The 117,855-nt window shown below is 41.4% G+C and overlaps 2 protein-coding genes and 1 pseudogene across 3 annotated transcripts; 2 read left to right on the forward strand and 1 right to left on the reverse strand.

The window, feature by feature from the left end:
- Positions 1-15,347: 15,347 nt before the first annotated feature.
- On the forward strand, positions 15,348-17,087 carry LOC117081956 (actin, cytoplasmic 1-like). Its single transcript, XM_033208302.1, has one exon. It carries the CDS (start codon positions 15,355-15,357, stop codon positions 16,480-16,482), a length of 1,128 nt encoding a protein of 375 aa, XP_033064193.1. The 5' UTR covers positions 15,348-15,354; the 3' UTR covers positions 16,483-17,087.
- A 4,731-nt stretch (positions 17,088-21,818) lies between these two features.
- Positions 21,819-76,349, forward strand: LOC117081962 (zinc finger protein 33A-like). The gene is given in 7 exon segments (XM_033208307.1): positions 21,819-21,952; positions 23,477-23,529; positions 27,958-28,102; positions 28,378-28,473; positions 47,346-47,426; positions 72,590-74,661; positions 74,663-76,349. Coding segments are annotated over 7 exon segments (2,574 nt in total). The 5' UTR covers positions 21,819-21,939; the 3' UTR covers positions 74,777-76,349.
- A 30,062-nt stretch (positions 76,350-106,411) lies between these two features.
- Positions 106,412-109,478, reverse strand: LOC117082269 (annotated as a pseudogene). The gene is made up of 2 exons (XR_004436532.1): positions 109,421-109,478; positions 106,412-107,395 (listed from the first exon to the last, which is right to left on the reverse strand). The product of XR_004436532.1 is annotated as a eukaryotic translation initiation factor 3 subunit L-like (transcript).
- Positions 109,479-117,855: the final 8,377 nt, after the last annotated feature.

Below are 117,855 nucleotides of genomic sequence, written 5' to 3' on the forward strand. Positions count from 1 at the left end.
TGACAGAAAAGATGATCAATGAATTAAGGATCCCAAATGGAGTCACAGATGGGAGTGGGGCCAGGGTTTGTGGGAATTGGATTGCAAGTCTCTGCATGGCTACTTGGATTAGCCTTCACATCTTGGGAGGTTGTCCCTGTGGAGTAATGAATGAGGCCTCATTAGGGAACTGGGGTACAAGATTCAGTTTGTCAGTGAGTGCTCTGTGATCTCACTTTGCTTTTTCTGGGCTCAGATTCCTCCTATGTACAACAATGAGGGTTAATATTTGTGATGATTAATTTTATGTGTTAACTTGGTCACAGGGTGCCCAGATATTCTAGATGTGTCTGTAAGGGAGTTTCTGAATGAGATTAACATTTAAACCAGTAGACTGGCAGAATGGCTATTAATAAAAAGTCACGACTGGTCTGAAGGTACTGAGTTATCTCAATTGATTGTTCCCAGTCAGTTATAGACTGAACTCCCTGTTCTATTTTTTATCCCCTTCTCGCTACTGCACTTGACTAGTGTTAAAAAAAAAAAAAAAGTTAAAAACAACGGATGTTGGCATGTTGGCACAGAAAAGGGAACACTTATACACTGTTGGTGGGAGTATAAACATCTACAGAACACAGTGTGGCGGTTTCTCAAAGAACTAAAAATAGAACCAGCAATCCCAGTACTGGGTATCTACCTAAAGGAAAAGAAGACATTACGTAAAAAAGACGGCCGGGCACGGTGGCTCATGCCTGTAATCCCAGCACTTTGGGAGGCCAAGGTGGGTGAATCACAAGGTCAGGAGTTTGAGACTAGCCTGGCCAACATAGTGAAACCCTGTCTCTACCAAAAAAATTACAAAAATTAGGCTGGGCACTGTCTCTCACACCCACAATCCCAGCACTTTGGGAGGCCAAGGCAGATGAAGGACGAGGTCAGAAGATTGAGACCATCTTGACTAACACGGTGAACACCCGTCTCCACTAAAAAACAAAAACAAAAACAAAAAAGCCAGATGTGGTAGCGGGCGCCTGTAGTCCCAGCTACTCGGGAGGCTGAGGCAGGAGAAGTGCTTGAACCTGGGAGGCAGAGGTTGCAGTGAGTTGAGATCGAGCCATTGCTCGATGACAGCCTGGGTGATAGAGCAAGACTCCATCTCAAAAAAAAAAAAAAAAAAGTGTAGCTCATGCCTATTATCCCAGCACTTTGGGAGGCCGAGGCAGGCAGATCCCTTGAGCCCAGCCATTCAGCAGTTCACAACCAGCCTGGGTAATGTGGAAAAACCCTATCTCTACAAAAAATACAAAAATTAGCCAAGTGTGATGGCATGTGCCTGTAGTCCCAGCTACTTGATAGACTGAGGCAGAAGGATCCCTTGAACCCAGGAGTTTGAGGCTGCAGTGAGCCAGGAATGCACCACTGCACTCCAGCCAGGGTGACAGAGTGAGACCCTGTCTCACAAAACAAAACAAAACAAAAAAAAACCCAATGAAAAAACAAACAAACAAACAAAGCCCAGCATTTATATATTCCTAGCAGCACTATTCACGATATCAAAATCATGGAACCAAGCTAAATGTCCATCAACAGTTGACTGGATAAATAAAATATGGTACATATACACCATGGAATACTACCCAGCCTTTAAAAAGAATTAAATCATGTCCTTTGCATCAATATGGATGGAGCTGGAGGCCATTATTATAAGCAGAGTAACTCAGAAACAGAAAACCAAATTCTGCATGTTCACACTTATAAGTGGGAGCTAAACAATAGGTACATATTGATACAAAGAGGGAAATACTAGACAACTGTGGACTCCAAAAGCAGGGAGGGTGGAAAGGGAGTGAGGGCTCACTATTTGGATAATGTTCACTATTTAGGTAATGGATACACTAAAAGTCCAATCACCACTAGTTCACAATATGCCCATGTAGCAAATATGCACATGTACCCCTGAATCTAAAATCAAACAAAGTTAAAAACATAGAAAGTTTAATTATGCTAAAATAACCCTGCCCCTCAAAGAAAAACAGCAAAAGTCCCCACTAAAACAAGAGAAAACAAAATTGGTAGGCTGAGTAGACTGTCTTCCTGATATGAGTGGGCCTCATCTGGTCAGTTGAAGGATTTAATAAAACAAGCCTTCTTACTGACACGTTAGCTTTTTCCTGCCTTTGGACTTGAACTGAAACATCTGCTCTTCCTGGGTTTCACACCTGCAGACCTTCAGCCTGGAACTACACAACGGGCTCTCTTGGGTTCCCAAACATGGACTCATCATCCTTCAGACCTTGAGAGTTGTCAACCTCCATAATTGCATGATTGCATAAGCCAATTCCTTATGATAGATCTCTCTCATATATATATACATACATAAATATATACACACATATATATGCAAGTGTACAAACACACACACACGCACACACACACACACACAGTTTCTCTGGAGAACCCTGATATAATACTTAAAGCACATTTAATGAGGAATTACAATATTCCAGGTAGGCCTTGGGCTAGGAGCTCCTACATTTTATTTTCAGCACCCTGGGTGGTAGAGTAGATTGACCCAGTTTGAAGATGGCAAGAGTGAAAACCAGAGAGGGGAAGTTCCCGTGCCATAGAGAAAGAGCCGTGTTAGGTTGTCCCCTCTCCTTCTGTCCCAAATGTGAGTGTATGTATCAGGTTTGTGTTATCTATTCTTTAAAATTATTAATTTATACCATCACAAGTAATAGTAAAATGCATTGCCTTTTCATGTAAGTATAAAAGCTCTGTTGACCAGCGTCCCCAGTGTAGCCTCTTCCACAAAGGTAATGACTGCTATCAGTTTCATGAGGCTCTTTTCAACCTTTCCCTTGTATTTTATCCATTATACATGACCCTATAGAAAACATATATTCTCTCATATTTTATAAGAATTTAAATTGTCATACTTTAAGGGAATTCTAAATCATGTTTATAAATAAAGTCTCATGTTATGCTCAAAAGTTGAAATAGTTCAATTCCCTCAAAATTTTTGAAAGAGTTGTAGAATTACAGAATTTCACAGTGTCAACAGTGCTTTGTGACCCATGTTTATGTGAAAGCTATGTGGTGGTGCCCTTAATTTCATTTATGTCAAGGGCCTACAAATAAAGCATAGGCTTGTCTTATGTGCTGTGGAATCTTTTTTGGGTAAGCTAATGAAGCATTGTGTTTTTAACATTTAATATCATTCTAATTTTTTTTGAGATGGAGTTTTGCTTTTATTGCCTAGGCTGGAGTACAATGGTACGATCTCGGCTCATTGCAACCTCTGTCTCCCAGGTTCAAGTGACTCTCCTACCTCAGCCTCCCAAGTAACTATTAGCCACACCTGGCTAATTTTGTATTTTTAGTAGGGATGGGGTTTCTCCATGTTGTTCAGGCTGGTCTCGAACTCCTGACCTAAGGTGATCCACTCGCCTCGGCCTCCCAAAGTGCTGGGATTACAGGTGTAAGCCACCATGCCCAGCCTAATTTTTTTTTTTTTTTGAAGCAGAGTTTCGTTGTGTTGCCCAGGTTAGAGTGCAGTGGTGTGATTTCTGCTCACTGCACCCTCTGCCTCCCAGGTTCAAGCAATTCTCCCACCTCAGCTGCCTGAGTAGCTGGCATTCGAGGCACCTGCCACCACGCCTGGTTAATTTTTGTATTTTTAGTAGAGATGGGGTTTCACCATGTTGGCCAGGCTTGTCTTGAACACCTGACCCCAAGTGATCTTCCCACCTCGACCTCCCACAGTGTTGAAAGTACAGGTGTGAGCCACCACACCTGGCCTAATTTTTAAATTTTATAATGATAACTGTAGGAAGGATAACAGATTAAGGACTTTCCCCCTTGCTGTTCGCAGTATGCTTTTGTTAATCTCATCCCAGGAACAGCCCTTTATCCATTAGTTCTAGTCCCCAGCTTCTTCTTTTAATAAAGTATTTGGGCCGGGTGCAGGGGCTCATGCCTGTAATCCCAGCACTTTGGGAGGCCAAGGTGGGTGGATCATAAGATCAGGAGATTGAGGCCATCCTGGCTAACATGGTGAAATCCCTTCTCTACTAAAAATACAAAAATTTGCTGGGTGCGGCAGTGCGTGTCTGTAATCCCTGCTACTCGGGAGGCTGAGGCAGGAGAATCACTTGAACCCGGGAGGTGGTGTTGCGGGACAATCAGAGATAGCAGAGACTAAAAAAATTCAGGAAAGCCTTTATTAAGGTGATCACCTGGCTCAGTACGACTATTGTTAAGGAAAGTCTGAGCCCCAGACAAAGAAAGCAGCCACCTTTTAAGCAGTCAGTGGCCGGGAGCTACGTGATGTAGGAAGTGTACTTACAGAAGTGAGAACAAAGGCAGTTGATCAGTCTTTTACATTTGTCTATACTACATGTTCCACATCCTTGGGAAACTACGTTTCTGTAACATGTGCTAATCAACCTTGTAACTTTGCAGCTGCGCTACGGAGGTGAAGTAGGAACTCACAGGAGGAATGTGAAACTGGTGAGTACAGATAAGGCTCGCCTAGCACAGAAGGAAAAACAGGCATTAGTATTCTTCTCTAACTTAGACTATGGTGGTGCAGGGGCTACACTACACTTACCTTTTGAAGTAAAAAGTAAAAATTTCTTGGTGGTCTTTGATTATACTTGTAAAATTCATGAATTCCTTCTTCATACCCCACCTTTGGTGCTCACCATAAATATAGATTATTAAAGAGCACCACAATCGTTCATCTCTTCCTGTGTAGGCTCATATTTTTCCAGGGGGACTGGCTGATATTTTTGTAATGTCATTATTTTGGTGGTAGTTGTTCGGTCCACTATTGCTTCAATAGTAGACTGGATGCTTCTGATAAGGAGAGGTAAAAGACAAGGCGGTATTAGACATCCTCCTACTATAGCTTTAAAACTAATTATCAAGGTTTTAAAGCCTCCAAACCATGAGAACCATCTTCTAAAAAGTGAGTCTGAGCTCTATCCGGACCAAGTCTGGACTGGGACATGGGCTAACTATCACATTCTAGCAGTAATTTCCATACAGCTCTTCCTTATCATCGATTTCTAAGCAACAGTTGGTCAAATTAAACCTGCCACAAACTCTTCCTTCTGAGGCTAGGAGATAGTCTAATGCTAGCCTATTTTAGCATATAGCAGTCATTTGAGGGGCCTGTATGGCTAACAGATCCAAGGCTCAGGCTGTTTAATTGACTATGATTTCTAGTACCGCTTGCAATCTTATAAATCAGTTTAACATGTAAATAGGGGTGTGGTAGCCCCATGATCCATCTTGGACCCATGTAGCTGGCCCACAGTATTTGATAATTCTTTCAGGAGGCTATTCTTTATCTTTCCAGCTACCTATCTCAATGTACTTCTTTATGTTTGTGTTTATCTTTTCTACATTACTTATCTGAGTAAAGACATTTCTTCTGGTCTTTTTTCTTTCTTCATTACAGACAGGGTAACTAAAATCTTCCCCTTGTTTCAGTGGGAGCAAGAAGAAGGATGGCCTTATTGTCCCTAAAACACAGGCTCCGGTACACTTCTTGGGCAATAGTTAACAGGCTTTTGTCCCACAGATCCAATATAGTCCTGCTGGTGCTTTCCAAACATTTGGAGCATCTAGTTGATACCATTTAACACTGGAAACTGAGAGAGAGGGTTAAAATATAATACAGAGGAATTGTCTATAAAGCTTCTCCACTGTGTCTTGTTCTTAGACTCTTCAAAATATTACTGACCTAAACAAGTCATATCTCCTACTTGAGTTTGAAAGTCTTTCCCCCATTGTGCTATGTAGTATCTTCCAATGATAGGGGTTTTTAATAGCCAGACACCTGGTTTGAATTGAACCTTGTAACAAATTCTGGTATGGTAAAGTCATCTTTCCTTCTTGACTGGTTAGCAGAGGTACTCTCCCTGCATAAAGGCATTGGCTGAACTCATGTGTGGTCCATTAAATGTTACACTCAGGACATTCTTCTGGTTTTCCTGTAATGATCTTAGCAGCCTTGGTGCTGACTCTTTCTTGTCCGAAGTTCTTGCAGACTACACCTAGATTGTTTAGGTTGCTGAGGTGTGCAGCCTGACAGGCATCAAAATATATAGAAACAGATCATTTATGTGAATAAGGGAATACCTGTGTTTTGCTTATGAGTTTCCCAGTTCTAACGTCTTTAGGATTGGCATATGATGGTAATAAAGGTTTCCCTATTTGAATTTCAAACTAGAAGTCATAGGGTAGGAGACCTGGGTGATAACATACTTGAGGTTGCCTATTTCCTGGGTTACAGACAGAGTAACTGGTTTGATTATAAACACATGTCCCCAGGGGAGTTCCTGTACACTTATAATAAGTTTGATATGACAGGGTTTTAGTTATACCTTTACCAGACCAACTTGCTATCATATAATGATGACAATTATTTTGGTTTCCTCCCATGCCTGTTACCATTATTGTCATTAGTGCAATTAAGTTTATACTATGCACGGGCATCCTCCTGGGCAACAAGTTTGATAGCAATTGCAAAGATACAATGACAACAAGACAATCAGTATAAGCAATGGTATAACTACACTTGCAAATTCAGTCTACATTTACTTATCTAGTGCTGGCTTCCTCAGGCGTTGGCCGTGCATAGACTAGTCAGCTTCCGGTTGTGTGACTAGAGCAGGGCTTGACTTTTCCTTAAGCTTCAGCCATGTGTAGACTAGTCACCTTCCAGTTGTGTGACTAGAGCAGGGCTTGACATTTCCTTAAGCTTTAGCCATGCATTGACAGACCAGCCTCTGGTGTGGTCGGAGCAGGGTGGTCATCTTTTCCTGCTGTGCCTTGGTTTCTCTGCAAGATCAGTTGAGTTGGATGATCTGGATCTTGCTGACTTGTCCACTGGTCTTGAATTGAGGCTGCAGGTTTCAGTCAGCTGTGATGGCTCCAAGGTGTAATACCTGCAACTTTAACAGCAGTAGGGGTAGACTTGATCACAATATGGGGGCCATCCTATAAGTGCCCGAGGGTGGTAGGATTCCAGCGTTCAACCCATTCAGAATCCCCAGGTTGAAAGGGATGTATTGCATCTGTAAGGCTGACAGGGTATTCTTTCTCTTACCCACCCTTGTACTTCTTGCATTCACCTAATGCCTGCATTTGTCTTCTTAGGGCCAGTTCTCCAATTTCCCTTAAATCTCCTTTTATTTGAGATGTAAGTGGGGGTGGTGGACCATACACTATCTCATAGGGTGAATACCCAGTTAATTTAGTAGGGGTACACCTGACTCAGAGAAGGACCATGAATAATACCTGGTCCCCGCTTAAATGAGTCTCTTGGCTAAACTTCTTCAACAGTTGTTTCAGTTTCCGGTTCATCCTTTCAAACTTTGCAGAGCTTTGTAGGTGATAGGCTGTATACAGTTTCCATTTAATTTTTAACATCTAAGTTAGTTGCTGTACTACTTCTGCCACAAAAGCTGGTCCATTGTCCCAGACTAAGGTTAGAGGAAGTCCAAATCTAGGAATAATGTCTTTTAATAATATCCTGGTTACTTCTCACGCCTTTTCTGTCCTGGTGGGGAGTGCCTCGACCCACCCTGAAAAGGTGCAGACAAACACTAACATGTACTGATAGCCTCCAGCCTGAGGCAGTTCGGTAAAGTCTACAAGTAGGTTTCACATGGCATCGCTCCTGTTTCCTGAATTCCTGGAAGCCAAATAGGTCCTTGCCATGGGTTATTCTGGGTGCAAGTTACACGCTGCTCGCAGATGGCTCGAGTGATGGCAGTTAAGCATGGCACATAGAAATACTGCCCTATGAGAATCTCTAAAGCTGTCTTCCCCATGTGTGTTCCTTGGTGAAACTGCTTTATAAATCAGGGGGCAATGGATTCTGGAATGGCAAGCCTCCCGTCTGAAAACTTCCACCAGCCTCCTTTCTGATAACTCCCATTTTCCTGCGCAAACCGCGCCTTCTTTTTGGACGAGTAGTTAGGAGTGTCTGCAAGGGAAGGCTCTAATAAGGGCATGGCATAATTCTCTTCTTTCTTTGTGTTTTCTATTATTGTAGCCTTTTTTGCTTCCTTGTCTGCTTTTCTGTTTCCTGTAGCCTTATCACTTCCTCCTGTTTGATGTCCTTTACAGTGGATGACTGCTACCTCCGTTGGAGCCCATAAAGCCTCTAGGAGTTGCTCTATTTCCTTTGTGTTCTTTATTTCTTTTCCTTCAGCAGTTAACAGTCCTCTTTCATTGTAAATGGCTCCATGAGCACGCAAGGTGGCAAAAGCATATCTTGAGTCAGTATAGATGTTCACTGACTTTCCCTTCTCTAGGAATAGTGCTCTGGTGAGAGCTATTAGTTCTGCCTTCTGCGCTGAGGTTCCTACCAGTAGGGGGCAGGCTTCTGTCACTGAGCTTAATGTGATGACAGCATATCCGGCCTTTCTGATACCCTCAGATATGAAGCTGCTTCCATCAGTAAAATAGTCAACATCTGGGTTTTTTAAGGGTTGATCCTTTAAGTCTTTTCAGCTTGAAAAAACTTTATCCACTGTTTCTACACAGCAGTGGTACCCTGGGGCACATAACAGGGTCTTTCCATGTTCTGCACATTCTATTGATAACAGTGTGGCCAGATTTAGGTATTCACAGTCTCTAAGGTGATGTATGGATTCTTGCATGGGAGTCCTTGGTATCTTAGCATGCTAGGGTTAGAAAGCCAACGAAGTCCTCTCTGTTCCGTCAAGGTGACAACTGTGTGGGGCACCTGAATTATCAGCTTCTGCCCAAATGTGAGCTTGTTAGCATCTTTGGCTAACATGGCAGTGGCAGCCAGCACCTTGAAACAGGGTGGCCATCCCATAGCCACCAAGTCTAGTTGCTTGGACAAATATGCTACAGGCTGCTACTACGACCCTAGCATTGGCCCTTAGACTCCTGTAGCCATTCCTTTTCTTTCATGAACATACAGGTAAAAGAGCTTTGTCATGTCTGGCAGTCCTAGTGCTGAGGCCTGGATTAAAGCTTTCTTGATTTCCTTGAAAGCCATGTCCTGTTCTTTTCCCCAAAGGAGGGGCTCCTTTTCCCCTCCGTTGGTTGCCTCATATAAAGGCTTTGCTAGGAGCGAGTAGTCAGGAATTCATACGTGGCAAAAACCAGCTGCCCCTAGGAATTCCTGCACTTGCTGCCTTGTGTCTGGGCAAGGAATGCTACAGACAGTCTCTTTTCGCTCCTGCCCAACCTCACGCTGCCCTTGGGAGATGTAAAAGCCAGGATACCAAACTCCTTGGCCACAGATCTGTGCCTTTTCTTTAGACACTTTATAGCTAGCTTCCCACAGCACTCGAAGGAGACTCTCTGTTTCTTGGATATATTATTTTCTTGTGAGTGTGGCTAACAGTAGATCATCTATATATTGCAGTAAGACACAGAGGTCTCTTAGTGGTGTGAAAGCCTCTCAGTCTGAGGCTAGTGCTTCTCCAAAGATGGTTGGGGAGTTTTTAAATCCTTGGGGAAGTCTAGTCCAGGTATACTGAGATGGGCCCTACTCAAAGGCAAAAATGTCTCGACTGACAGGGGCTAATCGGATGCAGAAGAATGCATCTTTAATGTCCAAGCATATGAACCAAGCAGCAATAGCAGGTATTTGTCCAAGCATAGTGTGCGAGTTAGGCACAATAGCATGCAGTGTAGCAGCTACCTTGTTGACTGCCCTTAAATCTTGTACAGGCTGGTAGTCACTGGAAGGTTTTAACACCGGCAATAGAGGAGTATTCCATAAGAAGACATATCTCTCTATTATTCCAAACTCAAGGAGCCATTTTAAGTGTTTTGCAATCCCTTGGTTAGCCTCTATGAGAATGGCATACTGATGGATCAACACTGGGTAGGTTCCTTGTACTATGACAGGTGCTTTATTTACTGCTAACCCTGGGGGATTGTGCTCCGCCCAGACTCCTGGTAACTTAAGGAGTAAGTCTGTGAACAGTTTTTCTTTCTCAGCTGTGCTGTACTCCTTTCCACACTCCTGGAAACTACTTTCATAAAGTCTTCACTCCTCTGCCTTGGGTACCGCAAGAGTTAGTATCATAGCCTTCTTTTGCCCTAGACTCAAGGTCATATCTCCACTCAGTGTGAAGGAAATTTGAGCCTGCAGCTTCTGCAACAAGTCTCTCCCCAACAAGGGCACTGGGCGGTTTGGCAAGTATAAGAACTTGTGTTGGACTTCTCAGTTTCCAATCACACATCTCTTTTATTTGAAAAAGGGTTTGTTTTTTTTTTTCTATGATACCTGTGGCCCTGATAATATTAGCATAGAGTTTTGATAACAGCCCAGTTGTTTGAGTTACAACCGAGTGTTCAGCACCTGTATCTACCATAAAGTCTATTTTTCGGCCCCCTACTACCATTGAGACTGTGGGCTCCTCAGGGCCTAATGAGATGAAGCCCAGCCTGTCTCAGTCTTCAAGGTGGTCACTGACTCCTTCCAGCCCAATTAGATCCATGTCAGATCCCACTATGCCTTGCCCAGCAGTGGAAGGAGGCCTTGTTCAGCCATTCTGTCCCTGGTTGTTGCCTTTATCCGTTTCTTTCTCTGGAAATTCATCTTTCCAGTGCCCTCTTTTCTTGCATCTCACACATTGATTTCTCTGTAGTCTAGACCAACCTTCCTGACCTGTCCTGGTCTCCTGACTTGGCCTAGCTTGTCCTTTACTGTGATTGCATCCATGACCACGTCCACATCCTCTTGTAAATCCAGCCTCTCTTTCAACCAGGGCTGCAGCCAAGAACTCTGCCTTTTCCTTCACTCTACACTTGGCCTCCCACTTTACTTCTTCATCTCGATTTACAAACACTTTGGTTGCCACCTGAATAAGCTGGGAAATGTTCATATCTTCAAATCCCTCCAGCTTCTGCAACTTTCACTTAACGTCATTTTGTGCCTTACGAATGCCAAATTAACCATGCACTGATTCCGTGCCACTTCTGGGTCAAAAGTTGTGTAGAGTTGGTAAGCCTCACAAAGTTTCTCATAGAACTCACTGGGGCTTTCATCTGGTTTCTGATGGACTTCTGAAACCTTTCCAGTGTTTGTTTCCTTTTTCCCTTCAGCCTTTATTCCTTGTATCAGAGCCTCTTGGTATCTCAGCAAGTTCAGAAGCCCTTGGGTCTGATTTGGGTCCCAGCCTGCATCAGTTTCTATTGGCAAAACCTACTGAACATACTGTCTGACATCTCCTGTGCCTACCGGAGCATTGCTTTCTAGCCACTGATGAGCCACTTGTATTACTCTGTGGCATTCTTCTGTATTGAACAGTGACAGAAGGAGCTGCTTGCAGTCAGCCCAGGTTGGGTTGTGAGTTAAGAAGATGGACTGCATCAGGTTGATAAGAGCCCAGGGTTTTTCCATATAGGAGGGAGTATGCTGTTTCCAGTTGAAAATGTCTGTAGTAGAAAAGAGCTGATAAACATAAAGCTGTTCTCCTCCTTGAACCTCATTTTGTGCATCTAAATAGATCTGTACCCTAGTTTCTCTGAGGGGTATCTGCATGGCTCAGGCATGTCCTGACTGGAGATGGCCAACCTCATCCTGGAGTTCCTCCTTTGATTTATCAGGCAGTGGCCCTGGCTCTTCCCTATGTGGTGAAATTTGGGGGGTACTATCCTCTGAGTCTGATCCTCCAGAGGCAGCTGCTGTAGTGACTTCCTGCCTAAGCTTTGCCAGAAGCTGGTAAATTGGAACATAAGGGGGTGGATTCTCTAGCTCTTCTGGCAGGGCCTGTAGGTTTTTCCTGTTTTCTTTGCTGCTTTTTCTCCTGGGCCTACACTTTGTGGTCTTTTCTGTGCTTCGTTGTTTTTTACAAGCCACTAGAGTCTTACAATAATTTTCAAAACAGGTCTGTAGCCATTTTGGATGGGTTTGAATCACATTCAGCTAGGAGTCTATGTATGGGAACTGATCAGGGTGCCCAGACTGTTCTCCGACCCCAGTGACCACCCGAGACACTTGGCTAATTATTTTCCTATCTGTGGTTCCCTCGGGTGGCACCCTACATTAAAGGAGGGGCAGTCAATTTCACAAAGTGTTCTTAGACTTTGCAGTGTTAACTTCATTCCATAATCACCATCAAAGCCTTTCTTAAAATTCTTCAACATACATTCTAATGGAGTTGGCTTCAAGACTTTTCCTCCTCTTTCCTCCCTCATGGCGCACTTTCACTCTCACTTTCGCTCTCAGATTCACCAGATGGGGTCCTATTACGGGAGATTTGGATGCTGCTTGACCAGGTCACAGCCAACTACTGCTGTGAAGCTATGAAGTGAATCTTGTCGGTTTTATGCAGTGACCTAGGTCTGGCTTGTCCCACACTCACCTTGGAGGACACAGTCTGCACTAAGATATCTGTACCTCCCCACTTCACTCCCTGTGTTGGCCTCTCCTGAGACCATCTCTTTCACACACTTTCACATACCTCCCCTGCCCCAGGACTCCTCATCAGATGAAATGAGCCTCTTTTGTGTCCTGGGTAAGCCTAGTTAGGCTTCCACATTCACACACATGCACACACCACTCCTACCCCAAGACTCCTCATCAGATGAAAATAGCCTTTCTCATGTCCCAGGTAGGTTCACACACACCCACGCACTCCCAGTTTCTGTCTCCAGATCCAGTGAACTACTTTCACTTGTTAGTGGGGACACAAGGTTCATCCAAATTGGCAGGCCACTCCTGCCCCGCCAGCCACTCTGGGTTGTATAAGTAGTCGTGATCAAGCTCCCCTTCCGTCCTTATGGGATGGGCTTTTCCAGGGCCCAACCTTACTGAGGTTCAGCAGTCTGCCTGCACGCTGCTCCTGTGACTGTCCTGCAACTCCCGAGTCGGTTCCGTTTGTGCTGTCAGGGGAAGCTCCAATACACGGGAGAGCCGTTCTCCTTCTAGGCTAAGTCTTACCTAGTGGCACCAAGGGTCCCAAATCTCCTGCGTCCTGTGTCTCTAGCCCACAGGCAAAGGAGACAGAAACCTGCCATCTCCAATCCCAGAGAGGCCCCCAGATATGTTATGGGACAATCAGAGATGGGAGAGACCGAATAGAATTCAGGAAAGCCTTTATTAAGGTGATCACCTGGCTCAGTAGGACTAGCGTCCAGGAAAATCTGAGCCCAGACAAAGAATGCAGTCAGTGGCCGGGAGCTATGAGATGTGGGAAGTGTACTTACAGAAGTGAAAACAAAGGCAGTTGACCAGTCTTTTACATTTATCTATACTATATTTTCCACATCCTTGGGAAACTATGTTTCTGTAACATGTGCTTACCAACCTTGTAACTTTGCAGCTGTGCTAGGGAGGTGACGCAGGAACTCGCTGAGCCTCAAGGGATGTAAAACTGGTAAGTACAGATAAGGCTTGCTGAGCACAGAAGGAAAAACAGGCAGTTAGTATTCTTCTCTAACTTAGACTACGGGGGTGGGTGCTACACTACACTTAACTTTTGAAGTAAAAAGTAAAAATTTCTTGGTGGTCTTTGATTATACTTGTAAAATTCATGAATTCCTTCTTCAGTGGAGGTTGCAGGGAGTCAAGATCATGCCACTGTGCTTCAGCCTAGTGACAGAGTTAGACTCCATCTCAAAAAAAAAGTATTTGTAAAATTGGGATACAATTTACATACAAAATTTACTCTCTTAAAAGTGTGTAATTCAATAATAATTATAGTCACAAAGTTGCACAACCATCACCACTATCTAATTCCAGGACATTTTGACCAGCTTCTTTTAGCTCTCCCAGAACTTTCCACATTGATCCCACTCTGGCTACCAGCACCAGCTGGACAGTAAGGACTCTCAGAGGTGAACACAACGTGCCTCAACATGCCTTTCTAAAAGTCCAGGTAGGAACTGGACAGCACCCTTCTGGAGGTCTGAATTCCAGTTCTGCAAAGCTCTTCTCTGAATACCTGAGGTATCAGTGTGATCCTGGCACTGCCCCTGCCTCCACTGTCTGTCTAATTCTAGCTCTCTAGGACCACTCTTGTGAGTTTCTGGGTTCTGAGGACCTTAATCTTTTCCATTGTTTCCCAGCCCTAGACAGGTAGCTGCTACTCAATATTGTTATCCTGTGTTAGCTCAGTGTTCATTTTTACCATTAAAACACCTGCTTTAAATAATCTTCATCAAATTCTCTCAGTTGTAATACTTGAATGATCTCTCTTTTACCATTTGAACCCTGATTGATGTAAACATACTTGCACATATATCAACAATAATTTACTTTATTATTATAAAGTCATATAAGTGGAATTACAATATTATAAGTCCTTTAAAGTTTAATTAAAATGAGGTTCTTGCCAAGAACATACATTGTGTAAAAGGCCCCCTGTTCAATAAATTGTGCTGGGAAAACTGGATATCCATTTGCAGAAAAACAAAACTTGATCCCTACCTGTCACCATATATAAAAATCAACTCAAAATGGATTAAAAACTTAAACATAAGACCAAAACTGTAAACATACTAGAAGAAAACCTAGAGAAAACTCTTCAGGGCATTGGTCTAGGCAACAATTTTATGATTAAGACTCAAAAAGCACAGACAGGCTGGGCGTGGTGGCTCATGCCTGTAATCCCAGCACTTTGGGAGGCCAAGACGGGTGGATCACGAGGTCAAGAGATCGAGACCATCCTGGTTAACATGGTGAAACCCTGTCTCTACTAAAAATACAAAAAAATTAGCCAGGCATAGTGGCGGGCACCTGTAGTCCCAGCTACTCAGGAGGGTGATGCAGGAGAATGGAGTGAACCCGGGAGGCGGAGCTTGCAGTGAGCCGAGATTGGGCCTCTGCACTCCAGCCTGGGCAACTGAGCGAGGCTCCATTCTGACCCCACCGCCCCCCCAAAAAAAGCACAGACAGGGTCAGGCATGGTGACTCACTCCCAGCCCTTTGGGAGACCAAGGTGGGCGGATCACGAGGTCAGGAGATTCAGGCCAACGTGGTGAAACCCTGTCTCTACTAAAATTACACACACACACACACACAAATTAGCTGTGTGTGGTGGTGCATACCTGTAATCCCAGCTACTAGGGAGGCTGAGGCAGGAGAATTGATTGAACCTTGGAGGTGGAGATTGCAGTGAGCCGAGTTCGTGCCAATCCACTCCGACCTGGCAACAGAGCAAGATTCCATCTAAAAAAAAAAAAAAAAAGCACAGACAGGCCAGGCACAGTGACACATACTTGTAATCCTAGCACTTTGGGAGGATGAGGTGGGCAGATTCTTGAGTATAGCAGTTCTAGACAAGCCTGGGCAACATGGTGAAACCCCATCACTACTAAAGATATAAAATTGACACAGCGCTCCCGGCTTTCCCGCAGTTCACCATGGATGATGATATTGCCGCACTCGTTGTTGACAATGGATCCGGTATGTGCAAGGCCGGCTTTGCCGGAGATGATGCTCCACGTGCTGTCTTCCCATCCATCGTGGGGCGCCCAAGACATCAGGGTGTGATGGTTGGCATGGGCCAGAAGGACAGCTATGTTGGTGACGAGGCCCAGAGCAAGAGAGGCATCCTCACCCTGAAGTACTCCATAGAGCACGGCATCGTCACCAACTGGGACGACATGGAGAAGATCTGGCACCACACCTTCTACAATGAGCTGCGTGTGGCTCCTGAGGAGCACCCCGTGCTGCTGACCGAGGCCCCCCTCAACCCCAAGGCCAACCGCGAGAAGATGACTCAGATCATGTTTGAGACCTTCAACACCCCAGCCATGTACGTGGCCATCCAGGCTGTGCTGTCCCTGTACGCCTCTGGCCGTACCACTGGCATCGTGATGGACTCCGGTGACGGGGTCACCCACACTGTGCCCATCTACGAGGGGTACGCCCTCCCCCACGCCATCCTGCGTCTGGACCTGGCTGGCCGGGACCTGACTGACTACCTCATGAAGATCCTCACTGAGCGCGGCTACAGCTTCACCACCACAGCCGAGCGGGAAATCGTGCGTGACATCAAGGAGAAGCTGTGCTATGTCGCCCTGGACTTCGAGCAGGAGATGGCCACGGCGGCTTCCAGCTCCTCCCTGGAGAAGAGCTACCAGCTGCCCGATGGCCAGGTCATCACCATTGGCAACAAGTGGTTCCGCTGCCCTGAGGCTCTCTTCCAGCCTTCCTTTCTGGGCATGGAGTCCTGTGGCATCCATGAAACTACCTTCAACTCCATCATGAAGTGTGACGTGGACATCCGTAAAGAGCTGTATGCCAACACAGTGCTGTCTGGTGGCACCACCATGTACCCTGGCATTGCTGACAGGATGCAGAAGGAGATTACTGCCCTGGCGCCCAGCACGATGAAGATCAAGATCATTGCTCCTCCTGAGCGCAAGTACTCTGTGTGGATCGGCGGCTCCATCCTGGCCTCGCTGTCCACCTTCCAGCAGATGTGGATCAGCAAGCAGGAGTATGACGAGTCTGGCCCCTCCATCGTCCACCGCAAATGCTTCTAGGCGGACTGTGACTTAGTTGCGTTACACGCTTTCTTGACGAAACCTAACTTGCGCAGAAAACAAGATGAGATTGGCATGGCTTTATTTGTTTTTTTTGTTTTGTTTTGGTTTTTTTTTTTTTTTTTGGCTTGACTCAGGATTTAAAAACTGGAACGGTGAAGGTGACAGCAGTCGGTTGGAGCGAGTATCCCCCAAAGTTCTACAATGTGGCCGAGGACTTTGATTGTACATTGTTCTTTTTTTTAATAGTCATTCCAAATATGAGATGCATTGTTACAGGAAGTCCCTCGCCCTCCTAAAAGCCACCCCACTTCTCTCTAAGGAGAATGGCCCAGTCCTCTCCCGAGTCCACACAGGGGAGGTGATAGCATTGCTTTCGTGTAAATTATGTAATGCAAAATTTTTTTAATCTTCGCCTTAATACTTTTTTATTTTGTTTTATTTTGAATGATGAGCCTTCGTGACCCCTTTTTTGTCCCCCAACTTGAGATGTCTGAAGGCTTTTGGTCTCCCTGGGAGTGGGTGGAGGCAGCCAGGGCTTACCTGTACACTGACTTGAGACCAGTTGAATAAAAGTGCACACCTTAAAAAAAAAAAAAAAAAAAGAGATATAAAATTTAGCCAGGCATGGTGGTGGGCGTCTGTAATTCCAGCTGCTCGGGAGGCTGAGGCAGAAGGATCACTTGAGCCCAGGAGGTAGAGGTTGCAGTGAGCTATAATCACACCATTGCACTCCAGCCTGTGCAGCAGGGTGAGACCCTATCTCAAAATAAATAAACGAATAAATACACAAATAAATAAATAAATAAATAAAAGCACAGACAACAACAACAAAAGAAATGGGACTGTATTAAACTAAAAAGCTGCACAGCAAAGGAAGCAATTATGAGAGTGAAGAGACAACCTGTAGAACGGTAGAGAATACTTGCAAACTATTTATCCAAAAGGGACTAATATCCAGAATATACAAATAATTCAAACAACTCGACAGCAAAACCAAAAATGAAAACAAATAATCTGATTAAAACGTGGGCAAAGGATCTGAATAGATATTTCTTAGAAGAATACATACAAATGGCTAACAAATGTATGAACAATGTCCAGCATCACTAATCATCAGGGAAACACCAATCAAAATCACAATGAGGCATCATCTTACCCTAGTTAGAAGGTCTATTATAAAAAATACAAAAAATAAGTGCTGGTAAGGATGCATAGAAAAGAGAACTCTTAGACATTGTTGGTGGGAATGAAAATTAGTACAACTATTATAGAAAACAATGTGGAGGTTTCTCAAAAAACAAAATAGAACTACCATACAATCCAGCAATCACTGCTGAGCACATATCCAAAGGAAGGGAAATCCATATTTCAAAGGGATATCTGCACTCCTACATTTATAGCAGCACTATTCACTATAGCCAAGATATAATATCAACCTAAACGTCTACCAACAGATGAACGGAAAAAGAAAATCTGGTAAACACAGTGGAATACTATTCTGCTATAAAGATGAAATCCTGTCATTTGCAACAACATGGATGGGCCTGGATGTCATTAAGTGAAATAAGTCAGACACAGAAAGATAATTACTGCACATTTTCACTTATACTTTGGAGCTAAAAAAATTGGGGCTCACAGAAGTAGTGAGTAGAATTATGGGCATTACAGGGTAAGGGGGTAGTGAGGAGGGGAGGATAGGGAAAAAGGTACAAAAACAGAAGAAGAAAGGAGAGGCAAAAAATCAGAGTTAATCAAATTCACAATAAAAATGAATAGCTGTGGCCAGGTGTGGTGACTCATGCCTATAATCCCAGCACTTTGGCAGGCCGAGGCTGGTGGGTCATCTGAGGTGGGGAGTTCAAGACCAGCCTGAACAACATGGATAAACCCCATCTCTAGTAAAAATACAAAAAATTAGCCAGGCATGGTGGCGCATGCCTGTAACCCCAGCTACTCAGGAGGTGGAGGCAGGAGACTCACTTGAACCCGGGAGGCAGAGGTTGCAGTGAGCCAAGATCATGACACTGCACTCCAGCCCAGGCAACAAGAGTGAAACTCTGTCTCAAAAAAAAAGAAAGAAAAGAAAAGAAAAGAAAAGAAAAGAATAGCTGTGATGGTAAACTTGACTTGGTCATAGGGTGTCCAGATCAAACATTACTTATGGGTGCATCTATGAGGGTATTTACCAGATTAGATTAGCATTTGAATCAGTGGACTCAGTAAAGCAGATTGCTGTCCTCATGTGTATGGACATCATTCAATCCACTGAGGGCCTGGATAGAACACAAGGCAGAGGAAGGAGGAATTAACCCATATTTTCTGCCTCATTATTGAGTTGAGACATTTCATTTCATCCTCTCCTGTCCTTGGACTGGAATTTACACCATTGGCTTCCCTGGTTCTCAGGCCTTTGGACTCATCCCAGAATTACACCACCAGCATTCCTGGATGTCCAGCTTGCAAATGACAGATTGTGAGACTTCTTAGCCTCCATAATCATGTTAACCAATTTCTCATCATCAATGTGTCTTTCTCCCTTACTCCCTGCTACTGGTTCTGTTTCTCTGGAGAATCCTAATACACTGGGAATAAACATTTCCCCAAGCCCATACTATAGATGTATATTAGTGTTTTTTTCAATCTTTTCAAATCTTAAACTTAAAAATATTTTATTTATTTACGATTTCCCCCAATTGGAAACAACTTGCATATCCCTGGGCTGGGGAATGGATAAGGAAACTGGTAAATCCATACCAAGAAATAGGAGTCAGCAATGTCAGAGGTGATACACTCCTCTTCAAAAAGTTTTAGTTCCCTGTTCTTTGTTGCTTAAGACCAACTTCCTTGTACTTCCTTGTCTCCCAGCTACCTGTTCTGTAAACAACCTTCCTGCCTTTGCCGTGCCCAGACAAGTCCAGATATGCCTTCCTGCCTAGTAATGGACAGTCCTCCTTCCTTCCTGCCTAATAGACCCTATTCAATTTTAAACCTTAGCCAATCGAGTTAGCTTAGATTGTGAGGTCCAACCCCAGCCAATGGAGAAGGGACACAGAAGTGCTAGGAACTGTATCAGGGATAACATCCCCTGCCCTAGCCCTCTCGGTGTACTCTTGTGATCGTGACTGGCGCAAGCTGCACCATTCTGCAGAAGTAAATTTGCCTTGCTAAGGAATTTTCTGCCTATGCACTGGTTTTCTCTGTGGTACCGGGCACTTGTTTCTAACAGCAGGAAAAACAAACAGAGGTATTGGTACACAAAACAACACAGAAGGATTTCAATTGCATTGTATTAAGAGATACCAGATTCAAAGACTACATAGTGTATGATTCCATTTATATAATATTCTAAAAAAGGCAAACATATAGGCCCAAAGAATAGTGGTTGCAAGAGGCTAAGAGTGGTGAGGGAATCTGACTTAAAAAGGTAGTATGGAGGAATTTTATTGACAGATGAAACAATTTTGTATCTTGCGTGTGGTGGTGGTTACACAAATCTATGCATTTTCAAAACTCATAAAATTATGCACCAAATAAAGAACTTTTCAGTATATAAAGCATAAATTTAAAAATGTAAATTTCAGTAAATGTTTCACATACTTTTACTCAAATATTTGCATTTTTTTTTTTGAGATGCAGTCTCACTCTGTCACCATGCTGGAGTGCAGTAGTGTGATTTTGGCTCACTGCAACCTCCACCTCCCAGGTTCAAGCAATTCTCCTGCCTCAGCCTCCCGAGTAGCTGGGACTACAGGTGCACACCACCACGCCCCACCTAATTTTTGTATTTTTAGTACAGAAGGAGTTTCACCATGTTGCACAGGATAGTCTTGATCTCTGGACCTCATAATCTGCCCGCCTCAGCCTCCCAAAGTGCTGGGATTACAAGTGTGAGCCACCACGTCCGGCCACATTTGCGTTTCTTTCAATTCTCGTAATAGACTTAAAAAGTTTTGCTGGAATGGAGTTGCTTATTTTTCTGTGTTATAAAAGGTAACTGATATTAAATTTATAGTTTCTGTCTTTGGCATTGTACTCTTTTTGTCTTGTACTCTTTTTGTTTTTTTTGGGACAAGGTCTCACTTTGACACCCAGGCTGTAGCACAGTGGTGCCATGATGGCTTACTGCAGCCCGGGGCTCAAGTGATCATCCAACCTCAGCTTCTTGAATAGCTGGGATCACAGGTGCCTGCCTACATGCCCGGCTGTTATTTTTAATTTTTTGTAGAGATAGGGGTCCCACTATAGTGCCCAGGCTGGTCTTGAACTCCAAGGATCAAGTGGTCCTCTTGCCTCTGCTTCCCAAATTGCTGGGATTACAGGTGTGGGCCACTGTGCCTGGCCCACTTGTCAATTTTCAAAAATTTATACTCGTTTAGTGGTTTAAATGTTTAAGTATTGTATACATGTGAGAGTTTATTATGTGTGATCTATGTATACCTCTATATTCCAAATTGCTCGGAATGACATGCTCTTTGGAATACTCCATTCTTTCTCTCACTGTTTTGAGATGCTGTGTTTACTACGCATTAAAGCATACTCTTAATCATGGTGTCTTATTTCCACGGAGCAGGTGCCAAACTACGTTGAGTAGAGCAATATTATATAGACAGATACAGATATTTCTTAGGCATTTTTTCCTGCTTTTTAAAACGTATACTGGGTGTTATTTAGGTTTTTACTTATTCCAGATAAAGTTGAGAATGCTTTTGTAAAGTACACAATACACTAAAGATCAAAGAGAAAAAATACACTCAAAAATTTGTTGATATTCTTTTAGGGATTTTGTCTTCCTAAGAAAGGTACAGATGGACTAAATGCATTTCCATTTAGTCAAGCAATTTTAATGTCACAGAGGAAATAATATGTGACATTTATTTTCTTCTTCTAGATTATGTCTATTTTCTCACTGAGCTACAATTCCCGTTTATTGCTTTAACGATTTTGATGAAGTAGCTTTCCTGTGGCACCTCCCCTTTTTCCCGCTCCCAAAGAATCGCAGATAGTGTCCAAGTCTTTTTGTATCCATGAGATCTACTTCCTAACATTTAAAGTGCAACTGACACGCAGCTGAACTTTTCTTGACGCCTCTGTGTCTAAACTGCACACACGCTGCACACAGACCTCCCTGCAGTGCACTCCTTTGGGGCGCCCTGGGAGCCAGGGCTGCAGGAAGCTCCTGCACCAACTCCAACCGCATCTGCCCACTGCCTAGCGGGGGCACCTATCAGCCAATCCCGAAGGGCTGCTCCCGCGGCCTCACGGGAAAGTTAGTTTCCAGGTTGGGCGCCTACAGCGCCAGGCTTTGCGCGTGGGCTCTGCGCATGCCTGGTCCGCCGGTTACCCCTTCAGCGAGTCTGCGTTTCAGCCTTTCCTTTTGTTTGTCTCAGGTTTTGCGTGGGAGGCGGTCCCGGGATTTCAAGGGTCTGTGCGCTCTTCTATGGCTAATGCAACCGGATGAGGGAGCGGGGTAAGCCTAGGCGGGTTGGGCAGGGAGGGAGAGGGTGCCCCGCGCGACTCTGGGGGCGGGCGGCAGGGGACCAGTGCCAGGTGGTGGCCAGGCGTCCCGGGGACCTCACAGGGGAAGCCGGGGAGGGCAGGGCTGCAGCACGTCTGCCATGACGCTAGGCCGGTTCGTCAAAGGCGCAGCCTCTGTACGGAGCGGGCTTCGCGGCGTGTGTTGCCCAGTTTGTGGGGGCCAGAGGAGGGCATGTGCGCTTGCGCGATCCGCAAGGGATCCGCGCGCTGAGCCTTGCGGGAGGGGCAGTTTTCTGGTCTAGCGTGTGAGCGTGTGTTAGGGCGGCGCGGTACCTGGGTGGGGAAGGGCGGGTGCAGTCGCCCCAGCGCCCCCCTGACCTACGGACTCCCTTCCTAGTTCTGCATTCATCCTCTTTAAGTTCCGAACTGCCCTCCAGTCATGTCCATCACTGCATCTTGGTATTTGCTGTTCCTCTGTCCTGATTTGATCTTGCCCTCAGGAAGGATCTTAAAGAATTAACGTAATTTCGGTCTGGCTGGGTGGCTGTCTCCTGTAATCCCAGCATTTTGGGAGGCCGAGGCCGGTGGATCACCTGAAGTCAGGAATTCGAGACCAGCCTGACCAACGTGGCAAAACCCCTTCTCTACTAAAAAAATAGGAAAAGTAGCCATACGTGATGGCTCATGCTTATAATCCCAGCTACTGAGGCGGAGAATTACTTGAACCCGGGAGGCGGAGATTGCAGGTAGCCGAGATCGAGATCGCACCATTGCACTCCAGACTGGGCAACAAGAGCAAAACCCCGTCTCAAAAAAAAAAAAAAAAAAAAGAAAAAGAATTTCTTCATTGTGCTTCATTTGTTAAAAGAAAAAAGAATTTTTTTTTTTTGTTTGTCAAGGTTAATGATTTGTTCAGGATCACAGTTTGTTAGTAGGGAAGACTGAAAGTCACATCTCCTGACCCCTAAGCCAGTATTGTCTACTTTTCCACACACGTCAAAGCAAGTTTAAAACATCCTTTTGAGAAATAGCAACAAAGTTAGATAAAGAAATTAAAACTGATTTTTTCCTTGAAGCACTGCCGCTTATGGCTTTCTGTGGAGTCACTCACCAGAGGTTAAGTAACATTACTGGAAAATCAATAGCTTAGTCCTATTTTTTACAATGGTTTTAGTGTTAATGTTCCTTCATTAAATGTATTAACTTGTTTGGCCAATATTGTCATTTTACATTTTTTTGCGAACACCGAGGGAGATTGAAATCCTTAAGGAAGCAAATATTTACTTTCACCAGGTGAAAAATCTTGTGCCCAAGAGCCACATGATTATGTTGGAGTTATATTAGGGTGGTCTTTCACCATTTCTACCGCCTATTCCGAAGTGTCAGAGAACATTGATATTTTCCCAGGGGGAGCATTATACCTAGTGGGTGTGTATAGCTTCTTAGGGCAGAAGAATCTGGGAGTTGCCAGGCAGGCCAAATCTTTCATGACCCCGTTTCTCTTTTTCTGACTCAGCTGTATCTTCAGAGTTGTCTCCATCTTTTCAAGAACAGAACAAAATGAACAAGGTAAGTTATTTATTAATTCTCTATTTTGCAGTGGACTTTGTGAAATTTTTAAGAGTCAATAGGGTTTTTTGTTGTTGTTGTTGGTTTTTGTTGTTTTTTTTGTGAGACAGAGTCTCGCTCGCTCTGTCACCCAGGCTGGAGTGCAGTGTCCCCATCTCGGTTCACTGCTACCTTGCAACCTCTGCCTCCCGGGTTCAAGCACTTCTCCTGCCTCAGCCTCCTGGGTAGCTGAGACTACAGGCGCACGCTGCCATGCCTGGCAAATTTTTTGCATTTTATTAGAGACGGGTTTTACCATGTTGCCCAGGCTGGTCATGAACTCCTGAGCTCAGTCAATCCTAGGTCTCCCAAAGTGCTGGGATTACAAGCGAGAGCCACCGTGCCGGGCCAGGAGTTAATATGTTAAGATGAGAAATTAGTAATAGATAAAAACTGAACAGAAAATAACAGATCAGTAGCAAGGCCAAATTAGTAAGTTGAGCATAGGTTCTTATGTTTCCAACAACCGTGGCAGAAAGGAAGACACTGGATACAGACAGACTCCTCTGAAGAGACAAAGACTTCCTGACAGATGCATAGAGACCCATAGTGAATAACCTTCCAGTGATAGCCCTGAAATGAGTGCAGCCTATTGAGTCAAACTGCTTTTTTAATTTTTATTTTACACAGGTTCCGATTTTCTTTTGCATGTAGTGTTTGATCAATTAAGTTAACATGTATTTTATTTATTTATTTATTTATTTATTTATTTATTTATTGAGAAGGAGTCTTGCTCTGTCGCCTGGCTGGAGTGCAGTGGCGTGATCTTGGCTCACTGAAGCTTCTGCCTCCCGGGTGCAAGAGATTCTCTTGCCTCAGCCTCCTGAGTAACTGGGACTATAGGCATGCGCCACCACACCTGGCTAATTTTTGTATTTTTAGTAGAGATGGGGTTTCACCATGTTGGCCAGGATGGTCTTGATATCTCGACCTCGTGATCTGCCCTCCTTGGCCTCCCAAAGTGCTGAGATTACAGGCGTGAGCCAGTGTGCAGGGCCAATAAATTAAAATGTATTTAATTTTTTTTTTGATACAGAGTCTCGCTTTGTCGCCAGGTTGTAGCACAGTGGTGCGATCTCGGCTCACTGCAACCTCCGATTCCCTGGTTCAAGCGATTTTCCTGCCTCAGCCTCCTGAGTAGCTGAGATTATAGGCACACGCCACCACGCCCAGCTAATTTTTGTATTTTTAGTAGACACAGGGTTTTACCATGTTGGCCAGGTTGGTCTCAGTCTGCTGACCTCGTGATCCACCCACCTCGGCCTCCCAAAGTGCTAGGATTACGTATTTTAATTTTTAATGAATCTTATTTCTACATGTGTAGCAGATAGATAGAAAACCCCTTAAATTTTAAATATAGAACTTAATAAATTATTACAAATCCATGGTGCAAATAATGAATACATAGGTCGAAACAAACATTGCCAGCACTCCTGAAGCTGCCGTCTTGTCCCCCTCACAATCCCGACACCTCCCTGCTCATTCACTCATTTCCATTTAATCTGTGGCTTCAGTGGGAGAGTTGAGTAGTTGTGACAGGAACCTTTTGGCCTGCAAAGCCCCAAATTTAATGATGTCTGATTTTTTTTTTTTTTTTTTTTTTTGGAGAGACTCTCACTCTGTCACCCAGGCTAGAGTGCAGTGATGCGATCTTGGCTCACTGTAGCCTCTGCCTTCAGGGCCCAAGGGATTCTCCTGGCTAAGTCTCCCAAGTAGCTGAAATTACAGGCACGTGCCATCACACCTGGCTAATTTTGTATGTTAGTAGAAACGGGGTTTCACTTGGCCAGGCTGGTCTCGAACTCCTGGCCTCAAGTGATCCACCTGCCTTGGCCTCCCAAGGGATTACAGGTGTGAGCCACTGTGCCTGGTGAGATATTTAATGTCTGACTTTTTACAGAAAAAGTTTACCAATCCCTAGATTAGTTTATTAAGTTTATTTATTGGTGGTGTGTACTATTTTAGATGACTTTTCCTACTTTGAGGTATGAAGATAATCTCTTTTGTTATCTTTTAAAATATTTATTGTTTTGGCATTCACATTTACATCTCTTTCATTGGAATGAGTCTCTACTTTTGTGTGAGGTAGATGTCAGATTCCTTTTTTTCATACAATTAATGCAGAATTGTTTTTGAAAACACTGTCCTTTTCCCACTGTTTTACATTGTGATATTTGTCGTCAATTGTGTGTACATATATGTTTGTGTGTTTTTTGGACTGTGTTCTGTTGGTTGGTTGTGCCAGTACCATACTTGGTGAAACATCTTAGCGTCTAGTAGCAGGTTTAACACATTTTTTTCTTCAGCAAGATCCTGGCTCTTCCTAGTTCCTTGCATTTCCATACAAATGTTGTTAGTATTCATAAAATAACTTGCTGAGACTTTCTTTGGGGTTGAATTGAACCTATATATAAATTTGGGAAGAATTACTCACCTTTTTTTTTGAGACAGTGTCGCCCAGGCTGGAGTGCAGTGGTGTGATCTCAACTCACTGCAACCTCCACCTCCTGGTTTCAAGTGATTCTCCTGCCTTAGCCTCCCGAGGAACTGAGATTACAGGCACCCACCACCATGCCTGGCTAATGTTTTTGTATTTTTAGTAGCGACGGGGTTTCACCATGTTGGCCAGGCTGGTTTTGAACTCCTGACCTCAAGTGAGCCGCCTGCCTTGACGTACTAGAATTACAAATGCGAGCCACCGTGCCTGGCCTCCAGTTCCATTCTTGATTATTTTCTTTCTTCAGTTTTCTGAAAACCGTCTGATTTTCTCTTGATGTCTTTGAACACCACTATATTATAAATGTCTCTGTAGTCCTTGTTTCATTCTTGATTTTCATATTATGCTTCATTTTTTTTTTTGAGTTGGAGTTTTGCTCTTATTACCCAGGCTAGAGTGCAATGGCGCCGACCTTAGCTCACTGCAACATCTGCCTCCCAGGTTAAAGGGTTTCTCCTGTCTCAGCCTTCTAAGTAGCTGGGATTACAGGTGCCGGCCACCACACCTGGCTAATTTTTTGTATTTTTAGTAGAGATGGAGTTTTGCCATTTTGGTCAGGCTGGTCTCGAACTCTTGACCTCAGGTGATCTGCCCGCCTCGGCCTCCCAAAGTGCTGAGATTATAGGCATGAGCCACTGCGCTCAACCTATGTGTCAAATTTAATATATTTAGGACATTTCTTGCTAGAATACTGTGTCCAACCTATTTTGCCCTAACTTTCCTGGTTTACATTGTGGCTCTTTTATCTGGGCAGCTGTTCATGGGGATAGGCAGAGGAAACATTTTTTTTCTTAATGAATTGGTGACCACATTTTGTTGTTCTATGTCCTATTGTCTGTGCCCTATTTGCATCCTGGTTTCTTCTACAGTAGTTTATGTAAATGTTGTTTTATCCTTTGCCGTTCTCAGTAGAATTGGTTCTGTAAACAAAACCTGGTCACGTAATTTCAGTATATGCTCACATCTCATCTTTGGCTCTCACTTTTTCACAGCAGTGATCCCTAAAAGATACGCCCTAGAGGATATCCAGAGCAATCCAATTGGATATCTTCTCCTATGTACCCTACAGATGTTTCAAGTATAGTAGTTCCAAAATCTTTCCATTTTCTACACATCCTTATTATTGTCTCTGAATTAAAGGATTAGAACCCAGAATATGTATTGTGATGAAGAAAATGTCAGGCTCTTTTTTACATTTTTAAATCCAAATGAGAATTAAATTAGAATTCATAATAAATGTACTGACAGTTTATTTCTGTGATTTGTAAATACAACTCTGTAGTTCACAGTAATATTCTTGAAAATGTTAAATGATCAAATACTTTGGAGACCATTGGTCTAAAATTACTCTATAACTCACTTGCTTGGCTTTTCTTCTCAAGACAGCACCAGGCCATCTCCTGTGCTGTCTGCCCTTTTGTTGATGTCTGCAGTGTGTTGCAGGCCCTCACTTTTGCTTGTGTCATCGCCCCATGCTTATAAAGAACATAACAGAGTGTTCTTTATAATTTAACCAACAGCTGTACTTCCTCATTGAAGCTCAAAGCAGAGCTAACTTTGCTCCTAACATTAGTCTATTGAGTTTGTACTTTCACGTTAGTACTTATAACATATTATCACATTTATTTTCTTACCATTCTGTGTATTCTCTGAACACAGGAAGATTTTTATTAATCTTAGTATTTCCAGCAGTGATGATAGTTCCAGGTACATTGTAGGAACTTCATTTTTTTTTGCATGAATTAATATCTTAATGCATTAATGGCAGAATATTTCTGTTATGATCTTTTTTCCCTAAAAGTATAAAGCAAAAAAATACTCTGTGAATAATAATCATGGTAAGGATTAGCCCATAGTTCTTTCTTCATGCCACCTAATTCTGAACATTTCAGGTAGAACAGAAGTTCCAGGGATCAGTATCATTTAAAGATGTGACTGTGGGCTTCACCCAGGAGGAGTGGCAGCACCTGGACCCTAGTCAGAGGGCTCTGTATAGAGATGTGATGCTGGAGAACTACAGCAACCTTGTCTCAGTGGGTAAGGTCTGTTCACTGTATCATTCTAAATAGCATTTGTTTATTCTTTTGATTATGAAGCATATGGGCAGTCTGTATAGTTTAATGATATTTAAGGTTAGGCTTCAGGAGTCAAAGTTGATTGATCACCTTTGAGCACCAGAAGATACTTGTGTTCACCTCTCCAGTGAAAATGTTCCCCTGGCAACTTGAAGCAGCCCCAGAAGCTTCTTCCTGCTTCAAAGGCCTGAGTTCTAGACTGCTTGGTCCAAATCCTAAATTATTTCCTGTTTACAGGGTATTGTGTTCACAAACCGGAGGTGATCTTCAGGCTGGAACAAGGAGAAGAGCCATGGAGACTGGAGGAAGAATTCCCAAGCCAGAGGTTTCCAGGTGAGTTAATATGTACTACACAGATTCACATCAGGGGATTTGTTGTTTCCAAGTAGTTTCCAATTCAGGGATTGGCAACTTTGGGACATTTTTCAAGAACATCTCCATAGGGGTCCTAACCTGTGGAAGTGATGGAGAATACCTAAATCAAACCTCCAGACACTACTCACAGAATTCCTCCTTTCTGAATCATTTTTTTGAATGTTTACTATTCTTACACCTGTCAATAGTTGAGTCTTTGCCCACCTCAACTTTACTGTTGTTTTTCTTGGTTATCATTTTTCTTAAAGCACTTTCAGTGTCCCACCTTACCTCCATTGTTTTGTGTTTATTCTGTGGTCATAATCTTTTTTTTTTTTTTTGAGACAGAGTCTTGCTCAGTCGCCCAGTCTGGAGTACAGTGGCGCGATCTCGGCTCACTGCGAGCTCCGCCTCCCGGGTTCCCGCCATTCTCCTGCCTCAGCGTCCCAAGTCGCTGGGACTACAGGCGCCCGCCGCCACACTCGGCTAATTTTTTGCATTTTTAGTAGAGACGGGGTTTCACCGTGTTAGCCAGGATGGTCTCGATCTCCTGACCTCGTGATCTACCTGCCTCGGCTTCCCAAAGTGCTGGGATTACAGGCGTGAGCCACTGCGCCCAGCACTGTGGTCATAATTTTTTATACACATTTTTAAGCTCAGCAAATAACTTTTGAGTACTTGCTGTGTGCTGAGGACAATGAAAAAAATTAGGCTGGGCCGGGTGTGGTAGCTCACACCTGTAATCCCAGCACAGGTCGAGGTGGGCAGATCACTTGAGGTCAGGAGTTCGAGAACAGCCTGACCAACATAATGAAACCCCATCTGTACTAAAAATACACAATTAGCTGGACGTGATGGCAGGTGCCTGTAATCCCAGCTACTTGGGAGGCTGAGGCAGGAGAATCACTTGAACCCGGGAGGCAGAGGTTGCAGTGAGCTGAGATTGCGCCACTGCACTCCAGCCTGGGAGACAGAGCGAGACTGTCTCTCAAAAATAAGTACATAAATATAAAAAAAAATTAAATAAAATATTATGTCTCTAAGTATATTATGTATACTTATATGTATATGTATATTAAATGTTCTGTGGTTTTGAAGACACTGATAGAAATTAAAGGAAGTTAGATTGGCTGAATGTGGTACTTTAAGGAACAGTCAGGGGAAACCTTAATGAGGTCAACATTAGAGCAGAAACTTGAATGAAATGACTATGTGAGCCATGAGGATTCTGCTCCTTTTTAGCAGGGGTAATAGTAGCTGCTAGCCTTGGACAGGAATGTGCTTGGTGGTTTTCAGGAATAACCAAAAAGTCACAGAGACTGAAGGGAGGAGTTGATTGGAGGAAGGGCAGGAGGTGAGGTGAGGGAGGCAGCTAGAGTCCAAAGGTGAGCCTATCATAAGCCTTACTCAGTTAATTTTATTTTTAATTTAGTGGTAGATTTTCAGCAGATGAGCAACATCTGATTTATATTTCTATAAGATGTTTCTCACCTGTATAGAGAAAAATGTTGGGCAGGGCATAGGGCATAGAGAGCTCATTAAAGGCCTGTGGTAGTTTTCCTTATGAATGATTGTGGTAGCTTAGACAAAGCCAGAAGGCAGGAGGGAATGGGATGAGGTTTGATTCTCTCAGTATTTGGAAAATGGGGCAATAACAAAAGAACTAACATTTGTAACATCAGAAAGAAGGGAAAGAGGTGTTTAAAGTATTTGAAGAAGTAATGGCTGGACCTTCTCAAATTTAGCAAAGGTATAAAACTACACATTCCCGAGTCTGAAGTAACATCAAATAAGTTAAGTCCATGGCAAACTCACACTGTAATTAAATTTTTGAAAACTAAAGACAAACATTTTCAAAGTAACCAGAGAGAAACAGCACATTCTCTACAGGGAATGACGGTGGGTTTCTCTTCTGAAACTGTGGTGGCTGGAAGGAAGTAGTATATTTTCTCAAGTACTGAGAGGAAAGCACTATCAAATAAAAAATCTGTATCTTTTGAAACTATATTCATGAATAAAGGGGAACTAGAGGCATCATTAGACAGCGAAGCTAAGAGAAAATGTTGCTAGCAAATCTACCTTTAAAAATTGACTAGCAGTTCTCTAAATAGAACAGAAATAACACAAGAAGGCTTGGAATGCAGGAAAGAAAGAAGATTGGAGGTTGGCAAAAATAGGGATAAATATATTTTTCTTATGAGTTTCTAGAATCATTTTTGATGGTTGCAGCAAAATGCTCTGTATGTAGGGGAAACACTTAAGACAATTACATTTTAAAAGTGGGGAGGGTAAAGGGGCCTAAGTAGAATGAAACTTGATACATTTAATTTGAAGTGGTAAAATGCCTGATAGAGTGTGATAAGTTACATATGTACATTTTTATACCTAGAACAACTACTGAGAAAACTATAAAATGTGGTACACTTAGAAATACTGTAAATAAACCAACATGGAATCTAAAATTTAGGAATATTTATATTCCATAAAAAATATTTATAGAAAACAGAAAACAAAACAAATAGCAGCCTAGCAGAGCAATATTTACCTTAAATGTAAATGAGCAAAGTACACTAATTAAAATATAAATTGGCAGAGTGGAAAAAACATAAAACATGATTCTAAAATTTTTAATTTTTGTGAGTACATAGTAGGTGTATATATTTTTGGAGTACAGGAGATGTTTTGATAGAAGCACTCAATGTCTGGTAATCACATTAGGGTAAATTGGGTGTCTATTCCCACGAGTATTTATCTTCTGTGTTATAAACAATCCAGTTATACTCTTTTAGTCATTTTAAAATGTACAATTAAATTTGACTATAGTCACCCTGTTGCGCTAGCAAATATTAGGTCTTATTCATTCTCTCTATTTTTTTTTTTTTGTACCCTTTAACTATCCTCATCTTCCCCCCACCCCACCCCACTATCTTTCCCAGCCTTGGTAACTGTCCTTTTACTTTCTACCTCATCTCCATGAGTTCAGTTGTTTTAATTTTTAGCTTTCACAAATAAGTGATAACATGCAAAATTTAATATTCTGTGCCTCCGTTTCCATCTAGGTTGTTGCATATGACAGGAGCTCTCATTTTTTATGGCTGAATGGTACTCCATTGTGTATATGTATTACATTTTCTTTATCTGTGAATGTACACTTGGGTTGATTCCAAATCTTAGCTCTTGTGAATAGTGCTGCCGTAAACATGGGAGCAGAGATACCTCATTAATGTACTGATTTCTTTTCTTTTGGGTATATACCTAGGAGTGGGATTGCTGGATCATTTGATAGCTCTATTTATAGTTTTTTTAGGAACTTCCAAACTGTTCTCTTTTAGCCACATGAAGTGAAAACCATGGTAAGTGCTCACCTGACTTTTAGTTCCTGTGAAACTGCTTCTTTTGTGTATAGTTGCCAATCTTAGTCTTCCTGCAGGGGAGTGGGTATGATCGGTGGCGTTTTCTATTCCACCATCTTGTTCCACCCATCCTAAAAATGTTTTCTTAGCAAACTCATAACATAGTGAACAACATAGGTTGATAAAGTATATAAAAAGATAAACTGTACAAACATTAATCAAAACAAAGAGTGTCACTATTAATATCAAATACAGTAGACTCCAGAACAAAGAAAATTATTAGACAAAAAGAACATTATGTAATGACAAAAGGATCAATCCAACAAAAATGCAATGATCCTAAATGTGTCTCTAGCAAACCTTAAAGTACATAAAACAAAACTGATTGAGCTGAAAAGAGAAAAGCACATTTTTAACTGTAGTTGGAAAATTCATCACTTCACTCTTAGCGGTTGGTAGAATTACTAGCCATGATTACTGGCAGATATAGAAGAACAGGACAGCAACATCAACCAACAGGACTGAAGCAACATTGTAGAACAGTGCTCAACAAGGCTGGGTGCGGTGGCCCACGCCTGTAATTCCAACACTTTGGGAAGCTGAGGTGGGCATATTGCTTGAGGTCAGGACTTCAAGAGTAGCCTGCATAACATGGTGAAATCCTGTCTCTCCTAAAAATACCAAAATTAGCCAGGCGTGGTGGCGCATGCCTGTAGTTCCAGCTACTTAGGAAGCTGAGGCACGAGAATCGCTTGAACTGGGAGGCGAAGATTGCAGTGAGCCAAGATTGTGCTACTACACTCTAGCTTGGGTTGCAGAGTGAGACTCTGTCTCAAAAAAAAAAAAAAAAAAAAGGAAAAAGAATAGTGCCCAACAACAGCAAAATACAATTTTTTTCTGAAGTGTCCATGGAATATTCAGAAAGATAGATCATATCCTGGGCCATAAATAAGCCTTGACAGATTTAAAAGAATTGAAATCATTCTGAGTATGTATGTTTTCTGACCATAATGAAACCAAACTACAAATCGTAATAGAATGACAATAGGAAAATATCTAATCATTTAGAAATTAAACCTCAGACTTCTAAATAAAGTCTGGAGTGAAGAAGAGGCCTCAAATTCAATAGTAGAAGTGCATAGACTTAATGAAAATGAGACCATACCATATCAATATATGTGGGAGGTAGCTAAAGCAGTGCTGGTGGAGAAATATATAGCACTAAATGCTAACATTAGAGAGGATGATAGGTTGCAAACCCATAATTGACTTTCTGCCTTAAGAAACTAGCAAAGAGCAAAATAAAACCTCTGTTAAGTAGAGGGAAGAAAATAACACTGGAAGCAGAAATCAGTAAAATTGAAAATAGGAAAAAGTAGAGAAAATGAATGAAAGAGAGGGTTCTTTGGGAAAAAAATCAATAAAATTGATAAGCATGTAGCAATATTGATTAAAAATATAAAATGAGATGACAAATCATCAATATCTGGAATGAAACAGGGAATATCACTCCACCATCCATTTAATAGTATAATAAGGGAATCTTGTCAACAACTTTATGCTCATAAATATGACAACATAGGCCAGGTGTGGTGGCTCATGCCTGTTATCCCAGCACTTTGGGAGGTCAAGGCGGGTGGATCACCTGAGGTCAAGAGTTCGCAACCACCCTGGCCAACATGGTGAAACTCCGTCTCTACTAAAAATACAAAAATTAGCCTGGTGTGGTGGTGCATGCATGTAGTCCCAGCTACTCAGGAGGCTGAGGTAGGAGAATGGCTTGAATCCAGGGAGTGGGAGGTTGCAGTGAGCTGAGATTGTGCCATTGCACTCTAGCCTGGGCAGCAGAGCAAAACTCTGTCTCAAAAAAGCAAAGCAAAACAAAACAAAACAAAATGACAACATAGAAGAAATGTACCAGTTCTTCAGAAACTACAAACTATTACAACTCAATCAGGGTGATACAGATAATTTGAATGACCCATAGGTTTTCATAAAAGTTGACATAATTTGAATCAAAGAATTTAAATTTTAAATAAAAACCTCCAAAAAACCAATTTCCGAATACAAGAGAGTTTTAGTCCTCACTAGAGAATTCTACCCAACATTTACACAAGAATTAATGGTGATTTTACACAATGTTCTCAGAAAATAGAAGCGGGAACATTATTTTATTTTATTATTTATTTATTTATTTATTTATTTGTGTATTTATTTATTGAGACAGAGTCTTGCTGTGTCACCCAGGCTGGAGTGCAGTGGTGCAATCTCGGCTTACTGCAATCTCTGCCTTCTGGGTTCAAGCGATTCTCCTGCTTCAGCCTCCTGAATAGCTGGGACTATAGGTGCATGCCACCATACTCGGCTAATTTTTGTATTTTTAGTAAAGACGAGGTTTCACCATATTGGCCAGGCTGGTCCCGAACTCCTGACCTCGTGGTCCACCTACCTCGGCCTCCCAAAGTGCTGGGATTACAAGCATGAGCCACTGTGCCCAGCCAAGTGGGAACATTTCTTAACACATTTAAAAAATTATTTTGATGTCAAAACCATACAGACAGTACAAAAATAATAAAACTACAGACCTATGCCTCCCATGAATTTAGTAGTGAAAATCTTTAACAAAATACTAGCAAACAGAAAACAGTCATGTAAAAAGTATACACCATAACCAAGTGGGATTTACTTGAGTTATGTAAGCAAGGCTGGTTCAACATTCAGAAATCAATCAGTGTAATTAACCCACCATAGGCTAAAGAAGAAAATTATATAACCTTAGTTAATGTAGAGAAAACATTTGACAAAACGCAATATCCATCCATGATAAAAACTCTCCATACAAGACATTAAGAGGATCTTCCTCAGTTTGATAAATGAACATGTACAAAATATCTATAGCAAATGTATTTGCTGGTAAGATGAATGCTTTCCCTGTAAAACCGGGAACAAGGCAAGGATGTTTGCTCTTGCTACTCTTATTCATTGCAGTATTGTAATTTCTATCAAGCACAATAAGGCAAGAAAATGAAATAGAAGGCATATGCATAGAGAAGAAATAAAACTTTATATTTACATATGACATGATTATATATGTAGAATATTACAAGGAATCTTAGAAAATAAAAACCTCAGGCCAGGCGCCATGGCTCCTGCCTATAATCCTGGTATTTTGTGAGGCCAAGGTGGGTAGATCACCTAGGGTTGGGAATTCAAGAGCAGCCTGACCAATATGGAGAAACCCCATCTCTACTAAAAATACAAAATTAGCTGGGTGTGGTGGCCCATAGCAGTAATCCCAGCTACTCAAGAGGCAGGAGAATCGCTTGAACCTGGGAGGCGGAGGTTGCGGTGAGCTGAGATCATGCCATTGCATGCCAGCCTGGGCAACAGGAGCGAAACTCTGTCTCAAAAACAACAACAACAACAAAAAATGGAAACCTCCCAGAATGAATGAATGATTTCCAAAAAGTTTCAGGGTCCAAGATGAACACATATAATCAATTTCTCTCCACTAACAATGAACATATGGAAATCTAAATTAAAAACATAATACCACTTATTCCATAGGAAATTAATTACTTTGGTATAAATTGAACAAAATATGTGTAGGACTTTTGTGTCGAAAATTACAAAATGCTGATGAAAGAAATGAAAGAAATGGAGACACATGGTCTCTTGATAGGTTGGAAAACTCAATAAGTATGCCATTTCTTTCCAAATTGATCTGTAGGTTTTTTTGTTTGTTTATTTGTTTGTTTTTTTGAGATAGAGTCTCACTCTGTGAGACTCACTCAGTGACCTGATCTCGGCTCACTGCAAGTTCCACCTCCTGGGTTAATGCCATTCTCCTGCAGTCCCAGTAGCTGGGACTACAGGCGTCCGCCACCACGCCCGGCTAATTTTTTGTATTTTTAGTAGAGACGGGGTTTCACAGTATTAGCCAGGATGGTCTCGATCTCCTGACCTCATGATCCGCCCACTTCGGCCTCCCAAAGTGCTGGGATTACAGACGTGAGCCACCACACCCAGCCACATCTGTAGGTTTAATGGCATTCCTGTCAAGATTCCAGTAAGGTTTTTCTCAGCTTTAAATAAACTTATTCCAAAATTTTTATAAACAGTCAAAGGAACTACATATATATATTAAACAATTTTGAGAAAATTTTTCTCAAAAGTTTTGAGAAAAAGAATAGTAGGAATTACTGTATCCAGTGTTAAGGCTTATTACATTAGTCTCCCCTTTTCTGTGGTTTTCCTTTCTGCAGTTTCAGTTACCTGAGGCCAACTGTGGCTCAAAAATATTAAATAGGAAACTTCAGAAATAAATAATTCCTAAGTTTAAATTGCATACTACTGTGAGTAGCATGATGAAATTTTGCACTGTCCTGTCCCAGGACATGAGTCAACCCTGTGTCCAGCATACTGAGGCTGTATATGCTACCCATGAGTTAATTACTTAGTAACTGTCTTGATTATTTACTGTCACGATATGTGTTCAGGTAACCCTTATTTTACTTAATAATGACCCTAAAGAGCAAGACTAGTGATGCTAGCATATTGTTACAACTTTTCTCTTTTATGATGTTGTTAATTTCTCCCTGTCCCTAATTTATAAATTAAACTTTATCATAGGTTTGTATATTTAGGAAAAAACATAGTATTTATAGGGCTCAATACTGTCTGAGGTTTCAGGCTTCCACTGGGTGTCTTGGAATGTATCCCCCTTGGATAAGGAGTGACTATATATATATTAATAGCTATAATAATCAAGAGGACAGGATGTTAGTAGAATATACACATTAGTAGAACATACACATAGAACAATGGAATAGAAAACCTCAACACTGATTATGCTGTTACAGACTATATGTTCATGTAGTTGGAGCCCTTACCCCCAGTGTGGTGGTGATTGGAGATGTGAAGCCCTTGGGAGGTAATTAGGGTTAGATTAGGTTATGAGGGTGGGGCCCTCACGATGAGGTTAGTGCCTTACAGGAAGAGGAAGTGAGAGCTTGCTCGCTCTCCATATGCACGGAGGAAAGGCAATGTGAACATGAAGTGGCCGTCTGCAAGCTGGGAGGAGGCCCTCACCAGGTCCTGGCCATGCTGGCATCCTGATCTCAGACTTCCAGCATTCGGAACCGTGAGGAAATAAACTTCTGTTGTTTGAGCCACACAGTCTATGGTATTTTGTTATAGCAGCCGAAGCTAAGACATTTGACAGACTGTTGACAAAAATGCAAAAGAAATTCAGTCAGGTATTCAGCAAAAGATGTTGAAGCATTTTTGACAATATCTTGTTTTATGTGTGGTAGAATATATATAACATGAAATTTGCCATTTTAACAGTTTTTAAATGTACAGTCCAGTGGCATTATACTCACAATGTTGTATAGCCATTACCACAATTTCGAAAACATTTTCATTACTTCAAACAGAAGCTCTATTGCCATTAAGCAGTAACTACTCATTCCTTCCTCCCACCAGCCTATGGTAACCTCTTATCTAGTTTGTTTCTGTGAGTTTTGACTGTTGTGAATATTTCATGTCAGTAGTGTGACAACATTTGGCCTTTTGTGTCTTGTCTTATTTCACTTAGCATGATGCTTTCAGCTTTCATCTGTATTATAACAAGTATCAAGACTTTCTTTTCTGGCTGTTTAATCCATTCATCTGTTGATGTACACTTGGGTCATACACCTTTTGGCTATTGTGAATAATGCTTCAGTGAACACTGGCATATCATCTGCTTAAATTCCTGTTTTCAGTTTTTTTGGATATAAACCTAGGAGTAGATTTGTTTTATCAAAGTGTATTTTAGCTTTTTGGGGTACCACTGAATTATTTTAAATGTGTATATATACACAGATACTTGTTTTTGAGACAGTGTCTCACCCTGTCACCTAGGCTAGAGTGCAGTGGCGCAATCTTGGCTCACCACAACCTCTGCCTCCTGTGTTCAAGTGATTCTCCTACCTTAGCTTCCCGAGTAGCTGGGACTATAGGCGCATGCCATCACACCCAGCTAGTTTTTGTGGTTTTAGTAGAGACGGGGTTTCACCATGTTGGCCAGCCTTGTCTTGAACTCCTGACCTCAGGTGATCCACCTGCTTTGACTTCCCAAAGTGCTGGGATTACAGGCATGAGCCACTGCACCCAGCCTTACCTACTTTTTCTTTTGTTGCTCATGTATTTTATGTTATTGGTGAGAATCCATCACTAAACCCAAAGTTTTCCTTATGTTTTCTTCTAACCATTTCTTCTAAACATTTTATTGTTTTAGCTCTTATTTTCAGTTCATTTTTGTATATAGTCAAAGTAGGAATCTAACTTTATTTTCTAACTTTATTTTCATGTGGAAATCCGGTTGACCCAGCATCATTTTTTGGTCATTTGTCATCATTCCTAGCAGAAACTCTATTGCCATTAAGCAGTAACTACTCGTTCCCCCTTCCCACCAGTCTGTGGCAACCTCTAATGTATTTTGTCTCTGTGAGTATGACTGTTGTGAATAATTCATGTCAGTAGCGTGACAATATTTGGCCTGCATCAACTGAAAGAAAAGGCTTTTCTTTCTCCCAGTGAATAGAATTGACACCCTTGTCAAAAATCAGTTGGCCATAGGTAGTGTATTTTTGGGCACTCACTTGTATTCCGTTTGTCTGTATGTCTATACCTATGCCATGACCACACTGTTTGTATTACTGTAGCTTTCTAATAAGTTGTGAAATTGGACATTTTGAGCCCTCTGACTTTGTTCTTGTTTTTAAAAATCATTTTGGCTATTCAGGGCCCTTATAATTCCATGTGACTTTAAGAATCAGCTTTTTATTTTGGTAAAAATGCTGATGGAATTTTGATAGGGATTGTGTTAAATCTGTAGATCATTTTGGATGGTATTGTCCTTTTAACAATATGACATCTCTCAGACTATGAACATGAGATACTGTTTCCTTTATTTATGCCCTCTTTAATATTTTTCATCAGTATTTTGTAGTTTTCAGTGTACAAGTCTTGCACCTTTTTGGTTAACTTTATTTCTAGATAGTATTTTATTTGAGATGGTGCTATAGATAGAATTGTTTTCTTAATTTTCTTTTCAGATTGTTCTTTGCAGGTGTGTAGCAACACAACTGATTTTTGTATGTTGATGTATCCTGCAACTGCAGAATTCATTCATTAGCTATAGTATCTTTCTTGTAGATTCTTTATAATCTATCTTTAGGATTATATCACCTGTACTTGAGTAGACATAGTTTTACATCTTCCTTTGCAATGGATGCCTTTCTTTCTTTTTCTTGCTTGGCTGGAACTTCTACTGCAGTGTTAAATAGCACTGGCAAAAGTGGGTATTTTTGTCTTCTTCCTGATGTTAAGAGGAAAGCTTTCTTTCATCAGTGAAATGATGTAAAGCTGTGAATTTTCTTTTTTTTTTTTTTGAGACAGAGTCTCGCTCTTTTGCCCAGGCTGGAATGCAGTGGCGTGATCTCAGCTTACTGCAAGCTCCATCTCCCAGGTTCACACCTTTCTCCTGCCTCAGCCTCCCGAGTATCTGGGACTACAGGTGCCCGCCACTACACCCGGCTAATTTTTTATGTTTTTAGTAGAGATGGGGTTTCACCGTGTTAGCCAGGATGGTCTCGATCTCCTGACCTCAAATGATCCGCCTGCCTTGACCTCCCAAAGTGCTGGGATTACAGGCGTGAGCCACCGTGCCCAGCCAAGCTGTGAATTTTCCATAAATGCCCTTTATCATGTTGAAGAAGTTCTATTCTGTTTTGTGTTTTCTGAATGTATTTATCCTGAAAGGGGGTTGGATTTTGTCAACTGCCTTTCCTGCATCAACTGCGATGATCATGTCCTTTTTTTTACTTGTTTTATTAATGAATTATATTGCATTGATTTTCTTTCTTTCTTTTTTTTTTTTTTTAACATTGATTTTCTTATGTTGAACCACACAGGCATTTCCAAGATAAATCCCCCTTGCTCACTTGATCATGGTGTATAGTCCTCTTAATATACCATTAAATATATTTTACTGGTATTTGTGTATGTGTGTGTGCATGTGTGTGTGTGTGTGTGTGTGGCTTTGTATCTGTATTCATATGCATCATTCATTCATTTATTCATTTGCATTTGTATTTTTTTTTTTTTTAAGAGACAGAGTGTCACTCTGCCACCCAGGCTGGAGTGCAGTGGCACAATTATGGCTCACTGCAGCCTCGACTCCCAGGCTTAAGTGATCCTCCCCACTTAGCCTCCTTAGGGGACTACAGCTGTACACCACCATGCCCTCTATGCCCAGCTATCTTTTTTTTTTTTTTTTTTGGTGGAAACAGGGTCTCACTATGTTGCTCATGCTGGTCTTGGACTCCTGGCATCAAGTGATCTACCTTGGCCTCCCAAACCTCAGGGATTACAGGTGCTATCCACCATGCCCAGCCTCAGTCTAAAACTATTAACTGTAAGAACTGTCAGTTTCTCCCTTGCATTCTGTCAGTGTTTGCTTTACATGTTTCAAGATGCTGTTTGGTACATATGTAGTTACAATTTTTATATCTTATTGATGGAACGACCCTTTATTCATATATAGTATCCTTCTTTGTCTCTTGTAACAGCTTATGACTTAATCTATTTTGGGTGTAATTAGTATAGCCACCCCAGTTCTCTTTTGGTGGCTATTTTCTTGGAATATCTTTTATCAGCCTTTCAGTTTTAATTTATTTGTGTCTTTGGATCTAAAGTCAGTCTGTTTTGGACAACGTGTAGTTTGATCATGTTTTTAAAAAATCTATTCTGAAGCTAGGTGGTTCACAGCTGTAATCCCAGCACTTTGGGAGGATCTCTTGAGACCAGGAGTTGGACACCAGCCTGGTCTACAAAGTGAGACTCCATTTCTACAAAAAAATAAAAATAAAAATAGTTGGGTGTGGTGGTATGCGCTTGTGGTTCCAGGTACTTGGGAGGCTGAGGCAGGAGGATCCCTTGAGCCCAGGAAGTCAAGACTGCAGTGAGTCATGTTTGTGCCACTGCACTCCAGCCTAGGTGACAGAGCAAGACCCTGTCTTTAAAAAAAAAAAAAAAAAAAAAAAAATCAGTCAAATCAAATCAAATCCATCCCGCCAGCCTCTGCCTTCTGATTGATGGGTTCAGTCAATTTTCAATTAAAGTAATCACTGACAATACTGCATTTTGTTTTCTGTGTGTTGTATACTTTCTTTGGTCCCATATTCCCTTTATTACTGCCTTTTTTATGCTTCTTTTTTTTTTTTTTTTTTCAAGACCAAAGTCTTGCTCTGTTGCCCAGGCTGGAGTGCAGTGTTATGATCTTGGCTCACTGCAGCCTCCTCCTCCTGGGTTCAAGCGATTCTCATGCCTCAGCCTCCCAAGTAGCTGGGACTACAGGCACGTGCCACCACACCCAGCTAATTTTTGTGTCTTTAGTAGAGATGGAGTTTTGCCATGTCGGCCAGGCTGGTCTTGAACTCCTGAGCTCATGTGATCCGCCCCTCTCGGCCTCCCAAAGTGCTGGGATTATAGGCATGAGACCACCATGCCTGGCCTGATTTTTACATTTATTCCCTTCTCATTTCCTTCTGTGTATATTTTTTAGATACTGTCTTTGTAGTTAACCATGAGGATTACTTTCACGTTTGTGACAATCTAGTTTAAATTGATTCCCTTGTAACTTCAATATCATATGAAAACCTTGCTTCTACCTAGCACCTTTCTCATCCCCTTTATGTTGTTGTCACAGATTACATCTTTATACATTGTGTGCCCATAATGTAAATTTATATTTAGTTCTTATCCATTTATCTTTTAAGTCCTGCAGGAAGTAAAAAAAATGGAGTTACAAAGCAAACATAAAATGACTCTGGCTTTTGTATTTGTCTGTATAGTTAACTTTATTGGAAATCTTTATTTTTTCATCCAGATTTGAGTCTAATTTCTTATTTCATCTTGAGAGACACCCTTTAGTGCTTGCTGTATAGCAAGCCTGGTAGTAACAAAGTTAGCATTTGTTTTTCTGAGATTGTCTTCATTTCTCTTTCATTTTGAAGGACAGTTTTACCAGCTAGACAATTCTCAGATGATAGTTTTTTCTTTCAGGAATTTATATGTGTCATCCGTCTGTCTTCAGGCCTTCAACTGATTTCTAAGGAGATATCAGCTCCTAATATTAATGAGGATCTCTTGTAAAAATGCCACAAAACTTTCCCACCATTTGAAGTTGCCTTTTTCCTGATTTAGCATTTACTTGGTTACTGTAAACCTTTCATTGTTTTCCAGAGTTCAACAAGGTTGATTTTTATAGTTCTTGTTTTTTGGTGTTTCTGTGGGTAGACAGTTTGGAGCTGTGTACTCCACCATTTGGTTATGTCACTCAACACTGTTAACTGAATGGACCTGTTGTCAGTTAATGAGAGCAAACAGAATGACAGCAACATGAGATATGCAAAGAAACAGGAACAATGTGATCCATGCACAGGACTAACAACAGGCAACACAGTAATATGGTTTCTGCCATTTAAGTTGGCAGAAAACGGGTTGTCTGGTGCAGATCAATGTATATTGTGTAATTTGAGGAAGAGCCAGTAAAATAATGAAAAATGAACAAAACCTTGGGAAACGGATATCATTAGTTGCACCAGCATATACAAATGGGAGTATCAATATAAGAGAACAGAAAGGGAAAGAAAAATTTTTTTAGGAATTCGCAGAAACACCCACAATTTGTTGAAGAACACTAATATATTCATCCAAGAAGCTCAACAAACTCATAGGAGGATAAATGCAAAGAGACTTATACCCAGACGTGTCATAATGAAAGATGCTTTTATCATGCTTTTATTTAACCTGCCTTATAAAAGTGATAATACAAGTGCAGGTGAGGATTTAGAGGAACTGAATTGTTCATACATTTTTGATGGCATGTGAAATGCTACAGTCATTCTAGAAAATAGTTTGTCAGTTCGATTTAAAACTAAAAACAGCATACATCTGTCGGGGCGTGCCCAAGATGGCCGAATAAGAAGAGCTCCAGCCTCCAGCTCCCAGCGTGAGCGACACAGAAGACGGGCGATTTCTGCATTTTCAACTGAGGTACTGGGTTCATCTCACCGGGGCGTGTTGGACTGTTGGCTCTGGTCCGCGGGTGCAGCCCGACCAGTGAGAGCTGAAGCAGGGCGAGGCATCGCCTCACCTAGGAAGCCCAAGGGGGACGCAAATTCCTTTTCCTAGCCAAAGGAAATTGAAACACACAACACCTGGAAAACTGGGTAACTCCCACCCTAATACTGCACTTTACTAAGGGTCTTAGCAAATGACACACCAGGAGATTATATCCCACACCTGGCCCAGAGGGTCCCACGCCCACATAGCCTCCCTCATTGCTAGCACAGCAGTCTGAGATCTAACTGCAAGGTGGCAACCAGGGTGGGGGAGGGGCGCCCACCATTGCTGAGGCTTAAGTGGGTAAACAAAGCCACTGGGAAGCTCGAATTGGGTGGAGCCCACCACAACTCAAGGAGGCTGGCCTGCCTCTGTAGACTTCTTCTCTGGGGACAGGGCATAGCTAAACAAAAAGCAGCAGAAACCTCGGCAGAGGTAAATGTCCCTGTCTGATAGGTTTGAAGAGAGCAGTGGCTCTCCCAGCATGGAGTTTGAGATTTGAGAATGGACAGACTGCCTGCTCAAGTGGGTCCCTGACCCCTGAGTAGCCTAACTGGGAGACATCCCCCACTAGATGCAGACTGACACCTCACACCTCACATGGCAGGGTACACCCCTGAGACGAAGCTTCCAGAGCGAGAATCAGACAGCAACACTTGCTGTTCAGCAATATTCTATCTTCTGCAGCCTCTGCTGCTGATACCCAGGCAAACAGGGTCTGGAATGGACCTCAAGCAAACTCCAGCAGACCTGCAGCTGAGGGTCCTTACTGTTAGAAGGAAAACTAACAAACAGAAAGGACATCCACACCAAAACCCCATCAGTACGTCACTATCATCAAATACCAAAGGCAGATAAATCCACAAAGATGGGGAAAGAGTAGTGCAGAAAAGCTGGAAATTCAAAACATCAGAGTGCATCTTCTCCTCCAAAGGAATGCAGCTCATCGCCAGCAACGGAACAAAGCTGGCCGGAGAATGACTTTGACGAGTTGAGAGAAGAAGGCTTCAGTCGATCACACTTCTCAGAGCTAAAGGAGGAACTACATAACCAGCACAAAGAAACTAAAAACCTTGAAAAAAGAATGGATGAATGGATAACTAGAATAATCAATGCAGAGAAGACCTTGAAAGAACTGATAGAGATGAAAACCATAATATGAGAACTACATGACAAATGCACAAGTTTCGGTAACCGACTCAATCAACTGGAAGAAAGAGTATCAACGATTGAAGACCAAATGAATGAAATGAAGCGAGAAGAGAAGTGTAGAGAAAAAAGAGTAAAAAGAAATGAACAAAGCCTCCAAGAAGTACGGGATTATGTGAAAAGGCCAAATCTACGTCTGATTGGTGTGCCTGAAAGTGAGGGGGAAAATGGAACCAAGTTGGAAAACACACTGCAGGATATCATCCAGGAGAACTTCCCCAACCTAGTAAGGCAGGCCAACATTCAAATTCAGGAAATACAGAGAATGCCACAAAGATACTCCTCGAGAAGAGCAACTCCAAAACACATAATTGTCAGATTCACCAAAGTTGAAATGAAGGAAAAATTGGTAAGGGCAGCCAGAGAGAAAGGTCGGGTTGCCCACAAAGGGAAGCCCATCAGACTAACAGCAGATCTCTCGGCAGAAACTCTCTAAGCAAGAAGAGAGTGGGGGCCAATATGCAACATTTTTAAAGAATTTTAAACCTAGAATTTCATATCCAGCCAAACTAAGTTTCATAAGTGAAGGAGAAATAAAATCCTTTACAGAGAAGCAAATGTTGATTTTGTCGCCTACAAGAGATTCTGAAGGAAGCACTAAACATGGAAAGGAACAACCGGTACCAGCCATTGCAAAAACATGTCACAATGTAAAGTCCATCAATTCTAGGAAGAAACTGCTTCAACTAGCGAGCAAAATAACCAGCTAATATCATAATGACAGGATCAAGTTGACACATAACAATATTAACCTTAAATGTAAATGAACTAAATGGTCCAATTAAAAGACACAGACTGGCAAATTGGATAAAGAGTCAAGACCCATCAGTTTGCTGTATTCAGGAGACCCATCTCACATGCAGAGACACACATAGGCTCAAAATAAAGGGATGGAGGAAGATCTACCAAGCAAATGGAAAACAAAAAAAAGCAGGGGTTGCAATCCTAGTCTCTGATAAAACAGACTTTAAACCATCAAAGATCAAAAGAGACAAAGAAGGCCATTACATAAAGGGATCAATTCATCAGGAAGAGCTAACTCTCCTAAATATACATGCACCCAGTAGAGGAGCACCCAGATTCATAAAGCAAGTCCTTAGAGACTTACAAAGAGACTTAGACTCCCATACAATAATAATGGGAGACTTCAACACCCCACTGTCAACATTAGTTGTTTTTTTTGAGATAGAATATTACTCTCTCGCTCAGGCTGGAGTGCAGTGGCGTGATCTTGACTCACTGCAACTTCCACCTCCTGTGTTCAAGCGATTCTCCTGCCTCAGCCTCCCGAGTAGCTGGGATTGCAGGTGTGTACCACTATGCCCAGCTAATTTTTTGTGTTTTTAGTAGAGAAGGGGTTTCACCATATTGGCCAGGCTGGTCTGGAGCTCTTGACCTCAAGTGATCTGCCTACATAGGCCTCCCAAATTGCTGGTATTATAGGCGTGAGGCACCACGCCCAGCCGACAGTGTTTCTTAGAACACTGTCATCATCCCTGAAACAAAGCTGATATCCGTTAGCAATTACTTTCTCTTTCCCCTTTCCTGTAGCCCTTGGTAACCAAAATTGAATATTCTGTCTGTGTGGATTTGCCTAATCTGGATGTTTCATAAATATGGAACTGTCTGTGACCTTTTCTGCCTGGCTTCTTTTTCTTAGCATAACATATTCAAGGTTCATCCATGTTGTAGCATGTATCAATATTTCACTTGTTTTTTATGGCCATATAACATGGTGTATAGATATACTACATTTTATGTATCCATTTGTCAGTGGATGGACATTTGGTTTTAGTTCTACTTCTTGACTATTATGAATAATTCTGCTGTAATTGTTCGTGTATACGTTTTCACATGGACATGTATTTTCAGTCATTTCAGATATATACCTGGTAGTAGAATGCTGGTTATGTGGTCTCTGTGTTCAACTTTCTTGGGAACTGCCTGATTGTTTCTCATAGCAGCCACAATACTTTACAATCCTGCCAGCAATGCATGAATTTTCCAGTTTCTCCAGTTTGCCAACACTTTTTATTAATATTATTATTATTTATTATACCAATCCAGTAGTTGTAAAGAGGTATCTCATTGTGGTTTTTTGCATTTCCCAATGGCTAATGATGTTGAACATCTTTTTTTTTTCTTTTTGAGATGGAGTCTCTCTCTGTCACCCAGGCTGGAGTGCAGTGGTGCGATCTCAGCTCACTGCACCCTCTGCCTCATGAGTTCAAGCAGTTCTCTGCTTCAGCCTCCCGAGTACTTGGGATTACAGGTGCCCACCACCATGCCCAGCTAATTTTTGTATTTTTGGTAGAGACGGGGTTTCACCATCTTGGCCAAGCTGGACTTGAACTCCTGACCTCATGATCCACCCGCCTTGGCCTCCTGAAATGCTGGAAGTACAGGCGTGAGCCACTGCTCACGGCCTGATGTTGAACATCTTTTTATGCATTCGTTGGCTATTTACGTGTCTCCTTTGTTGATTTCAAGCATTCACTTTATTTCATGACTTACAGAAAAATTGGGTAGATAGTAGAATTACCCAGTTCCTGCTCTTGTTGACATATTAGGATGGTACATTTGCAACAGCTGTTGAATCAACATTGGTACATGATTATTGACTAAAGTCCATATTTTTATTTAGGGTCTGCTGATTTTGTCCTTCTTTGTTCCAGGATCCCTTCCAGGGCACCATATTTCATGTAGTTGTCATGTCTCTTTAGACTCCTCTTGGCTATGGTGGTTCCCAGACTTTCCTTGTTTTGGGTGACCATGACAGTTTAGAGGAGTCCTGGTGAGGTATATATAAATCCCGTTTATTGAAATGTGTCTGATATTTTTCTCAAGATAAGACTGGGATTATAGGTTTTGGGGAAAAAGGCCACAGTGGTCAAGTACCTTTTTTGTCACATTATATCAAGCATGCATACTGTCACCATGTTTTACAACTTTTGATGTTGGCCTTAAATGTCTTGGCAAACATAATGAGTTTGTCCACTATAAAGTTACATCTTTTTCCTATTTTTCATATTATACACATTGGAACAATGTTACTCTGCACAACTCACATGTCAGAAGTGAAGATTTATGAATTTTGTTGCTGTTGTTTTTTAGAGCACTTTCTTTCTGTCACTACAAGATGGTCCAGTCTCATCTTGTGTGTTTCCTTTCTGAAACCAGCCATCATTTCTTCAGGTAATCCTGGTTCCTTTTATTTGAGAATGATATTAGAAACCAAGAGAGGGGCTAAGGGTGTTCTTGCAGCAGTAGGGTGTGGCCATCTCAGCTGACAGAACAGGGAAATATACACGTGTATAAACCATGTAATATACTTGTAAATAGTTCTACATGTAACCATCTGTATCTCTCTTAAGCTAAACATGTGTTTATACTTGTACCTTCAACTCTTCATTACCATATGGATCATTCTAGCTTTCTTCCGTTGCTTCCCTGTAAATTACCATACCCAACAGTAAGAAATCTGGCTCTAACCATCCATCATCCGTTTACTTTCTTGGTTTTTTTTTTTTTTTTTTCTGAGATGGAGTCTTGCTCTGTCACCCAGGTTGCAGTGCAGTGGCGTGATCTCAGCTCACGGCAACCTCCGCCTCCTGGGTTCAAGTATTTCTCCTGCTTCTGCTTCCCAAGTAGCTGGGGCTACAGGTGCGTACCATAACGCTCAGCCAATTTTTGTGTTTTTAGAAGAGATGGAGTTTTGCCATGTTGGACAGGCTGGTCTTGAACTCCTGATCTTAGGTGATCCACCTGCCTCGGCCTCCCAAAGTGCTAGGATTAAAGGTGTGAGCCACTGCACCTGGCCTTCCATTTACTTTCATTATTCTTTTCCTGTATACATGCATGGCACTGTCAGAATTATTAACCATGCCCATGTGGAAAATAGTTTTATAATGTTATCAACTAAAATACAGTACTTATGTGCATATTTTCCTTTAGTCTCACAGACTTCTGTCTCTTTCCAAAGTAATTAAGATTAGGATTTCCTCCTGCATTGAAGGGGGTCCTTCATTGATGCTATTTTTTGCATTTGTAATGCAACTAGATGGTTTTGGTACAGGATGCTTTATTACTGGCTCCTCCTGAACCCATGACTTTGGTGAAATGGGTAAGTCCTTGAAATTCAGAGATTACCAAGAGTTACACAGAAGAAATAAGCCATTCAAACAGATCAATATCAGTTAAAGAAATAGAATCCATAAAGCTTTCCTAAAAGAAAAGAAAAGAAAGAAAGAAAGAAAATAAATTATCAGACTTTCTTGGTTTCATTGGTGATTTCTGTGCAACATTTAAGGAAGAAATATACCAGTTCTCTACAGTATCTTTCAGAAAAGAGATGCAAAGGGAACCTTCCTAACACTTTTTTAAAAGGCTGTTTTTTCTCTAACCCTAAAAACATATGAAGACCTTGCAAAGAAGAAAAACTCACACTAATATTCCTCATGAATATAGATGCAAAAATCCAAATAGAATCCAACATTGCATGAAAATAGGTAGATGCCATGACCACTCAAGGCTGGTCAGAGTTTGAAAAGCAATTAATGTGGCTGGGTGTATGTGTTGGCTTATGCCTGTAATCCCAGCACTTCGGGATGCTGATGCAGATGGATCACCTGAGGTCAGGAGTTCGAGACCAGCCTGGCCAATGTGGTAAAACCCTGTCTCTACTAAAAATACTAAATAAGCTGGGTGTGGTGGAGCGTGCCTGTAATCCCAGCTCCTCTGAAGGCTGAGACAGGAGAATTGCTTAGAACCTGGAACGCGGAGGTTGCAGTGAGCTGAGATTGCGCCATTGCACTTCAGCCTGGGTGACAGAGCAAGACTCTGTCTCAGAAAGAAAAAAAAAAAATCAATGTCTGTAACCCACCATATCAACAGGCTACAGAAGAATACTATATCATGTCAATTGATGGACAAAAAGCATTTAATAAAATCCAACACCCATTCATGATAAAACTGAACAAACTAGGAATAGAGAGGAACTTCCTCAACTTGATTACAAAAATCTACAAGAAGCCTACTGCTAAGATCATACTGAGTGGTGAGACACTGGATACTTTCTCCCTCAGATAAGGAAACAAGATGTCCTGTCTCTTCACTCTTACTCTACATCTCATTGGAAATTGTGGGTAATGCCATAAGACAACAAAATAAGAGGCATACAGATGGGAAAGGAAGAAATAAAACTTTCTTTGTTCATACAGGCATGATTGCCTAAGGAGAAAATTCTAAAGAACTCCCAAAACTATTAAGTATTTGTAGCAAAGTTGGAGGATAGAAGCTTAAATAGAATAATGAATTCATTTTTTCATTATGTAGTTGTGTTATTTGTCCTTTTATTATTGAGTTGTAAGAGTTTTTTTACATATTCTGTGTAGCAGTCCCTAATTACGTGTATTATTAGCCAATATTTTTCTCCCATTTGTGGGTTGTCATTTTGTTGTCTTTACTTTGTACTTGGTAGCAAAAGAGTTTTTCATTCTATGAAGTCTAATTTGTTTTTTCTTTTGTTGCTGGTATTTTTGGTACTTTATCTAAAAGGGCTTTGTCTATACCCAGGTCATGAAGATCCACTCTTGTATTTTCTTTAAGTAATGGCTTTTAAATGTAGACCTGTGATCCATTTTCAATTCGTTTTTGTATATGGTGTGAGGAAAGGAATAATTTTGATTGTTTTGCATACAAATATTCAGTTGTCTCAGCATCGTTTCTTGAAAAGGTGATTTTTCTTTTTTCTTTTTTTTTTGAGAGGGAGTCTCACTCTGTCACCCAGGCTGGAGGGCAGTAGTGCGATCTTGGCTCACTGCAACCTCTGCCCCCTGGGTTCAAGCTAATCTCCTGCCTAAGCCTCCCAAGTAGCTGGGATTACAGGCATGCACCACCACACTCAGCTAACTTTTTTGTATTTTTAATAGAGACAAGGTTTCACCATATTGGCCAGGCTGGTCTTGAACTCCTGACCTTGTGATCTGCCTGCCTCAACCTCCCAAAGTGCTAGGATTACAGGCGTGAGCTACTGCGCCCAGCTGAAAAGGTGGTTTTTCAACATTAAATTGTCTTGGCATCATTGTTGAAAATTAACTGAACATAATATATAGTAGTGTTTATTTGTGAACTCTCAATTTTATTTCATATGATTACCTCTATGCCAGTATCATACCATCTTGATTATTACAATTTTATAGCACATTTTCAAATTGAGACATGTATGTCTTCTAACTTTCTACTTCTTTTTTAAGATTGTTTTGATTATATTCAGTTCCCTAAATTTCCACATGAAATTTTAGACCAGCTTATTAGTTTCTTCAAAAAGGCAGATGGGATTTTGGTAGGGATTGTGTTGAATTTAGATATTAATTTGGCAGTTATTGCCATCTTAACCATATGAACACTATTCAGTGCCTTTCCATTTACTTAGGCTGTCTTTAATTTCTTCCATCATTGTTTTGTGGTTTTCAGACTATAATCTCTGTGTTTCTTTGATTACAGTTATAAGTATTTTATTCTTTTTGATGCTATTGTAAATGGAATTTATTTATTTATTTATTATTTGTTTGTTTGTTTATTTATTTATTTATTTATTTTTTGAGACAGGGTTTTGCTCTTATTGCCCAGGGTGGAGTTCATTGTCACGATCTTGGCTCACTGCAACCTCTGCTTCTGGGATTCAAGTGATTCTGCTGTCTCAGCCTCCCAAGTAGCTGGGACTATAGGCACATGCCACCATACCTGGCTAACTTTTTTGTATTTTTCGTAGAGATAGGGTTTCACCATGTTGGCCAGGCTGGTCTCAACCTCCTGACATCAGGTGATCCACCCACCTCGGCGTCCCAAAGTGCTGGGATTGCAGGCTTGAGCCATTATGCCCCGCCGGAATTCTGTTTAAAATTTCATTTATGATTTGTTTGTTGTTAGTGAACTTGCACCCTGCAACATTGTTGAACTCTTTTATTAGTTTTAATATTGTTTTAGTAGATTCTTTAAGATTTTCTATATGCACAAGGAGTCAACTGCAAATACAGATAGTTTCCCTTTTTTTTTTTAATCTGAACTCCCCTTCCCCTTGCTTTTCTTGACTAGAATCTCCTGTGTGATGCGTAACCAGCAAGAGGAAATTCTTGTCTTTTTTTTGTTCTTAGAGTAAAATCATTGTACCTTTCATTATTTAGTGTAATGTTAGTGGTGGACTTTTTGTAGATGCCTTTAATCAGGCTGAGGAAGTTTAACTCTATTCCTGGTTTGCTGATTGTTTTTATAGAGAAGATGGGCATTGGATTGTGTTAAATACTTTTTCTCTATACCCAGATGATCACGTGGTTATTGTTTCTTTTCTACTTAACGTGGTGTATGAATTGATTTTCAAATGATAAACCAAACTTGCATTACTAGGATAAATCCCACTTGATCACTATATGTAATCCTTTTTATATACTATTATATGAAATTTGCTAGTATTTTGTTGAGGATTTATAGGTCTGTAATCATGACACATGGATCTGTAGTTTTTTTCATGTCTGCTTTTGGTACCAGGGTGGTATTGGGATCATAGAATGAGCTGGCAAGTGTTTCTTCTTATTTTTTTGGAGTTTTTGAGTAATTGATAATTCTTTTTAAATGTTTGATAAAATTCTCCAGTGAACCCATATGGATCTGTGTTTTGTTTCTGTTTTTGTAATGGGAAGTTTTCTTGTCTGTTTTTTGTCTTTTGAGACAGGGTCTCACTATATTGCCCAGGCTGGAGTACAGTGGTGCAATTATGGCTCACTGCAGCCTGACTTCCCAGGCTCAGGCAATTTTCCCACCTCAGCCTTCCAAGTAGCTGGGACTATAGGCATATACCACCACACCCAGCTGATTTTTTGTATGTTTTTTTGTAGAGATGGGGTTTCACCATGTTGCCTGGGCTGGTCTCAAACTCCTGAGTTCAAGTGATCCACCTGCCTTGGCCTCCCAAAGTGGTGGGATTACAGGCATGAGCCACTGCATCCCACCTGTAATGGGGAGTTTTAAATTTACAGCTTCACTCTTTTTACTTGCGTAAGTCATTTCAGATTTTTCTTTTTCTTCTTGAGTTGGTTTTAGTCGTTTTTGTTTTATGGATATTTCCATTTTGTTGAAGTTAATTTGTTGGCATACATTGTTCCTACCATTCTTTGTAATTATTTTTAGTTCTGTAAGAGTACTAGTGATAAATACATTGTTAATCTCTACGTTTAGCAATTTGAATCTTTTTTTTTTTTCAATGTCAGTCTAGTTAGAGGTTTGTATATTTTGTTGATCTTTTCCAGGAATCAGCTATTGTTTTTCTGTTCTCTAGTTCATTAATTTTTACTCTATAATCTTTATGCTTTCCTGTCTTATGCTTGCTTTGGGTTTGTATTGCTGCTCCTATCCAGTGTTTTAAGGTGGAAAATTATTGATTTGAGATCTTTTTTAATATGGTTATTACAGATACAAATCTGTCTCTAAGCATTGCCTTATCTGTGTTCCATAAGCTTGAGTATGTCTTCATTTTTATCTCAAAGCATTTTTTAAAATGTCCCTTCTTATTGCTTGACTCTTTTTTTTTTTTAACTTTGGAATGTGTTATATAATTTGTGCACATTTGTGCATTCTTAGAATTCCTTTGTCTTACTGATTTGTAATTTCCACTGTGGTCAGAGAATCATTTTAAATTTATTCTGCGGAATGTTTCATGTGTACTTTTGAAGAATACCTTATTCCACTGTTTTTATGTGGAATGTTCTGTCTACATCTCATAGATCTGGTTGCTTTAGAGTGTCCTCTATATTTTCTGTTTCCATGTTTATATTGTGCCCAGTAGTCCTAACCATTATTGAAAATGGGGTATTACAGTTTTGCAGTTAGTATCGTAGACTTGTTTATTTTTTCTTTTAATTCTGTCAGTTTTTGCTACACATGCTTTGAGGCTGTGTTAGTAGTACATATGCTTAGAATTGTTATGTCTTCTTTATTGATTGACCCTTTTATTGTTATATTAATAAAATTCCCCTCTTTATCCCTAGTAAAATTTTTGTATTGAAGTGTATTTTGTGTGATATTAGGATAGCTACTCCAGCTTTATAGGTGCCATGTGCCTGATATATCTTTTTCTGTTTTCAAATTTTCAATCTCTTATAGACAGCACATGTTTGGATTTTCACACTTTCGACAACCTGAGAATTGTTGCTTTTTGATTGGATTTTCAAATCATTCCCTTTTTCCTGTTGTTATTGCTATACAGATGGTTCCTGACTTACAGTGGTTTGACTTATGATTTTTTAACTTTTCAATGAGTTTATTGGGTTGTGTATGTTCAGGATTTACGAAGGTTCAACTTACTATTTTTTCTAACTTTACTAGACTGTATTCCCATTTTAAGTGGAAAAACAGTATTTTCAACTAATTTGACTATTATCAGGATGTAACTTGATTGTAAGTCAAGGAGCATCTGTAGTTGGATTTACTTCTGCCATCTTTGTTTTTGGTCTCGTGCTTTTTTGATACTCTATTCCTTTTACTTCTGATTTCTTTTACATGACATGAGTATATTTTATTTTATTTTATTATTTTTATAGGTTTCGAGAGTACAAGTGCAGTTTTGTTACCCAGACATGTCGCATAGAGGTGAAGTCTGGGCTTTTAGTGTGGCCATCAGCAGAATAGTATACATTGCACCCATCAAGTAATTTCTTATCCTTCACCCTCCTCCCCACCCCTCCAAGTCTCCAGTGTCTCTTATTCCACTCTGTATGTTTATGTGTACATAACATGAAATGAATATATTTTAGTATAACGTTTTAATTTTTAAAATTACTGTGTCCCTTTGAAAATTTATTTATGTAGTGGTTGCTCTACAACTTACGTAATAAATCTTACCTTACCAAAATCTACTTAAGATTTCTACTACCTTAACTCTAGTAAAATACAGAAACACTACTTAATATATAGCTCTATTTCGTCTTCTCCATTTGTTATTTTTATATATAGTACATATATATTTAAAATCCAACAATACATTGTTATACAGGCTGAGCATCCCAAATCCGAAAATCTCAAATGCTCCAAAATCTGAAACTGAGTGCCAACATGCTCAACATGCTCAAAGGAAATGCTTGTTGGAGTAATTCAGATTTTAGATTTCCGGATTTGGGAAGCTCAACCAGTAAGTATAATGTAAACATTCCAAAATTTGGAAAAAATCTAAAGTTAGAAACACTTTTGATGCCAAGCATTTCAGATAAGGGATACTCAACCTGTGATTGTTAGTTTATGTCATTTGATGTCTTTTTTTTTTTTTTCTTTTTTAACTTTAAGTTCTGTGATACATGTGCAGAACGTGGAGGTTTGTTGCATAGGTATATGTGTGCCATGGTGGTTGACCCATCCTCTTCAAGTTTCCTCCCCTCACCCCCCACCCCTCAACAGGCCCCAGTGTGTATTGTTCCCTTCTCTGTGTTCATGTGTTGATGCCTTTTGAAGAAGCTAAAAGAAAGATAGGGAGTATCTATTTATGCATAGAGTTTGTTACTAACCTTCTTATTCATCATTTCTGCTTTAATTCATTTGTTTGTGTGGATTCTGAGTTACCATCTAATTTCCTTACTCCAGCACAGATTTGTTCCTCTGTCTTTTTTTTTCCCCTGAGATGGAGTCTCGCTTTGTCGCCCAGACTGGAGTGCAGTGGCATGATCTGGGTTCACTGTAACCTCCGTCTACTGGGTTCAAGCGATTCTCCTGTCTCAGCCTCCTGAGTAGCTGGGATTATGGGCATGCGCCAACATACCCAGCTCATTTTTGTGTTTTTAGTAGAGACGTGGTTTCGCCATATTAGCCGGTCTGGTCTCTAACTCCTGACCACAGGTGAGCTGCCTACCTGGGCCTCCTAAAGTGCTGAGATTACAGGCGTGAGCCACCACACCCAGCCACTCTATTTTTTTGCTTTATTCTTTTTTTTTTTGCTTTATTATTTGTTTCCTTGTTTATAAATGTATTTATTTATTTTTGAAACAGAGTCTCTCTGAGTCATTGTGAGGCTTGAGTGCAGTGGTAGGATCACAGCTCATTGCAGCCTCAGCCTCCTGGACTCAAACAATACTCCCACCTCAGCCTCCTGAGTAGGTGAGACTATACGTGTGTGCCACTATGCCCGGCTAATTAAACCAATTTTATTTTTTAGAGATGGGGTCTCAGTATGTTGCCTAAGCTGATCTTGAACTCCTGGGCTTAACTGATCTCCTGCTTCAGCCTCCCAAAGTGTTGGGATTACTGGCGTGAGCCACCGTGCCTGGCCTGCCTTATTGTTAAATATGTTGCATTTCTATATGTTATAGGTCCAACAATACAGTTATAAACATTGACTTATACATATTTGCTTATTAAATTGGGTAGGAAAAGAAAGAAAAATGTGCCTCTTTTACTCTCTCGTATCACTGCCTTTACCCACAATAATTGTGGATTTGAACTAGTGTTTGGAATCACTTGTTTTCACCCTAAAGAACTTCTTTTCTTTCTTTTATGGTTAATCTACTAGCAGTGGATTCTCAAGTTTTTTTGGTTTCTATTTGTTTTTTAATTTGAGGATTTTAAATTTTCACCCTCTGTTTTGCAAATAGTTCTGCTATTTTACGTGACCGGTGATTAAAAAAATTTTTTTTTTCAGTACACTGAATATGTCACCCTGCCTCCTCCTCACCTCTACTGTCTCTGATGAGAAGCCATATGTTAATCTTAGGACATTCCCTTGCATGTGAGGAATTGTATTTCTCTTGATGCTTTTAAGATTTTCTCTTCATCAACAGATTTGCAAGTTTTTGGCCTCTTTTTTTTTTAATGGAACGCTTCATGAACTTGCATGTCATTCTTGTGTAGCTACTGTGCTAATCTTGGTATTGTCCCAGTTTTAGTATATGTGTTGCAAAGTGAGCATAGCCATTCATTTGTTTGAATATTTTTTCTGCTGCTTGATATTTCTCCACTTGTTCTGGTACTTCTGTTATGAATATATTGGTGTAGTTAATGGTGTTCCTCATTTTTTTGAGGGTTTCTTCATTTTTCATCACTCTTATTTCTCTCTGTTCTTTAGATTACTCATTATTTTGCCAGCTACAACCTTTCTTTTCTTTTCTTTTTGTTTTTTTTGAGATGGAGTTTCACTCTTGTTGCCCAGGCTGGAGTGCAATGGCACTATCTCAGCTTACTGCAACCTCTGCCTCCCAGGTTCAAGTGATTCTCTTGCCTCAGCCTCCAGAGTAGCTGGGATTACAGACGCCTGCACTACCACGCTCAGCTAATTTTTTTGTATTTTTAGTAGAGACAGGGTTTCACCATGTTGGTCATGCTGGTCCTGACCTTAGGTGATTCGCCTCCCTTGGCCTCCCAAAGTGCTGGGATTTCGGACATGAGCCACCCTACCCAGCCCAATCTTTTGTTGAGTCATTCAAGTGAGTTTTCCATTGCAGTTATAATTTTTGAATCCAGAATTTTCATTGTATTCTTTTCTGTCTTCTTACTGATATTTTTCTGTTTGATGAGGTGTCATCATACCTCCCTTTTCTAAGTAGTGTTTCCTTATGAACATATTTATTTTTATTTTTTATTTTGATACAGTCTCGCTCTGTCACCCAGGCTGGAGTTCAGAGGCATGATCTCAGTTCACTGCAACTTCCGCCTCCCAAGTTCAAGCCATTCTCTTGCCTCAGCTTCCAGAGTAGCTGGGATTACAAGTGCCTGCCACCATGCTCAGCTAATTTTTGTGTTTTCAGTAGAGACGGGGCTTCACCATGCTGGCCAGGTTGGTCTTGAACTCCTGACCTCAGGTGATCCATCTGCCTCGACATCCCAAAGTACTGGGATTACGGATGTGAGCTACCATGCCCGGTCTGAACATATTTATAATATCTGCTTTGAGGTCAGCTAAGTCTGATATCTGGATCTTCCCAAGGGCAGTTGCTGTAGCCTGCTGTTTTTCCTGTATATAGGTGACAGTCTCCTGTTTCTTTTTATGTCTTGTAATTTTTTAATTGAAGAGTAGACATTTTAGAGAATACTTTGTGCTTTCTCTAGATACTGGTTCCTCTGTTCTCTCTAGGCTTGTTGTTTCTTATTTAGGTGACTTGACTGTACTATTTGAGAGAAGCTTTTTCACTCCCATTGAGTTCTCACTGATGTTGCTTGTCAGAGGGCTCCGCCTTGGAAATTCACACTGTCTTTAGGATGGCAGTGGTGTTAATAATGCTGTCTTTGAATGTCTCTCTCTGTGATTGCTGTGTTAGCCTGTCTGCCTCTGTTGGTGTTACACTTTGCTGATAGCCACTACTGATTGTTGATGTGTTGCTCTATTGTTTTCAACACTGTCCTGGACCATATGTTGCTCTTAGATTGCTCTTGTTAAATTTGGGTTCCTTCTAGAGGGTTGCTTTTGAGGCTTTGAGTTTGCTTTTTATGTTGCCATTCTGAAAGTCACCTCCTAGAAAATATAAATTTAAAAATCATTACTGTAGAAAACCTGTGTATGTATTTGTATGAGCGTTTCTGGTAGATAAGAACACATCTAATTGCCCTGGATGTCTCTTCTTAGCCATCTCTTTCCCTTGCTTTCTCCAGTAAACTTTCATTTGGTCTGTGGTTTAGCTTGTTGCTGTCATAGAACTAACACCCTCTTCTTAATTGGTTATCGTTGAATTTCCATTCTTTTTGAGGGTGACCTCAGGCTTGCACTCACCCACACTCTGTTCTGAACAAAGTGAGTTTTCTGGAGGAGAATTTTGGAACTCTCTATCCTTATAGCTGGCCCTAGGTGAGAGTCCTGCTCCATTATTCTGGATCTGGAGGCTACAGCAGTGTTTTGCATTTCTTTGGGTGGGTGATACTGTGCTTTATGATCAAAGATCTGGGTTGGGGCAGTAGTCTCTGGTCTTCTTGGTTTATTTTGGAATCTATTCTCAATGAGCTAGGTGGGCATTGTACTCCACTATTCTCAGACTGCCATGACTGGGCTGGATATTTTAATTGGGGTGGTGGAGGAAGCTGGCTTAAGGCCTTTTGGCAGTTCTTTCCTAGAACTTGAAGCTGTGGGGGTTGAGGAGTGCTGGTGGCTTGCAGAAGATAGATGCACACACAGAGAGGTCTGGAGATCTGTAAAGGGGCCTCCATGAATGTTCAGCAAAGTATTAATCAGCTCATGTATATGAGGAAATGAGTGAAATAAGTTTTGAAAAGAATCAGAGTACATAGTACTCACATAGGGCCTGGAAAAAGACTGATCCTGCCAGCCAGAGTGGAAAAATTCGTAATTCAGGGTACTGGGTAGAGTGTTTAGAAAGGTCTTTTCTCTGTGGTGAGGAGTAATGTGCCCCACACTGAGCATTCCTCCAGATTTGCCTAACAAATAATAAAAGCAAGACCTGAAAGTATCACATTGTTTCCAAGTGACTTAGTGTATCCTAGAACAAAGCACAAAAACACTTATAGGAAGTCAAAAGTACCCAGCACCCAACCAAGTAAAACTCTCAGTCTCCCATCCATTGAAATATTACCAGACTTACAGACATATGGGAAAACATGAGCTTTCCCAAAGAGACTAACCAGAAAATTGAAATGGACTCAGAATTGCCATAGATAGTAGAATTAACTGACAAGTTCTTTGAAAACAGTATTAAAATTGGGTTCTATATGTTCTAAAACTTAAGTAGAGACACGAAAGATTAAAAAAAAAAAACCCACACCAAAATTCAGTATAATAGAAAAGATAGAAATCAGATTTCTAGAAATGAAAACTGTAATGCTTGAGATGAAAAATACATGGCCAGCCATTGGTGTCTCACATCTGTAATCCCTGCACTTTGGGAGGCCAAGGCAGGTGGATCTCCTAAGCTCAGGAGTTTGAGACCAGTCTGGGCAACATGGTGAAACCTCGTCTGTAGCAAAAATGCAACAACAAAAAAATTAGCTGGGTGTGTTGGTGCATGCCTGTGGTCCTAGCTACTTGGGAGGCTGAGGTGGGAGGATCACTTGAGCCTGGGAGGTGGATGTTTCAGTGAGCCGAGATTGCACCTCTGCACTGCCCTTGGGTGACGGAGTGAGACCCTGTCTCCTTCCCTGCCCTGAAAAAAGAACACATAGGGCAAGAACTGATGGCAGTTTAAACATTGTAGAAGAAAAAGATGAGTGAACTTAAACACATAGTAATAGAAGCCATCCAAATAAAACAGAAAAAGCATATTTGAAAAATAATCAAGACCTTGGGCCGAGAGCGGTGACTCATGCCTGTAATCCCAGCACTTTGGGAGGCCAAGGCGGGTGGATCACGAGGTCAAGAGATCAAGACTATCTTGGCCAACATGGTGAAACCCTGTCTCTACTAAAAATACAAAATTAGCCGGGCATGGTGGCAGGCGCCTGTAGTCCCAGCTACTCGGGAGGCTGAGGCAGGAGAATCACTTGAACATGGGAGGCAGAGGTTACAGCGAGCTGAGATGGCACCACTGCCCTCCAGCCTGGCGACAGAGTGAGACTGTGTCTCAAAAAAAGAAAAAAAAAAGCAAGCCCCTGTGAGCTTTAGGGGAACTTCAAGTCGTCTCTAACACACATGGAATTGGAGTCTGTAAAAGGAAAGTGGGAAAAGAACAGAAAACATTATTTTGAGAATGATGAAAAAATTTCCAAATGTAATGGGAACCTACTGATCATCAAACCCTGAGCACAAGAGACATGAAGAAAACTACACCAAGCCTCATGAATCATAACCAGAATGCTCTAAATCAGTGTTAAAATGAAATCCTCAAAGCAGCCAGAGATAAAGGACATGTTTTATGGAGGAACAAAGGTAAGGGTGATGGCAGATTTCTCCTTAAATGAGGCAACAGAGAAAATAGTAGAACATTATTTTTAGTTTTAAAAGCAAAAAAATTTAATGTAGAGTTGTATACTCCGTAAAAATAGCTATAAGAAACAGTGAAGAAATAAGGACGTTCCAGATAAACAAAGCTGAAAGATTTCCTCTCTAGCAGACCTGCACTACAAGAGGTGTTCTGATGTCTGATGGAAATCTGGCTCTACCTAGGGGGATGAAGGACAGGAAATGTTGACTACTTGGGTATGTATACAAGATATTTTTCTTTATGTAAATCTGTAAAAAGGATACTGACTTTTTACAAAAATAACATCAAATGTATTGTGGGGGTTATAACATATGTTTAAAATATATGACAATCATAGCCTAAAAAGGCTATGAAAAAGAAGTTAAGTATATACTATTGGAAGATCCATGTATGTACTATTACTGAAAAGTACACTGATTAAAGCTTTTATAAACATTGATGATCACAGAAAATGTAAATGGTCTAAGACACCCCGTTTAAAGGCAGAGATTTCTGGATAAGATAAATAAAAATAAGATCCAATCATGCTGCCTATGAAGGAAACATGTTAGATTCAAAGACAAATAGATAAAAAGAATGGGAAAATCTGACAGCCCGATGAAGTAGCTTTCAGAACCAGGAATACCGGTGATGAAGATTTTTTTCATATTGGTAGAGATCAGTTCATCAAGAGGATTTAACAATCCTCAACTTTAGATTAGTAACAGATTTACAAAATATTTGAGGCAAAATCTGATAGATCTGGAAGGATAAATAGATCCACAGTTATAATCACAGGTTTTAGCATCCTTTTAATAATTGATAAAACAGGAAATGGAAAAGGAGCAAAGGTATAATAGACTTAACCCTAAATAACTTAATTGACGTTTATAAAATATTCTTCTGCACCCTCCTCCCCACATAAAACAGTGGAATATATATTCTTTTCAAGGACAGATGAATGAATATATTAACAAAGGTAAATCACATTCTTTATTATAAAGCAAATCTTAATAAATATAAAAGGATTGAAGTCGTATATTTTCTCCCACGATAAGGGGTTTAAGTTTAGTTAAATTAAAAATCAATAACAGAAGTATCTATAAAATCCCTAATAGTTGGAAACTGAATATGCTTCTACATAATTGATGCTTCAAAGAAGAGTTTAAAGGGGGAATTAGGAAGTATTTTGAACTTTGGGTTAATGAAAACAGAATTTATGGGAAATTTACATATAGGAAATTTAAATATAGGAAATATAAAATACATATAATACTCATTGATTTCATTGTTTTCCATTTTGATCCTTACTCCTTTTTTCTACTTGCTTTTGGGTTTAATTTGCTTTTTTCTAGCTTTTTAAGGTGGAAGCACCTGAAATCATTGATTTGAGATCTTTCTTATGCAACACAAATAAGCATTGTGTGTGCTTGTATTATGTACGTATATATCTACCATATGTAAATGCATATATGAAGTTTCTCATATATGGGATATAATGTATTATGTGTAATATATATTAATGTGTAAATTTCACATATAGGGAATTTCATGTGTATGTATTTATGCATATGTATATATATCTACTATAAATATGTATGAAGTTTAACTTGGATAAGAAGAAAGATCTAAATCAGTGGTCTTAGCTATTTCAACTTCGAGAATGTAGAAGACAAATCCATATAATAGTAGAAGAAAGGAAATAACAAAAAGCAAAACGGAGAACAATATAATCTGTAAAAACAGAAAAACAGTTGAGAAAATCAGTGAATCCAAAAGCTGTTTCATTGAGAAGATCGATAAAATGGATAAACTTCTAGGTGGAACAGATTATCAATATCAAAAATAAGAATGATGAATCATTGAAGATTCTATAGATACTATGAAGGAAGTGAGGAAATATTATACCTGTAAGTTATCAATTTGACGATTTTGATGAAGTTTCTTTCAGATAAACAGCTACTACCGCTTACTACAAAACAAATAGATAACCTTTCCACAAAGAAAAACCCACGTCCCGAGATGCTTTAATAGTGAATTCCAGCAAATGATTAATAGTACCACTTCTACATAAACTTTTCCAGAAAATTCAAGAAGAGGGAATACTTCCTAAATCATTCTTTGAGTCCAGCATTGCCCTAATAATAAAACCAGACAAAGACATTGCAAGGAAAGAAAGCTATAGACCAGTGTCCTTCATGAATGTAAATTTGAAAACTCTAGGGATTAGAAACCAGTGGTGTATAACAAGGTTATTAATACCTCATGACCAAGTGTGGTTAATCCCTGGCAGGCTTTTTCAACATTTGGAAAGCAGTCAGTGTAATTCCCTGTGTCTAGGCCAACTTCATGGCTAGGTGACCTGTGCAGTCTAAGAAGGGATCCTGTACTTGGCTTAATGCCCTGTTGTTGCCATCTTTAAGTTCTTCACAGTTTGATCTTTGAACTTGTGATTTGTGTATGAAGTCTGATGGACACTGGACTATGTGTGCAAGTAGACAGGATACTTGAGAGGCAGTGCCCTACTAAGCTGTTGGTCACTCCTAGTATGACTTGGGAGTGTCCTGGAATTGTGTGTGGGTGGCCAAGGCTATGATCTTTGTCTGCATTGGTTGCAGCAACAGTAAACTCACGAACAGTTGCACCCTGGAGAGGACTCACAGCGTGAGACTGGCTTGCTGTGTCTCCTCTAAGCCTGTCCGTCTGACATTCTTAGGAAATACTAATTTTCTGGGCTGAATACTGGGACAACAACCTCCAACTTTCAGGCAGTCATCATTGTCAGTAAAGTATTAGAATATAAAAGCATACTTGTGCACATTGTGTTAAGGCACACTAGGCAGTTACTAGAATTCTTTGGAGTGTAGATTCTCTGGTCTTAAGAACTGCTGCAACATTGCAAAGCAAATATCCACAGGCTTAGAAACAGGAATTTCATTTGATGGGAGAGAACATGATTTTCATATAAAGTTTTGGATGAATCAAGTATTAACAAAGAAGTCAATTTTTTTTTTTATTATTATACTTTTAAGTTCTAGGGTACATGTGCATAACGTGCAGGTTTGTTACATATGTATACTTGTGCCATGTTGGTGTGCTGCACCCATCAACTCGTCAGCACCCATCAATTCGTCATTTACATCAGGTATAACTCCGAATGCAATCCCTCCCCCCTCCCACCTCCCCATGATAGGCCCCGGTGTGTGATATTCCCTTTCCCGAGTCCAAGTGATGTCATTGTTCAGTTTCCACCTATGAATGAGAACATGCGGTGTTTGGTTTTCTGTTCTTGTGATAGTTTGCTGAGAATGAGGGTTTCCAGCTGCATCCATGTCCCTACAAAGGACACAAACTCATCCTTTTTTATGGCTGCATAGTATTCCATGGTATATATGTGCCACATTTTCTGAATCCAGTCTGTCACTGATGGACATTTGGGTTGATTCCAAGTCTTTGCTGTTGTGAATAGTGCCACAATAAACATATGTGTGCATGTGTCTTTATAGCAGCAAGATTTATGATCCTTTGGGTATATACCCAGTAATGGGATGGCTGGGTCATATGGTACATCTAGTTCTAGATCCTTGAGGAATCGCCATACTGTTTTCCATAATGGTGGAACTAGTTTACAATCCCACCAACAGTGTAAAAGTGTTCCTATTTCTCCACATCCTCTCCAGCACCTGTTGTTTCCTGACTTTTTAATGATTGCCATTCTAACTGGTGTGAGATGCTATCTCATTGTGGTTTTGATTTGCATTTCTCTGATGGCCAGTGATGATGAGCATTTTTTCATGTGTCTGTTGGCTGTATGAATGTCTTCTTTTGAGAAATGTCTGTTCATATCCTTTGCCCACTTTTTGATGGGGTTTGTTTTTTTCTTGTAAATTTGTTAGAGTTCTTTGTAGGTTCTGGATGTTAGCCCTTTGTCAGATGAGTAGATTGCAAAAATTTTCTCCCATTCTGTAGGTTGCCTGTTCACTCTGATGGTAGTTTCTTTTGCTGTGCAGAAGCTCTTTAGTTTAATTAGATCCCAATTGTCAATTTTGGTTTTGCTGCCGTTGCTTTTGGTGTTTTAGACATGAAATCCTTGCCCATGCCTATGTCCTGAATGGTACTACCTAGGTTTTCTTCTAGGGTTTTTATGGTATTAGGTCTAACATTTAAGTCTCTAATCCATCTTGAATTAATTTTCATATAAGGAGTAAGGAAAGGATCCAGTTTCAGCTTTCTACTTATGGCTAGCCAATTTTCCCAGCACCATTTATTAAATAGGGAATCCTTTCCCCATTTCTTGTTTCTCTCAGGTTTGCTAAAGATCAGATGGTTGTAGATGTGTGGTATTATTTCTGAAGAGTCTGTTCTGTTCCATTGGTCTATATCTCTGTTTTGGTACCAGTACCATGCTGTTTTGGTTACTGTAGCCTTGTAGTATAGTTTGAAGTCAGGTAGCGTGATGCCTCCAGCTTTGTTCTTTTGACTTAGGATTGTCTTGGCAATGCGGGCTCTTTTTTGGTTCCCTATGAACTTTAAAGCAGTTTTTTCCAGTTCTGTGAAGGAACTCATTGGTAGCTTGATGGGGATGGCATTGAATCTATAAATAACCTTGGGCAGTATGGTCATTTTCATGATACTGATTCTTCCTATCCATGAGCATGGTATGTTCTTCCATTTGTTTGTGTCCTCTTTTATTTCACTGAGCAGTAGTTTGTAGTTCTCCTTGAAGAGGTCCTTTACATCCCTTGTAAGTTGGATTCTTAGGTATTTTATTCTCTTTGAAGCAATTGTGAATGGAAGTTCATTCATGATTTGGCTCTCTGTTTGTCTGTTACTGGTGTATAAGAATGCTTGTGATTTTTGCACATTAATTTTGTATCCTGAGACTTTGCTGACGTTGCTTATCAGCTTAAGGAGATTTTGGACTGAGACAATGGGGTTTTCTAAATATACAATCATGTCATCTGCAAACAGGGACAATTTGACTTCTTCTTTTCCTAATTGGATACCCTTGATTTCTTTCTCTTGCCTGATTGCCCTAGCCAGAACTTCCAACACTATGTTGAATAGGAGTCGTGAGAGAGGGCATCCCTGTCTTGTGCCAGATTTCAAAGGGAATTTTTCCAGTTTTTGCCCATTCAGTATGATATTGGCTGTGGGTTTGTCATAAATAGCTCTTATTATTTTGAGGTACGTTCCATCAATACCGAATTTATTGAGTGTTTTTAGCATGAAGGGCTGTTGAATTTTGTCAAAAGCCTTTTCTGCATCTATTGAGATAATCATGTGGTTCTTGTCTTTGGTTCTGTTTATATGCTGGATTACATTTATTGATTTGCGAATGTTGAACCGGCCTTGCATCCCAGTGATGAAGCCCACTTGATCATGGTGGATAAGCTTTTTGATGTGCTGCTGAATCTGGTTTGCCAGTATTTTATTGAGGATTTTTGCATCGATGTTCATCAGGGATATTGTTGTAAAATTCTCTTTTTTTGTTGTGTCTCTGCCAGGCTTTGGTATCAGCATGATGTTGGCCTCATAAAATGAGTTAGGGAGGATTCCCGCTTTTTCTATTGATTGGAATAGTTTCAGAAGGAATGGTACCAGCTCCTCCTTGTACCTCTGGTAGAATTCGGCTGTGAATCCATCTAGTCCTGGACTTTTTTTGGTTGGTAGGCTATTAATTATTGCCTCAATTTCAGAGCCTGCTATTGGTCTATTCAGGGATTCAACTTCTTCCTGGTTTAGTCTTGGAAGAGTGTAAGTGTCCAGGAAATTATCCATTGCTTCTAAATTTTCTAGTTGATTTGCGTAGAGGTGTTTATAGTATTCTCTGATGGTAGTTTGTATTTCTGTGGGGTTGGTGGTGATATCCCCTTTATCATTTTTTATTGTGTCTATTTGATTCTTCTCTATTTTCTTCTTTATTAGTCTTGCTAGCGGTCTGTCAATTTTGTTGACCTTTTCAAAAAATCAACTCCTGGATTCATTGATTTTTTGGAGGGTTTTTTGTGTCTCTATCTCCTTCAGTTCTGTTCTGATCTTAGTTATTTCTTGCCTTCTGCTAGCTTTTGAATGTATTTGCTCTTGCTTCTCCAGTTCTTTTAATTGTGATGTTAGAGTGTCCATTTTAGATCTTTCCAGCTTTCTCTTGTGGGCATTTAGTGCTATAAATTTCCCTCTACACACTGCTTTAAATGTGTCCCAGAGATTCTGGTATGTTGTATCTTTGTTCTCATTGGTTTCAAAGAACATCTTTATTTCTGCCTTCATTTCGTTATGTACCCAGTAGTCATTCAGGAGCAGGTTATTCAGTTTCCTTGTAGTTGAGCAGTTTTGATTGAGTTTCTTAGTCCTGAGTTCTAGTTTGATTGCACTGTGGTCTGAGAGGCAGTTTGTTATAATTTCTGTTCTTGTACATTTGCTGAGGAGTGCTTTACTTCCACTTACGTGGTCAATTTTGGAATAAGTGTGATGTGGTGCTGAGAAGAATGTATATCTGTTGATTTGGGGTGGACAGTTCTATAGATGTCTATTAGGTCTGCTTGCTGCAGAGATGAGTTCAGTTCCTGGATATCCTTGTTAACTTTCTGTCTCGTTGATGTGTCTAATGTTGACAGTGGGGTGTTGAAGTCTCCCATTATTATTGTATGGGATTCTAAGTCTCTTTGTAAGTCTCTAAGGACTTGCTTTATGAATCTGGGTGCTCCTGTATTGGGTGCATATATATTTAGGATAGTTTGCTCTTCCTTTTGAATTGATCCCTTTACCATTATGTAATGGCCTTCTTTGTCTCTTTTGATCTTTGATGGTTTAAAGTCTATTTTCTCAGAGACTAGTATTGCAACACCTGCTTTTTTTTGTTCTCCATTTGCTTGATAGATCTGCCTCCATCCCTTTGTTTTGAGCCTATGTGTGTCTCTGCATGTGAGATGGGTCTCCTGAATAGAGCAGACTGATGGGTCTTGACTCTTTATCCAGTTTGCCAGTCTGTGTCTTTTATTTGGAGCATTTAGTCCATTTACATTTAAGGTTAATATTGTTATGTGTGAAGTTGATCCTGCCATTATGTTTTTGCAATGGCTGGTACCGGTTGTTCCTTTCCATGTTTAGTGCTTCCTTCAGGGTCTTTTGTAAGGCAGGCCTGGTGGTGACAAAATCTTTAAACATTTGCTTCTCTGTAAAGGATTTTATTTCTCCTTCACTTATGAAACTTAGTTTGGCTGGATATGAAATTCTGGGTTTAAAATTCTTTTCTTTAAGAATGTTGAATATCGGCCCCCTCTCTCTTCTGGCTTGTGGAGTTTCTTCTGAGAGATCTGCTGTTAGTCTGATGGGCTTCCCTTTGTGGGTAACCCGACCTTTCTCTCTGGCTGCCCTTAAGATTTTTTCCTTCATTTCAGCTTTGGTGAATCTGGCAATTATGTGTCTTGGAGTTGCTCTTCTCGAGGAGTATCTTTGTGGTGTTCTCTGTATTTCCTGAATTTGAATGTTGGCCTGCCCTACTAGGTTGGGGAAGTTCTCCTGGATGATATCCTGAAGAGTGTTTTCCAACTTGGTTCCATTTTCCCCCTCACTTTCAGGCACCCCAATCAGACGTTGATTTGGTCTCTTTACATAATCCCATACTTCTTGCACACTTTGTTCATTTCTTTTTCTTCTTTTTTCTTTTGGTTTCTCTTCTCGCTTCATTTCATTCATTTGATCCTCAATCGCTGATACTCTTTCTTCCAGTTGATCGAGTCGGTTACTGAAGCTTTTGCATTTGTCACGTATTTCTCTTGTCATGGTTTTCATCTCTGTCAGTTCGTTTATGACCTTCTCTGCATTAATTATTCTAGCTATCAATTATTCCACTCTGTTTTCAAGATTTTTAGTTTCTTTGCGCTGGGTACGTAATTCCTCCTTTAGCTCTGAGAAGTTTGATGGACTGAAGCCTTCTTCTCTTATCTCGTCAAAGTCATTCTCCGTCCAGCTTTGATCCGTTGCTGGTGATGAGCTGCGCTCCTTTGCAGGGGGAGATGCGCTCTTATTTTTTGAATTTCCAGCTTTTCTGCCCTGCTTTTTCCTCATCTTTGTGGTTTTATCTGCCTCTGGTCTTTGATTGTGATGACGTACTGATGGGGTTTTGATGTAGGTGTCCTTCCTGTTTGATAGTTTTCCTTCTATCAGTCAAGACCCTCAGCTGTAGGTCTGTTGGAGATTGCTTGAGATCCACTCCAGACCCTGTTTGCCTGGGTATCAGCAGCAGAGGCTGCAGAAGATAGAATATTCCTGAACAGCAAGTGTACCTGTCTGATTCTTCCTTTGGAAGCTTCCTCTCAGGGGTGTACTCCACCGTGTGAGGTGTGGGGTGTCCGACTGCCCCTAGTGGGGGATGTCTCCCAGTTAGGCTACTCAGGGGTGAGGGACCCACTTGAGCAGGCAGTCTGTCCCTTCTCAGATCTCAGCCTCCGTGTTGGGAGATCCACTGCTCTCTTCAAAGCTGTCAGACAGAGTCCTTTGCATCTGCAGAGGTTTCTGCTGCTTTTTGTTGTTGTTGTTGTTGTTGTTGTTTAGCTGTGCCCTGTCCCCAGAGGTGGAGTCTACAGAGACAGGCAGGCTTCCTTGAGCTGCTGTGAGCTCCACCCAGTTCGATCTTCCCAGCGGCTTTGTTTACCTACCTAAGCCTCAGCAATGGCGGGCGCTCCTCCCCCAGCCTCGCTGCTGCCTTGCAGTTAGATCGCAGACTGCTGTGCTAGCCATGAGGGAGGCTCCGTGGGTGTGGGACCATCCCGGCCAGGTGTGGGATATAATATCCTGGTGTGCCCGTTTGCTTAAAGCGCAGTATTGAGGTGGGAGTTACCTGATTTTCCAGGTGTGTGTGTCTCAGTTCCCCTGGCTAGGAAAAGGGATTCCCTTCCCCCTTGCGTTTCCCACGTGAGGCAATGCCTTGCCCTGCTTCAGCTCTCGCTGGTGGGGCTGCAGCGGCTGACCAGCACCGATTGTCCGGCACTCCCTACTGAGATGAACCCAGTACCTCAGTTGGAAATGCAGAAATCACCGGTCTTCTGTGTCACTCTCGCTGGGAGTTGGAGACTGGAGCTGTTCCTATTCTGCCATCTTGCTCAATATAGAAGTCAATTTTAAAAATAGGTTTTTTTTGCATTGGAAAATACAGCAATAAACTGCATAAACAGCTGTTTCCAATTATATGCAAATCATGAAGCCATTTTTGGTTTCTTGTACAAGATGTAAGAAATGTCAGAGGAAACATTAAAATGCCATTGTATAAATTTACATGTAAAATAGAATTCAGCTTTGTAGAACACTAATATTGACGAAGAATTAATTTCAGAGAACTGCTACTCCAGTCTTTGTCTATATATACCAAAACTTGCATTTTTTTAACATTTATTTTGCAATAATGTATCAGAAATCAGAAATTTAGCCCATATTGTCACAGCATATAAAGAACCAACAGGTTCCTAATGATTGCATCAGCTGAAAAATCAACCTTCTCAAAATTAAAAACTAGCAAAAATTACTTATCTTGCATTTGCCATGTATTTCAATTACATATTGAAAATGAAGTTGCTAAAAATATAAATTTTGATGACTTAATAAATGAATTTGCCAAGAGTGCCAGAAAATCTTACCATCAAGATATCATATTAACAAAATATTAGTAATTATTGTAAATTTTGATGACTTAATAAATGAATTTGCCAAGAGTGCCAGAAAATCTTACCATCAAGATATCATATTAACAAAGTATTAGTAATTATTGTATCATTTAAAGTTATTACAACAAAACTTTTTTGTTATTTGCAAATTTATGTTATGTATATATTACTATTATACCTATTACATTTTACAAGTAATAAAATATATTAAAAGAAAAACATAATTTATTTTACCTTTTACTATACTTCTTTTTATACATTTTTAGTAACTGACCTCACATTTTTATTTTGCACTGGCCCCATCAATTATGTAGTCATCTCTGCCCTGTATTAAAAAGAAAAAAAATTAAAAAAAAGTCAAACCCATATGACCATTTCAGTATATGCAGAGAAAGCATTTGGCAAAATGTAGTATCTATTTCTGATTAAAACTCTCAAATGAAGAATAGAAGATAACTTTCTTTAATCTGATAAAAGTCATCTATAGACAGTGTACAATTGACATTGTATATAATTGTGAAAAATGGAATGATTTCTTTCCAATATGAGGAACATGACAAGGATGTCCACTCATACTTGATAGTGTAATACATACTACCTAGTATAACCGGGGAAGAAAAAGAAAGGAGACTAGAGTGGAAAAGAAGTAGAAATGCCTTTATTCACAAAAGATACGGTTATCTATGTAGGAAATCTAATGGAGTCTCCCAAGATATGGGAAAAAGAATGACTAGAAGTATTAAGTGTAGCTAGGTGGCAGGAGAAAAATAAGTAAAAATGAATTTTACTTCTATATATTAGCAATGATCAATTGGAAATTGAAACTTTTGAAAGTTCTATTTGCAATAGTATCAAAAATATATTTTTTATAGTTATGTCTGGCAAAAGATGTGAAAGACCACACTGGAAACATTAATCCACTGCAGAGAGAAATTGAAGACCTAAACAAGTGGAACTCCCTGCTTATGTCAGAAAGCTCAATATTACTGACATGTTTTGTTGTTTACATGACTTACAGATTTAAAATAATATAATTCCATGTAGTAATTAGCAGAATTTCTTGTAGTAATTCTAAACTTTATGTAGAAATACACAGGAACTAGAATAACTAAAACTTTCAAAAATAAAAGTTGAGTTGTATGGATAAGATAACCTAATTTAAAGACTCAACGTAAAAGTTTGCTGAGACTTTGTCTTTTTGTCCAGACTACATTTTCTTCAATTTTAACATCTAGTAGTTTTATTAAGATATGTTTTGGAGAAAACTGTTGCTGAACAGTTTTCCCAGGTTTGTGATGGTTCCTTTGCATATGTGGATCAGGTCTTTTATTTTTGGACAGTTTTCTTAGATAATACTTTTTAATATTGGATTTATTCTGTTGTTTTCTTTTTTCTTCTTTAAGGACTGTAATAACATATATACTATATTATAATTTTATTTATTTATTTAATTGTAGACCATCTTTATCCAGAACTTTTTTTCTGATCCCATTTTCTTTTTTCTTACTCTTTTAAAATTATTGCTGCTGCTTTTTTTTCTTGTTTCATTCTCCTTTACAGTGCTGTTCATTCAAGTTTCAGTCAAGTGTAGCTTCCCCTTTGGCTCTGTATTAATTTACTCGGGCTGCTGTAACAAAATTCAACAGACTGGGTAGCTTAAATAAATTTTCTCACAATTGTGGAGGCTGGAGGTCTGAAGTCAAGGTGCCAGCAGGGTTGGTTTCTGGTGAGGTCTCACTCCTTGGCTAGATGGCATTTTCTTCTGGTGGCCTCACACAGCCTTTTCTCTGTGCATATGACCAGTGATTGGGGGTGGTGGGTGGGGGGAGAAAGAGAGCTCATGCATGTGCTTTCCAGTCTCCTCCTCTTCTTATAAGGACACCAATGACATTGTATTAGTTTCTTACCTGTATGCCCTCATTTAACCTTAGTTAAAACTATCTCCTTAAAGTCCCCATCTTCAAATACAGTCACACTAGAGGTTGAGGTTTTAACATACACATTGTTTGGGGGGGGGGGGCACAGTTTAGTCCATAACAGATTCCTTAATAAAGAATGTCTTTAATAAGACTTGAATTACAGTCTTATTTTCTGTGGTTACCGTGTCCTCTTTACAACTTCATTCCTGAGTTTGATTACCCTTTGCCTCTTTAGTTTGCATACAATTCAAGCCTCTTCTCTTGGATTTCCCAGTAGCCTGAGCTTTAATTTGCATGAACTCAGACATCTTCTAAGTATTTTCCCACTCATAGTGAAACTTTCCCTTTCTGGGAGTAGTTTTGTGTTTCATCCTCTCTGGACTGTTTGTCTCCTCTATTCCATGTGATCACCGCAGTCTCTGGCTGACTCTCTTTGTAGGCATGGGCTGTCACTTTTTACTGTATTTGAATATCTGTTGCTTAATAGTATTTGAAATTAGTAACATTCTCCATCTCCTAGTTATGCTAAAGTCACGGAATGTTATAGATAATATTATTTGCTCCACTTACGCTGACTTTTATAATTCTTGGGGGGATGCACAGGGAAATGCAGATGTAAGCAGTTGCTATTATTCTTCTTACATTATAAACCAAATGTGTGCATTCAAATAGTTAAATTCCTCTCTGTTTTGTCACTAGCCTAGGCCTTTTGTTCTGGGTTTTGTTTTTGTTTTTTCACCCCAAACCCATGAAATACAAAAAATATGCACTTGCAATTATGTTCATCTTTGGAAATTGGCCAAAAAACCAGAGTTAGCTACAACATGGGGCATTTGTATAGAGATTTTATTCCCTGAGAAATGTTTTAGAATTTATATAAGATTAATTTTGCTTGTTTCTAGAAGTCTGGACAGCTGATCACCTGAAAGAGAGGAGCCAAGAAAACCAATCTAAACATTTGTGGGAAGTTGTATTCATCAATAATGAAATGCTGACTAAGGAACAAGGTGATGTAATAGGAATACCATTTAACCTGGACGTAAGCTCTTTTCCTTCTGGAAAACTGCTCTGTCAGTATGACTCATGTGAAATGAGTTTCAACACTGTTTCAGAATTGGTTATCAGTAAGATAAACTATTTAGGAAAAAAGTCTGATGAATTTAATGCCTGTGGGAAATTGTTACTCAATATTAAGCATAGTGAAACTCATACTCGAGAGAAAAATGAAGTTTTGAAAAATAGGAACACTCTGAGTCATCATGAGGACGCTTTGCGGCATGAGAAGATTCAAACTTTAGAGCACAATTTTGAATACAGTATATGTCAGGAAACCCTCCTTGAAAAGGCAGTATTTAATACACAGAAGAGAGAGAATGCAGAAGATAATAACTGTGAATATAATGAATTTGAGAGAACTTTCTGTGATAGTTCATCCCTCTTGTTCCATCAGATACCTTCGTCAAAGGACAATCACTATGAATTTAGTGATTGTGAGAGGTTCTTATGTGTTAAGTCCACCCTTTCTAAACATCACAGGGTACCTATGGAACACAATGATTGTGGAGAAAGTGGGAATAATTTCAGGAGGAAATTGTGTCTGTTGCAGCTTCAGAAAGGTGATAAAGGAGAGAAACACATTGAATGTAATGAATGTGGGAAAGTTTTCTGGGAGAGGTCACATCTCACTCGACATCAGAGGGTGCACACAGGAGAGAAACCCTTTCAATGTAATGAATGTGGAAAAGCTTTCTGGGATAAGTCAAACCTCACTAAACATCAGAGATCACACACAGGGGAGAAACCTTTTGAATGCAATGAATGTGGGAAAGCCTTTAGCCATAAGTCAGCTCTCACATTACACCAGAGAACACATACAGGGGAGAAACCCTATCAGTGTAACGCATGTGGGAAAACTTTTTGCCAGAAATCTGACCTCACTAAACATCAGAGAACACACACAGGGCTGAAACCCTATGAATGTTACAAATGTGGAAAATTCTTCCGTGTGACTTCGCACCTTAAAGTACACCAGAGAACTCACACAGGTGAGAAACCTTTTGAATGTCTTGAGTGTGGGAAATCCTTTTGTGAAAAGTCAAATCTTACGCAGCATCAGAGAACTCACATAGGAGATAAATCTTATGAATGTAATGCATGTGGGAAAACTTTCTACCACAAGTCATTACTCACTAGGCATCAGATAATTCATACAGGGTGGAAACCTTATGAATGTTATGAATGTGGGAAAACCTTCTGCTTGAAGTCAGACCTAACAATACATCAGAGAACACACACAGGTGAGAAACCCTTTGCATGTCCTGAATGTGGGAAATTCTTCAGCCATAAGTCAACCCTCTCTCAACATTATAGAACACACACAGGGGAGAAACCCTATGAATGTCATGAATGTGGAAAAATCTTTTACAATAAATCATACCTAACTAAACATAATAGAACACATACAGGGGAGAAACCCTATGAGTGTAATGAATGTGGAAAAACTTTCTACCAGAAGTCACAACTCACTCAGCATCAGATAATTCACATAGGGGAGAAACCCTATAAATGTGATGAGTGTGGAAAAGCTTTTTGCCATAAGTCAGCTCTCATTGTACATCAGAGAACCCATGCACAAGAAAAGCCCTATAAATGTAACGAATGTGGCAAATCTTTCTGTGTGAAGTCAGGACTTACTTTTCATGAGAGAAAGCACACAGGGGAGAAACCCTATGAATGCAATGAATGTGGGAAATCCTTCAGTCACAAATCATCACTCACAGTACATCACAGGGCTCACACAGGAGAGAAATCTTGTCAATGTAATGAATGTGGAAAAATCTTTTACCGTAAATCAGAACTTGCTAAACATCAGAGATCACATACAGGGGAAAAGCCCTATGAATGTAACACATGCAGGAAGACTTTCTCTCAAAAGTCAAATCTCATTGTACATCAGAGAAGACACATAGGAGAAAAACCTTATGAATGAAATGGATATTGGAAATTTCCAGCCACAGGTCAGCCTCCATAATGCCTCAGATGATTTACACTGTGGAGAAAGCCCTGCTGACATCCTGAATGTTCAGTAACTATCCACAAACTCACCTTATGTTACTCTGAAGTGACAGTAGGGGATAAACCCATAGACTACAACAATTATAGGACAGCTTTTGTTAGGAAGTGATATTCTATTTAATATCAGATGGTTAATATGGGCATAAAACCTTACAGATTTTTTTGAATTTGTGAAAGTTTTTGGCAAAAATACAAATAAGATTATGTTAGAATTTACACTGAGGAGAAAATTGTCAATTTAAGAAATTTAAAGTGAAAATTTTGCATAGAAATAAAATATGACGTTATGTTTTCAGTTTGATACAATAATAGTTTTTAGGGTACCTAACAATAATTTATAGATGTATATTGTGGAATATAAAACTTTAAGAACTTAAAAAAAGTAATAATTAAAATAACCTCACAAGAAGTTGTAATGAGTACAGAGAATTCCCATGTACACTTCACCAAGCCTCCTCTAAGGATAATATATAATTATAATATATGGTCAAGTCCAAGAAGTCGATGTTACCTTGCTAGTAGATACAGACTTACTCAGATTTTACTATGGTTTGCGTGCACTCTGTGTGTGTTTATATCAAACTTTTACCACTTTTACATTTGAGTAACCGTCAGCACAATTAGTTTACAGAACTGAAAAGGAATCTGAGATCTGTATAGTATCAGGATTACAAAGGAATCAGGATTTAGCCTCAGGTAGTTCCCTTGTATTAATAATCACATGCTTTCTGCAACCCTATCCCTGGCATCCACTTTATTATGAAGCTTTTTTTAAAGCATAAATTGATTAATATCAATTTATTAATGGGCAGTTAATGGGCAATAGTATTAAGCACATCTGTGAATTATCCCTGAAGTTCATAGGACTTACAAATGTATAAGTGGTATGTGATATAAATCGTGTGTTTTATATGCATAACGGAATTTAACGTAATTATGAATAGGAAGTAGGTATCCTAGTTTAGTAGTGGTTGTATCATCAGGCCTATCCCAGATGTTTGTCATGTCCTGAAACAATTTGAGACCCACAGAGCTAAATGTTTATCCATTTAAAAGGAAAAATCAAAATAACAACTTATCTAAAAAAAAATCTGTCCTGTGCATGTGAAGATCTAGGCTTGCCTCCATGTTACTCCCTTTCTCTTCCTACCAGTGACTCATCCCATGCCATGAAGTGCTTAGGGTACATATGTGAACACTCCAGCCTTCAGCATAAGTGGTAGTCCAAATTTTCTTTAAGCAGCTGCTCTTCAAGACAGGCCCCTGGAAAGAGGCCCACACATATAGCCCAGTTGGTGCCCAGGGCGGTTGAACTGTCATTTCAAGGCTCATTGTACCCAGACAGGGATCTGAAACCTCAGAGACTTTTGCGAATATGAAGAGGAGGGTTGAGGCTGGAGCAGAGCCAGAATCAAGCTGGCATGGGGCTGTTACTGACAGTGTGAAGATTGTACATTATATTACATTATCAGATCATACAAATAATCTAAGATTATACAGTCTGGTGATCCTAGATTACGCAAGTAATCTAAGCTTCCACTTTAGGAAACTAGCAAAAGAAGAGCAAATTAAATCCAAAGTAACCTGGAAAAAAATTAAAGTAAAAATCATAGAAATTGAAAAGAGAAAAATCGATAAAACCCAAAGCTGGTTCTTTGAAAAGGTCAGTAAAACTGATAAAATGTCTAGCTAGCTTAAGAAAAAACAGAAGACAAATATTGCTAGTACCAAAAATGAAAGAAGCCAAGCCATCACAGCTGATCCTATGGTCACCAAAAGGATTAGAAAGAAATATGGACAACTCTGTCCATGAATTTGATAACTTAGCTAAAATGGACGAATTCCTTGCAAGATGCATTCTCTCAAAGCTCACACAAGGTAGACCTCAGTAGGCATATATATCTATTAAATAAATCAAAGCAGTAATTAATAACCTTTCAAGGCCGGGTGCGGTGGCTCATGCCTGTAATCCCAGCACTTTGGGAGGCTGAGGCAGGCGGATCACGAGGTCAGGAGTTCGAGACCAGCCTGGTCAACATGGTGAAACCCCATCTCTACTAAAAGGACAAAAAATTAGCCGGGCGTGGTGGCACGCGTGTGTAGTCCAAGCTACTCAGGAGGCTGAGACAGAAGAATCACTTGAACCCAGGAGGTGGAGGTTGCAGTGAGCCGAGATTGTGCTACTGTACTCCAGCCTGGGTGACAGAGTGAGACTCCATCTCAAAAAATAATAAAGCCTTCCAAAACAAAGTGCCAGGACCAAATGGGTTCACTGATGTGCATTTTTTGAGATACTTAAGGTAGAAATGATACCAAGTCTCTACCGTGTCTTTCAGAAAATAAAAGCAGAGATAACACTCCCAACTCATTTTGTGAGGCTAGTATTACCCTAATACCACAACCAGGCAAAGATATTACAAGAAAGGAAAACTACAGATCAGTATTTCCAGTGAACACAGATACAGAAATCCTTAAAATGTTAGCAAATCAGGAATGCAAGACTTGTTCAACATTTGATATTCACTGTAATCCATTGCATGCATTAGCAGCTCAAAGATGAAATATGATCATATCAGTAGGTGCAGAAAAAGCATTTGACAAAATCCAATATCCATTCGTGGTAAAACCTCAACACAGAAGGAATACAGGAGAACTTACTCAAGTTGGTAAAGAACTGCTACAAAAAACCCTACAGCTAACATCATCCTTGAGGTTTCCAACTAGACGCTTTCCTACTAAGATCAGGAACATGGCAAGGAACACTACTTTTCAGCATCGTACTTGAAGTGCTATCTAATGCAGTGATAAAAAAAATGCACATAGATTTGGAAGGATGAAATACAACTGTCTTTGTTCACAAATAACATGATTGTCTTTGTAGAGAATTCTAAATAAACAACAAAATCCCTGCTGACATTAATAAGCAATTATAGCAAGGTTGCAGGATATAATCCTCAGGTAGATGATAAGGAATTAGACATCAAGTCACTAAAAGACCTGGAGGAACCCTAAATGCTTATTAAGTGAAAACCAATCTTTAAAGGCTTTCTATTTTTTTATTGCAATTATATGATATTCTGGGAGAGGCAAAACTATCGAGCCAGTGAAAGGACCAGTGGTTGCTGAGAGTTGAGGGGAAAGGAGGGATGGCAGGCAGAGAGGTGATTTTTTAATGTAATTTGTCGAAACGTAGAGAATGGAAAACTGAACGGAAAATGCAGAGTAAACCCTAATGTCAACTCTGGAGTTCAGTTAATAATAATGTATCACTATTGGCTCATTAATTGTAACAAATGAACCATAATGATGAAAGGTGTTAATAATTGGGGGGCCTGTGGACGATCGGAGGGGTGAAGGGTTATATGAGGATTTGCTGTACTTTTTGCTCAATTTTTCTGTAACCCTAAAGCTACTCTAAAAAATGAAGTGTATTAAGTAAATAAATAAGTAAATAACCAACCCCGAGGAACATCTTGTTTCTGTACTAAGGTGTTCTTTTGTTAGTCGTATGTTTTTGACTGAACCTGTAAATCACCATTAGTGAACATTTGAATTGCTTTTATATGTCCTTAATATATTTTAAATTATGGTAATGGTGACCTGAAATTAAGGACTAGTATTCTTGGTTCTCTTGATATCTGAAGCCAAAAGGGCCTCAAATGACCTAACCTCGTTTCCATCACCACTGTGCTTCCACAGGTGAAGTAACTTAGCAGACAGTCCTCCTTGTCAGGAGGGCCAGGCACAGTTCCTGCTTATTCCTAAGTAGTAAGATTTTCTTCCTTGCCAGCTCTTGGAATTATTCACTAAACTCCTCACATCCTCCCACAGCAAACAGTGGTCACTGTACTCTCTGGATAATACAGCTGCTCACCATAACCCCTCCTTTTCCACTCTGCTCCCAAGTAGAACCTTGTGTGGCTCTGTCCGGCATGTGGTGTCCTTCTCACCTTTCTGAGAGTTGGTGTGACTGACAAACTCACTTAGATCTTATCTGTCCAGTGTCAGGTGTTCAGTATTCAACCTTTCTATAGAATCAGGGTAGGGGTCCCTCCTTCATCAGGGTGAAAAGGAAGCAGTTACAACCATTGGCATAAACAGGATGGCCCATCCAAAGCCAGGGTCGTCTAGTCCAATTTTAACTGCTGTTGGCTAACTGATAGTTTCCATATTATGGCAAAGGCTTCTTTGACAGAACCACTAGTTGCTGGCAGGTTTGCACTTGACCGGTGCTGTAATGCACTTTTCTTGGGGGAGGTGAGTGTCGCATCTCTTCCCATCCTAATATGCTCTGTGTGCAGGACAGGAGTGCTCGCCCATTGGCTATATGCCTGCATGACTTGACTTGGGCTCAGTCTGTTTGACAGGTGGTCTCTGAGGCTCCCACCTGTAAAGGTATTGACCACACAGCACACGAACTGATCAGCTCTTTAGCGCCACTTTCCAATGGTCTGGATAGAGCTCTCTGATTATCATCACGGGCTGCATGGAACGTCCCTACAGACTGTCGTTTGTTATTGAACACCCCTGAGTTGTGCATGCAGATGGCCTATTGTGAGGTTTGTGGAAAGGCAGGAGACAACTGAGGGAGGTGAGTGTGGCACTCTAGTTGCCTAATGAGGCATTCAGGAAGGGTAGTACCTGCACCCCTCTCCTGTGCTGCTCCTTCACTTGCTGCTCCTTCACTTCACACATGCTTTCCTGACCCCTAAGAGTGTCAAGATGCACATGCATGGTGGCCCATGGTCCGGGTGCTGATGAGAAGAGAAAAAGGTACCAGTTCTCCCCAGATTACCAGAGGAAGTAACTCTCCTGCTCTCCCAATGCAAAACCCCTCTCCAGTGTGCCTGAGCATGGCCTGACATTGCTGCTTGCCAACATGCCACAGGGTGAACCTTGCAATCATGGGAACTGATGGCCTGCACCTGGGCCACAGACTACACGCCCTTACCTTGAGCATAGGGAGAGTGACTGTGACATCCACTGTGCTTTGAGTGTCTGTGTCCGCTCCAAAAGTAATGTTGAGGCCAGGTTCAGTGGCTCAACAAATCCCAGCACTTTGGGAGGCCGAGCACAAATCCCAGCATTTTGGGAGGCCGAGGCGGGAGTATCACTTGAGGTCAGGATTTCAAGACCAGCCTGGCCAACGTGGTGAAACCCTGTCTCTACTAAAAATACAAAAATTAGCTGGGCATGGTGGGTGCCTGTAATTCCAGCTAGTTGGGAGGCTGACGCAGGAGAATCACTTGAATCGGGGAAGCGGAGGTTGCAGTGAGCTGAGTTGTTGCCACTGCACTTCAGCTTAGGCAAGAGAGCAAGACTCCATCTCAAACAAAAAACAAGTCATGTTGAAACGGAATCCAGTGCAACAGCTTGCAAAAGTTTGGCCTTTGGGAAGTGGTAAGGTCATGAGAGCTCCACCTCATAAATGATTAGTGATCTTAGGACCCATCTGGAGAGAACACACTAGGCCCCTTTTTGCGCCTCTCCTTTCTGACATGTGAGGGCCCAATGTCACTCCCCTCAAGAGGAAGCAGCAAGGAGGGGCTGCCTTGGAAGCTGAGACTTGGCCCTCACTGGATACTCACCTTTCTGGCGCTTTCATCTTGGACTTCCCTGCCTCCAGAGTTGTGAGAAGTAAATATCTATCGTTTATAAACGACCTAGTCTCAGGTGGTTTGTTATAGTAGCACAAATGGACGAAGACAAAATGTCTCTTGGAAATTTGGCATTTGGCCATGCTACAGTCTCATCTCTGCACATGAGGAATATGTTGGGACACTTGAAAAAAATCAAACTCAACACCTAACGGCATGGTCCCAATGCTGCCTACGACATTTGTCAGATTATTTTCAGGGGAAACTGTGAGACTATTGTGAGTGTGTGTGTATGGACATGCAGCCTATGTGTATTTGAGGTGAGATTGGGGGAGAGATTTATAATACCCCAGTTAATAGAATCAATCTGAAGGATCGCTTGAGCCCAGGAGTTCAAGGCTGCAGTGAGCTATGGTGGTGCCATTGCACTCCAGCCTGGGTGACAGAGTGAGACTCCGTCTCTTTAGAAAACAAAAGGCCTTCTGCGATGGCTCGCCTGTAATCCCAGCACTCTGGGAGACCAAGGCAGGCGGATCATGAGGTCAGGAGATCGAGATCATCCTGGCTAACTTGGTGAAACCTCGTCTCTACTAAAAATACAAAAAGCTGGGCTTGGTGGTAGGCGCCTTTAGTCCCAGCTACTCAGGAGACTGAGGCAGGAGAATGGCGTGAACCTGGGAGGCGGAGCTTGCAGTGAGCTGAGATCGCGCCACTGCACTCCAGCCTGGACAACAGAGCGAGACTCCGTCTCAAAAATAAAATCTGAGGAAAAGTTAACTGTGCCAATCATCTGGAAGTAAACAGTGAGTTTGGAATGTGCACACCCTAAAGAAACCCTAAAGTAAAGTGCATCTATGTCTGTGTGTAGTAATAACAGACTGGCATTTTTGCAGATTAGAGCTATGAACTAGAGCAAGGCATCCTGACTCTGGTCCCACAGGTTCACATAGAAAGGAGACAGCACAAATGAATGAAGGAACTGTGGGAAAGACAGGCATCTTGATAAATCACATTTCCTTTTTCAGGATATTTTTAAGGTACCAGTGGAAGCAGACATAGCTTGGTAATCCATGGTGGATTCTCGGAATGTACCACTTGAATGGAAGAGAGGAGACACAAAGACAACCAAGAGGCTTAAACTTGACAAAAATTTATTTATAACAAAAAGGGCAGCTTTGCGCATAGAGGTACATGTAAATATATACAAAATGCTAATGGTGTCAGAAGATGAACATCTTGCTTCGTTCAGTAATTTCATGGAGTTGCTGTTTTGCATTTCTTTGTCATGTTCTCTGTCTACATGTTTAAAGGGAGGATTACATGTGAACACTTCAGTATTATGCATCTAAGCTTGTATTACCAATCATTGGTAGATAGATAGTGAGAGAACTTCTAGTTCCCATCTCCTCCAGTAAGAGCTAAGATGCAAACCCTTTGTGATGAACTCACATCAAGACGAAATATAGCACCCCCGTTTTCTCTGCATCAGCCTGCCTTCAGGCTCGCCCTGTGAACTCGCCAAAGGGAGTTAAGTGTGGATGTGTCTCTTTTACCTATTTTCACTTTGGTTCATTTCTAGTTTGCATTGTCCAGACTGCCCAGGATGTGATGATCGCAGGGAGGAGGTCGTGTTTGTCATAAAAATGCTTTGGCTCCTTAGGATTCAGCAAAGGTATCCACTGCCTGGTGTCCGTGGTGCCTGCAGAACAGTGTGGAGCTTAGAAACAATCACGTAGGCCATGAAGGGAGGCCAGAGACTTAAGCGGTGTCCACAAGGCAGAGAGAAGATGCTCATTTTGGGTTTCCAAGTGGTCAGTTTCCTCTTGCGTTAGTCTTGTTCCAGGACATGGTGTGTCCCTTTGTTTATCCTCCTGTGGGTCACGCTACTTCATCCTGGGGAGGAGCCAGATGGGGTGGTGAGAAGAACGCCTTCTCCCTCCTATAATACCCGAAGCCCTAGTGAGCTCTGCAGGGCATCGAGCAGAACCTGAAACTTCCTGGCAGCGGGCCGTGGAGGGTTCTCCTGTCCTAATCCTAACTGGTGATGCTGAATTCTGAAACTCTGAGGTTGTCAGGAGTTCATCTAAAAGGCATGAGGCAGGGCACAGTGGCTCACACCTGTACTCCCAGCACTTTGTGGGGCCAAGGTGGGTGGATCACCTGAGGTCAGGAGTTTGAGACCAGCCTGGCCAATATGGTAAAACCCTGTCTCTACTAAAAATACAAAATTTAGCAGGGCATGGTGGCAGGCGCCTATAATCCCAGCTACTCAGGAAGCTGAGGCAGGAGAATCTCTTGAACCTGGGAGGCAGAGGTTACAGTGAGCCGAGATCACACCATTGCACTCCCGTCTGGGTGACAAGAGTGAAACTGTCTCAAAGTGGTCCCTTGCTCGGCCGTGTCCTAGGCTGCTGCAGGTGTGTCCATGTAAGCACGTTGTGGAGCAGCTCCCTGTTCCCAGGTCATGATTTGATCACCATGTCTTGGGGCTGCTCACGCCACCATTGCCTAAGGTGGGCTCTGTCTTGCCAACCTTGTTGTGATCCTTGCTCAGGATGACCAGATGAAGGCTGAGTAGCATTCTTGAAGGGCAGAAGTCCCAGGCTAGTGCTGTCACTGTCCTTGTCATTCTGGCAATTTCCTTGGTACACATGCCAGAAAAGATACTAAGTGGGTGAGATCACCCCTCCAAGAGTTGGTCCTGTTGACACATGGGTCCTGAGAGGAGAGATCTCCTGGCACAACCCAGGTGGACTGGGGCAGCATGACCCTTGGTGCCTGGCTCACACAGCCTCTACAGACCTACTTAATGGAGGAAGGGCTGGTACAGATGACCAATGGCTGCTGGGGGAGTTGGAGGGAGGCCTGTGTGCCAAGCTGCTTGGGCAATGCATGGGTTGCTGTGATGCAGCTAAGCAGTAGGGTGAGGTCTGTGACTGGGGCTGCCAGGGAATTCATGGGGCTGCCTGTGCTCTGGCCTTGGGGCTGAGCTCTTTGGTTCTGAGCCCACATTGAAGAGAAAGGGAAACAGATGTCAGAAGACGTAAGAGGTTCCAGCTTCATTCCCTTGTCTGTGAGGCAGAAGTGACATCTGTTGGGCTTTGTCTCGGTGATTCTGTCTGTACATAACATTTAGTCTGCAAAACGTGGACGAGTTAGGGGAATTATTGCCCTGGCCCATGAATGGATCCCACATTGATTTGCTAGAATGGCAGAATTTTCTCACAAAAGAGAGGACCCTAGATGATTAGATTATCACACCTGGGGATTAGTGGAGGGGCAAGGTCTACACTGGTGTCTAGTGCCTAGAAGCCTGGGTTGGAGATAAAGGTCACAACACATAAGAAAGACATAAGACAAATATGACTTAAGACAAATAAGACACATAAGACAGTACCCTCATAACAAAGAACTCTCAACTTCTTTCAAGATACCAGCTCCCATTTCTCTAGTACCATCTCAGCGGGTAATACCACTTCCAAAATTATGGGACAAATTGTGCACCACAGACAGAAAACTTACTTAGATTCTGGATTCTGGAATACCTCTTTGTTTTGCCAACTCTTCCTTGATAGCAGTTTCAGGGAATTGGTTCCTCTGAAAAGCTTGAAGGAGGACACCTGTCTGTGGTTTCGTGATGACGTGGCTTTTGTCTCCCTCCTTTGGTTAAGCATTCTGTAGGAAAACAAGAAGAAAAGAGGGCTTTCAGGCCATCTTCACATCAACCCTAAGACAGACATTTTCAAATATTGTTCTCACCACCCTTACTCCCTCCCAGGCCCCTGAGGTGCTCATGCACTGATACTGGCCCTTGGATTAAATGCCTGCAGTGCTGGAAGAAGAGGACTCTGCACTGCCTGCCAGGACTGGAAGATCCATGACCTTCCCTTTTTCCAAACTAGCTTCCCACGAGATGGGGATGGTGGCCACTTCTCCAACACTAGCGTGCTGTGGAAGAGACATCAGCATTCTCTGCAACAAATTTGGAAACAGCCTAGAGAAACGTTTCTACTTCAAAGAATTACACTGAGTAAGTGCACTGGCACTGCTGGGAACTCACCTGCAGCCCAGGGCTGACACTTCTCGTGTCCTTGGAGCTGCTGTCCCCCTGAGGAGCATCCACACTGCAGCCAGCTCAGCCTCAGATGTCTTCTCTGGTTTTGAAAGCAAATCTAAGTGGGAAAAGAAGATTCAAGTTTTATCCGATTTAGTCTACATAATTTTAAGTATCTATTTAAGCTCAATACCAAGAATCACTTCCTTCTCTGTCCCATCTGTGGTCTCCAAAGGAAAGGTCCCTGGGTTAGGAGACATTGGCTGGCATCCTAAAGCCAGAGCTGGCCGACGGGTGTGTGTCCACTCTTCCTTCACCTCTTCCCTACCCCACACTTGTTTTTGTCTCACTCCCACTTGCTCTCTCTGCCTCCCTCTCAGCTTTAGGTCTCACAAAGCTTTGGTTCAGGACTGACTGACTTTCCTTGGCTCTCTGTCATCTCCCCAGAGTCAAAGGCATTTCATAACACACAATCCATGTGAAGGGACCTCTGATGACAATTCATTTAAAGAGGAGCTCACTAATTACCAGTACTTACTGCTGAGCCTAGAATCATTCCTGTATGCATCAGAGTTCATTCATTCCAGATGCAATACTAGATAAGGAGACTCCTATGAATCAAATAGCTGACTCTGAATAGATTGTGACTGCCATAATCAAACCCTGTGGCTGCCTTCTCCTTACTGGAGGGCTTAGAGGAATGCAGTTTTTTGTTTGTTTGTTTTGAGACAGTCTCACTGCAGTGCCCAGGCTGGAGTACAATGGTGTGATCTCAGCTCACTGCAACCTCTGCCTCCCGGGTTCAAGCAATTCTCTTGCCTTAGACTCCTGAGTAGCTGGGATTACAGGCATGCACCATCATGCCCCAGCTAATTTTTGTATTTTGTGTAGAGATGGAGTTTCACCATGTTGGCCAAGCTGGCCTTGAACTCCTGACCTTGGGTGATCCACTCGCTTCGGCCTCCCAAAGTGCTGATATTACCAGCGTGAGCCACCGTGCTCGGCCAGGAATGTGCTTTTAATCATTCCTTAGTGTTTCATGTGGGGACTTGATAACTCATGATAAGGATTGACCTGCTCTTATGTCCCAGGAAGTTTGTAAAACTGTTACATCTGTTCTCTCAATGTGTCACTTCAAACACGATCAGGAAAGAAGTCTTAAACACGGCTGGAAATGTGGAGGAAACAAATACATTAGTGAGCACCCTGGCAGATCCAGCCTCATTCTACATGGTTTCTTGTGCTTTCCTTCCGCACCATCAACTCCAGTGTGCTGGTTGCCAGTGCACCAGGCAATTTCCATGTCTTCCCATTGGACACTTTTTTTTTTTGAGATGGATTTCGCTCTTATTTCCCAAGATGGAGTTCAATGGCGCCATCTGGGCTCACTGCAACCTCCGCCTCCCGGGTTCAAGTGATTCTTCTGTCTCAGCCTCTTGCACAGCTAGGATTATAGGCACATGCCACCACACCTGGCTGATTTTTGTATTTTTAGTAAAGACGAGGTTTCATCATGTTGGCCAGGCTGATCTTGAACTCCTGCCTCCAAAAGTGGTGAGATTACCGACGTGACCCACTGCCCTCGGCCTGGGACACACTTTCATTCTGCGATTTTATGTAGTACTCTGACACCTGGAATGGGTACACAAAGAGAAGGAAATACGTCTTCACCTGGCCTGCCTGAAACTCAGATCCCTGTATCCCAGGGCTTACTCAGGATTATAGCATTTGATATACAATCCTGACTGTAGGCTTTTCTTCAACAGAGTCCCTTTTACTTAGTTATTGACAGTCTGGATATACTTCTGGTGTGACTGTGATCTTTCCAGCTATTTCTTCCTTCCCTTCCTTCCTTCCTTCCTTCCTTCCTTCCTTCCTTGCTTCCTTCCTTCCTTCCTTTATGTTCTAGGTTACATGTGCACAACTTGCAGGTTTGTTACATATGTATACATGTGCCATGTTGGTGTGCTGCACCCGTTAACTTGTTATTTATATTAGGTATATCTCCTAATGCTATCCCTCCCCCTTCCCTGAACCCCACAACAGGCCCCAGTGTGTGATGTTTCCCTTACTGTGTCAAAGTGTTCTCATTGTTCAATTCTCACCTATGAGTGAGAACATGTGGTGTTTAGTTTTCTGTTCTTGCGATAATTTGCTCAGAATGATGGTTTCCAGCTGCATCCATGTCCCTACAAAGGACACAAACTCATCCTTTTTTATGGCTGCATAGTATTCCATGCTGTATATGTGCCACATTTTCTTAATCCAGTCTGTCACTGATGGACATTTGGGTTGGTTCCAAGTCTTTGCTGTTGTGAATAGTACCACAATAAACATACGTGTGCATGTGTCTTTATACCAGTAATGAAACTGCTGGGTCAACTGGTATTTCTAGTTCTAGATCCTTGAGGAATTGCCACACTGTCTTCCACAATGGTTGAACTAGTTTACAGTCCCATCAATAGTGAAAAAGTGTTCCTATTTCTCCACATCCTCTCCAGCACCTGTTGTTTCCTGACTTTTTAATGATTGCCATTCTAACTGGTGTGAGATGGTAATCTCATTGTGGTTTTGATTTGCATTTCTCTGATGGCCAATGATGATGAGCATTTTTTCATGTGTCTGTTGGCTGCATGAATGTCTTCTTTTTTTTTTTTTTTTTTTTTTTTTTTTGAGACGGAGTCTCGCTCTGTTGCCCAGGCTGGAGTGCAGTGGCGCAATCTCGGCTCACTGCAAGCTCCGCCTCTCGGGTTCCCGCCATTCTCCCGCCTCAGCCTCCGAGTAGCTGGGACTACAGGCGCCCGCCACCGCGCCCGGCTAGTTTTTTGTATTTTTAGTAGAGACGGGGTTTCACCGTGTTAGCCAGGAGGGTCTCGATCTCCTGACCTCGTGATCCACCCGCCTCGGCCTCCCAAAGTGCTGGGATTACAGGCTTGAGCCACCGCGCCCGGCCGAATGTCTTCTTTTGAGAAGTGTCTGTTCATATCTTTTGCCCACTTTTTGATGGAATTTTTTGTTTTTTTCTTGTAAATTTGTTTGAGTTATTTGTAGGTTCTGGATATTAGCCCTTTGTCAGATGAATAGATTGCAAAAATTTTCTCCCATTCTGTAGGCTACCTGTTCACTCTGATGGTAGTTTCTTTTGCTGTGCAGAAGCTCTTTAGTCTAATTAGAACCCATTTGTCAATTTTGGCATTTGTTGCCATTGCATTGGTGTTTTAAACATGAAGTCCTTGCCCATGTCTATGTCCTGAATGGTATTACCTAGATTTTCTTCTAGGGTTTTTATGGTATTAGGTCTAACTTTAAGTCTCTAATCCGTCTTGAATTAATTTTCGTATAAGGTGAAAGGAAAAGCTCCAGTTTCAGCTTTCTACTTATGGCTAGCCAGTTTTCCCAGCACCATTTATTAAATAGGGAATCCTTTCCTCTTTTCTTGTTTTTGTCAGGTTTGTCAAAGATCAGATGGTTGTAGATGTGTGGTATTCTTTCTGAGGGCTCTGTTCTGTTCCATTGGTCTATATCTCTGTTTTGGTAACAGTACCATGCTGTTTTGGTTACGGTAGCCTTGTAGTATAGTTTGAAGTCAGGTAGCATGATGCCTCCAGCTTTGTTCTTTTGACTTAGGATTGTCTTGGCAAGGCGGGCCCTTTTTTGGTTCCATATGAACTTTAAAGTAGATTTTTCCAATTCGGTGAAGAAAGTCATTAGTAGCTTAATGGGGATGGCATTGAATCTATAAATGACCTTGGGCAGTATGGCCATTTTCACGATATTGATTCTTCCTATCCATGAGCATGATATGTTCTTCCATTTGTTGGTGTCCTCTTTTATTTCATTTATCGGTGGTTTGTAGTTCTTGAAGAGGTCCTTCACATCTCTTGTAAGTTGGATTGCTACGTATTTTCTTCCTTTAGAAGCAGTTGTGAATGGGAGTTCATTCATGATTTGGCTCTCTGTTTTTCTGTTACTGGTGTACAAGAATGCTTGTGAGTTTTGCACATTGATTTTTTTTATCCTGAGACTTTGCTGAAGTTTTTTTTATCAGCTTAAGGAGATTTTTGGCTGAGATGATGGGGTTTTCTAAATAGACAATCATGTCATCTGCAAACAGAGACAATTTGACTTCCTCTTTTCCTAATTGAATACCCTTTATATCTTTTTCTTGCCTCATTGGCCTAGCCAGAACTTCCAACACTATGTTGAATAGGAGTGGTGAGAGAGGGCATCCCTGTCTTGTGCCAGTTTTCAAAGGGAATGCTTCCAGTTTTTGCCCATTGAGTATGATATTGGCTGTGGGTTTGTCATAAATAGCTCTTATTATTTTGAGATACGTTCCATCAATACCGAATTTATTGAGCGTTTTTAGCATGAAGGGCTGTTGAATTTTGTCAAAGGCCTTTTCTGCATCTATGGCGATAATCATGTGGTTTTTGTCTTTGGTTCTGTTTATGCTGGATGACGTTTATTGATTTGCATATGTTGAACCAGCCTTACATCCCAGGGATGAAGCCCACTTGATCATGGCGTATAAGCTTTCTGATGTGCTGCTGGATTAGGTTTGCCAGTGTTTTACTGAGGATTTTTGCATCGATATTCATCAGGGATATTGGTGTAAAATTCTCTTTTATTGTTGTGTCTCTGCCAGGCTTTGGTATCAGGATGATGTTGGCCTCATAAAATGAGTGAGGGAGTTTTCCCTCTTTTTCTATTGATTGGAATAGTTTCAGAAGGAATGGTACCAGCTCCTCCTTGTACTTCTGGTATAATTCGGCTGTGAATCTATCTGGTCATGGACTTTTTTTTGGTTGGTAGGCTATTATTGCCTCAATTTCAGAGCTTGTTATTGATCTATTCAGGGATTCAACTTCCTGGTTTAGTCTTGGGAGAGTGTATGTGTCTAGGAATTTATCCATTTCTCCTAGGTTTTCTAGTTTACTTGCATAGAGGTGTTTATACTATTCTCTGATGGTAGTTTGTATTTCTGTGGGATCGGTAGTGATATCCCCTTTATCATTTTTTATTGTGTCTATTTGATTCTTCTCTCTTTTCTTCTTTGTTAGTCTTGCTAGCGGTCTATCCATTTTATTGATCTTTTCAAAAAACCAGATCCTGGATTCATTGATTTTTTTTGAAGGGATTTTTGTGTCTCTATCTCCTTCAGTTCTGCTCTGATCTTAGTTATTTCTTGCCTTCTGCTAGCTTTTGAATGTGTTTGCTCTTGCTCCTCTAGTTCGTTTAATTGTGATGTTAAGATGTCAATTTTAGATCTTTCCTGCTTTCTCTTGTGGGCATTGAGTGCTATAAATTTCCCTCTACACACTGCTTTAAATGTGTCCCAGAGATTCTGGTATGTTGTATCTTTGTTCTCATTGGTTTCAAAGAACATGTTTATTTCTGCCTTTGTTTCGTTGTGTACCCAGTAGTCATTCAGGAGCAGGTTGTTCAGTTTCCTTGTAGTTGAGCAATTTTGAGTGAGTTTCTTAATCCTGAGTTCTAGTTTGATTGCCCTGTGGTCTGAGAGACAGTTTATTATAATTTCTCTTCTTTTACATTTGCTGAGGAGTGCTTTACTTCCAACTATGTGGTCAATTTTGGAATAAGTGCGATGTGGTGCTGAGAAGAATGTATATTCTATTGATTTGGGGTGGAGAGTTCTGTAGATGTCTATTAGGTCCCCTTGGTGCAGTACTGAGTTCAATTCCTGGATATCCTTGTTAACTTTCTGTCTTGTTGATCTGTCTAATGTTGACAGTGGAGTGTTAAAATCTTCCGTTATTATTATATGGGATTCCAAGTCTCTTTGTAAGTCTCTAAGGACTTGCTTTATGAATCTGGTTGCTCCTGTATTGAGTGCATATATATTTAGGATAGTTATATATATGAATTGTTGAATTGATCCATTTACCATTATGTAATGGCCTTCTTTGTCTCTTTTGGTCTTTGTTCGTTTAAAGTCTGTTTTACTGGACACTGGGATTGCAACCCTGCCTTTTTTGTTTTCCATTTGCTTGGTATATCTTCTTCCATCCCTTTATTTTTAGCCTATGTGTGTATGTGCACGTGCGATGGGTCTCCTGAATACAGCAAACTGATGGATCTTGATTCTTTATCCAATTTGCCAGTCTGTGTCTTTTAATTGGAGCATTTAGCCCATTTACATGTAAGGTTAATATTGTTATGTGTGAACTTGCTCCTGTAATTATGATGTTAGCTGGTTATTTTGCTTGTTAGTTGATGAAGTTTCTTCCTAGCATCGATAGTCTTTAAATTTTGGCATGTTTTTGCAGTGGCTGGTACCCATTGTTCCTTTCCATGTTTAGTGCTTCCTTCAGGATCTCTTGTAGGGCAGGCCTGGTGGTGACAAAATCTCTAAACATTTGCTTGTCTGTAAAGGATTTTATTTCTCCTTCTCTTATGAAACTTAGTTTGGCTGGATATGAAATTCTGGATTGAAAATTCTTTTCTTTAAGAATGTTGAATATTGGCACCCACTCTCTTCTTGCTTGTAGAGTTTCTGCTGAGAGATCCAGTATTAGTCTGATGGGCTTCCCTTTGTGGGTAACCCGACCTTTCTGTCTGGCTGCCCTTAACATTTTTTCCTTCATTTTAACTTTGGTGAATCTGATAATTATGTGTCTTGGAGTTACTCTTCTCGAGGAGTATCTTTGTGGCGTTTCTGTATTTCCTGAATTTGAATCTTGGCCTGCCTTGCTTGGTTGGGGATGTTCTCCTGGATTATATCCTGCAGAGTGTTTTCCAACTTGGTTCCATTCTCCCCATCACTTTCAGGTACACCATTCAGACGCAGATTTGGTCTTTTCACATAGTCCCGTATTTCTTGGAGGCTTTGTTCATTTCTTTTTACTCTTTTTTCTCTGAATTTCTTGCTTCATTTCATTCATTTTATCTTCAGTCACTGATACCTTTTCTTCCAGTTGATCAAGTTGGTTACTGAAGCTTGTGGATTTGTCACGTATTTTTTGTGTCATGGTTTTCAGTGCTATCAGGTCATTTAAGGACTTCTCTACCTTAGTTTTTCTAGTTAGCCATTCATCAAAACTTTTTTCAATATTTTTAGCTTGTTTGCGATGGGTTTGAACTTCCTCCTTTAGCTCAGAGAAGTTTGATTGTCTGAAGCGTTCTTCTCTCAACTTGTCAAAGTCATTCTCTGTCCAGCTTTGTTCCATCGCTGGTGAGGAGCTGCATTCCTTTTTAGGGGGAGATGCACTCTGATTTTTAGAATTTCCAGCTATTCTGCACTGCTTTTTCCCCATGTTTGTGGTTTTATCTATCTTTGGTCTTTGATGATGGTGACGTACAAATGGAATTATGGTGTGGATGTCCTTTTTGTTTGTTAGTTTTCCTTCTAACAGTCAGGACCCTTGCTGGAGGTCCACTCCAGACCCTCTTTGCCTGGGTATCAGCAGTGGAGGCTGTTGAAGAGTGAATATTGCTGAACAACAAATATTGCTGCCTGATCGTTCCTCTGGTAGCTTCATCTTAGAGGGGTGCCTGACCGTGTGAGGTGTGAGGTGTCAGTCTGCCCCTAGTGGGGGCTGTCTCCCAGTTAGGCTACTTGGGAGTCAGGGACCCACTTGAGCAGGCAGTCTGTCCGTTCTCAGGTCTCAAATTCCATGCTAGGAGAACCACTACTCTCTTCAAAGGTGTCACACAGGGACATTTACATCTGCAGAGGTTTCTGCTGTCTTTTGTTTGACTATGCCCTGTCCCCAGAGGTGGAGTGTGCAGAGGCAGGCAGGCCTCCTTGAGCTGCGGTGGGCTCCACCCAGTTCGAGCTTTGTTTACCTACTCAAGCCTCAGCAATGGTGGGCGCCCCCTCCCAGCCTCACTGCTGCCTTGCAATTGGATCTCAGACTTCTGTGCTGGCAATGAGGGAGGCTCTGTGGGCATGGGACCCTCTGAGCCAGGTGCGGGATATAATCTCCTCATGTGCCGTTTGCTAAGACCCTTGGTAAAGCGCAGTATTAGGGTGGGAGTGACCCGATTTTCCAGGTGTTGTGTGTCACGGTTTCCCTTGGCTAGGAAAGGGAATTCCCTTCCCCCTTGCAATTCCTGGGTGAGGTGATGCCTCACCCTGCTTCATCTCTTGCTTGGTGGGCCTCACCCACTGTCCTGCACCCACTGTCCTACAAGCCCCAGTGAGATGAATCTGGTACCTCAGTTGGAAATGCAGAAATCATCTGTCTTCTGTGTCACTCTTGCTGGGAGCTGGTGGCTGTAGCTGTTCCTGTTTGGCCATCTTGGAGCTGCCCCCCAGGTATTTCTTTCTTAACTGGAGAAACAGAATGGTTTTGTTTTATTATTTATTTATTTATTTATTTATGGAGACAGGGCCTCACTCTGTCACCCAGGCTGGAGTGCACTGGTGCAGTCTCGGCTCACTACAATCTCTGTCTCCTGGGTTCAAGCAATTCTCTGTCGCAGGTACCCGCTACCATACCTGGCTAATTTTTGTATTTTTAGTAGAGACATGGTCTCACCATCTTGGCCAAGCTGGTCTTGAACTCCTGACTTTGTGACCATCCCAAAGTGCTGGGATTACAGGCATGAGCCACCACACCCAGCCAATTTTATTGTTATATCCATTATTCCACTCAAAATATTCCAAAATGGGATCAGACATTAAACTCTACAGTGTGTAAAGTCCACTTAGTAGAGGCCAGGCAAGTGGATCACTCCCGTAACCCCAGCACTTTGGGAGGCCATGGTAGGTGGATCACTTGAGGACAGGAGTTCGCGACCAGGAGTTCGCCAACAGGACGAAACCCCATCTCTACTAAAAATACAAAAATTAGCCAGGTGTGGCACACACCTGTAATCCCAGCTACTCGGGAGTGTAAGGGATGAGAATGGCTTGAACCCGGAAGGTGGAGGTTGTAGTGAGCTGAGATTGCATCACTGCACTCCAGCCTAAGTGACAGAGTGAGACTCTGTCTCAAAACAAAACAGTAGAAAAGAAACGAAAACGACGGGATGAGAAACAGGACTTTATGGCAGCCCTGACCTCACTGTCCTCAATATGACCTATTAAAAAACAAACATTCTGAGCATTCTGTAGTACTGATTCCAGGTATCAATGACAACCTATCATGATCATGATGATCCTATTACCTATATTCTCTAGAGCATGCAAATATGATTAAATTTTCTTCTACCAGGATAAAGGCCCAATTTCACTTCCTTCCCCCGTCAATGAATACACCAGACCACATGTTCCATGATTGGTAAAAGGCAGAGATAGGGGTCTTACTTTCAGTTCATTCTTAACATGGTATGATAGGAAACTGCTTAGCCCAGCTTCTCTTTTTTCTTTGACCCCAAGGAAATGAAATGGAAATACAAGCCCACCTGTATCCTAGACTCCAGACTGCCAGTTTCTTTGGCCAGTTGTTCTCTAGTTGGTATTCTAGGGTAGGAGTTCTGCTTAAACAATGCTTGAAGGGCATCCTTTTGACTCGGGATCAAAACAATTCTTTGTTGAAATTCTCTTGGGAGACAGCCTAGTATAGAGAAATGGGTCAAAGCCATGGGAAGGATTTGTTGTGTATTCATATCTGTGATGCAGATACAGGCCTTCTATTGATACCAGGTTGAAGGTGTTGGGTCCCAGGGTTCACTCTGTGTTTGTACTGTTTGGAAACACACTCCATGATTAACTGGTTGCAGGGCATTACACAGATTAGAAAAGGTAATAAGCCTTCATCTAGAGATCAGCACCAAAAACTGAATCTCATGCCATTCATAACATTACACACAAACAATTCAGAAACTAGTTGAAAAAGGGGACATGAATGAAACATTTAGTTTCAAAATGTGAAAACCAAATTTGGACTTTCTGGATTAAACATATATAGGGCAAGAGTTGAAAAACTACCTGTTGCACTCTATGTTCACTACATGAGTAACAGAATCAATCGTTCCCCAAGCCTCACATCGCACAGTATACCCACGTAACAAAACTGCACATGTACCCCCTGAATCTAAGATAAAAATAGAACTTATTTTTTAAATTGTCAAAAAAAAAAAGATGTTATCTTCGAAGGGTGGTCATTAGGCTGAACCTTGATGTGGTAGGAAGAAGGCATGTAGCTGAGTCCCAGTGTTTATATCTGGAGAGGAGAGTGAATGGGCTTGCGTCTCCCATGCAAGGACAATGACCAGCAGGGGTGTCAAGATCTGTTGTAATATTTGCAGCATTGCTGAACATCTGTGTAGCACACTGATTCCCAGGGAACTCTTGGCAGGAATCAGAATGCATCTATGTCACTCCTTGTAAAATTGAAAAGGAAACCACAGGAACAACAAAAAACTCGCCAACATTTCCTAGAATTTATGACACCAGACATTTTCTGAGAGCTGTGTGGCTGCCTTCGTAGTGGAGAAAACAGTTTTTGTCTCACATCTCCATTCATTTGGGTCACTGTGCTTCACTCACATGGCATTGCAGTGCTGTGAGATACACCACAGATACAGTCAACTTTGTCCTGGGACTGGATGTTAGAGATGGTTAAGGAGTGGTCAGCCTCAGACCTGGAGCCTGAGAAATGATCAGGGATCCCCTCTCCTTTGCCATGGTTTCCATCACTCTTAAGACACATCACACGCCAAGGGGCTTCCCTGACTATGCTACCATGCAGTGGTGTAGGTGCTACGCTTACTGCTCAGCTTGCAGGTGAGCTTGACTGACTCCCAGGCTGGGAGAGGGACACTGAAAAACTCATTATATCCTGGAGGAAGGAGAAGAGGGGACAATTCTGTCATGAATGAGCCAGGGATCAGGATGCTGAGGGCCATCTTGGCCTGTCCCCTGAAGGAGGAGGATGAAGAGGAGGAGTAGGGTGTATTCCCCAGTCAAGATACTCCAGTGCTCTACCGAGGCAGCCTTGCTGCAGGCCTCTTATCCACCCTCCAGACCCTGGAGAAACAGGGGCCCTTCATGCAAATCCTTGGCCAACCAAACCCTCGCTGGGTTTTTCCTGCTGCCCTGTGGCTGGGTGTCATTTCTGGGAGGCGTGCGCCTGTGCTCAGCCTGGCTTGAGGCTCTGCAGGGGCCCAGGGAGGACTCAGCTGCTAGCCCAGTGAGTCCTGAGTGGAGGCCAGGATCAGTGTCTTATTTCCCCATTTTCGCAGCTGAGAGCCCCACAGGTCCCCTCAGGGCAGGCCCACAGGCTATCCTTTCTGTGACTAGAGGAGGGGTGGTTTTCACAGAGGCTCCTGCTTCCACCTAGGCCAGGACCCCTGCCCACTCCCTGCCCAATGACAGAGTGAGGTTCTTTCTCAGGGCAGCTCCTGCTGTCTCAGTCTTTAGTTTTCTATGTAGGCCTCCTCAGTGGGAACAGGGTGCACAATTCTCACTTTATAAAGAGTTCTTAAGGGAAGGGTTATCTCATATACAAATCGCACCTGAAATAAGCATACATTATCTACAAGCAGGGGCGATTCAGCCCTGAATCCACTTCCCAGGGTACTCATGAAGCCAGGTTTCTCTCTCCCCACTTGATTGCTCAGGAGATCAGCACGTAGCGAGCAGTCTGGTGAGTGCTGGGGAGGAGACATTCACTGGATTGTTCGATCCACTGAATTCTCTGTCAAGTGAGGAGAACCCCGGGAGTAGAAGGAGAAAGTACTGGAGAATCAGAAGCCGTGGGGCTTTTTCCGAAGTGAGGGGTTAGAGAGATTCACTAAAGGAAGGGGATGCGAGTGACAACTTCCAAGATCTGAAAAACTTCCCGTGGCTTTTTGGACGTAGAGAACTTGCTGACTAAATGAGGAGGTCACAAGGGAGAAGGAGATGGTAGGAAAGAGAGACTGAAGAATCAAGATGGGAAATTGTGAATCAGAGATGAGGAATGGGAGAGGGTGAGGATGTTCCACACTTTAGCAAAGACTGGAGGAGGCGCCAGTGGGGAGATTGAACAGGAGTCAGAGGGGAGGTCGAGGTTTGGAGTGTATTTACTTTCATTTCTGGTGTTTCTTAAAGTGGCACCTCTGTCAGCTTCTCAGCTGTCCTCTCTAGCCATCTTCTGGCCTGGACTGGGAATTTCTTTTTTTTTTCCTGAGACGGAGTCTTGCTCTGTCACCCAGACTAGAGTGCAATGGCATGATCTCAGCTCACTGCAACCTCCGCCTCCCGAGTTCAAGCAATTCTCCTGTCTCAGCCTCCTGAGTAGCTGGGACTACAGGTGCCTGCCACCACAGCTGGCCAATTTTTGTATTCTTAGTAGAGACGGGGTTTCACCTTGTTGATCAGGCTGGTCTCAAACTCCTAACTTCAGGTGATCCAACCGCCTCGGCCTCCCAAAGTGCTGGGAATATAGGCATGAGCCACAGCGCCCAGCCCTGGACTGGGAAAATTTTATGTCAAAAGTCTTTAGTTCTCTCTGCAAGAGATTACTCTTTAGTTTCTGTCTGCTCATGGCTTTCCTTCTTGTTTTCCACTGTTCTTATGAATTTGAGGATATTAAAATATGTATGGGAAAATTTGGGGGAAGGACCCTTTAGAAATGCAACATCAGGTCCTATTCCAGGCCCATGGAATCAGAATTCACACTTTATATGATCTCAGATGGCATGCACGCACAGTAACATCTGAAAAGCTCTGGTCTGATTCAGGCATGAAAGCACTGGTGGGTGTTGGTGACAGACTGTTTCTCATGCCTCAGTCTAGTCTCCTTCCTGCAAACATGCCCAGCATGCTCCCTGCCTGCACTCTTATCTTGAGCAGGAGATGCCAGTCATGCTGCACCTGAGGCTTCCCACTGCACACGGAGGCATCTCCCTGAGCTCACAGATCCACAGAGCTTCAATAACAAGATGATCTGCACATTTTTATTGATATTAATAAGCAATTAGAATTCGCTAAAACTCAATATGTATTAGTACCTATGATAAAAATAATATTGTGGCTGGGCTCAGTGGCTCACACCTGTAATCTCAGCACTTTGGGAGGCCGAGGCGGGCAGATCGCCTGAGCTCAGAAGTTCGAGACCACCCTGGGAAACATGGTGAAACCCTGTATCTACTAAAATACGAAAAATTATTGGGAGGCTGAGGCAGGTGGATCACCTGAGGTCAGGAGTTCAAGATCAGCCTGACCAACATGGTGAAACCCTGTCTCTACTAAAAATACAGAAATTAGCCGGGCATGGTGGCAGGTGCCTGTAATCCCAGCTACTCAGAAGGCTGAGGCAGGAGTATCGCTTGAACCCGGAGGCAGAGGTTGCTTGAGCTGAGATTATGCCATTGCACTCCAGCGTGGGAGACAAGAGTGAGACTTCGTCTCAAAAAAAAATAAATAAATAAAAACAAAATTAGCCAGGTGTGGTGGTGTGTGCCTGTAGTCCCAGCTACTGGGGAGGCTGAGGCATGAGAATCACTTGAGCCCTGGAGGCAGCTGTTGCAGTGAGCTGAGATTGTGCCACTGCACTCCAGCTTGGGCTACACAGTGAGACTCCATCTAAAAAAAATATATCTATCTATATATATTATTATGAAGTTATTATATACTTACATTGTCTTCACAACCAGAGAAATTATTTAAATTAACCTAAAATGACACTAATGGTATATAAAATACAGAAAGATAAACAGAAAAATAATAATTGTAGAAATATTAGGGGTATATATGAAACGAATGCATGCAAATTCAAAATATGGGTTTATTGATTTGTCTTGGTTTATCAGCTTCCTACGCCTGAAATCACATGGGCCACAAATTGGGTGAGTTAAAACAACAGAAATGTCTTAGTTCTCAGAGCTAGTAGCGCAAAATCCATAGGCAGGCCAGGTTTCCTCTGATGCTTCTAGGGGAAAACTGTCCTCCTTCCTGGCTCCTGGTGGTTTCTCATTTCTTTCCTGCTCCTCCTATTTCCCATCCTTCCTCCACCCAGCAGGATGGCCCTACATCAACTCAGTCCATGCATGTGAACCCACCACCTCCATGCACCATATTAAGCACAGTTCCCTGAGTGATCCATAATCACCAACCTCTAGGGCACTGACAGTCACTCTGTGTCCTTCCAGCTTTTGCAGAAACTTTTGGACAAGTCATCTCCAAATAAAGAAGACTTTGTCAATGTAAGACCATGCTTTTTCTTTTTTTTTTTTTTGATTGTTACTTTTTTTTTTTTTTATTATACTTTAAGTTCTAGGGTACATGTGCATAACATTTATATCATGTATAACTCCCCAATGCAATCCCTCCCTCCTCCCCCCTCCCCATGACAGGCCCCAGTGTGTGATGTTCCCCTTCCCGAGTCCAAGTGATCTCATTGTTCAGTTCCCACCTATGAGTGAGAACATGCGGTGTTTGGTTTTCTCTTCTTGTGATAGTTTGCTAAGAATGATGGTTCTTATACAGAAATTTTGCTTTCCTGGTTTATTTCTTTTCCAATCAAATCTAGAGATAAAAATCTGACAATGTATATTATGGGAGACATACAATACCTTTGGTAGAGGTGGTATTAGGTGGGCATCTCTTACCAACTGACAGTTTCCGTTATAAACTGTAATTTAGAGGCATTTCCCTCAGCACCAGTCTTCCCCTTTGAATTAAGGACTGTGCCATTGCGAATCTAAATCAACTTGAAAGATAAATATGGCAGGAAAAGGTCTTATCTTTTCCACAGGTATCCTCTGTGCTAGTTTTGGGGAACTTTGATTTTTGACTTAACCACTGTACCCCTTCTGAGTTTCTAAAGTCATCAAGAGAAAAAACAGACCTATGTGAAGTGCACAGCATAATATAATCCTCACAGTGCTTTTAAAATATGATTGCAGATCTCATCAGCCTCAGGGGAGAGTGGTGTGTACCTTGAAATAACTCACTGAGGCACAAACTTCCTGACTTCTTGTCCTCCATCTCGGAGAAGATATGGAGGGTATGAAGGATGGAGAAAAAGAGGAAGAGGAAATGTGATGGTGGAATGGGTAGCATAAAAAGGGAAGGCAAGTAAGTATATGTATTTTCAGTGGCTTCTCACTTCCTTTTGGCCCATCAAGGAGACCAACACATCTGAGGAGAGTGCTGATGAGGCTGCTCTTAGCTGGGACCACACTTGTGCTTTGAAAACAACCCCCAAAATCCCTGCAGGCAAATGAAGGCTGTCCTGAGAACACCTTCCCAGGGAGCAGATACCCATTGTGTAGAAGCTCTAAGCCTGCTGGGCTAAGCCCTCCACAGGCCACTTTAATGAGGAGGAGAGGCTGTAGGTGGTGGTAGGACCACCATGTTGCATGACTTCTGTGTGCCCTGTCTTTTTACTCCATCTAAAAAAAGAAAAAAAGTGTGTGTGTTGCTTTGAAACACAAGAGCAGATGTTTATCAGCAGCCTTTGCCTTTGTGGGAATTGTAAACTAAAAATAAAATTCTAACCCCTCACTGACTGAACAGGCCTTCCCTTGGTCAAAGAGACCCCAGGAAAACCTTAAAACTGAGTTTCTGGGGAGGAGGTTCAGACACATCTCATTATACCCCCTCATGTTTATGGTTTAGACACAGCTGCCCAGCATTAATGTGAAATTAGAGATCATAAGACATAATGGACTCTTTGTGGCAATGAGATACCAAATCATAAACAGGATTGAAGACCACAACATGGAAGGGTTAAGTCAGTGCACCCTAAACTTAAGGAATAAACTGTGTTCTAACTGCCACAGTTAATTTTTCTCTAGCATCTAAACAAGCACTGACCTCAAGATTAGCAGTATTAAAATAATTGTAGCTCACCACCAGATACTGACTAACCTCCAACCCCTGTTCCACAAGATGTAACTGCAGCTTTGATTGGTCAAGAGACTGATTTCAGTAACTTTCTCCTGATAAGAAGACCACCTATGGTTTTTCAAGCTCCTGTAGGGCCAGCATAACCATGCCAACACTGAGTAGTCCGTGAGTGGTTGCAGGCCCCTTGCTGGTCTGTGAGAAGTCTAATTTCAAGTACAACAAGCAATGAAGCCAGCACGTAATGGAGAAGTAATGTCACATACACTAACATACAATACAAATATTGATGAAGATAAAACTGTTACGCTTCTACCAAATGGAAAATTAATCACTGGATACATACAGTTATGAAAAAACTGGACATCATGATTGTCCATCTCTACCTCTGTGCCAAACTCTATAGACTTTCATTAATAAGAATGTATCAATATTGGTTCAGTCATTGTAACATTTACCACACTCATGTAAGATGTGATTACAAAAAGGATGCTGAGGTGGGGGAAGGGTATATGAGAACTTTATACACTGCTCCAGTTTTTATGTTAATTCAAAACAGTTTCACATAATGTCCTTTAAAAAATATGGCAGCATTGTTCAGCAAGTGTTTCATTTTAGCTAATGGTTAACAAGCAGCAAAATATATAAATACTACATTGAGATATTCTATGCTATTAAAGCTGAAGCAATTTTGAAGTTGTAAATATATCTTCTGTAGTTGTAGCAGTAGTATTTTACTTAAACTTAAATTTGCACACATGAAATAAAGAATATAACATAGCAGTTTTAGAGTAGTCTGAAATACGAGACACTGAATAATCTAGAATTGTTATGCTCGAATGAACTTAATTTAATTTCCACAGTACTTTCAGTTGACTCCTTTCCAGGGTGCACCGAACTATGAGGTCAGTGGCAGATTATTCTCTTCCTCAGCTTGGTGTGGACAATAGGTTGTCTTGATCCCTCAAGATCTACTCTCATATCCTGGAGGCAAGATGCTGGGAAATGTACTATGAAAAAGACAGCTGTTGACATCTTCCTGCCAAGGACCATAGAGAAATGAGTAATCATTTATTGACAGTTTAAATATTTGACCTATTATTCACCATCTGCATAGTGAAGCCCCCTGAATCTCAGTTGGATTTTAACAAGAACCTGCAGTGCGGGTTGCACTCATAACCAACAGACTGACTGTGTATGCAAATATCTGTATTGAGATGAGACAATGTAGAAATATTGGAGTGACCAGGAACACTGGGTCTGGTGCATAAAGGTGTGGGTTCAAGTCCTACTTAGAAGATGTACAAACCTGAGAAAGTTATAGAGACCTCTCTGTGCCTCAGTTCCCTGTTCTGAGGTACTGAAATGTTAATATGGCCTATGTTATGTTATGAGGCTAAAAGTAGTGAAATGGAGGTAAAGCCTTTAGGAGACTGGTGATTCATAAGTGCCCTAAAGTGTTCAATGATTATATGTCTAGAATAATATGCCAGAACCTTGGTAGTGGTTGAATACAGAGAAGAAATGTGGGTGGCTTCAGGGCAGTGGAGGATGGAATTTTCTTTCCGTGGGTATGATGCTTTACAGCTCATGGAGAATATCTGTTATTTCTTGTGATGCTTACATCAGCCTGGAGTAATGCACAGAGCAGGGACTACAACCCATATTTGACAGCCCAGGGAAGTGAAATGGAAAGATTTGAAGTGGTCTGCCCAGAGTCACAGCACTGATGAGTGATGGATCTGGCACAAGAAGGTAATTGGTTTTCTGGGGACTGAGGTCTCTGAAGACCCGAGACCTTGAAATAATTACCTGAACCCTGAACAAAGAGCTGTTTTCAGCTTCTAGGTTTTAATTCTTCAATTTCTAGGTTTTAATCCCTGACCTCACCTTGCAATATAAGCCACCTTATAGTCAGCTGACCATCCTAAGAGACCATGGTCTGCTTGGCCCTGTATTAGTCCATCCTTGCATTGATGTAAAGAAATACTTGAGAATGGGTAATTCATAAAGAAAAGAGGTTTAATTGGTTCATGGTTCTGCAGGCTGTAGAGGAAGCATAGTGGCATCTGCTGCTTGGGAGACTTCCAGAATCTTCCAATCATGGTGGAATGTGAAGGGGAAATAGGAATCTCACATAGCAGCAGCAGAAGCAAGAGAGAGTGAGAGCAAGATGCCCCATACTTTTATGCAACCAGATCTCATGAGAACTCACTTTTGCAAGGACAACACCAAAGGACTGGTGCTAAACCATTCATGAGGAAACTACCCCCATGAGCCAATCACCTCCCATCAGGCCCCACCTCCAATACTGGGGATGACATTTTAACATGAGATTTGGTTTTTTTTTTTTTTTTTTGAGACGGAGTCTCGCTCTGCCGCCCAGGCTGGAGTGCTGTGGCCAGATCTCAGCTCACTGCAAGCTCCGCCTCCCGGGTTCACGCCATTCTCCTGCCTCAGCCTCCCGAGTAGCTGGAACTACAGGCGCCCGCCACCTCACCCGGCTAATTTTTTTGTATTTTTTTAGTAGAGACGGGGTTTCACCGTGTTAGCCAGGATGGTCTCGATCTCCTGACCTCGTGATCCGCCCGTCTCGGCCTCCCAAAGTGCTGGGATTACAGGCTTGAGCCACTGCGCCCGGCTTAACATGAGATTTGGGAAGGGACACATATCCAAACTATATTATTCCACCCCTTGCCACTCCCAAATCTCATGTCCTTCTCACATTTCAGAATACAGTTATGCCTTCCCAACAGTCTCCCAAAGTCTTAGCCCATTCCAGCATTGTCTGAAAAGTCTGAAGTCCAAAGTCTCAAATCTCTTCCACCTGTAAAATAAAAAACAAGTTAGAGTTACTTCCAAAATACAATGGGAGTACAAGCATTGGGTTACAAACCCTATTCCAAAAGAGATTAATAGGCCAAAAGAAAGGGGCTACAGGTTCAATGCATATTCAAAACCCAGCAATGCAATCATTAAATCTTAAAGCTCCATAATAATCTCCTTTGACTGCATGTCCCACCTCCAGGGCATTGGTGCAAGCAATGGGCTCCTGAGGTCATGGGCACCTCTGCTTCTGTGGCTTTGCAAGATTCAGCCCCCAAAGCTGTTCTCATGGGCTGGAGTTTAGTGCTTGCAGTTTTTCCATGTGCAGGGTGCAAACTGCCAGTAGATCTGCCATTCTGGGGTCTGGAGGATGGCACTAGCAATGCCCCAGTACAGACTCTGTGGGGGCTCCAACCCCACATTTTTCCTCTACAGCACCCTAGTTGAGGTTCTCTGTGAGGGCTCCAACCCTGCAGCAAGCTTCTGCCTGGACACCCGAGCTTTTCCACACATCCTCTGAAATCTAGGTGGAGGTGCCAAGCCTCATTCATTCTTGCATTCTGTGCACCAGCAGACTTAACACCATGTGGAAGCCACCAATGCTTATGACTTTAACTCTTGTCAGAGCAGCAGCTCAAGTTACCCCTGTACCCCTTTAAGCCACAGCTGGATCTGGAGTTGCCAAGAGATAGGGAGCAGTGTCCTGAGGATGAGCAGGGCAGTGCAGACCTGGGCTTGACCTCCAAAACAATTCTTCCCTGGGCCTCTGATCCTGTGTTTGGATGGGCTGCCTCTGAGATTTCTAAAATACCTTCAAGACTTTTTATTGTCTGGGCTATCAGCACTTGCCTTCTTTCTAGTTATACAAATTTCTCTAGCAGGTGGTTACTTAGCAGCCCACTTGAATTCTTCTGAAGACAGGCTTGCTTTGTTTTTTTGTTTTTTTCCTACCACATGGCCAGGCTGCAGGATGCAAATTTTCCAAATTTTTGTGCTGGTTACCTTTTAATATGAGTTCTAACTGATTTATTTGCTTCCACATCCAAGCATATGCTGTTAGAAGCAGTCACACCAGATTTTTGTTTTGTTTTTGAGACAAGGTCTCACTGTGTCACCCAGGCTGAAGTGCCATGGCATGATCATGACTTACTGCATCCTAGACTTCCCAGGCTTAGCCTCCTGAGTAGCTGGCGCTATGGGCTCATGCCACCACACCAGATATTTTTTTATGTATTTTTAGTCAGAGATGGGATTTTGCCATGTTTCCCAGGCTGAACTCTTGGGCTCAAGCGATCTGCCTGCCTTGGCCTCTCAAAGTGCTGGGATTACTGGTGTGAGCCACCATGCCTGGCCCATGCCACTTCTTGAACACTTTGTTGCTTAGAAATTTTTTTTGCCAGATACTCTACAACATCACTCTCAAGTTCAAACTTCCATAGATCCCTAGGACGTGGATGGAATCCAGCCAAGCTCTTCGCTAAAGCATAACATGCGTGACCTTTGCTCTAGTTTCCACTAAGTTCCTCGTTTCCATATGAGACCTCATCAGCCTGGACTTCACTTTCCATATCACTATCAGCATTTTGGTCACAATCATTTAACCAGTTTCTAAGAAGTTCTAAACTTTCCCTCATCTTCCTGTCTTCTTCCAAGTTCTCCAAACTCTTTCAACCTCTGCCCATTACCCAGTTCCAAAGCTGCTTCCACATTTTCAGGTACCTTTATAGTAATGCCCACTCCTTGGTACCAATTTTCTGTATTTGTCCATTCTCACATTGCTATAAAGAAATTCCTGGCCAGGCATGGTGGCTCATGCCTGTAATCCCAGCACCTTGGGAAGCCAAGGTGGGCAGATCATGAGGTCAAAAGTTCAAGACCAGCCTGACCAACATGGTGAAACCCTGTGTCTACTAAAAACACAAAAATTAGCTGGGCATGGTAGCACCTGCCTGTAATCCCAGCTACTCAGGAGGCCAAGGCAGGAGAATTGCTTGAACCCAGGAGGTGGAGGTTGCAGTGAGCTGAGATCACGCCACTGCACTTCAGTTGGGGCGACAGAGCAAGACTGTCTCAAAACAAACAACCCCCCCCCCAAAAAAAAACAAAAAACAACAACAAAAATTCCTGGGACTGGGTAATTTATATAGAAAAGAGATTTAGTTGGCTCAGTGTTCTGAAAACTTTATAGGAAGCATGATACTGACATCTGCGTGGCTTCTGGGGAGGCTTCAGGAAACTTAGAATCATAACAGAAGGCTAAGTGGGAGCATGCACATCATAAGGCCAGAGCAGGAGCAAGGTGGGAGGAGGGTTCACACACTTTTAAACAACCAAATCTCACTCACTGTTGCAAGAGTAGCAACAAGGGGATGATGCTAAACCATTTATGAGACATACACTCTTGTGACCCAGTCATCTCTCACCCAGTCATCTCCAACACTGAGGATTACAATTCACCATAAGATTTGGGCAGGGACACATATCCAAACTGTTTCAGCCCCCAAGATGGCTCAGAACTCAGGACATTTTAAACCAATTGCCACTTGAAGGCTGTGCCAAGAATGAACTTCCATTCAACTGGCCAACCCTTCATGAGCAGCTAATTGAAATTAACTGAAAATACGGCTATCTGGGCTGATGCTTTAGTGGTTTAATGAATTAAATCTATGGCCCCAACTCTCTCACTGACTTAATTGAACAACTATCTGAACAACCTGGACTAAGGCATACTTGAGAATGGGAAGTGCCTAAATAAAGTCTATTTAAATAATTTGGAAGTCAAACTTGATGAAAAAGATACTTGAATTTAATTAGACACAGGCACAATGTATTCAAGGTCATGAGTGAACACTGTATTATAGAGGAATGTAAACATGAAAACTAGCACCTTGAACAGGTGGATGTATGGCTCCTAGTATTAGGTTGGTGCAGTAATTGCAGTTTTTGCCATTGAAGGTAATGGGGATTACAATTACAATCCCATTGAAAGTAATGGCAAAAACCACAATTACTTGTGCACCAACCTAATAATAGCATGGTAAGTTTCCTGATTACATGCAACAATTCAGACATATGAGAAAGTTAAGAGTATAAAATGTTGCATCTGAGAAAAAAATTTTTTGACCTTTGAGATCAATATTTTAGTATTATAAAAGCAGAAATAGAATGTGAGGGAAAAGTTAAAAGCTGATGGAAAAGTTGAAGGACAAAGTTACCATTCTAGCCAAGTAAAAAGATACACCTTTTGAAGGGGAAAAGAAACAGAGGGTAATGACGTGTGATCTGTAAATAATGTGTAAAAAAAATATAGTAAAGGTTGAACTTCTGAGATATGAATCTCAGAAGTTTTAAAAAGAAACAGATTTGAGAATTAAAAATTATTACTGCGTGTAATCTCATTGAGAACAATTTTTTTTTTTTTTTTCCCCTGGCTCCAAAGATCCTTTACTGATATCCACTTGAAAAACTTTGGTCCTTAACTTGTTAACTGAGTTGACAGGCTGATGGCTGATCTAGGTAAAAGTTTCATGGTAGCAGAAACACTTCCTGCCTATAATATGTCAAAACAGGTTCCTGAATAATGTGTGTGAATGTCGTCAGGGTCTCTGTCCCATCTTCTTCAGGGTTCGATTAAGCTCCTCGAATTTGTGAATCTGACAGATGAAGAAATTCCCGTAGTGCCTGGTGACCTTGGTGTACGCGATGTGGATCATGTCCTTATCAATGTAGAAGTCAACCTCTGAGGCTGACTGAAATTCACCATCCAGGATTGAGATGCCACTGGTCCACACCAGGTTCTTCATCTTGTGTTTGAAGACAAGAAGCTGGATCCTAAACTCCTGCTCTGTGAGGTTCAGGAAGCCAGCCAGCTTGGCCACAGGCATGGTGGTGTAGCTTGAGGAAGCTGCAGATGGTTGAAAGCTGGGCCTGCTGCTGTACTTCATCAGAAAACACCTTCAGTTGCTGCAGGAAGGGCTCTTTGTGGTAGTTAGGGTGCACATTATCATAGTTGGGCACTACAGATGACAGAACTTGGGTCAGGAGTAACTGAAAAGTTCTTCACAGACTTGTGGGTCACCTTTCTGCATGTGCAGCGTCTTGTCCCTGTATTTCTCCTGCAGCTGGAGGTGAATACTCTCATCAATACTCATGGGGTACATCGTGAGGGCAATGGCCAGCAGCACATGCATCTGCTCATTCTGCTTGTTAATCATCTCATACTTGTATGTGGTCCTCTGGAACATGCTCTTGGTCCTCTGGATGTAGAGGAGGATGCTGGTAAAGACCCAGATGGCATCCTGGTAGCAACACATCATCAAATATGCAAAGCCAACATAATAGTATGTGGTGACCTGGCACTCTGGCACATGGGAATACATACTCTTTTTGTTAAGTTCGATGGAGAACAAATCTTAAACTTATTAAAAAAAAACTTTTAGTTGAATATTAATGTATTTTTAATATTTTTATTTTTATTTATTAATTTTTTTGAGACGGAGTCTTACTCTGTTGCCCAGGCTGGCACAATCTTGGCTCACTGCAAGCTCCGCCTCCTAGGTTCACGCCATTCTCCTGCCTCAGCCTCCCGAGTAGCTGGGACTACAGGCGCCTGCCACCATGCCTGGCTCCTTTTTATATTTTTAGTAGAGGTGGGGTTTCACCTTGTTAGACAAGATGGTCTCATTCTCCTGACCTCGTGATCCGCCCGCCTTGGCCTCCCAAAGTGCAGGATTACAGGTATGAACCAGCGCACCTGGCTGTATTTTTAATATTATGGCTAATTTTAATAAGACCTTATAAACAAATCTAATCCCAATCTTGACTACAAAAGAATTTTATGACCTTTTATAATATTTTTATAATTTTATATTAATATATTAATATGTTTTAATTTTTATGACTTTTCATGTTTTTATTTTATAACTATTATATCCATTTAATGCTATTTATCTTTTAAATTGTTCTTTAAAACAATCCCTCAAAACCTCTAAACTAAGCAAAATTATGTTCCCCACCATGAAATTTCAGGGGTTTTTTTCCTAAAAATATCCAGATTTAGGCCACTCTAATATTTGGTTTCAGGTTTTCACATTTATACTCAGAAGACTTTGGTCTATAATTTCCCTTTCATGGAATGTCTCATGCTATATTTGGTATCAAGATCCTCCTCATCTGCTGAAGGCAGTGTGGTTGTGTTTTTTTCTGTATCTATTCTATTAAAGATTGTGTACAAAAGTGGTATGGGGAAACAGTACATTTTTCTAAAAATAGGAAAATATTTAAGACAAAAAGCTTGGTGGAAGAATCAAAAGTACAAATCAGTAATAAGACTATAAAACATGTTCATAAATCCATAGACAAATTGGAGTGGGGAAAACAAAAAAGTGAGGAAGACATTTTGAGTACAAGTGAACTGGCCTATTTAAAGAAACCACAATTAGAAGATGAAAGTGAACATGTCTCAGCAACAGTACACAAAATTTCCCATATTTGAGCGTTCTTTGTATGACGTTCCAAAATTGACAAATGCTGTCAAACTTGAACCTCGAAGCTCACAGAGTGTGATGATTAGAATGGAAGGCAAGATCTGCTTCATCACATGATCACAGTGATAGGTCACTGTAGAATTTTCTAGGGAATACATGCCACATTATGGGGCCCAACTGCTGCTATTTTGACCTGGGTAAAAGGGTCGCTTAGAGTGCATGTTGCATTTCAAAAACTGAATCCCAGACCCACAGTATTATTCTCTGTGTATGAAATAAATGTTAAATCAGGAAAAAGGACCTCTCAAATATATATGATAGTGAACATTTCAGAGTGAAGAGAGAAAAAGGTAACATGTTGAGAATAAAAGGAGTTCCATGCTTGAGTTGAAATGCCCTCCCCACCCATTTCTGCTGTTCCTGAAACACTGGACATTTCTAGATTAAATAATTTAAAATTTGTTCCAGATTTAGTTTAAAAAGCATTATTATAAATTTAGCTTAAAAAGTAATTATATAAAACGGTCTTTTATCACTTACGTATATTACCTACTTTTTATGCAACTAAGTTTATATACTTATTTCTGAATCTCTTTGAAATTATTGAGACATTCTCTATTCATGTATACATAAAAGGCTGGCTATTCACTGAGACATTAAGAAAAATGAAGCAATATTTGTTCACCAGCCGGCTGTTTGAAAACATATAATTAATATTTTTTTAAATGGAGACTTCTGATAACCCTAAATTCCAGGATTAAATATGTGTTGTGGCACATCAGTCAGCCTCATCACACACATTCTTATGATCTGGTTATGAGAATTAGGAAAGGGAAGGTAATTGATGAGCCCTTTAAGCATGCAACAATAAAAATTCTAAAATAAACATGACAGAGTTGTCATGTCTAAAACCAAGTAGATACCCTTTTAGATATGAAATAGTTCAGTACAAATTTGCATCACTGCTGATTGATTACAAGTTTCTAGAACTTTTATCAAATGGGTCATCGATTAGATATAAATACTGCATTAATATAGATGTTACCATTTTTTTAGGGATTATTTAATTGACGGGGTAGTTGACAGGGTATGGGAAGGAACATGTAATATTTCCTCTCTCTGAGTATAGAATTTTAATGGTTAATAGCTAGATTAAAAAATGTGTGTGTGTGTAAGGCACCATCATAAACATACATATATACATGTCCAGTGACTCAGGAATTTCATCATTGCCTGTCTTATATGAAATTTAAGATTTAGTGGTGAAACGGAAGAAAAACTAGAAAACAGAGTCACATCTCTGAATGCTGAATTAGAGGAGAAAATAAAAAAGATTTGGGAACGTAAAGAAAATAGAACCATATGATTGAAGGAACAGCATTCAAAGAGCAGATCAGACTTTCATTTGGTTGAGCAAAATACTTTCCTTCCTGCTGCCACCTGAGTGTCTACAGTGAATGAAGAGTAAATGAATAAATGTAAGCAAAGCCCTTAAAAAGCTTCCTCACAGTGTCAGTGCTGTATGATTGTTTAGTTAATAAATCTGGAAAGATGTGCAGAAACTTAGCCATTGTTACTTCCAAAGGCAGAACCTGATAGGCTGTGGAAGAGGGAAAGAAGGAAACCTAGATTTCAATGTATGTTATTTTGTACCTTGTGAATGTCCTACAAGTGTTATTCTTGGTGCTTTTCCTGTGAATTTTTTTTAAAGGAAGAACCACCACCACAAAATAATGCATGAAACAACCATTTTATTTTGTTCATGGTTCACAGGGCTAGAAAGAAACAGAAAAGATGGTTTATTGCTGCTTATTTGTGTTTGGGGACTGCAGAGAAGACTCATTGGCTGGAGTTCAATCCACAGCAAAGGGTTGGCATCATCTGGAGGTGACTTCACTCACATGTCTGCAGAGGACATAGGACTTGGCTGCAGGGCCTATAGGAGACCTCCCAGGTACCTTGGGCTTCCAGGTGGCAGAGCAGTCTCAGGACATTAAGAACTTTGACTTGGTGGTCAAGGGCACCACAGGTGAGTGACCTGAGTGAACCAGGCAGATGCTTATGGCCTTTTAAAACATAACTTTGGAAGTTACACAGCATCACTTTCATGTCATGTGTCAGTGACAAGTGATCACTAGTGTCCAGTCTGGTAAGGTAGGCATAGACCCCCAAATCTCAAGGGGAGAATAGCAAAAAAATTGCAAACATCTTTAAAAAGCCACATGCGTATTCTAGTTTAAACTCAGGTTTTTTCTCTCCTGGGCTTCCCACCACAGCCCTGGGGTGATCTTAGGGCTTATGTTTCCTCCCCAACTTGGAGGAAGCAGAGAAAGGGACTTTGGTAGTGGTTGTGGCCAACGGTCTTTTGCTTATGTCCTGGGAGATCCACCCAAGAGAGATGCAGGTCAGCAATCGCCCAATCTCACTTATAAGTGGGAGCTAAATGATGAAAACTCATGGACACAAAGGGGAACAGCAGACACTGGGCCTACATGAGGGTGGGGCGGCAGGAGGGAGAGGATCAGAAAAAATAACTGTTGGGTGCTAGGCTTAGTACCTGGGTGATGAAATAATCTGTACAACAAACCCCATGTGATACGAGTTTACCTGCATAACAAATCTGCACATATTCCCCCGAACCTAAAATAAAAGGTTAAAAAAAAAAGTTCCTAGTAGCAGAGATGTCTCTCAAATATGTGATAATAAATATGTTACTTTATCACATAGGCCAGGGGTAAGGTAACTGTGGGTTTTACTTCTGCCTCAGTCACTGTGAGTTGATTGACAAGTAAATGCAAACATTCAGGGAAACTTACTGAAGCCTTATGGGGCAATAAAAACTAATGTCTGCCTTAAATGTTGCTCTATCAAGGAACCATTTATTTGACTCTGTTGAATTTAAAAATCACAAGATTTAGGCCGGGTGCAGTGGCTCACACCTGTAATCCCAGCACTTTGGGAGGCGGAGACAGGTGGATCACCTGAAGTGAGGATTTCGAGACCAGCCTGGCCAACATTGTGAAACCCCACCTCTACTAAAAATACAAAAATTAGCCGGGCATGGTGGCAGGTGCCTGTAGTCCCAGCTACTCAAGAGGCTGAGGCAAGAGAATTGCTTGAACCCGGGAGGCAGAGGTTGCAGTGAGCCAAGATTGCACCGTTGCATTCTAGCCTGGGCGACAAGAGTGAAGCTCCATCTCAAACAAAACAAAACAAAACAAACAAAACAACAACAACAACAACAAAAAACCAAGATTTAACTATTTGGAATGGAGAGGAGGCTTTATGTCTTATAGGGGGTTACAGCCTACAACAGGCTGAGAAGAATGCCTCTGGACAGGCACTTTGAAGGAATATAGGTTGGGGTAGGAGCATTATGCTGGACAAGTTAGCTAAACATACATCTTCAACAGGTTACAGGAGGAGCTATGAATATGCATGAAGGTGGTCCTGATGCACGTGTATTGAACCAATATGCATGTACCATATGTAACATATGACCCATGTTCACACTGGGGTGGAGACCTAACATTTGAATGTATTATAATTAGGCCCTATCAGTCAAAAGGTCTTTTCAGGACACAAAGGCACTCAAGTGTGCAACCTATGTAAACCCAGCCAGAACCAGTTCATGGTGGGTGGTCTTCTTATCAGGAGAAAGTTACTGAAATCAGTCTCTTGTCTAATCAAAGCTGTAGTTATGGTGCTTGGGACAGGGATTGGCAGCCAATTAGTGTCTGGTGATGAGCTACAATTGTTTCCAGTTTGCTTATCTCAAGGTCAGTGTTTATTTAGCTGCTAGAGAAAAAGGAAAAACCTTGTGGCAGTTAGACCATAGTTTACTCTTTAAGTTTAAGGTGCTTGACCTAACCCCTTGTCTGGCATGGCCTTAGGTCTTGTTTATAATTTGGTATCTCATTGCCATGAAAGTCTGTTCTGCCAGTCTTATGATCTCTATTTTAACATTAATGCTGTCAGTTGCTGTGTCTAAACCACAAACATGAGAGGGTATAATGAGACATGTCTGACCTCCATCTCTTCATGGCCAGGAACTCAGTTGTAAGGTTTTTCTGGAGTCCAGTTGGCTAAGGGGAGTGTCCTTTAAGTTTAAGGTGCTTGACCTAACCCCTTGTCTGGCATGGCCTTAGGTCTTGTTTATAATTTGGTATCTCATTGCCATGAAAGTCTGTTCTGCCAGTCTTATGATCTCTATTTTAACATTAATGCTGTCAGTTGCTGTGTCTAAACCACAAACATGAGAGGGTATAATGAGACATGTCTGACCTCCATCTCTTCATGGCCAGGAACTCAGTTGTAAGGTTTTTCTGGAGTCCAGTTGGCTAAGGGGAGTGTCCTTTAGTTGGTGGGGGCTTAGGATTTTATTTTTAGTTTACAATTTCTGCAAAGGGAAAGGCTGCTGATAATCCTTAAACATCCTGCGTTTGTGTTTCAAAGCAATAAATTAGACCTCTTAAGTACTAGTGGAGTTGTATACAATTTGTACGGTGACCACTTTCCCTTCTAGCCTGAAAGCTCTGTGAGGACAGAGGTCTTGGCTTTTTTATTTCTTAACACTTTTCTTACCCCCAAATTAGCACGTAGCAGCAGCTACACAGATGAGAATCTCTTTGTTCCCCACAGTTTCTACCTTGAACAATTTTCCCTGCCAACATGCAGCATCACCCTGTAGCCTTATAGTTTCTCCAACATCTAATATATGTTCTTTCAGTGACTTGAGGCTGAGATGCTGCAGGGCCAGACAGCTGTGTTCTTAGCCGAGTGACAAGCAAGGCCTTTTTGGGCTCTTTTTACCTTATTCACCTTAGAGTCCAAGCTAACCAACTCAAAACTATACACATGGGGCCAGAAAATCATCAGCCTCTGAGTGTCAGCTATATGACCTTACAAGAGCTCATTAGAGATGAAAAACTGCTTTGTAAATTCCAAAGCATATCTCTAGCTCAAGATTGCCTCTCTTCGTAGTCTCCTTTTTTCCAGTGGCTCCAATAGGCAAAAACTATAGCAAAAATAGCTAATTTTGAAGACCTGTTCTGTTTCCAGTATTGAGAATTTAAATTCCAAGCTGCCCACTAGCTGCAAAAAGCAAGGAAGTTGTGTCCCACTCAATTTCCTCTGCAGCTTTTCCTGATCAGTGTGTTTCCTCTAGAATTTGTGAAATTGAAAGCATTTAACATGTTATATCAATTTTATCATATCAATACATTTAGATGTAATAGCCACAACAAACAAAGCCATTAAACATGTTTTTTTCTATTACAAACTAAACCCATAGCAGTAAATCCAGCATTTGCAGTTAGGTTAGCATTACTGCTGTGGGAAAGACTCAGGTTGGAAAGCAGATGGGGGAGGGTACAGGTGGTGGCAAAGAAGGAGGCAGCTCTTGCAACAGGGCAGCAGCTTGGCTAAAGAAGAGGCTGGATGGAGTCTTGGCACCCTCCCCACCCCAGCTTTGCTCCAGCCCTGAGAACTTTTAATATTTTGGGGCCACCCAACACTCACCTTTATAATTTGTCACTGTTGTTTTTTTTTTCCTCCCACCTAGAGAAGAGAACAAAAAACAAAGCCATCACCCAGATGTATATTTTTCCCCTCACTTCATCCAGCACAGCTCAAAGAAGCTGTTTCTAACCCCATAGGTCACTGTGGCTTCTAAAAGCAGACAGCAGTTCAGCTGCTGCTTTCAAACCATGGAGGGCTCCATAGACACCCAGTTATCAAAGGCTTATCACCATTCCCCTTCATTTTTCCTTTTCCCAAACAGTGATGGAGCCAAATCTTAGTGAGTCAGGGTTGTTCTAGCAAATTCTACTTCTGGCCCAGGTGCAATGACTCATAGCTGTAATCTCAGCACTTAGAGAGGCCGAGGCAGGAGGATCACTTGAGGCCAGGAGCGCAAGATAAACCTGGGCAACATAGCAAGATCCCATCTTTAAAGGAAAAAAAAAATGAACCCGGGATGGTGGCACGTGCTTGTAGCCCTAGCTACTCAGGAGGATACATACCTGTAGTACCAGCTGAGGCAGGAGGATCACTTATGCCCAGGAGTTCAAGGCTGTAATGAGCTATGATTGTGCCATTACACTCCAGCCTGGGTGACGAGTGAGAAGTAAAAAAAATTTGCTTCTGATGCCAGCTGTATTGGGGATTCCCAAGAACACTTCTGGGTTAAACAAATTGCTAGGAGGACTGACAGGACTTGGCATATAGTCACACTATGGCTGTGACTTATTACAGCAAAGTCAGTAAAGGGAAGATGTCACAGGGCCATGTCCAGAGGAAACTGGCACCAGCTTCCAAGCATCCTCTCCTAGTGGAGTCACATAGGATGTGCTGAATTCCTCCAGCAATATGCTGTGACAACAAATGCAAAATGTTGCAAATATTGCATTTGTTGCAAATGTTGCAAAATGTTGCTCCTTAGAGACTCAGTGTTTGGGCTTTTTATTGGGGTCTGGTCATGTAGACACTGTCTATTGTGCACAAATCAAAATTTCAGATTCCCAGAAAAAAAGCAGGTGTTCTGCAGAAACCATATTGTTCAGGTACAGTGAGCCATTTGATCAGTCAGGGTGGAGGAAACCCTTCTAAAATCCAGGTTCCCAAACCTTCCCAAAATTCACATTCCCAGATACCAGCCAAGGATAGGATAGCCATCTTAGGCCACTTCAGTGGCAACTCTACTTCAATAGATTTTTTTTTTTTGATCAAATCTCACTCTGTCACCAGGCTGGAGTGCAGTGGCGTGATTTTGGCTTACTGCAACCTCCAGCTCTCAGGTTCAAGTGATTCTCCTGCCTCAGCCTTCTGAGTAGCTGGGATTACAAGCACATGCCACCATGCCCAGCTGATTTTTGTATTTTTTTTAGTACAGACAGAGTATCACCGTGTTGGCCAGGATGTTCTCAATCTGACCTTGTGATCCGCCAGCCTTGCCCTTCCAAAGTGCTGGGATTACAGATGTGAGCCACCGCGCCCAGCCACTTCAATTGATTATTAGTTTGCAAGTTTGTAATGCTTTCAGTGGTTCAACCCGTTTGATGTTAGTTCTGAGTTCAGACTTGTGAGTGACAGAGATACTAAGGCAGCTGCGAGATTATCAAATTCACTCAGCTCAATTTTTGTGGTGGTTGCTATTATCTATTTTTATTTGTGTATATTTCAATGCCAAATACCAAAATTCAAGCTTAAACTCTGTGAAGAATTGTTTGAAAAGTGGAGATTTATTAAATGAGCAAAGATTCCTTTTGAAGCTTTTTGTGTAGTATGCAAAAATGGAGAAAAGCACCAGCACATAGTAACAGCTAAACATGGAAGATGTGTGATTTCCTCAACTAATACTATATAAAGTGGTAAACAAATTTTTTTATTAAAAAGAATTCAAGGTCAGGTGCAGTGGCTCACACCTGTAATCCTTGCACTTTGGGAGGCCTAGGTGGGCAGATTGCCTGAGTTCAGTAGTTCAAGACCAGCCTGGGCAACATGGTGAAACCTTGTCTCTACTAAAATTACAAAATATTAGGGCGTGGTGGCGAGTAATTCCAGCTACTTGGGAGGCTGAGGCAAGAGAATTGCTTGAACCTGGGAGGTGGAGGTGGCAGTGAGCTGAGATTGCACCACTGTACTCCAGCCTGGGCGACAGAGCGAGATTGTCTCAATAAAAAAATAAAAAATAAAAAAATAAAAAATATTCAGATTGAGATACAGCAATTGCAGTGGAAGTTGTAAACATCTGCCACACTATATAACAGCAGCAGTCTTTCAACTCGAATGACAGTTTGAAAGTATTACTGCTAGAAGTATTTTCTGATTCCAAAGATGCAATCAAATTTTGAAGAGCCAAGATAAAATCTACTGCAACAACAACAAAAGTAATAGCTTCACTATGATCACAGAGATGTTCAATGATCTAAATGCCTCATCTATTTTCAGCAGAGCCATGGATGCAAGTAATCACAAGGCAGAGGATATTTTCCCTTTGTTTCTCTGAACTGCTTTTGGTGGCGAAATACAAATTGTGGTTGATGTTTGCATAAGGGCACAGACATGCTTGGTCCAAGCTAAAGTAAAGATTCCAAGTTGTGGGCCATCCTGCCAACATTCTGCATCATGAGGTCAAAATAGCATCTGATGTTCTTTGCATTTTCATTGAAGTAACTGTCATAAAATTGTTCTTTTACTTTAGCATTTACACTATTAGAATTGAGTGATTAAAGGATTGTGTGATTTTTTTGGCATTCGATATTCTTAATTTCCTTTGCAGTTAGAAACTCATTGGTTCCTGTAACTAACACAGTTGAGAAAGTTGTTAGTTTATGTAAAGTCTTGAAATGATATTTCAATTCTCAAGAAAAGATTCCAAAATTTTTGTTTACTTTAAAAATAATCCATTGAGTGAAGTTTGTTTTTTGTTCATAGTTTTTTTTTTTTTTTTTTCACTAGGAAACAAATATTTTATTCCTTTTTTCTGTTGTTCAGAGGACAGATCGTGATACAGAAAACAGCAGTCTGGCCACAGAGGCTGGGTTTGGTTGATTTCCACAGGCACATGGAGGACAGGAAGGGCGGGATCTCCTTTGAGCTTCCACTCTCATTAAGACCTTTGACCTCTTCCTGTACCCTCTACAGCAGTGCTGCATGGAGTCTACTGGGTCTCTAACCTACTTCACTTAACTCTCTGACCACTGACAGGCAGTGCAAAGGATGTGGGAGTTGTTTCTGCTGACCAAGGGGACATGGGCAGAGAAGCAAAGGCCCCTTACTCTCCCTCTGTCCATTCCAGTGTGCTGGCCACAACAGAATGGGAATCCTGCAGTCATCACCTGCTGGAGACTCAGCTTCAGGGATGGGAGCCTGTGTCCAGAAAAACTGAGCTGTAGATTGAAGTCTCAGAAGCAGGAAGATTGGAGAGTGGTAGGGTACCACAGCCCCTGGGGTTATTGCTGATAAGATATGCAAGGGCTACATTCCCCAAGGGCAGATTAGAAGCCCTGGACCTGGGATAGGCACGGTAGCTGACACCTGTAATCCCAGAATTTTGGGAGACCTAGACAGGTAGATTGCTTGAGGCCAGGCAAAACCCCATCTCTACTAAAAATGCAAAAATTAGCTGGGCGTGGTGCTGCATGCCTATAGTACCAGCTGCTCGGGAGGCCCAGGCATGAGAATCCCTTGAACCCATGTTGCAGTGAGCTAAGATCATGCCACTGCATTCCAGCTTGGGTGACAGAGTGGGACTCTGACTGAAAAAAGAAGAAGAAAAGCAGCAACCCTGGGACTGGAATCCCTGGGTGCTATGTGAAGGGCAGGGCAGATGGGGCTCCCTGGGGCTTCCCCAGGGAGAAAAAATAAACATAGAAGAATATAG

Source organism: Trachypithecus francoisi, unplaced genomic scaffold, assembly GCF_009764315.1.
Source record: "Trachypithecus francoisi isolate TF-2019V2 unplaced genomic scaffold, Tfra_2.0 Lachesis_group9, whole genome shotgun sequence".
NCBI classification, from domain to species: domain Eukaryota; kingdom Metazoa; phylum Chordata; class Mammalia; order Primates; family Cercopithecidae; genus Trachypithecus; species Trachypithecus francoisi.

What these genes read in the sequence shown, in the direction of transcription:
- LOC117081956 (XM_033208302.1), top strand. Translation starts at nt 15,355, where the DNA reads ATGGATGATGATATTGCCGCACTCGTTGTTGACAATGGATCCGGTATG.